At 39.1% G+C, this 112,776-nt stretch overlaps 4 protein-coding genes across 12 annotated transcripts; 3 read left to right on the top strand and 1 right to left on the bottom strand.

The window, feature by feature from the left end:
- The first annotated feature begins 476 nt into the window (after positions 1-476).
- SFPQ (splicing factor proline and glutamine rich) lies at positions 477-16,136 on the top strand. 2 transcript variants are annotated; one of them, XM_081145706.1, is made up of 12 exons: positions 477-1,404; positions 2,134-2,322; positions 2,876-3,177; positions 3,277-3,372; positions 4,107-4,303; positions 4,400-4,484; positions 5,234-5,351; positions 5,580-5,628; positions 5,709-5,830; positions 14,562-14,609; positions 15,195-15,281; positions 16,048-16,136. In XM_081145706.1, the coding sequence occupies exons 1-10, from the start codon at positions 568-570 to the stop codon at positions 14,583-14,585; spliced, it is 2,019 nt and encodes a 672-aa protein (XP_081001832.1). In that variant the 5' UTR covers positions 477-567; the 3' UTR covers positions 14,586-14,609; positions 15,195-15,281; positions 16,048-16,136. The 2 variants fall into 2 exon arrangements, with proteins under 2 accessions (XP_081001832.1, XP_081001831.1); XM_081145705.1 differs by lacking the exons at positions 14,562-14,609; positions 15,195-15,281; positions 16,048-16,136 and adding an exon at positions 8,271-9,266.
- Positions 16,137-23,921: 7,785 nt separating this feature from the next.
- ZMYM1 (zinc finger MYM-type containing 1) lies at positions 23,922-49,155 on the bottom strand. 6 transcript variants are annotated; one of them, XM_081145698.1, is made up of 10 exons: positions 46,958-49,155; positions 40,148-40,316; positions 38,848-38,920; positions 38,400-38,649; positions 31,937-32,093; positions 31,633-31,845; positions 28,542-28,695; positions 27,508-27,663; positions 27,309-27,346; positions 23,922-26,791 (listed from the first exon to the last, which is right to left on the bottom strand). In XM_081145698.1, the coding sequence occupies exons 2-10, from the start codon at positions 40,241-40,243 to the stop codon at positions 24,491-24,493; spliced, it is 3,438 nt and encodes a 1,145-aa protein (XP_081001824.1). In that variant the 5' UTR covers positions 40,244-40,316; positions 46,958-49,155; the 3' UTR covers positions 23,922-24,490. The 6 variants fall into 6 exon arrangements, with proteins under 6 accessions (XP_081001824.1, XP_081001825.1, XP_081001826.1 ...); XM_081145699.1 differs by having other exon boundaries at positions 38,851-38,920; XM_081145700.1 differs by lacking the exons at positions 38,848-38,920; positions 46,958-49,155 and having other exon boundaries at positions 40,148-40,233.
- A 4,652-nt stretch (positions 49,156-53,807) lies between these two features.
- On the top strand, positions 53,808-83,919 carry ZMYM6 (zinc finger MYM-type containing 6). 2 transcript variants are annotated; one of them, XM_081145697.1, is made up of 17 exons: positions 53,808-54,015; positions 54,307-54,402; positions 55,107-55,272; positions 59,744-59,828; positions 60,279-60,528; positions 63,487-63,661; positions 63,757-63,942; positions 65,244-65,394; positions 65,820-65,935; positions 66,592-66,861; positions 67,026-67,176; positions 68,052-68,224; positions 70,564-70,711; positions 71,917-72,057; positions 72,495-72,532; positions 80,109-80,253; positions 81,962-83,919. In XM_081145697.1, the coding sequence occupies exons 3-17, from the start codon at positions 55,180-55,182 to the stop codon at positions 83,791-83,793; spliced, it is 3,954 nt and encodes a 1,317-aa protein (XP_081001823.1). In that variant the 5' UTR covers positions 53,808-54,015; positions 54,307-54,402; positions 55,107-55,179; the 3' UTR covers positions 83,794-83,919. The 2 variants fall into 2 exon arrangements, with proteins under 2 accessions (XP_081001823.1, XP_081001822.1); XM_081145696.1 differs by lacking the exon at positions 54,307-54,402 and having other exon boundaries at positions 53,820-54,015.
- Positions 83,920-86,236: 2,317 nt separating this feature from the next.
- Positions 86,237-90,512, top strand: TMEM35B (transmembrane protein 35B). Of its 2 annotated transcripts, none has more exons than XM_081145692.1 (3): positions 86,237-86,401; positions 87,744-87,924; positions 88,902-90,512. In XM_081145692.1, exons 1-3 carry the CDS (start codon positions 86,288-86,290, stop codon positions 89,069-89,071), a joined length of 465 nt encoding a protein of 154 aa, XP_081001818.1. In that variant the 5' UTR covers positions 86,237-86,287; the 3' UTR covers positions 89,072-90,512. The 2 variants fall into 2 exon arrangements, with proteins under 2 accessions (XP_081001818.1, XP_081001819.1); XM_081145693.1 differs by having other exon boundaries at positions 86,259-86,401; positions 87,744-87,894.
- The last annotated feature ends 22,264 nt before the right edge of the window (positions 90,513-112,776 follow it).

Here is a 112,776-nt window from a genome sequence, read left to right as displayed (position 1 = left end):
GTGCGAAATCCATAAGTTTTATTTTTCTTATTTCACTGACCCACCACATGGTAGAGCAGGTAGCAGGCACTTGATTTATGCCTCTGAATCAGAGAACGTTCTTTCTGGGCAAGGATAACAGGAGACTGGGGCAATCAAGAAAGAAAAGGGCCCTTTATCATCTCTCGCTCGGAGCTGATGGAGCCCTTGCTATTTGCTTTCGTGAGAAAATTGGCCTGCCGAACCCATTCAAATTCCTCCCAGCAAATCACAGTGGCCTACAGCCAACTCCTTTCCCGTTCATTGGCCAAAGGAAACTTCAGCTACTCATTCCTCCGCCTCTCAACCAGAAGCCAATAGAAAAGATTAACGCTTCGTAAAATAGTGTCATCAAGTACGGCACCTGCAATTGGCTATCAGAGCTACCGATCAAGAAGTAGGCGGGGCCATGTCAGAGGGGCCTATATAAGAAGAGGACAAAGGCGGCGCGCAGCCTGTGTCATCCGCCATTTTGTGCGAAGCAAGGTGGCCTCCACGTTCCCTAAGCGTCTTCTTCGCTTCTGTCTCGACCGCCCCTTGATCACAGATATGTCTCGGGATCGGTTCCGGAGCCGCGGCGGCGGCGGTGGCGGCTTCCACAGGCGCGGAGGCGGCGGCGGCCGCGGTGGCCTCCACGACTTCCGCTCCCCGCCGCCCGGCATGGGCCTCAATCAGAACCGAGGACCCATGGGTCCCGGCCCTGGCCAGGCTGGCCCCAAACCTCCGATCCCACCACCGCCTCCACACCAACAGCAGCAGCAGCCACCGCCGCAGCAGCCGCCACCACAGCAGCCGCCGCCGCTTCAGCCGCCACATCAGCAGCCACCGCCGCATCCGCAGCCGCCACCGCATCAGCAGCCGCCACCGCCACAGGACTCGTCCAAGCCCGTCGTTCCTCAGGGACCCGGCCCGGCTCCTGGGGTAGGCAACGCTCCGCCGGCCTCCGGCTCGGCCCCGCCCGCCACTCCTCCGACCTCTGTGGCCACCACGGGGCCAGGCCCTATCCCGACCCCGCCGCCCGCTGTCACCTCGGCGCCCTCTGGGGCGCCCCCGCCAGCGCCACCGAGCAGCGTGGTCTCCACCACCCCACCTCAGGCTGCGGGTCCGCCGCCTCCACCCGCAGGCGGCCCGGTTCCCGGTCCTAAGCCGGGCCCAGGACCTGGCGGCCCCAAAGGCGGCAAAATGCCAGGCGGGCCGAAGCCCGGTGGTGGCCCGGGCCTAAGCACTCCTGGTGGCCATCCCAAGCCGCCGCACCGAGGAGGCTTGGAGCCCCGCGGAGGACGGCAGCACCACCCACCCTACCACCAGCAGCACCATCAGGGTCCCCCTCCCGGCGGGCCAGGCGGGCCCGGCGGCCGCAGCGAGGAGAAGATCTCCGATTCGGAGGTGAGTGTCTCCGAAGCTACGCGTCCGTTTCCCTAAGATGGCCGCTGCCCCCTCCTCTTCCCCCTCTCTACCTCCCTCTCCTACCGGCCTCCATTTTGTTGGAGACCGGAAAGGCGCCTGCGCGCTCTCGGCGGGGGCGGGGCTCTCCGAGCGAGGGGCGGACCGTGTGGGTCCGCTAGTCGCTCCGGGGGTGGCCCCACGGCGGCCAGAGGAGTGAGGGGAGGGTGGCCTGAGGGAAGGGGAGGTGAGAAGCTGTCCTTGGGCTGGGTTACAGCTAGAAGATCCTGGGAACCAGAGTCCAGTAGACCGTGAAATGTAGGGTTTGAGAGATCGGGAGAGTTCCGGTCTGAAAAGAGCAGGCCCAAGTCCTGGTGGTGACAACGGGATTTTGCTCTTTTTTCGTTTAACACTTGACCACCATTTTAACTTCCGTCTGCTACGATTTAGATTAGTCAGGGACGTTCGGCATATAGGAATGACGAGGTTGCTGATCCTGAGCCTACTCTGGCGAGGTCTCAGTCAATTCTCGAGTACTTTGAGTGATTTTGGCTGTTTGATGTTAGGCTAGTGATTACGTTGGAAATCCTGCAAGTATAGTAGAACCTTGCTTTGACTTTAAACAGAAGAGCAACCCAATTGGTAACATCCAGTTGGGTGAGAGCAAAAATTAGTGGTTTCCCGGCTTGCAGAGGTCACTGGTATCTGAAAATTCCTTTCCTTTTTCATTAGGGGTTTAAAGCCAACTTGTCTCTATTGAGGAGACCTGGAGAGAAAACTTACACTCAACGTTGTCGGTTGTTTGTTGGCAACCTACCTGCTGATATTACAGAGGATGAATTCAAAAGACTGTTTGCTAAATATGGAGAACCAGGAGAAGTTTTTATCAACAAAGGGAAAGGATTCGGATTTATTAAGCTTGTGAGTTTGTTCAGTTTTTATGTATAATTAAGAGTGTTCCTCTTCTTTGCTACTACAGATGTACTGATTTTTAAACAAACAAGAATCAATTGTTCTTTAAATTTTTCATCATTCTTGCTCTGGCTGGGTTGCTCAGTTGGTTGGAGGGTGATCCTGTACACCAAAAGGTTGTGGGTTCGATCCCAGACAGGATGCCATACAGAGGCAACCAATTGGTGTTTCTCACATCCCTCACCTTAATCTATGTTTCACCCTCTCTCTTCCTTCATCTCTAAAAATCAAAAACATATCCACAGGTGAGGATAAAAAAAATAATCTTGCAGGAAAGGTGCAAATCTTGTATAGTGTGTAATTGTTGGTATCTAAGAAACAAAGGAGAGTGGGTGGGCAAGGCATTTTAACTACTATGAATGGTGTCAGTCAGGGTGGGCTATCTGAATATACTTGGAGCTTGAGGAAGAAGAACAAGAATGGGAATTAGGCTTATGACTTTCAGTGTGGGCATTAGATAATTTTCTAGGTCATTAACATGAATATGTCTGGTAACTTTCAGGAATCTAGGGCATTGGCTGAAATTGCCAAAGCTGAACTTGATGATACACCCATGAGAGGTAGACAGCTTCGAGTTCGCTTTGCCACACATGCTGCTGCCCTTTCTGTTCGAAATCTTTCACCTTATGTTTCCAATGAACTGTTGGAAGAAGCCTTTAGCCAGTTTGGCCCTATTGAAAGGGCTGTTGTAATTGTGGATGATCGTGGAAGATCTACAGGGAAAGGCATTGTTGAATTTGCTTCTAAACCAGCAGCAAGAAAAGCATTTGAAAGATGCAGTGAAGGTGTTTTCTTACTGACAACGTAAGTTCCTGTGCTTATTTTAATAATTTCTGTTTATTAACTTGTTTGAGGAAGTTGCAATAAAACTGGAAGATAAGATGGAACCTTTTTTGTTATTAGAACTCCTCGTCCAGTCATTGTGGAACCACTTGAACAATTAGATGATGAAGATGGTCTTCCTGAAAAACTTGCACAGAAGAATCCAATGTATCAAAAGTAAGATTGGTTAAATTTTGGGGCAGCTTTTAAGTGTAAGGGAGAACTTGTTCTAGTAATTTTTCAGTTTTGTTTAAAATATGCAAAATTCATCTAAATGAATATGCTTAATAAAAACAGGCTCAGAAATCAGAAAGGTTTTGAAGCAGTAATTCAGATGCCTAGTTTTTGTTTCTGAAGTAGGTATATTTTGCAGTCTTGCTCAAGCTTGTCAATGATGAGAGAGTCATTGATCAGCAGCCTCATTTTTAAAAAAAAATTTTTTTTTTTAAAAATATATCTTTATTGATTTCAGAGAGAGGAAATGAGAGGGAGAGAGAGAGAGACAGAAACATCAATGATGAGAGAGTCATCGATCAAGCCCACAACTGGGCATGTGCCCTGACCGGGAATCGAACCCTGATCGCCTGGATCCCAGGTCGACGCTCAACCGCTGAGCCACGCCCGGCCGGGCAGCAGCCTCATTTTTAAGGATGGGAAAATTTTCCTTGAGTAGGAATTTGGCTAGAGGAAACAGGAAATAAGGAAGATAGAATTTATCTCCAGTGCCCATGTTCTCCGATACTGGGTCATTCTGGGACTTGTATTGTTTTTGCTGTGAAGATATTTTGTGAACCAAAATGGTCTTTGCCCTTGGTGTTCCTTAAAAGTGATAGGCCGGGGGAAAGACCAATGTTTTTAGGTGGGTCAGGTGTGCGTGCATCCTAAATTGATTCATGTTTAAATATTGTCAGGGAGAGAGAAACCCCTCCTCGTTTTGCTCAGCATGGCACATTTGAGTATGAATATTCTCAGCGATGGAAGTCCTTGGATGAAATGGAGAAACAGCAAAGGGAACAAGTCGAAAAAAATATGAAAGATGCAAAAGACAAATTGGAAAGTGAAATGGAAGATGCCTATCATGAACATCAGGCAAATCTCTTGCGCCAAGGTAAAAGACCCTCTGAAGTTTGCTGATAGGATCAATTGCTTTTTGTGCTTAACAGAATCTCTTTAATGTAAATCCAAAAAAATTTCCAATGTTCAGATCTGATGCGGCGCCAGGAAGAATTAAGACGCATGGAAGAACTTCACAATCAAGAAATGCAGAAACGTAAAGAAATGCAATTAAGGTAAAATTTTGTTACACTAAGCCTTTTCTTTTAAAATATGCTTTTACTGATTTTAGAGGGAGAGAGAGAAACATCTATCAGGTGCCTCCTGCATACCCTCTACTGGGGACTGAGCCTGAAACCCTGCCATGTGCCCTGACCAGGAAGGAATTGAACCGGCAACCTTTTGGTGCATGCGACATCACTCAACCAGCGGAGCCACACCAGTCAGGGCTTGTTAAACTTAGACTTTGCTTCTGCATTAACATTTAGAGAAAAGATGAACCTAAATTTTGCAGTACAGTCAGATGAAATACAGAGTCAGTGTTGGTATAACATTTAAACTGGAATTGTGGGTAAGATTGTCAATAAGTACTGTAATGCTTATTTTCTTTGCCAGAATGCCTCTAGGACTATTCTAGACTCACTCTCCTGGCCTTTACTCTCCTGGCCTTCTTATTTTTAAAATGTATCTTTATTGATTTCAGAGAGGAAGGGGGGGAGAGAGAGACATCAGTGATGAGTCATTGATCGGCTGCCTCCAGCACACCCCCTGCTGGGGATGGAGCCCCCAACCTGGGCATGTGCCCTGACCTGGAATTGAACTTAGACCTCCTAGATCCTAGGTTGATGCTCAGTCGCTGAGCTACGTCTGGCGGGGCTCTCCTGGCCTTTTTATGTGTTTGCTGTGAGGCAAATTAATTTTTTCAAATTGATTTTGAAAAGATGTGGATAATACATTGGTTTAAATACTTAATGAACATTTCCAGACAAGAGGAGGAACGACGTAGAAGGGAAGAAGAGATGATGATTCGTCAGCGTGAGATGGAAGAACAAATGAGACGCCAGAGAGAGGAAAGTTATAGCCGAATGGGCTACATGGATCCAGTAAGTAAACTTCTGTTGCAATCTATTGGAGTTAAATATTAACATACTACATTATAACCACTTCTTTTAAACATGTATTATGATTTATATGCCTTAAGGTTTTATCATTTTTTTGGTAGGCCAAAGATTCTTTGGGAAGAAGCTTTTATAAGTTAAAAACATTACATTTGGGAATTTTTTGTCATGGGTATAGTACTGATGCATGAAAGATTTTTCTTTTTTATTCAGAGAGAAAGAGACATGAGAATGGGTGGTGGAGGAGCAATGAACATGGGAGGTAAGCATGAAAATTTAATTAGCATTATCAATAGAGAGCAATATTCTGGTTGAGTTGTAACCAGCATTTTTGTTTCCTAGATCCCTATGGTTCAGGAGGCCAGAAATTTCCACCTTTAGGTGGTGGTGGTGGCATAGGTTATGAAGCTAATCCTGGAGTTCCACCAGCAACCATGAGTGGTTCCATGATGGGAAGCGACATGGTAATGTATCCTGTGGGACGTAGTACAAAGGAAATTCTCATTTTCACAACTTATGTGTGTGTGTTTTGTTTTTTTTAAAGTAGGTGGCTGGACTTCTTTTAGTTCCCCTATCATGTAAATTATAATATTGAGGAATACTTTGGCAACATAGAAGAACTCAGTGTGTGGTAACCTAAACAAGGTTGCTAACGGGAAGTCAATGCTGTTAGTAGTATGTTGGAATTATCTTTGGCAATAAGTAGACTTATGTGCTTTCCATTATATATTGCTTGTGTACTTTAGCACTCCATCGCATGGCAAATCCAAATTCTAAATGTTAGGTAATGTACCTGATTATTCTACATCCAAGTGAGAGTAATCAAATGGCAAACTGTTGTTCATTCAGCTGGTATTTGCCATAAATATATGAATTAGACTTGTAGTTTGCAGCTTCTAGGCATGTTTTAGTGATGTGTAGGACTTTGACCTATACTTGGTGTGGCTTCTATTCATGAAGAGGGAATTGTTTAATGTTTTGACTCGTCGTTTCCCACCTGTTGGGCTGTCTATAGGTACACCTAAAATAAACTGACATCTCTGTTTTGCTACAGAGTGGCAAAAAAATCAATGATAATTTTAAGCATACTAGTTGTGTGCATTTGATCTGGACCTTCTTGATGCTATCATACTTTAACTGCAGATAGCCTATCTGGATGCTTTAGATAAGAACAACCAAGTGAATTGGTTTGAGTGACTGTATTTAGAGCTTTACAAATCCTTAGGAGAACTGAATATTGGCTTTAGAAGTGGGTTTAGGGAAGAATGCATTTTCACAACTGAATTGAATCTGATTAGTTCACCTATAGGATTTTGGCAAAGGAAGGAAGCTACAGCATGTAACTCACTAGTTTCATTTTACAAATAGGAACATAAGAATTTAGTATGGGAACCTCACCTTTTTAAAATCCACTTATGGCTTTTGGGGAATTAGAACTGTAAATAGCTGGTTGGATTAAATGTAGTGCTATTAGCTTTCTTCAAATTCAATTTTAAAAATAATTTGGGTAACATTTTGGCTTATGTGCTTCCTAAAAGGCAGATTGTAGGTATGTAAACAAATTTGTTAAAAGTATAACTTCACATGATGATGTTCCCACAGTGAAGTTTCTGTATTCCATGTAATAGGTAGCTTCTGTGGGTTCTAAGATGGATGCTGTAATGACATAATTGTGAAATCCCCAAATTTTCCTTTTTAGCTTTTGAAATACATAGTACAGTGTGCAAAATCCTAAAATATTTTAGGATTTTGAAAAACAGTTTAAAGGATTGAGATTTAGTCTTTTCAAGTAGCCTTATAGTATTTTGTAAGAAACATGTTGAAACTTCTAACAAATAGGAAGTTAAACCCTGATGCCATTTTTGTTGTTTTGTTTTGTTGAGTAATACTTAGTAATAGATCTATTTTAAATGGAGTTTGAAAGATCGTTCAGGCTGCTGTGCTTGCACATCTATAGGGTTTTTCTTTTTGGGTACATAGCTTTCTAAGACTTAGAAGTACCTAAAACTAGATGGAATAATAAACTCCTGCTTTATTGCAGTCACTTAAGCTTGGTGTTTTGCTGTTTGGGAGATACCCAAACCATGGAATCATAGCTAAGTGCCAGTGGACTTTTCAAAGACTTAAGGGAAAAGTTGGGCTGTTACGGGGGTGGGCAGCCTATTCAGTCAATTTGCAATAATACAGAACAGCACTGTAAACATAATTGTCTTTGGTTATATAGTGATGGCTCTGAAGGTGGTATACCTGTGAGAATATGGCAACACATGTTTTTTTAATCAAGTTACTGTGCCGGTTAAGTGACTAAATCTATTAGTCTTTTATGCTTTTTTTTGTAGTCTGGTAGCATTTTATTAAAACTTTGAACCTTTAAGATTTCTGCAACTTAGCAGATGTGTCTTGAGATCTTGAAAAGCACAAGGTTTCTTATGCAGCACATGCCACTAACTGGTGAGTAGGTCCTTTGTCACTTCATTGAGTGAATTGAATCTGTCTGCTTGGGCTTGTTAGGCTTACTTGGAATTAATTTTTTTGTTCAGACCTCGAAAGTGAGAAGTTCGCAAGCTTTTCAGTGGGTTATTCTGATGTGAAATTTCGTAAACTCATTTTGGAATGGGTTTTCACATCTACACTAATTTCTTAAATTTTTTAGCGCTACAGGGAAGATCTGTTCTTTGAAACAGGTGTATGAGAAAGGCTCAAGTGGGAACAGACCACAAGGCATGTATTATCGTAAACTAATTTTCAAATTACCCTTTTTTCCTTTCTATGTTCCCGGTACCTGTGGATCGACTCATTGGTGATTGTATCGACGATCGTTGACTACGGAACCTTCTAAAATATTTACTTAACACACATGGACATCAACTACATATAATGAACTGTTAATTACTGTTCCAATAGCGTACTGAGCGCTTTGGGCAGGGAGGTGCGGGACCTGTGGGTGGACAGGGTCCTAGAGGAATGGGGCCTGGAACTCCAGCAGGATATGGTAGAGGGAGAGAAGAGTATGAAGGCCCAAACAAAAAGCCCCGATTTTAGATGTGATATCTAGGCTCTCATTCCAGTTTGTTTTTGTCTTCTCTTGTTTAGATACCAATCTTTTAAATTCTTGCATTTTAGTAAGAAAGCTACCTTTTTATGGATGTTAGCAGTTTATTGACCTAATATTTGTAAATGGTCTGTTTGGGCAGGTAAAATTATGTAATGCAGTGTTTTGAAACAGGAATTTTTTTCTTTTTATTTCCTTTTTTTTTTAAAACTGTATAATGTCCCTCAAGTTATGGCAGTGTACCTTGTGCCACTGAATTTCCAAAGTGTACCAATTTTTTTTTTTTACTGTGCTTCAAATAAATAGATAAAATAGTTATAATACTGATCTTCAACTTTGCCATTCATGCTTCAATGCACATTAGGCTAGGTATTCCACTTTGAAAGCATGAGAGTGTCTAGACCTTCAAATGGCATGTGCCATTTCTGGGAAATGTATTTGTAGGCTAAGTATTGCTTTCTACAAATAAGTGCCCCCTTGTTTTAAAAAGAAGAAATACATACTGAAATAGATTCATGATTTGACTTGTTTGGCATTATAGGAAGCAAGCGGTGCTAAGTACATATAAATGGTTATATAAGTAAAGCTGAACTGTAAATCTTCATTCAGGAATGTGTATTAAGATTATGGAATGGGTGTAAGACTGTTGGTAGGGGGAGAAAGTGGGTATGACTAAATGGATCTTCTATGGCCCTATGAGCTATCCTTTCCTTGAAAGTTTCTGAAGAAAAAGTGGAAAGATCATTTGTTGCATTCCTCCATTCTTGTTTTTAAGAGAATAAGTCCCAAGCCCTACAAATGGCTTGTATTGAACTTTCACATTTGAATTAAAGATTGTTAAACATGAAGTCTTTTCATGTATTACTTTAAGCGATTTCTAAAGATGGGGTTTAGTCTGAAAATTTCAACTTGAAAGTAAGAAGTATAGTAACCATAAACTAGGTGTAGCTATATAGACATTTCTACTCTGAAACTTTTACATCTCCTTGTGCTACTTCGTTGGGCAAAATTTGTAGGAATACAAAAATCTACTTGCTCTCTTTTCTAAGAATTAGTGGTGACTGTTGACACATAGAGTTGCAGATAGCCATTTTTAATTGTAAAATATTTTTTAATCTGTTTTTCCATAGTTTCCTTTTGATGTAGCACTAAATCTGGAGTTGCTCATGCTACACAGTGCATATATAAATATCCCTCCCACCATAAAGCTTTGGAGTGTTTCGATGGTGTTGTCAGTTTATTGTCAACTTCATTGAATCTCCTCCCATTAGAATAAGATATTTTGACTTGATATTAAAGTACATTGTTACTGTTGTCTGTTAGTACAACAGTGGGAACCTGCTTTCCCAGTGTATATATGCTAGCAGAGGGAACAGCTTCCTAAATGTAGGTAAAGTAATTGAATGGCTTGGCTTTGTTCTTAGTTATGGTTCTATTCAAATATGTACATTATAGAACTCTTACTATGGAATGTGTCTTCCTTCTTTTCACCTCTGTTCTTGGTGCTAATTGGCAAAAGTAAAATTCTAAATCAAGTCTGTTAAAATGCTGAAGTTTAGTATTGTGCCTTAGTACAAAGGGAAATCTATTGTTGAAACAATTGAGCACTTTCTGCATGGGAAACTGGATAATACTAAAAGTAAAACACTAGTGGAGTATAAAGGCATGTCACCCAATTCTGGTTGTGTGAATGACAGGTACATGGTATGTTAATTAAGGGAATCTCATTAGAAAATGTTCATTATTTCTATTCACCAAGATATCTGGAAATGGATGGTAGTTCTGCCATAATTACATTAATTGAGGAAGTTTTGTCCCCAGTCAAGTTATGAATTGGTGCTATGCATGAGATTTTTCTGTATGGAAACAAAGGTCTTGATTTGAAAGAAGTCCATTACAATTTGATGGAATTGTGTGGTAGGGACTCCACTAATGATAAAATAAGGGGTGTTCATAGGACACCCATGGAGGGTAAACTTGTATGTGTGTGGGTGGGGGCTGGTGGGGAAATGGGACAATCTGCCTATAAAATTAATGTTTCAGTTTATTTTTCAGATTACATGCCTTTCTTTATAAGGGATGCTGGCACAGACCCCTAAAATAAGCTTTTGGTAGTACTGTACCTTTGAAGAGTGGTGAAGGATGCTAATGGATAATCTGCTGAAAGTTGTGGTTTTGATAGCCTTACTGTGGGCTGGAGAATTGCTAAACGTTGTTTAGCAAATAATCTTGCTTAGTTTCAACTAAGTTTTTTACTTTTATCACTGAAATAGCAGTGCACCAAGGGTTGTAAGATACTCAAATAGACTTTCTGTAAGTCTTGTAATGTATATGATAGTTTTTAGCCTAATGTGAATTTAAGTCATCTTAAAAAATAGTTGCCTAAAAGCTGATATATGAAACTTGGGGTGGGAGAGGGAAGGTAGTAGTTTCGAAGTATTTAGCCATTTTTCTCATTTGAAGAAATCACCTGCCCCCATTTTTCTCTTCTCCACTTTCTCTCATAATTTTATTTTAAGAGGAATACTGATCATTTTTAAACTTACTACTCCGAATCTTTAAAAACTGCATTCTGTAAGAGACCCCAGTGTATTTAATAGGTATCTTAAAGCTTTTAACCCACTAGCTCATTATTTAGTGAGATCACAATCCTTCTTTGCTTAGAACACTAATTGAACTCCTTAAGAAGTACTATAAACCCCACCACTCTATAGATATTATACCACTAATATAAACATTATAATTTGGGAAATTGTAATGTTACGCCTGTGCAATTTTTATAAGTGGCATATTATGGCAGACAAAAATTTAGATACTTGGCTTTTCTTGGGCAAGCCACTAAGTTTTGGCAGAATGTTTTCTGGTGTTCTTGGACTGCAATTATGCACTATTAAAGTAGTGGCCTACTACATAACTGCGTTTAGCCAGCATTTCTGCAGTGCGTAACTGTGAGGAACGTAGTACCGCAAATGGCAATGGACATTAGGACCCGGATGTAGTATTCCTGCTTGCTCCAAGATTCTCATTGCCGACTGCATACAGGTAGGTAACAAGCAATATAATCTAACTTGGTGACTTGCTATGTACTTTTATTCCGTGGGCATTCTGACATCACACTTCTGACAATGAAATAACAGTGCAGCACCTAACACTTGTATGGTAAAGCTAGCTTATAAAAGTGCGTGGGTTTGGGTTTAGAGCTGTAATTTGTCAGGCAGAATTCAGTGCTGTTGCAGTTCTCAGATAAAAAGTGCAAACTTGATTCTTTGGTATATCTGATTCAGTTGTGTGGTTTCCTTTAGTTGCATTGTAACTGAAGATAACATGGAACATATCAGTGGTGTGGGGGAAAGGGAACCAAACCATACTTGGGAGGTAGAGTGCTTTTTAGCCTCTTGACATGGACTGTATAGTATATGATAATTAGTCTCTGTTGTAGCAAACTGACCTGCCCATTGGTCAACAATAGCAATAATTTCAGAATGCAATCTTGGTAATTATTCTGTAGTTTGAGTGCATTAACACTAAAAGTAGTTTTTTTGTAATGTGATTAAAAATATTTTTTTAAAGTGAGCTTCATGGAAACACCTTTGTTACTAACTTGGGCTTAGATGGGAATCTAATGTGAATAGTTCAGGTTATGTGATTTTACTAAATGTGTCTATATTCTAAACCTGGGGGAAATTGGTGTGGCACATTGACTTGCCTACAGTTGAATACATGTTGGGAATCATTTCCCACTCATCAGACTTCGTCGTATTCTGTAGGATAACTGCAAATGTTCAGAGTAGGTTTTTGAATTTGGTTCCCTTAGCTTTAGGGATGTGATGTTATAATCCAAAATGTTTAATTACCAAAAAAGTCTTCAAAAATACCTTTTGTCACTTAGGACTTAAGCTTTGCATCGACTGTTCCAGACCTCAACTCACCTTTGGTCTCTGAACTGGTTTTTAGCTAGCGTGCATGAGAAACAGCTTTCATGTATAATGCTTTCTGCTCTGTAACTGGAAAGTTTGGTTCACTTTGCATAAATGTGTGAAAACTCTTCATGAATATGAGAATTTTCTTCTGTTGTATCAAGAAAAATGGCTTGCTCTTAGCAAGAACATTCACAAGGTGGGGACAAATTTGTACTTTGATGACGTAGTCCATTCAAGCAAATAACTTGACTCTCCTGCTAGATGAAAGAGCAAATGGTGATTAGTTTAGCTCTCTATATGACTAATATAATGCAAAGCAAACACAATGCTAGGTATTAGTGACAAGAATGTCACTAAATTGGCATATAACCCTGATGGGTTTTTCCTCTGTCATAATCCATTAAATCGGTGGCCAGCACTTGCTGCCGTGATTTAGGGATTGAATGTTTAGAAATGAAAGCTCAGGTTTATTTCTTAAACAGTCAATAACAATTTTGAGAGAATGTACTTGTATGTAATAATGGACTTCAGGAACATCATTGGGGTGGGGGGCTAATTTTGCTTCATTCTGCTTATTTTAAGATGGAATAGGCTTTTGCACTTTCAAATGAGAAACCTGTGACTTAAGTTGATTCTTAGTTTTGATTTGTGCGTAGCTATAATTTGTAAATCTTAGTGCAGAGGGTCTTAAAAAACCACTCAGTCAAAAAGCTGGGAGTAAATGGGTTTCAGTAATAATACTACTAAGGTGCTTGCATTGTATTTCATAATCCTTGCTACAAATCAAAATTATTCTTTTTATTGAGAATGGCCTGATGTTCAGAGGTGTGATGCCAGAATGCATTTTCGTACTGTTAGGCCCTTGGAACAGATACAGGTGCTTTCTGAAAGATGAAAGAAATGCAATGGGTGCTTTTCATACAAGGTTGCAAAACCTGCAAAGAATGTATAATAGTCTCACTTTCCCCCAATAGAGATAGAGGCGTGTGACTAGTTTTGGACTTTTAACCTTAATGGGGGTTGCATGTCTCCTATTGTTAATCATTGTCAGCTGCAGTGACATGATCCACAGTCCTGCATTTACTCTTTCCCCTAATGATTGTGGACAGGTTTTAGAGAGTGGGGAATGTTTGTTCTGGGCCTTTATTTGGTTTTGGCTTTAGCTGATAATGTTTCAGTGCTCTTGTCAGCTAGTGCAGTTCTCAAATGGCCTATTAGGGAAACAACTCAAGAGGATTTGACTGCTCCTAATCATCTGTCATTGCTGCTAGATAATGATTGGCAATTTTTAAGACTCAACTGTGGAAGTCTCACAGTTGTTGGTAAACCATCAACCATAAAAATGTTGCTTTTCAACACCAGTGCTGAAAAGATTTTATTCAGAGGGTGAAAAGGGAGGGCTGGCTGCAGTATAGGATAATCTGGAGAATGGGAAGAATGCAAAACGATATAGTATCCCTTATGGATGGTAAATGTGCAACAGGGAACTACTTCATATGCCCTTGGCAGTAACTGATAAGGGAGGAAGAAAAACCTAGAACTTGAATTAAGGCTGATCTTTCTGGTTTTTGTGCAGTGGCCCTGCAGGCATATATAATGAAGGTGAATGTCTTCTCCCTCAGAAAAAACCTCAGGTTCCTTGCTCTCCCAATAAGGCATAGCTTCCCTGCCCTAACTTAAAACTCAGTGAGGACTTAGAGGGAAAGAACGAGGCAAATATATAGGACTGCAGGACAACAACTGCATTGTGTACTGTGGAATGGGGAGGGTACTCCTGGAGGACTCCTGCTGAAGGTGGTCACCTGAGAAGGGAAAACATACTTGAGTGGGGAGCAGGGTTATGTGCTTTTATGAAAAGAGAGCTGATGTTAAAATTCATTTGGTAAGGTAACCGTTGTCACATACCTTCACATAAGGGATAGTATATTTTGGATTGCAGTCAAACTTTTATTGTGCTCAGACTGGTGAAAATAGCAGTTAGGCTTTTGTATTTTAAAGAAGATACAGTTTTTATTCTAATTCAGGTGTCTACTTTATTACTTTATGTAAGAATAATTTTAGGTTTTTTCCCCCCCAATGAAGTCTCTTCCTATTTTTTTTTATGCTGTAACTTGCCCCTAATCTTGGTCTCTGGAATTTTACTCTTTAAATTTTGAAATTAACTAGCATTTTCAAACCTTATACCCTTGTCTTTTATATTAACTTTTCCTTATTATTCTTTAGGTGCGAATGATTGATGTTGGCTGATAATGGAGTGCTCATTCTCTTGAAGTAAGTGTCCTTAGGAACCTTGACCTTAGAAGTAGAGGACTTTTGGATTTGGTTTTTGATTTAATGGTTAAGTAATTGTATTTTATCCGGGTGGGGTGAAATGCTTTTGATTTTCTGAGATGTTTGTCTCTCCTAAGATAACGTTCCTGTATTTCTGCTTTTGAAAATAGGTGTGTTGTGTTGTGTGTGTGTGTGTGTGTGTGAGTTGAAGAGAAGATGGGGAATATTACGAAGTATTAAGTAGTAGGGTTGAGAGTGTTAAATCCAGAGAAAGTAATCAGAAGATTTTCAGTACCCTAAATTCACCTTAGGATCCATGTAAAATCTCCTTAAGATTCTTTTTTACTTACCTAGTAAGTAGTAGAACAACAACTGTCTAGTCATTGGTAGGAGAGAAAATTTTGTATGTACAAGTGAAAAAAATTGAGAGTATGACCTTGGTTAGACCAGATCTTTTCTAAGCAGTAACAGCTAAATAAAACAGCTAAGTTTTATTGGAACTCAGACATAAAATACACACATTAAGTATTAATAAGAACGTAATATGCTGACATTATTTTACTAAAGTCACATTTTTAATAATAGGTGGATAATTATTCTCAAGACACATCACACATCATGAGCCAACCAAGAGGGAAGGCCAAAACTTTGCTAGACTGAGGAAATGTCGAGGTAAGTGATTCTTACTCTGTAAACTGCCTTCAGAAAAAAGGACTGTTGGGTGGTACAAAAATAATTACTTGTGTGTGAATATCTCGTTTTAACTTTTTCTACATTAAAACTTTCGTATAGGAAATACTGCTTTTACAGTACTTAAAATATTTAATTGTTTTAACAGTCTTTTGAGGTTGTAGACTTTGTTGGTTTTGCTCAAGCCTCAGAAAAACAGGGACTTAAGTTTTCAATTAAAAAAATATATATATATATGTATTTTACCTCTGTCCATAGCACCATGCAAGGGAGGATGCGGAAAGTTTGAAGTTCCCTGTTTTGTTTTCATCTATATAGGTACATGGTGGGGTCATCTATAGTTGAAAATAGATGAACAAAATAATATAAATGATGATCTGTTAAAATGGTTGGCAACTTTAAAGGGTAACTCAACTCTGCTGTTCTAGCTGGAAAGCAATCAGACTGTAAACAAGTGGACATGGCTGTGTCCAGTAAAACTATTAAAAGGTGGCTGTGGATAGTAGCTTACTATCTTCTCATCTAATGAATTGCATGTATAGATAGGTATTATTCAGGTTTAAAAGGCCCTCACAATCTGTTTGAAATCTTAAACAATTTACATCTTAAAAGAAGCCTTATATAGACCATTAAATACTATTGATACCACATTACTTGATGTTAGGAAGTTTACTTGGTTGGTGCTAACAAACTTGATAACTCTGATTTTTACATCTTTTGGGAGTTAATTGTTTCCTTTAATTGGCAGGATGAGGTGAACTGTGTCCAGGAAACCAGTGAGGAAGAGGGCAAAGAGGAATGAACAACCTAATTGTTAATAAAAACATTTTAAAATCAGATTGTCCTTTTATTCTGTTTTTAAGTAGGACTCTTTCATTTTCTAGAATTTTCCTATGTTATCAACTTGTTTCTAGGTGACTTAAAAGAGAGATGTTCCATATTCTGGACGTAGAACAGATTATATAATTCAGGACTCTTATTTCTTGAGGCTTTGTTGGCAGAGCTACTTCAACCTCTTAATTACTAATCAATTAGATGGCCCTTCTGTCCTAACCTGATGTCATCAAGATACATAATATAATTTTTTAGTTCTCACCTGAGGACATGATTATTGATTTAAGAGAGAGGGGAAGGGAGAGAAATATACACATAAGAGGGTACATCAATGGCTGCCCTCTATGTGCCCCAACCGGGAATCTGCAACCTAGGTACGTGCCCTGACCAGGAATTGAACCGCAACCTTTTGGTGTGAGGGACAATGCTCCAACCAACTGAGCCACACCGTCCAGGGCTTTTACTCTGTAGGTTTTATACCTAAAGTACAAATTTATGAGCTTGCTGTGATTAAGGAGAAGAAAGTTGGAATACAGAACAGTTTATTTGAGATTAGGTAAAATAGCCAGAGAGTTGAATATCATAGCAGTCGCTGCTCCCATGGACTTCGCTCTGAAAAACTGTATAGTCAATACCAGGGATGAGACCAAGATTCTGCTGTGTGTTTTTATTTTATTTTATTATCATAGTCATTCTTCTCTGTGGTTCCCGTATTTTTACATTTATTTTATTTTTTAATATATCTTTATTGATTTCAGAGAGAGAAAAGGAGAGAGAGAGAAATAGAAACATCAATGACAAGAGAGTCATTGATTGAGCCCGCAACCCAGGCATGTGCCCTGACCGGGAATCGAACCCCAATCGTCTGGATCCTAGGTTGATGCTCAACCGCTGAGCCACGCCCGGCCTGGCCCCGTATTTTTTCAAATAGCCAAGGGAGGCCAGCCATCCCAAATCAAGAGTCTTTTCTGAGTCCATTTTTTGGTTTAACTTTCCCTTTCTGATTGCCAACTGTTCTGAAGCTTTGTGGATCTCAAGGCAAAAACAATCTGCAGTACTATTAACAAAGGAGAGGCAAATGGGCTCTTAACTAGAGTATAAGTATTTTGCAGTTTGCCCAGCTGCATTATCTGGCAAGTTGCAGTTTGCCCATTGGTAAAATGCACACACTACCTTTAATTGGGTCACTTGGATAAAAGATGATGTACAAAGCATTTGACACATTTCCTGGCACAAGAGTAGTACATGGTATTTTCTTTAAAAAAAAAATTTCATTTATTGATTTTAGAGAGAGAAACGTCAATTTGTTGTTCCACTTATTCATTAGGTGATTCTTGTATGTGCCCTGACCGGGGATCCATCCCGCAACCATGGCTTATTGGGAATGATGCTCTAACCGAGCTACCTGGCCAGGGCTATTGTATTTTCAAATACAGCCAGTCAGGGCTCACAGGACTCTCCCTAGTTATACCATGTAATTAGAAGATCTGAAACTTTTATATTTGATAGCAAAGTAGAGAAATATGTTAATTGGTAAGCTTTTAGACTGTTGAATCTTTAGGGGAAAATTAATAGGTCCTTAGTACTGTAGGGATTGGGAACCCTGGGAGAGACCATTAAGGTTTAACAAGTTAACCTCAAATATTAAGTAGGATTAAATAATCCTTGCCTAGCAGGGTTGTATGTTGATTAGTAGTTGGTATTTTAAATACTTGGCACAATGCCTGACAGATGCCATTAAGTGTAAAGACAAGGTAGAGGGAAAGCAAGCCTAAGCAGCTCAGAATGTATAACATGGTAAAATCCACAAGATTTTATTACATGATATATGGGGTAATATGTTTTGCACTCATAATGGGTTTAATTCCAAACATGCCTGAGGCAAGAGGGAACATGGCACTTTAAAGCTTTATTTATTTATTTTTTTAATGATTTCAGAGAGAGGAAAGAAGAAACATCAATGATGAGAGAGTCATTAATCGGCTGCCTCCTGCATGCCCCCAACTGCGGATCGAGCCTGCAACCCGGGCATGTGCCCTGACTGGGAATTGAACCCCGATTTCCTGGTTCTTAGGTCTATGCTCAACCACTGAGCCACGCCCTGCGGGGTGAGCGTGGCACTTTAAAATGAAAGAGTGGAAGACGGGAAGAAATTGTGAAGATCCAACTAGGAAAACATCGTTTATGGATTGAAAGAATTACTAACATGGCAGTGTTCTCTAAACAGATTCAACATGATCCCAGCTGATTTCATGAAGATAAACTGATTCTAAGATTCGTATGGCCCCTTACCACACACTATATATAGAAATTAACTAAAAGTGGTTCAGACATCTAAATGTAGCAATGAAAACTATGAAACTTGGGGGAAATGGGTAAGTCTTCATGACCTTGAGTTTAAAAAGCAACAACAAAGTAATATATAAATTGAACTTACCAAAATTAAAAACTTTGTGCTTTAAAGGATACCATCAAGAAAATGAAAACTAAGAGACTTCTATCCAGAATATGTAAAGGACACAATTTAAAAACTCAAAAAATAGGCCAAGGTTTAGAATAGAAACTTCTCCAATGAGAACAAATGGCCAATAAGCACATAAAAAGATGCTTGACATCAGTCAGTAGGGAATTGCAAATCAAAACCATAAGATAGCACTTCAAAACTCACCTGTTGCCTGGCTGGCCTGGCTCAGTGATTGAGCAGTATCCTATGATCCAGGATACTGAAATTTGACTCCTAGTCAGGGCACAGGCCTGAGTTGTGGGCTTGATCCCCAGTGTGTGTGTGCAGGAGGCAGCCGACCAATGACATCATTGATGTTTCTATCTCCCTCTCCCTTCCTCTCTCTGAAATCAGCAAAGACATTACAGAACTTGGCTGTAAGATGAATGAGGTCTGAGGCTCTAACAAATAACATGCTGACTACAGTTAACAGTGCACTGTAGATTGAAATTTGCTAAATGTGGAACTTAAATGTTCTCACACAAAAAATGTGAGGTGATAGGTACTTTTACAATGTGTGTGTATGTGTATGTATATAGAGAGAGTTGTGCCTCGATGTTTCAGCCTACAGTGGGCTGTGTATATGGTGGTCTAAGAAAATTAATGGAGCTGAAAAGTTCCATTAGTGACATAGGTGTTCTATTTAGTGACGTAGGTGTCATAATGTTGAAGTGCCATATATTACCTCTCTGTGATGCTTGTGTAAGCAATCCTGCGCTGCCATTGTATAATATAGCATATACAATTATGTGCTTGACACACTACTTGATACTAACTGGCTGGTGTATTCACTATACTTTTGTTACTTTAGAGCAGGGATGAGGACCTTTCTTCTGCCGAGGGCCATTTGGATATAACAATTTGTGGGCCATACAAAATTATCAACTTAAAAATTAGCCTTCTATATTTGGTCAAACATTTAATTAACTCACCCCTAATGTGATGCCTGGAACTACTGCTTCTCTTTGGTGAGGCCTTGGTAGGGCCAGACCAAATGATTATATGGCCTGCGGGCTGGACGTTTCCCACCCGTTTTACAGTGTACTCTTTCTACTTATAAAAAAAGCTTGCTGTCAGTATGCCGTGTTACACCAGGAACAGCCTCATCTTGTGTTTACTGTGTCTTGAATGCATAATTTTTTCTTGTGCTTGATTTAATCTTGTTTCATACAGTAATATGCTCTACAAGCTTATATAGTAAATACACTGGTGTTTGCACAACCATGGAGTCATGTAATGACACATTTCTCAGAATGTGTCTGTGTCATTAAGTAGCACATGACTATATCAAATCACAATATACACTTTGAGTATCTTAACAATATTGTCAATTAAACCTCGGTAAAACTGGGTTGGGGGAGAAGATACCCAACACCCACTTGAGTGTCTAGAATCAAAAAAATAAGTGTTGGGAGTAGGAATTTGAAATGGTGCAGCCACCTTGAAAAACAGTCTATAGTTGCTCAAGCCATTACCCAGTGGCTCAGCAATTCCAACACCTGAGAGAAACAAAAACACATTCACAAAAATTTGTAAATGTTTAGCATCATTCATAATAGTGAAAAGGTGGAAACAAATGTCCATGAACTGATGAATGGGTAAACAAATTGTATATCCAAACAAGGGAGTATCACTCAGCCATTAAAAGGGATGAAATGGTGATATATGTGTGCTACAACATAAATGAATCTTGAAAGCACAAGCCAGTCACAAAAGACCACATAGATTATTCTACTTATAAAGTGGTCAAAACAGCTCAGCTGGTGTGGCTTGGGTTGAGCATCTATGTATGATCCTGATTGAGGTTTGATTCCCAATCTGGGCACATGCCCGGGTTGCCGGTTTGACCCTTCGGTAGGGAACATGCAGGAGGCAGCCAATCATCACTGATGTTTCTGTCTCTTCCTCTCCCTCTCTGAACTCAATAAAGACATATTTAAAATAATGGTCAAAACAAGAAAATGTACATAGTAGATTAGTGGTTGTTTGGGACTGGGGATCAGGGTTGAGGAGGGGGAGTGTAATGGGGAATAGGTCTGTGATTGCTGAAGGATACAGGGTCTCTTTTTGAGGTAATGAAAATGCCATCTACGCCTGGCCAGACGTGGCTCAGTGGTTGAGCATAGACCTAGGAGCCAGGGGATCACGGTTCGATTCCTGGTCAGGGCCCATGCCTGGGTTGCGGGCTCAATCCCCAGTTGGGAGTGTGATCTCTTTTTTTAAAAAAAATATATCTTTATTGATTTCAGAGAGAAGAAAGGATGGGGAGAGAGAGAAACCTCAATGATGAGTCATTGATCGCTGCCTAGCCCGCAACCCGGGCATGTGCCCTGACCGTGAACCCCGATCGCCTGGATCCGAGGTCGATGCTCAACTGCTAAGCCACGCCTGGCTGGGCAAGGGGTGTGTGCTCTTATCACTGATGTTTCTCTCCCTCCCTCTCTGAAATCAATAAAAATATATTTTACAAAAGGAAAAAAAAAAACCTATCTAAAATTAGTGGTGACATGTACATACCTGAATATACTAAAACCAAATTGTGTATTTGGATAAATTATGTTACAGAATTTAATTTTTAAAGTGAAGGGCCATGGGAGTTGTATAATTAAGAGGTGAGAGTAGAAGCCAGCGCATGGAAGGCTTCCTAGGCCATGTTTGGATTTTGATCCTTATTCTAAGAGCTCTTCCTTGTTCTTACTAACCTCTTGAACAAGAGGCACTGAAATCACCTAGGTTAAAATTGCCTCCTAATTTCCCTTACTCCTTGCTCACTGTGATCTATTCTTAGCACAGCAGAAGTTATCTAGTGCTTGGTAGGTCAGGACAACTAATGGTGTTGACTGGGCTCAGCTAGGCAGATGGAGGCTGGAGCTGGAGACTTATGAAGACTGTTGAGGTGGATGGCTATTGTCTTAAAAGATGGCTATTTCTCTCATCTGATGCCTCAGCTGAGATGGTTGGGACATTTATATTGTTTCCATAAAATGATTATATGTATCTCAATTTCTAAAAGGAAAAGGGACTAGTGACTCTTTGAGGACACTGAGGAAGAGGTACTTTGGAGAATGACTCAGTCTGTGGTATGGAGAGGAAGAAAACACCAAAATGGCGGATGGTGGAGCAGTAATCCCAACAGATTAGAAAGCAGTCCTACATTGAAAAGAACAAGGAAGGCCAGTGTGTGTCTAAGAAAAGGGTTTTGGATTGAGCAGTAGAAAAAGTTTGCCCTTGGCAGTAATAGACCTAAAGAGGAATAATTTTTGCATTGGATAATTTATTGATATTTTACTTTGTTCCTTAGGGAGACTGGGTCTCAATTTACCTATTGGTTTGGAACCAGGGATTTTACCACGGATTAAGACAAAAGAATATTTGGATGGTGAAGTTCACAAAGGAGTGGTAGTGCCACAAGGACTGCTATATAGTTTTCAGTGTTTTTCATTGCTTTGGACTTGTGGTTTTACTTACAGATATCAGGTGATCTTTAGTCAGTATAGCTTTCTCTTGAAACCTTGACTTTTTTTGTATATGTTTTACTATATTGGGGTGACACTGGTTAATATTACAGGTTTCAGGTGTACAGTTCTGTAACACATCATCTGTATATTGCCTTGTGTGTTCACCACCCCAAGTCAAGTCTCTCCTTCCATCACCATTTACCCACCCCCTTTACCCTCTTTCCCTCTGGTAGTCACCATTATCTTTGAGTTTATTTTGTTCATTAGATTCCACGAGTGAAATCATATGCTGTTTGTCTTTCTCTCACTGGCTTATTTCACTTAGCATGCCTTTCAGGTCCATCCATGCTGTGCAAAGGGTAAGATTCCCTTTTGTTAGTATTCCATAAAAAATCTCAAGATATTTTCATCCTTTCCATCCTCTATTTCTCTAGGGATTATCAATTGTTTATTCACATTACAGTTGTAGTTTTCAAAGTGACTTTTTAAAAAATATCTAATGCTTTCCTGAATTGTCGCTTATCTTTTCAGATCTTTTATTTACTCATCTGAGTCTAATTCTGATTTTCATTGTTTTATAGCTTTTCTAAAAAGTATGTTTTTATTGATTTTAGAGAGAGGGAGGGACAGACAGTGATGTGAGAAACATTGATCAGTTGCCTCCCACACGCACACCAACTGGGGATTGAACCAGTGTCTTCTTGGTGCATGGGATGATGCTCAATCGAGCATTTTCTTAATTTCATTGAGCTTGGTTTGAAACAGATACTTGTTTTGTAAGGATTTACTTGGTTCTATATTTTATTTTGCATATTTCACAATTGTTAAAAAATTTTAATGTTGACATTATTGCAGACTTCCCCCAACCCCCTTGCACTTTACAATTCTTTGGTGCTTTTATGGGAAATTCATTTTCTTTTTAGGAGGGAGGAAAGGGAAAATAACTTTTCTTGCCTCAAGGCTCATGAAATCCTATTTTTTTTTTACTGAGATCGTCCACGTTGTCTTTCCTCAGCCCGTTGTCCCTGCCTGTTCTGCTCAATTTGGTATCTACAGCCAGCAGTTTCTCCTTAAATGGGTTTTGTTTTGGAGTGAAGCTTAGGTTTGTTAGTTTCAAGAGTTCATAAGGACCTAGCCTAACCCAACGTCTTCAGAATAGCAGTTCCCTTAAACTTTCCTGCATACTGGCATCCCTCAGGAACCTTGCCTGTTTTGGCTGTTTTCAAACTGGCCTGCATGCTTTCCAATGGAAACCTGTTGATTTGGGGACCTATTCTCAAGGCCATCAGCCAGCCCGTTGCTTGTCCTCCATGACCTATACAGATAGTACCATTCAGGGGGTCTTATACTTGCTTTTGAGTTTGTCACTACCTACTCTTATTTTGGGACTGTGCAGACTACTTTGTCAGCGTTTCATGCAAAAACACAGCAATACTTGGTTTTAATGTTTAAATGTTACAGTTCACAGAAAAGGAGAATACAAAATGGCTCAAGCAGATACCCAACCTTATTTTTTAAAAAAAATATATTTTTACTGATTTCAGAGCAAGGAAAGGAGAAGGAGAGAGAGAGATAGAAACATCAATGATGAGAGAGTCATTGATCGACTGCCTAGCCTGCAACCCGGGCATGTGCCCTGACCGGGAATTGAACCCCGATCGCCTGGACCCTAGGTCAATGCTCAACTGCTGAGCGATGCCTGGCCGGGCCCAACATTATTCTTAAGGAAAGTACAAAATTTCACTGATTTAATGTCCAGAGATTAAAATACCTTTGACAAATGATCAGCAAAGATCGAAATATTTGACTCACATTTTTAAAAAAAAATAAACATCAATAAATCGATTTATTTAAAAGAATATGTTACAATTAATTACACTAAGTGACATTACCCAACAATTTTGGAGTGGTTAGCTCTAAACAAGGAATGAAACACTGTTAGCCATTACATGTCTGTGTATTGACTCTCACATATTGTTGCCAGGACTGTAAATCAGCACAATCCTTGTAGAAAACAATGTGCCAACCAAAAATAAAAATGCACAAATCTTTTGACATAGTAACTCTAACTTAAAATTTTATCTTACAGTAACTTACTAATGTGCAGTATGACCTATGTGCAAGGTTATTAAATGCAGCATTATTTATGCTAACAAAACAATTAAAATGTCTGTTTAGTAGGAACTATTCCAATATATTATGGTACACCCATACAATTAAATCTTGTGCAACTGTACAGAAAGAATTAAACTATGTACTGACATGGGACAATCTCAAAAATACCATGTAAAGTGAAAAAGGCAAGTTAAATATAAATTTTCTTGAGACAAAATTTTGAAACAAAAACTTATATTCCAATAGAAATACAAAATTCAGGTAAATTCAATGAGCAAATACTATACTTCCTTCATCTGACATATAAACTTTTCCACAATTCCATTGAGTCTTTCAGGCTCCAGCAGTTTATTTACTAATTCCTGTTCAACAGCCATTAGGGCCAAGCCACTAAGCTTCTCTTGTCCCATGGTATTACATAAATATGTTTTAAGTCGAGGCAGTATAGAAAATGAGTTTTCAACACTTGCTGAAGTAACTGGCCAAGACAGAGCAATATATAATAGCTTTGATATGCAAGGAATATTGTTATGAAGACCATGCTGAATAAACAAATAACCAAGATTGAGGAAATTGATATGATCATTGTCTATGACAAAGTTGAGCTTTGCATATTGCCGATAAAATCTAAGTTCTGGGATGATGTCTGCATCAAGTTTATAAAATTCTTGGACATGTTTGGCTGTTGCTTCATTTAATGGTTCATTCCATTTAAATAACAGTTCTGAAATCTGCTTCACTTTGCAATAATCGAATTCTGAAAAACATAGTTTTAAATTCTGTAATATAGTATCTAATCCTTGGTAATAAATACTAATTTTATATTGTTCTTCTGTTGAGGTAGGAAAAAACATGTCTGAATTGCCAAGAGCTATTGTCTTCTGAATTTTTCTTCTTTTATGAAAAGAAGGTCTTTCAACTTCGAAACCTTTACAGGTTATTTTTTGACATATTTCTTCTGCTCCATCCCAGATAATTTTGAAACAGACATCATTTTTTTCAGATGATAAACATTCCAAAATTGCTTCTATTTTTGAAGACAAAGAAAAAATGTCTATGGTTTCACTTCGAAGCTCTTTGGAAAGAATTGCTGTAACACTTAATAATCGATAAAGAAACTTCGAACAAAAGATGAATTCAAATTTGGAAACCAATGTCAACAAATCACTCAATTCATCAGCCAAACTTGTATTAGAAGAATGGCTTGACAGAACTTCCAGTGTTTCAATAATCTCTGGAAGACCCTCAATCACAGACAGTAATGTATGATCATGGAGTGTCCAACATGACTGTGATAGATGTTTCTTGCATGTTTTGTTCTGACTCAGCTTACATACCTTTTGAAAATTTGCAGACATTTCCCCAGACATATGAATAGTGTTGAACAAAGAGTTGAGAGTATTTAGAGCACTTCGGAGTTCTTTTACTTCTTTACAAAACCTAATTACTGCTAAATCCAAAAAATGGGCATAACAATGTATGTATAAAGCTCTTGGCTCTTCCTTCTTGAATTCTGCTGCACTTTTATTGAATTTTTCCCTCAAATTAGTGATACTCTCATAGGCCTGGCCTCGTATTTTATTCAAATCAACTCCAATTTGCTGCAGGTAAGTTGTGATAGTCCTGTGAAGGCTGGTTCCAGTCCTCTCTTCAACATCTATGAAACCCAAGAATCTTTCTTTAATTAAGACAGCCTTTGGTGTTTTTTCTGGGTATCTTACACAAATTGAAAACTGTTCTTTAGTGGCACTATAAGTTGCCTCATCACATATTATTGAAAAAGCTGAGGAGACATTGATCTCATTCACAATATCTTGCAACATTTCAGTCTTTATTATTTCAATAATATTATTTTGAATTTCCGTACTATTATAGAAGTCAACTTGTGAATTCATAAGTCTATATATTTCTTCTCCTTTATCTTTTGCTCTTATTTCTAACAATTCTAAAAAATGGCCTTTATTCACAGATGAAATAGACTGGTCCTTTCCTCTTAAGGGCAAACATTGCTTTCCAAGAAATAAAATATTTTCAATTGTAAGCTTTAGGTACTTTTTATTTGCTTCAATTTCTTTTGAATGAACAGATAAATTGTCATTGACAGCATCACAAAACTGATATTCCCTCCAAAACTGCAATGACTTCAAATGCATTATACTTTTTTCATGCTTTCTGAAATTTTTCAGAGTTTTTTTCCAATTACAACTTCCATGGGTTGCAAATGACTCTCCTCCATAGCTGTATTTTTTCTGGCAGAACAACTGACACGAATAACAGAATGTCATATCCTTTTTAACAGTGGTTCCTAACTTCTGAAAATTTGAACACCAAAATTTTTTAATGCTTTGGGATTTACCTTTAACTTTTTGTACTTTAGATGTAAATTTTGGGTTACATAGTCTATTACTTATTTTCACAGATTTCTTATTGCGTGTAGCATCTTCGTTTGACACTTGCTCTTTCTGTACTTCTATAGGGGGTGTATGCTGACTGAGTACTGATGAAGATGCCAAAAGGCTTAGCTGTTCCACCCCTCTATTAGCAACACCACTACTTGAGTCACTGGGTGAACTCTTAGAAACCTTTAGGAAAAAATGATAAAATAACATTTGTTTTAACAGTTTTCAAAAAATCAATTAAAATATCAAACACCTCTATTCTAATAACACAATAAAGAGAATGGGTAAGTTACAGTATGAGCTCCACTGTGGGGAAACATTAACAGTTATTTATACCTTATCTATTTCCAATCTAGATTCAATATCAATTGTTCAAAGGGTTTTCTGGTATGTAATTATAATAAAAAATTTTATTGCTCAGGTAGTAGAACTGCTTAATAAATATTAAAATAAAGAACCCAAAGGAAAAACTATGATTAATAATACTTCCCTTTAAATATTCTTAATAATAAATTTAAATCTGAGATTTACAAAACAATATACACCAAAAGGTGTTTATTGCTCTAGTTTTTTGAGCTCTAGGATCAAAATAGGAATTAATATACTTAGATACACACACACATGCACGCACAAAATGATTATAGAAAAGTTTAAGAAAGAGAAGACAGTATTCTCCCCCCCCCCCCAAACAACAACTTACATCCAATAGGACATTTCCTCTTTCTGAAGAAACTGTACCTGTTAAAGCATAAATTCAAGATCTTATACCACAATTTAGAAAATAGCATCATAAACAATAATTGCTGCTTTCGTATCAGGCAACACAAAGAAAACTTAGAACATAGACAGATTAATCAAGCATGGCAAAACTATGTATGTCAAATAACATCAATTTTTACCTTGTAAGACTTCAGAGTTCATGATGGGCAGGGCAACATGAGTATCTGCCAATGACATTATATTGCTTATAACTGGAGTTGTATCTTTCTTTGGAGAAAGGTGATTCTCTGGGGAAAGGAACTCTGTTGAAGTAGTGTGCGCCATGGAAACATTTACTGATAAAAATAAAAGATTTCTTATAAACCAGGGAGAATCCATCAGAAAGCATCAATCAGAAAGCACTGTTTTAATAAGTGTTTCAAAGAACAATGCAAACATCTAATAGCTTTAGGTATCCATGGGTATTGGAGTCATTTTTTTAGGGCTTAGGGATAATCAGGTCCTTTAGGGTAACATCAATAATAGTGTTAAAACAATAATTTACATTTCCTATCACTTTGTATCTTTTACCTTTGCACACAATTCCTCAGTCTTTATACTATTTGCTTGAACTTTCAAGCAAATTTTTTTCTGTGAAATTACCCATGAAGAACAGAAAAGAGACTCCTACACAATCTCCTAATGGGTATCACTTCTAACTCTTCCAGGATTCACAAACCTCAATACAAATGGAGGTAGTTTGTTATCTAAACTAGTATTGTAGAGATTTCGATAATAAGCCAGTTTGCAAGATGTATAAGCCCCAGGGGCATCATTCAGTCTACTGACTGTAAATAGCACCACTGGTCCTATATGTGGTTCTTTGATGGAATACATAGTTGGCCCTGGATTATCTGTACTTTTCTATTAGTGAACTTCAAAGTAGTTCCAACTGCCTCTACTTTCATGTGAAAATTTTAATAGCCTTGTTTTTACAAAGCAGGGCTAAGCACAAGTTTCTAATACAACAATCTTTACAAATAATAAAGATAAATCTCTGGTGATGAAATAGTCTTCCTTTTATACAAAAACACTGGAAACCATTTCTTTGTAACACATTTTGAATGGTTCTGACTTTTAAATCTAATTTGGAAATGAATCAAGGTTATAAATTAAATGAAGCAGTAATATTCTTCAGTAGTTACTAAACCTCTGATTACTAAGCAAATATTACCTGTAGAAGATTCCATCTTAGCTTTACTGTAAGCAGAGAAACAATTAACAGAGCAGAAAAGCTCTGTCTTCCCCAAGTCATTGGTAATCTCAATCATTTCATCTGAGGACTTCAATGATTTGCAAAGACCAGATGTAAGTGTTCTGGCTGGTTTCTGTTAGAGATTAAAATAATATAGTCTTGGTATATGACAAATTTTTAACATACTATCAAGAAAATATACCCAATACCACTGCTCTACAAATAATGACAGTGAGGCACATTTTTATCTTCTTAAAAACCAGAAAAGGCATCATGAGTTACAATGTTGAAATGCAGGAAATTGATCAGTCTATTAGATAACTATTTTGTATTATGTCTGATATATTAATGGCAATTATAATACACGTGAAAGCAATGAAAAAAGTGGTCACAGAAGATGTTCACCATCCCAAGCAATGAAAAGCCAATTTTATGAATAAAGAAAAGTCTTATAACTATAGGTTTTTCCTCAATGCCTGTTTGGGCATCAACTTAGGAAAGGCTTTTATTGGTGCTGAGGAGCTGGAAAAGGGCTTAACACACCTTACAAGATGCTGTGGGAGTCACTTTTTCTAGGCCAACTTACATGGTAAAAATTGCAAGCCTACTGAAAGCATAAAAGCAGTAAGAGATATAGAATACAGTGTGTTCAATAAGCAGTAAGTGTGCAAAGGAAAAGGAGAGAAACTGTGAGGTTCATCACCTATTCCTTCTAGTGAAACAGGAACATCATTCTTGGACTTGATGGGCAATGATGAAATAGAACTGCTTTTGTGGGCACAAAGCACACAGTCAAATGAAATACCTTATACAAATTTTCTTTTTCTGTGAAAGAATAGGATATTGGCAAAGAAACAATGAGAGAAAAAGCAGAATATAATTTTGAAAATTTGTATTTTTATCCTTTATTAGTATGAATTACTATGTTTTGAGAAACCTCTAACAATTCACCAGTACATAACATTAACCAACAATAGTGGTATAATTTATAATTAATTATTCATATGGGAAGCTAATACTTAAAATAATATACTCTATTAAGATGTAGCTAAAATAATTACATTTCTACCAAACAATCCATTTTTTAAATTTTTAAAATATTTTTATATCTTTATTGATTTCAGAGAGAGGAAAGGAGAGGGAGAGAGAGAGAGAGAGAAACATCAATGACAAGAGAGTCATTGATCGGCTGCAGCCCGTAATCCAGGCATGTGCCCTGACTGGGAATCAAACCCTGATCGCCTGGATCCTAGGTCAATGCTCAACCACTGAGCCATGCCTGGCCGGGCCAAACAATCCATTTTTTAAGAAGTCACCCCATTTTAAGATTGATAGATTTGAACATTTTCTAATTCCTGATCACAATCACTAACAATCTGAATTTTCTCCATCACCACTGTTACACAATATCTTAAATGCTACGCATAGTGTTAGGTGGTGCTTTTTTGTTTTAATGTTTTTGATTTTTTGAGAGTGAGGAAGGGAGAGGGAAACATCGATGATAAACATCGATAGGCTGGCTCCTGCATACCCCCTACTGGGGATCAAGCCCCAAACCCAGGCATATGCCTGACTGGGAATCAAACCAGTGACCTCTTGGTGCATGGGACTATGCTCAATCCACTGATCCACACCGGCTGGGCTAAGTAGTGCTTTTAACTCTTCCCAAATCAGCCCTGCTCCATCACATAAGCTGAATAAGTCAGCACACAATACAGGCTCTTAAAAACAGGACAAGAACTATTAAGTGTGAGGGATAAAGAAGGAAAACAAGGAATGGCATTTCTTGTCTTTGAAAGATTTTCATGCCTTCCATTCTCCCGTTTCTGCTCCCAAGACATGATATTCTCTGGTGTGCTCAGTCCGCCATAAAAAAGATATGGCTCACAAATCACCTATTTGATTTTTTTTAAAAAGTCCTCATTCAAGGATATTCTTTCTATTGCTTTTCAGAGAGAGTGGAAGGGGGAGAGAGAGAGAGAAACATCCATGTGGGAGAGACGCATCAACTGGCTGCCTCCCGCACATGCCCCGACTGAGGCCAGGTATTAAGCTTGTAACCAAAGTATATGCCCTTGGCTGGAACTGAACCCAGGACCCTTCAGTAAGAGGGCCAACACTCCAACCACTGAGCAACACCAGCTAGGGCACAAATGACCTATTTGTATTGTGGTTTATTAAGACTCCCATCTTCAATGGCTTGTTTTTATGAAAGAATTTATAAATTTATAAGGATAGAGTCAGGTCTCAAAGCATCATCTAAACAAGATATATGATAGTCCCAGCTCGTGAAAGGGGCTCAGACCAGTGTTCATCTCCATTTACCAAAGCTTCTCTGCTCAGAACCACCCCAAGGCTCTCCTATCAACGGAGGGGGGTTATTTCTCATTGGTTTATTTCTTCCTCTTATGACTCAGAAAAAGCATGACATTCTTGATTCACCTTAACCTAGCTTAGGTGTAAAGAAATACATGGAATTAAAAACAAAAACACTTTTGTGGCTAAGTCTTACCAGTAGACTACTATTATTTTTGCTATCTTTATTTGTAGTTTATAAACAAGCTTCCATCTGTCTGTCTTTCTTCAAGGTAAGATGATCACCTGAGATTCTTTAGGAAAATCTCCATCTAGCACTTATCATGAATTATTATACAAGAAGGAACTATCAGAAGTCTTTCATTTCATCTCCTTCACCATTTTACCAACTGAAACTGTTCCCAATGGTACTAAAATCCATATCCCCACATTTTCCAGAAGTGAATTCATTCAGAGCCAACTAATGGAAGGAACTCAGTCTTCATTTTGCATCTGAGTCTTACACAGTCAGATTCAAATGGAGTTGTCCTCACTTGAGGCAACAGGTCTTTTTTTATCCTCACCTGAGGATGTTTTTTCCATTGCTTTTCAGAGAGTGGAGGGGGGCGAGAGAGAGAGAGAGAAACATCGATGTGAGAGAGATACATCATACATGCCCTTGACTGGAGCTGAACCTGAGACCCGCAAGTCTGTGGGCCGACGCTAACCATTTGAGCAAACCAGCTAGGGCTAGGCAACAGATCTTTATTCATACCTGTTGACATGCTGTAATACTCTTTAAACTGTTTAAGTAATGGGACTGTCCTTCCATCTGCAGTATATGGAACAGATCAGAACTAGTGTAACAGTAAGCTCCACAGTTCTCACAACAGTTCATGATGAGGTTGTTGGCAGAGTGAAACTTTGAAAAACAGGCATTACTGCAAAGAGTGTGTTTCACATTCTGATATTCTACTTCATATTGAATCTAGGGTAAAAAAATAAAAAGATTCTTTAAGAATTCTAGTATTTAAGCAGATCAGTCAGAGTCCCTAAAGGTGAAAAAAATTACAACTTACGAGAGTAGTCTTCTGACACATGCTGCATGTGGTTGAAATGCTATTAGTACATAGGTTAACAGACAGTTTTCTTAGACAAGACTGGCTGCAAAAATTTTTGCTAGAGGTAGTATCTTTCAGCTGGACACTGATGACATCCTTTAGATTTAAAATGTCCCTAAAAATAAATAACAAGGGCACCATTAAACAGTTTTACCATAATTATAATTTCTCTCCATAAGCTAAATCACTCCCTCAGACAACTCCCTCCCCTATTGTTTCATTTACCGGAAGAACTGTGAAATAGTAGTAACAATATCAGCCTTGAAATAAGAAAACCTGAATTTGGTATCTAGTTCTTTTACTTATATGTCATTTTTACTCCCTAAATGTTAATTTACTCATCTATAAAGTAGGGATTATAAAACACATCTGATGGTGCAGTTTTAAGGATTACCTAACCTGTGTTAGCTGCTGCTAGTGATAATAAATAAGAAGTCACATATACCTGACCAACTTTGGAATCTATAGGACAGAAGATTTCAAAGTATGGTCTGCAAATCCCTGGGGACCCCCTCAGATACTTTAGGGAATTCACAAAATCAACTATTTCCATATTAAGATGTCATTTGCCTTTTCCACTGCACATTTGAAAAGCAGTGGTGGGCCCTTATAATTCCATGCCTAGGTTTACACCCCAAAAAATTGAAAACAAGTACTTATAAAAAGTACATGTACATGCATGTTCATAACAGCACTATTTACGTTAGATAAAAACAGCCTAAATGTTCAATGAGTGAAAGGATAAGGAAATTGTGGTATATGCATGCAGTGGAATATTATTCAGCTAAAAAAAATTTTAAAATGAAGTACTGATATACATACTACAACATGGATGAAGCTTGAAAACATGTTAAGGGAAAGAAGCCAGGCACAAAAGATCACATGTAGGATCCCATTTACATGAAATATCCAGAAGAGATACATAGATAGAATGCAGTTTGGTGGTTGCCAGGGGCTGAGGGGAAAGGAGAGGGAAATGGGGAGAAAAAAATAAGGCATTTTACTTTGGAGTGACAGAAATGTTTTGGAACTAGATAGAGGTGGTAGCTGTACAGCACTGTCAGTGTACTAAATGCTACTGAAATGTTTTTTTGTTATGCGAATTTCACCTCAATAAGTTGGGAGGGGGGAAAAATAGGGGTAAAACTTCCACAGCCGCATGGTTGGGCGTGGCTCAGCGGTTGAGCATCGACCTAGGATCCAGGTGATCAGGGTTCGATTCCGGGTCAGGGCACATGCCCGGGTTTCGGGCTCGATCCCCAGTCAGGGGCGTGCAGGAGGCAGCCAGTCAATGACTCTCTCATCACTGATGTTTATATCTCTCTCTCTCTCTCTCCCCCTCTCCCTCCCTCTCTCTAAAATCAATAAAGATATATTAAAAAAAAAACAAACACAAAAAAACCTTCCAGAGCCTTAGCACAAATTAAGGCAGTGCCACCAAAATGTACTGGTACTAGTGTTATTCACTGCCAAGTACTTACTTTATTAAACCTGATCCTTGAGTATAACACATCTTTTTAATATTCTGTGTGATGAAACGGGACATAGACATAAAGTATTAGCCCTGTGCACCCAAGTATGATGGTTGTCTCAAGGAAAACCACATGTGGGAATGTTAAGACTTAAAACCTAAGTTAGCTACTTTTTCCATGAAACACATTTTTACTTGAAAGAACAGCTATTATCCAGAAATAGATGCCTGGCAGATATTTTCTCAAAAATGAATAAAGTAAGACTGTTACTTCAAAGAAAACTGGCAGTATTCCTTGCCAATGATAAAAATCTGAGCTTTCATCGAAAATAAGAATTTTGGAAAACTTGTATCTGCTACCTCTAGCTTAATCACTACCCATCACTTAGATTGACTTTCCTGATGAGATTAGTGATTTTAAAGCACAAATGTGATTTAAAAAATATTGCATAACGAAATGCGTCAACATCTGCATAACTCATTTTTCAACAATTGCATGTAACAAAAATCATTTATGGGTAAAAGAGCCAAAGTACAAATAGACCAATGAATTTTAACTTAGCAGTACAAAAACTTCATTGATAAGGTCTCAGATTATACATTACAACCAACCTTTAAAAACCTACCACTTGTTTTTTTGATGTATCAAAGAAGAGCATCCTCCCTTTGAAAGACTAGAAGAACACTCCTCCTTTTTCCAATTACATATTTTGTAAGGCCAGATTTTCTTTAGACTTTGGCCAAAACAATATTTTGCCTCAAACTGGATACAGAAGGAGATATGAAAACCCAGCCAGACATTAAAGTGTTTCGTAAAACTGATAAAAACAATGCTCACTAAATTTTTCTTAAAATTTCTCATGAAATTAAAAAAATATATATGGCTATTTTTCATGAAAATATTTATGTCAGCATGCATGCACTGAGTTTATTATTTTAAATCAGTTAATAGTTTTAAATTTTCTCATTTTTAATTTCTAACATAGTATATATTGTTAGATATAACCTACCTAAAACTACAATGCTTTGAGTCTTCAATAATTTTCAAGAGTGTAAAGGGGTCTGGAAAGCAAAAATTTGAGAACTGCCGCTACAGGAAACAACCAACATACCTAGCTACCTAGAACCCTCAGAATATGACTATTTCAGGATAAGTTTTTCTGATGAAATACCCCTGAAATCAACACTTTTAACAGTTCAACATTTACAAAGTTTTAGTATATTATGTATGATTTTTCTATCCTTTTAAACAAATGGTACCAAAAATAACAGGTTCATTTCATTATCACATCATCACTCATTTTACTCGTTTAAAACACAGCTCTAAATGCAGTCTGAGTTGTGCTATCCTTGTACTTCATGATAAAAATTCTAGGGTTCACTGTGTGCCAGGCAGTGTTTAGGCAATAGGGATATAAATATGACTAGCGCCCAGCCGGCGTGGCTCAGCAGCTGAACACTGACCTATGTATGATCCAGGAGATTGCGTTTTGATTCCTGGTGAGGGCACATGCCTGGGGTGCAGGTGCAATCCCCAGTAAGGGGTATGCTGGAGGCAGCCGATCAATGACTCTCTCATCACTGATGTTTCTTCTCTCTCTCTCTCCCTGAAATCCATAAAGACATATTTAAAATAAATAAGAAATAAAGATGACTATAATCTAGTTTGTAATCTTAAGAAGTTCACTGTCTAAACTGGGCAGTATCAATTCTTTAAAAACACTAATTTTATGATCAATGTTTTGGGAGTTATGAACACTAAAAAAACAGACCATGGAACAATTAATCTGGGTAGGTGGAGGGTAGTAAAAAAGTAAGGAATGGTGTGGGAACAGAAAAGAGGTAAAGATATTTGAGGCAGACCTTTAAGAAACAAAATTAACCAGATGGGAAGAGAGGCAGAATGTACTGCATTGACAGAAACATGGAACTCTGAAAATGCTTACTGGTTTATGCTATTAGTATATTAGATTGCTGACTTCTAATCTACTAAGGTCTTATAAATAAAAACTCAAAAAGTGAAATTTGTTACAATGCCTAAAACTAGCTTAAACAAACTCTGAGCATAGATCTGAACAGTTATCCTATAAGTAAGGGTTTAGCGTTAAATACATAGCTCTCAAAAAAAAGTCTCCTTTCTAACATGATTTAAAATTTCATTTACAAAGCTATTTTTTCATCTCATTCATGAACTACAGTAAGAACTTCATTAACTCAAAACAGATTTAAAATCAATGCTATCAAACCTTAACAGTAACAGATAACTAGCTAAAATCCTGAAAGCTATATGTTAATATGAGACTAATGAATGTGGAATAAAAAAAAAAATTCTGAAAAAAGCATAGGTTCCTCTAAACAATGGATGGCCTCTCCTAGCCTAGGCATTACTACCACCTATAAAATAGTATTTTGTATGAAAAAAATTTTTATTCCAAAGGAAGCAAAACTTTCATATTTTTGCTCATATTCAATTTATTTGCCTTTGAAAACAACATACACACTAAATCCTTCCTGCTTCAGCCTTTTCAATCTGTCTGCTAAAGATGTTTAACGTCATTGCAAACATAGCAACATGATACCTTAATTTCTCAGGGCCTCAGTTTCCTCAAAACCAAAAGAAAATGTTTGGACTGGATGATCTCTAAGGTCCAGTTTTATGATTCTGCAGAAGAAGAAAGCAGGCTAAAGAAATTGCCATACAGCCAGAGCAAAAAAAAAAAAAAAAAAAAGACAAAGTCACCCTGGCCAGTTTGGCTCAGTGGTTAGAGTGTTGGCCCATAGACCAAAGGGTCTTGGGTTCAATTCCCAGTCAAGGGCACGTACCTGGGTTGCAGGTTTGATGCCCAGCCCTGGTTGGGGCACATGCAGGAGGCAACCAATCATTGTGTCTCTCTCATATCGATGTTTTTCTCTTCCTCTCTCCCTTCCACTCTTTCTAAAAAATCAATGAAAAAAATATTCTCGGGTGAGGATTAATAAACAAAAAAAAAAACCAAACACAAGAAAAAAGGCAAAGTATAGTATTAAAGGGCTGAGAAAGGACAAGAGAAAGGTAAGTCACGTTCCGGGGAGTAAGACTTGAAGCAATGGGTAACATTTGAAGCAGCAGCCAAACGAGGAACTGAAGCAACCAATAAAGAGTTTGTGAGTTTGTTAAGAGAATAGTAACAGTGACACCCAACATTTATGAGTGAGTTCTTGTTACATGCCAGTATTGTTCTGATCACAAAATGTATTATTTAATACTCATAATTCTTATGTACATTTAACAAAACACATGCGAATATTACAACAGAAGTTCTCAATCCTTTTCAAACTTCAGCATGTACAGTAGTGCCCCTGATCCAAGGTTTTGCTTCCCGTAGTTTCATTACCTGGGGTCACTGCATCATCACAGGGATGAGTACAGTGCAATATTTTGAGTAAGAAATCACATTCACTTAACTTTTATTGTAGTATATTGCTACAATTCTTCTATTTTATTATTAGTTATTATTGTTACTCTTACTGAGCCTAATTTATAAAACTTTATCATAAGGATGTATGTACAGGAAAAAACATAGTGTATATGGGGTTTGGTACTATCTGTGGTTTCAGGCATCCATGGGGGGGAATTGGATAAGAGAGGTCTACTGTATGTCAAGCACCTGGGGACAAAGGCAGTTCTGATTCAGTAGGTCTGGGTGAGACCAGAGATTCTGCATTTCTAACAAGCTCCCCATTGATGCTAATACAGTTGTGCAAGGATCACACTTTGAGTAGCAAAATGTAGCTGTAAATGGAGGAATCAAGATTCAAATTGCCCGGCCTGGTGTGGCTCAGCGGTTGAGCGTCGACCTAGGATCCAGGCAATCGGGGTTCGATTCCCGGTCAGGGCACGTGCCTGGGTTGCGGGCTCAATCCCCAGTCGGGGGCGTGCAGGAGGCAGCCAATCAGTGACTCGTCACTGATGTTTTTCTCTCTCCCCCTCTCTCTGTAATCAATAAAGATATATTTTAAAAAAAGATTCAAATTAGGCCCTGGCCGGTGTGGCTCAGTTGATTGGGTATCATCCCATGCACCAAAAGGTTGCTGGTTTGATTCCCGGTTAGGGCATAAGCCTGGGTTTCAGGATCCATTCCTAGTAGGGGGCATGTAGAAGGCAGCTGATTGATGTTCCTCTAGCTCTAAAATCAATTTAAAAAATCTTTAAAGAAAGACCAAAAAGAAAATCCACATTATGGCAATCTGATTCCCAAACAAGACATTATTTGAAAAGAATTTGTGGCCTACTGTGTTTTCTTGTTCTGAAACAAAGACATTTAAAATTTAGCATTATTATTTAATGAGTATTAACAAACCAGAATTATACTAGATAAGACTCTCAAACATCTCAGGTACAGTTCAAAGTTTGGGACATTCTTCACGAATTAGGAAATTACTACTACTTACTTTCTCTTATTTTAAAATAACTCACACATGTATAAAAGTAACCAACTAAGACCAAAACAATAGCTCATGAAAATCTTGAAAAGATTACATCCATCTATCCATGGTTACCTATGGCTATTGAATTTTCAAGAGAATGAAATAACTTCATTTACCATTGCAAAAGAAACATAATTTTTATACCTTGGAAGGTCCAAAATAACTGTTATACAATTAATTTTTTAGTAGGTAGCTCTCTACACAGTTAAATGATAAAATAAAATGGGCATATAAGCTTTGAAGTCACATTGTTTAAAGTTGAAGAGAAACAGAACTCAAATTTTAAATTCTGCAAATCTCTCAATAAACAAAAAACTATTTCTAAAGACTCTATTAGAGAAACTGAAAGCAGAAGCAGCTTCTTTTCCCTAAACCAAGGTGATACTTCTTCAGAAAAAAATGAAAATGTAGAAAACAACAGCCAACCCTCTAATCAAGATCTAGGTAGGGAAGTAAAAGGGGGCATAATTTAGAATTATATACCTTGAGCAGTTTGCACAAGTTCTCTTGGGAAGAGCTGATAAACTACCAGATGAAATGTATTCAGTGATGCACAGTGTGGAGCAAAAAAGCTGCGTAGACCCCTTTCTCTGAAAAGCAGTTTGCCCCTTCTGGAGGATTTTTTTACAGCCAGAACAGGAAACCTGAATACCTGTTGTTGAAACTGAAGGAAGCATTTTATTCATGCCAGATGATGCCAGAGAAGCCTGCATGCCTGCAGTCGTCTGTGAAGCTATAAATGCCAAACAGGAAGGGAAAAATTTAGTATTTACATAAAACTAAGTATGCATTTTTTTCATTTTATTTTAGAAGTTACTTCTGGACTTAAAACTCAAAACAATGCACTATTCAAAGGCATTCTAAAAAAGTAGAATAAATTGGCTATCATACTGGTCAGAATGAATATGACTAATTTAAATAATTCTATTACCACGGTCTGAAAACGCAGTGTTTATTTTCTGTTCATTCTCCTTAGTTTTGGACTGTTGGGCTTGACAATACTCCTAAAAAAAACACATTGAAAATAATGAATACAACATGTTTTAAACAACCACATATTTGACAGAAAATGATAAACTATGCTCAAGTCTCTTCAGTGAATTGTATAACTGAACTGAACCATGGTACATAGGTAAGCACTTCCCTTTTGGTGACCTTTGGCTAATAACACCAATCAATCACTACATTATTTTCTATTGTACCTAAATGTGACTTCAGCCAATTGTCTCCATAAAGACCTTGAACACAAAAATTGTTAGATTGGGCTGAATGAGTTTTACAAAGGAAGTTTTTCATAGCAGCAAGCAATCTATCTAAACTTGATCTATTTTTGAATGTATATGGGTTGAAAAAGCAACAGATGCTTCCTAGATGGACAATACTCTACACTGTCACCAACTCAATGAGAGTCATTATCCTTACTTTAGGGTATCTTTAAGCAGAATATTATAAATAAATTAAAACTGGATTTACTTTTTGTTTCATTAGAAATTTCAGCTAGGTCATATTGCAAGGAAAATTTGGCGCTACTTAAAGAATATCACAGCTTGAATCAATGTTTTTTGGGTTTTTAAAAAAATATCTTTATTGACTTCAGAGAGAGGGAGGGAGAGGGAGAGAGAGATAGAAACATCAATAATGAGAGTCATTGATTGGCTGCCTCCTGCATGCCCCCTGCTGAGGATCAAACCCCAAACCGGGCATGTGCCCTGACCGGGAATCAAACTGTGATCTCCTGGATCATAGGTTGATGCTCAACCACTGAGCCATGCTGGCCAGGCTCAATTAATGCTTTATAGGTTCTTTAGCATGCAATGTCTACAAAAGTTTAAGAATAAAAACATGAAACTAATTTGGACTAAAAAATTATACAAGAAATAATTCTAAGAATTTAAAATGTATTTATTCTACAACTTAATAGAGGCAGTAGCATAAAAACATATAATTGGTTTTTCTATTGCTTCAAGTTAAGAAAAAAAACAAAAAATGTGTTATCCTTAGATAGGCCCATAGTATCCTTTTATCGATCCAAACACCCAATTCCGAACAACTCATTCTCTCAAATCACATTCTTGTACATACTTGTTTTGGCACTGAACACCGCATACCTTGTATTATTTGATCAAATGCCATGGGATTTAAAATTTTCAACCAATAAACGAACATCTAAATAACTAAAATTTATAATTCAACGCTGCTCTAGAAAAAAGAAAACAAGGTACTAATTTTACCTGAGCATTGTCGGGTTCTGTCTTAATTTCGTCCGGCTGCAGCAGCTGTGGTGACATTGCCTTGTCACATTCACCCTCTGTTGGTGATTCTTTCATTTCAGTATCTGACTAAGGGAATTCTCCAGTTCCCAAATAATGGCTTTCTTCTTGGGGAACAGCTTCCAGATCCCTAAAATAAAATGTGAATTGATGAAGAGTTCTGATTTTAAAGTCAGAACTTTCTCTTCCCCACCCCTCCCCAGCTCACTTCTACCTCTGTGACTTTCTAAAAAAACTTCCTCTTATAATTTGAGTCTTGAATTCTTCTCTTAGCCAGAACTCAAGAACTGAGGCTAACACCTTGTGCCATTTTCCTGCTGCTAACAGCACAAAAGGGTCTTTAAAAAAAAAAATTTTTTTTAATTGATTTCAGAGAGAGGAAGGGAGAGGGGGAGAGAGAGTTGAAACATCAATGTTGAGAGATGCTCAACGGCTGAGCCACACCCAGCCGGGCAACACAAAAGGGTCTTTAATAGCTTGGCCTCGAGGTTCTCATGGTACCAATACTGACTTTCTTTCCTTCATCTACTCTTCTCCAACAGAGCTTTACCTTCCACTTACTTCTCTGACAGATACACCTCTATGCTTTCTTCTAAGACTGGTCTTCTCTGCTTCTATTTCCCCTGGTCTGACTACAGCATAATACCACCAAACCTACAAGTTTATTTTTAATTTATCAGATAGTCTTAGAAAATGTAAAGCTTTCTATCTGATGTTAATGCAATCACCTGTACTCCCTACCTCTCCCTACCACTGCCTTCCTACAGAGCCAGTTATCATCTGCATCTTCAACTCTTCTTCCTCTCCTTATTGATTCCTCTCATATATAAGCATTTAAATACATTCACGGATCCAACCTCCAAAGCTACTGCCCTTTCTCGGAACCACTCTTTCCCTCCTTGAAATTATCTCCTTCCTTGAGTCCTATGATTCCAAGACCTATTTTCTCCTCCTAGTCTTTGCCAGTCTTCTTTTCAAACATTTTCCCCACCTGCTTCTAAAGTATCTGTGTTCCTCCAAAGCACAATTCCCCATGAGGAAAAAAGAAGGGGTTTTATGGAAAGTAACCTCACAGCGTGATCTGATCCTAAATTCCTAACTGGGCAGGTCAAGGTGGGTAGTCATGCCCCAGGCCTATAACTTTTTAGTAAAAGGTTTAATCTTTGTCTTAAGCAAGCCCTGTCCATTGTTTCAATGCATTTAGTTTAACACACCTTTGAAATACCCCTTTTAGACCCCTCCTTCTAAAATTAACCAATCTCAAGAGAGCAAATAACCTTGACTATTCTTTAATTCAATCCCTGACTTGCTTTCTCTGGCCTTCGTGTAATCTTTCTTATGTCCCCTCCTTAATTTCAAATGTATAAAAGAAACTTCAAAACTGTTATTCTCTAGAGCATTTGACATCTTGCTCCCCTGCATATGCCATCAGTTTGGCTCAAATAAAAATTCTCTACAGGTTTGGACATTTCTTTTTAAAATATGTATCTATTGATTTTGAGAGAGAGAGAAACATCTATCTGGCTGCCTCCTGCAAGCCCCCTACTGGGGAATGTGCCCAGACTGGGAACTGAACTGGGGACCTCCGACCTCACACTGGTTAGGGCTGGAAGTTTTTCATGACATCCAGGACTCTTCTCACTTGCTCTACGGGCACAAACTTGGATTCAACTCACACTTATAGGCTAATTTCCCCCTACATTCCTGAGCTCCAGCCCATATACCTAATTGCCTATTAAGTACATCCAGTTGCATGTTTCACAGGTTCCTCAATTCAAGAAATTTAAAACCATACTCATATTTTCTCCATAAACTTGCTTTACACATGTTCCCTTTCTTAGTAAATGGCACTGTCAAATACCCAGTTTTCCAAATCAGAAATCTAGGGGTAGTTCTAAATTCCCAAAGTCCCCAGATTTAATTACCAAATTGGATCAAATATACCTTCTAAATACATCTCAAATCTATTTCCCATCGCGCCTCACACCTGTGACTACCCCTCTACCCCCCCCCCCCCCCATCGATGGATTCCTTTTTGGCAAAGAGATAACTAAAACCCAAAATCACAATATAAAAGACTGTTGCACATTCAGGCTTAAAAAAAGAATTCCAGTCCTGGCAGGGTGGCTCAGTTGGTTAGAGTGTCATCATGATTCACCAAGATTTCAGGTTTGATCCCAGGTCGGGGCACATACAAGAATCAACCAATAAATAAGTGGAACAACAAATCTCAATCTCTCTCTCTCTGTCTCTCTCTCTCAAGGAGAAAAAAAGAAAAAGCTTATATAGTCTCTGCCCAGCCCATTTGAGCATTACATACAACCAGCAAAGCAAAACTGCTTGGAAATTAATCACTAAATTGTCACTAAGTAGATTTCCTTCACCTGAAAGTAAATATGCTCTGTAAGTCTAAACATCATTTAAAAATAAAGCATACAGGAGCTTTGGCATCTTGGAATCCCTTCAAACGTAGGCAAATAATGGAAAGCACACTGAAAATGTTGTTAATGAACCGAAAATATATTTCTGAAGGGAAATGATATAAAACATTTCTTTAGCTAAGAGAAAAACAAAAAAAAAGCAAAAAAAAAAAAAAAAAAAAAGAATAACACCAATGACTTCCTTTTCCAGATGCCCATTAGAGTAAAATACGTCCCAGACACCTTTTTAAACCAAAGAGGAATATATCATAGAGAAGAAAACAAAATTCACATTAATATTTAAATAAAACATGAGGTCTCAAAGAAATTGCAAGCTATTAGGAGTTACTTTCAGACACAAACCTTCAGAGGGAAATGTATACCCTTTCCTCCTGGAAAATTAATACAGTATCCCTTATATAAACCCGGTGCTTCAAACTGCTTTACCTTAAGCTTTTAATTCCTCCGCACTATACTTGTGCTCACATTGTTTTCCTACCTGAAAGTCATTTTTGCCTATCCAAATCCTACTCAGCTTTTAAACCAACTCAGCTCCAGGTTTTATCAGATTGGCAAGAATTAAAAATAAGACTGATAAATCTAGGCACAACAGAGTAGCCTTTAAGCATGTTAAATAAACACTCTCAGTGAAAACAATTATATAATTAAAAGGCTTTACCCCTGAGGACACTTTTTAGAAAAAGCCCAAGCAGAAAACAACAGCATACTGAACTAAGGAGACAGGAGTCCTGAGTTGCCAAAGCAGTTGGAACTCAAGAGACACAATTTGGGAGATGAGGGAACCACAGCGAAATAAGGCCCCAGATTTGCATACAAATATCCCCCTAATCCCCAGCACCTCTAAAGAGCAAGAATCTAAACGACCTAGCAGAAAGTAACAGTTGGGAGTCTAAAGAGCTGAGAAGAGATTATTGTAGTTTCGCAGAGCTAAGAACAGAACTGAAATTTAAGCCTAGTAAATTAAAGGTAACTTGGTAAAGACCTGGACTTTCAGTTGAGACACCAGGGAGCCATGCCTTTGGAAGAAGGGCCACACCCTAAGGAATGTCCTCTCCCCCCCACCCCCAATAAAAAACTACTACAATTTAGCAGGATTGTGTTAATACCAGGCCAATCCTTTCACCACTTCTCTTCATCATTGTACTAGAAGTTCTAGTCGGGTCAATAATGCAAGAAAAAAAATAAATCTTGAAAAGAATAAGTAAAATTGTCATTATTTATAGATGACATGTTATGTACATAGAAAATCCAAAAGGATTTCCAAACAACGATTGCAATTATTAATTTAGCAAGGTCAATAGTCAAATATCAATTATATTTAATACTAGAATTAAAAAATAAATTTTTAAAAATATTTTTTATAGCATAAAACATCAAATACAGGAATAAATCTAATAAAATATGTCAAGACCTCTACACTGAAAACAAAACAATGCTGAGAGGAACCAAGGAAGATCTAAATAGAGAGATAAGCATGCTCATTGATTGACTTAATATTGTTAAGTCAGTTTTCCCTAAATTGAGTGACACATCCAAATCCTAGAAGGAGTTTTTGTGGAACTTGCAAGATTCTAATCTCAAAAAAAGAATAAAGTTGAGTACTTCCTGTTAGATAGACATGAACAGAGCAAGGACAATGAGCCAGGTACAGGAACTCATCAGGGCAGAAAGCCCCCATGCCTAGCAAGGGGCAAACTGGGAAAACAAGAACCTTGTCCCCAGGGTAACCTCTCCTCCCCTACCATATGGCTGGTTATGTGATTTAGACCACCCTGAGCATTTCTTCCCTAAAGATAGCATCTAGGCCTCAGTTGTATTTCAGCTCCAGGCCCAGAAAAGCAGCAAAACCAGAGAAGTGGTGTGATGGCTGCCACTGGACCAGCTACCTTGATTAATGACCCCCTGCCATGTCACAGACCAATCAGTTGAGACCATGACCCTGAAAGAGCACAACTGGAAAGCCGATGAATATTCTATTGAGACACTCCCCTGAGACCTCCCCTAAGATGTCCACCTGCAGGAGAGAAATACACTTGGGACAGAGGACCCAGCACTGGCTCCCCATCAGGAAGAACGCCAGTACCATCTCCTTCACTCTTCTTCCCTCGGAGGGGACCCCATGAGACTTGCAACCAGGGAAGCAACGGACAGTGGCAGATTGTCCGGAGCTAACCCCCTGAACCTATCTCCAAGGCCCCCTTCTCTCTGACTTCTCAGTGAGTCAAAGCAGCCCAGCCTAGGTTATTCCGTTGCCTCCTCTATGCACCTTCTTTGTTTCATGGTCCTAAGTATATTTTTGCTACTATGCTGGACCCAATGCCTTTTGGCTCAGTGCCATGTAGGCCTTCCTTTTGGATATCCCCATCCCCTTTTTCTTAAATAAATTCAATTTTTCTTTATTCACTGTCTGAGGTGGCTATTTAGCCTGCCCGCACATCACCGACCTTAACCTTTCACTTCCAATAAAGCTACAGTAATTAAGATAGCGTGATATGGACACAAGCAAAAATAAAATGACTAATGAGAGTCTTAGGAGCAGGCATACTCCATCCACCCTCTTATTTCTTTGCATTACAGATACTTCTTTATATGTTATATTTTGCAAAGATTTGTTGAGTTCTGCAAGCTTTTACTGGCTTGATAGGAAGGCTGGAGACAGAAGACTAAATGCTTTTCAAATTAAACTAAAGAGAACATGCTCAGTTCTATAGGCAACAGGAGCCCCTATTAATTAAGTGCCTTGATCCTGGGGTTAGGATGCCCCCACACTTGTAATACTCTGCCTAGCACAGCATGAAAATTGCAGTAATTTAAGTGGTAAGTGTATACAAGATACAAAGCAAAAATGAGTAAAAAGAAGATGGTCAAAGAAGTCTTCCAGAAGGTGAATTTGAGCTAGGTTTTAAAGTAGGTTTCTACGACTCAATAAGGAATATTCACAGTATAAGGGAAGCATGTGCAAAAGCACAAATGTATGGGAACTATAAGGAGTAGAGTTACTGTTAAAGATAAAATACACAAGTGGTAGTGGAAGGAAATGAAATTGGAAATGAAGACAGAGATCCTACCAGGAAGGTCTTTGAACACCAAAAACTTTGAAATTAATCTTGTATATAAGTAACTTTCGATGTTCAGCAAACATGTCATTCACGTCTCATTTTTAAATAAAAAATTACTTTAAAAAACTAATAGCCTGGCCAGGCGTGGCTCAGCGGTTGAGTGCCGACCTGGGATCCAGGCAATAGGGGTTCGATTCCCGGTCAGGGCACATGCCGGGGTTGCGAGCTCAATCCCCAGTCCAGAGCAGATCAATGACTCTTTCATCATTGAAGTTTCTATCTCTTTCTCTCCCTCTCCTTTCCTCTCTCTGAAATCAATAAACATATATTTTATTAAAAAGTAAAAAAATAAAATAAAACCACGAGATCCACTTAATGTGTTATATACCAAATGTTAGGTATATTTGGAGCCGTTCAAAGCATTAATTTGTGCTAGATTAACATAGACCTTCAGGAAATAACTTTTCCTGTCATCTGGGTAAATATAGTTCAATTCTTTGTAGCTATTTCATCAATGAGGAAGGTTACAGCTTTGCACCTATCCTTTTTCGCGCACAGAAAACCCTAGAACCAAATTCACTATTTTACCAAGGGCATCCACTTCTCTAATGCTCTTGCCGCAGCCTAGGAGTTAAACGGGCAGTGTTGTAATTTAGTTTTTGTTATAAATTTTAAGGGCTTCTTGTCTTATAAATTTGTGATGAGGAACACAAGTAATTGTCAGATGTTACTGATGATTCAACTCTTAAGAAAAAAACTCTCCACTTATCTACTTTCCAGCTTTTGGTTTAGTTTCACTGAAAAGCATGCCGACACTGCATCCCGAGAAAGCCGAAAAAGTTTCCGTTTGCAAACTCTAGTCCACGCAAACCACGATCCTCTCAATCCTGTCCACTAAAGCAAAACACCGAAATAAAGTGCTAAGAACTGTACCTTCATCTAAACTCGTTCCAAGTCCGAATTCATCAAGAGTCAAACTTTTACTTACTTAATCTTTTTTTTTTTTTTAGCTGAGATACCGCGCACAATTCAATTCGCAAAAGGAGTTCCAGGTTTTCAAGGTTGAAAACAATCCTGACTCAATGGAGGAGACCCCACGAATGTTATCAGATGAACGCGTTAGTAACGGAAGCTGCGGAGAGACCAAAGGCTGAAAAAAAAAGCCGTTACAACGTAGAAGCCGAGGCGGCGAGAAACGCTCGAAGTGGGGGACAAGGAACCCCCCCCCCCGACTCTATGACGATAAGGTTAAAGGTGACGGCAACACAAACCTGGGGCCTGCCCTCCGAATTCCCGACGCCCAACTGGCCGAATCCGCACGCGCGGCCGCGTCTCTTGAAACTGCCCAGCGCGCCGCTTCCGCCTGCGTTGTACAGGTGACACTCTCCGCCCACCCGTGAGGCACAGGAATAAAGGGCGACAGCACAGCCGCGTCCGGAGGCTCGCTAATTCCTCTCCCCGACGCCCCCCACTCGAGGTTTCTCACGGGAACTCCCACCGGAAGGGAAGGTCGCACAAACCCAGCCCCTTTCCCGCGGTGCTCTGCGGCCGAGCATGCGCAGCGCAGCCCACGCCGTGGCCCCCGCTGTCCCGGGAGGAAAGGGCGTGGCCGGGACAGGACCTGAGGCGAGCGGGAAGGCGGGAAGGGCCGTTAGACCTCCGGGGCTTAACCCTTGAAGCCCAATCTAGGTGGCAGCCAAATTCGGACCCTTAGAGGCTGAGGCGGCGTGGATTGACTCCGAGCTCAGGCGGGGCGATTAGGTTTCCTGGGTTCGAGAGATGGCTCAGTTGGCAACTTCTGTAAATCCCCATTTCTTCATCCGTGAAATGGGGATAATTATACTGCCCACGTCATAGGCCTGTGAAGATTAGAAAGGCGATGTCGGTCACGTGCCAGAGTAAATTCCCAGTAAAAGGAGTTATTCGCAGAGATAGAGAAGGGGTTCGGGCTTCTCCCATTTTTTTGGAGCTCTTAGTATTTTAAAAATTAAAATAATGCCAAAACAGTGTGGCAAAAGTTATGGTAGATTTTAAATGCTTCTTAAGTTAAACATCGTCGATACCTAAAAAAAAGTATAGGATAAAATAAGTCTGCTCTTCCTTAAGTCATAATAGGACTATTAAGATATATAAAATCGAATGGATTTATTGCAATCCTGCCTTTGACCGTACTATTTGAAATATTATGAAAAGTCTAAATATGAGGCCCCTTGTCAATGTGATGTCCACGCCAAACGAGTCTCCTGATCCCTGCTGCTCTGGTCCCTAAATATACTCTGCAGTTGATTAAGCTCAAATCCAGACCCATTGGTGATGTTGAATACAGTTAGTCCTCAATATCAACTATAGGTTCAGCAACTTTAAGTGAAACAAAGTATAATGAACTAAATTTTACCTTAGGCTAATTGTTATAAAAAAGTGTTAAATTCCTAAGGCATCTCATCAGCTTTATAATGAAACATTATTCAAGGACCTGCTGTACTAGACTGGTAACTGAAATTAATTTCTCCAACAGTTATTCCTACCGTCATCATAATGGTATGTAGAAATTAGGTATGACATTATCTGTTCTCTGTTCCCTTTGTTCCCTTTTCTTGCCTTCTTTTGGCTAATTTGAACACTTTTTAGTATTCTGTTTTATCTATTGTGTTTATGACTATAACTCTTGTATATTATTTTTAGTAGTTGCTCTAGGGATTACAATAAATGTAAGTAACTTCATAGTCCATTTAGAATCGATATGTGACCACTTCAAGTGGAATTTTTACCCCCACATAAGCCCCTTTATCTTCTCCCTACCTTTTATGTTATAGTTGTCATATGTATTAGAATTGTAAACCCCATCAGACAGGGTTATAATTTTTGCTGTCAACTATCAAATATTTTAAAAGAACTTAAGAGGAGAAGATTGTCTGTTTACCCAGATATTTACCTTTTCTGTCCTTGATGCTCCAGGCTTCCTTCAGGTATCATTTGCTTTCTATCTGATGGATTTCCTTTAGCAGTTCTTTTACAGCAGGTTAGCAAAAAATTATTTTGGTTTCCCTTCTCTTACAATGTCTTTATTTTACCTCCATTCCTGAAGGATATTGTCACAGGACGTAGAAGTGTATTTTCTGGAGGTTTGGGTTTGGTGGGAGAGGGGGGAAATCCCAGCAAGGTGCTGACTCCATCAAATGACCATCACTGACCTAATCACAATAACTGGGAGATGGAGTACTCAGATTCCATCTAGTCATATAATGACACCTCCCCTCCCTGATCTAGTCATTTGTGATGTCCAACTATTGAACTTCCAAATTATGTGAGCCAATAGATTCTCTAATACTTAACCTACTTTGACTTGCTTTTCTGTCATTTGTAGCCCAAACGTCCTAATAAATGTACTCATGAGCAGTTCCCTCATAACAAATGTTTTAGTTTCTAGGTTAATAAAGTTTGTCTCACTAAGCAAAATAAAGCAGTTGAGCCTACAAGATGTGCAAGCTCCTGTTTCTAATAAATGAGCGGTCTTACAAAAGAAAATGTCAATGAGAGATAAGCTCTAGCTTTTGTGTAACAACTTCAGGAGAATCAGAACACTGTGTCCACATGGCTGCTTCTCATAACAGGACCGGGGGGAAAAACACTGTAAGAAAGATTGAATCCTGGCCCCAGTTATCTGGTTTTAGAGATATTAATTTGTATTGTTTGCTGTGTACTTTTCCTGCTTTGTGTCCTTGTATCACAAATTTGGATAGGAACAAAATCTTGGAAGTCAAGAGCTGGCCTTAGGTTCCGTAAAAATCAATCTGATTGAAAAAAATATGCACGTACCCAAGGAGGGAGTGTGTATTTGTGGGTGTATGTGCTGTTTGAGGAGACAGGGAAGTGCCTTAGAGAAGACCAAGGAAGAAAAGATTTCAGAAGGCTAGGAGGAGGTTGACAGTCTGTCTACAGTTGTGAGATTTGAGGGAACTTGCACCATGTTCTTTGACAGCACTGTGAGGAGAGGGCTTGACCCTGAGCATAAGAAGTTGTATCCTTGCTGAAGATGCTGATGCCCCAAGGTCCTGATGATAACATGCAGACTGGGCAATGGCCATCTCTGAGGTAACCAGTCGGGACTACTTAGCCAATAGCTGCAGAGCCTCCATGATGCATTGGTGGCAGGTAAGACCACCCTGGGACCTATACATACCTCTGGTGTCATTCTTCTTGGGAATGTTAATAGTGACGGATTAAATTTTCTGCCAGTACCGCAGCATAAGGTCTCAGATTTGGATGTTAATTGAACATGAAAAAATAAATGTTATTTCCTCTACACCTGAATATGCCCTAAAATTCATACCTGTTACTTTATTTTAAGTTTTAGGAGTATACTTGAGAGTAAATGTAGGGCAAAACTGTTAAGACTCTTTTAGTATTTTTGTATTATTTATTATTATTATTAACCCACCTTTGCCCACACTTGTATAATATTTGATGATTTTATGTTGAAAGCAATATAGCATAAAGAAGATATAGGTGCCCAACATCACCATCTCCATTTAACACACTAGAGGCTGAAACCAATGCAGTAGGTAAGAAAATAAAAGTTACATGCTTGGGCCCTAGCCAGTTTTGCTCAGTGGTTAGAGTGTCGGCTCGCAGACTGAAGGGTCCTGGGTTCATTTCTGGCCAAGGGCATGTACTTCAGTTGTAGGCTCAATCCCTGGCCCTGGTCGGGGCATGTATGGGAGGCAGCCAATCAATCTGTCTCTCTTACATTGATGTTTCTCTCTCTCCTTTCCACTCTCTCTGAAAAGCAATGGAAAAAATATCCTTGAGTGAGGATAAAAAATAAAGTTACATGCTTGGAAAAGAAGAGATAAATTTGTTATTATTCTCTATATAGTTGGAGACTTAGAAAATTTAAAAAATATATGGATAGCCCGGCTGGGCATGGCTCAGCGGTTGAGCATTGACCTAGGATCCAGGAGATCTGGGTTCGAGTCCCAGTCAGGGCACATGCCTGGGTTGCAGGCCAGGCAGCCAATCAGTGACTCTCTCATCATTGATGTTTCTATCTCTCTCTCTCCCCCTCCTTTCCTCTCTCTGAAATCAATAAAGATATGTTTTAAAATAAATAAATAAAAATATATATGGATAAAAGTAATTTACATGTACACATATATATGGCTAAACTATTAGTATTAATAAATGAACTTAGCAAGAGTGCTGGCTTCAAGACCAATATACAAAGGTTAATTGTAATTCTATATTTATACTGAAAATAAATTAAAAAATTAAATTTTACCATTTAAAATACCATAAAATATCAAAGATCTAAAATAAACCTAAAAAAGATATGAAACCCGTGCACTTAAAAACCTGTAAAACATTAAGAGAAATTACACACATTAAATGGAGAGATAGACCATTTTCATGGACCAAGAGATTCAACCCTATATAATGCTATCTTAGTTTCCTAGGCCTGCTGTAACAAAGTGCTACAAACAGAAATTTATTGTCTCACACTTCTGGGGGCCAGAAGTCCACAATCGAGGTATCAGTGGAGCCACAGTCTCTCTGAAACCTGTATGGGAAAATCCTTCCTTGCCTCTTTTAGCTTCTGGTGTTTATCACCAATCCTTGGAATTCCTTGGCTTGTAGCTGCAGTACTTCAATCCATGCCTCAATTGTCACCTGGGGTTCTCCCACCATATGTCTGTCTCTACATTTCCTCTTTTTATAAGGACTTGTCATATTGAATTAAGGGCCAACTTTATACCGATATGACCTCATCTTAACTAATTCCATCTGCAACAACCCTATTTCCAAATAAGGTAACAGGCTCAGGATTAGGACTTCAACATATCTTTTTGGAGGACATGATCCAACACAATGAATAACAAATGCCAATTCCCCAAAACAGGTCTATAGCTTTAGTGCAATATTAAACAAAATCCTAGCTGCTTCTAAAGTTTAGAAGGAAAATTTTGTTGCATTTGGCAAGCTGACACTAAAATTTATATGAATATACAAAGGACAAAGAAAAGCCAAGACAATCTTGAAGAACATAATGGGAAGGAAAACTTTTTCTACCAGATAACAAGATTTATTATAAAGCTGTCAGAAATTGAGACAGTGTGACATTTCCACAAAGAGAAACAAAAGGAATAGATTACACTGTCCTGAAACAAATCCACACCTTTATAGATAAGTTATATATGCAAAGATGACAATACAGAGCATTGGGGAAAGGACAAACTTTTAAAAAATAGCGCTTAATCAGTTTAACATTCATATGAAAAAAGTGAAATTTGACTTACCACACACCATATATAAAACCCAACTTTAGGTGGATTGTGGATCTAAATAAGAAAGACAAAGTAATAACAGTTCCAGAAACCAGTAAAAACATTTGGTAGGAAAATATTTCTTAACAGGACACAAGAAGCACTGTGCATAAAGGTCTTATGTTCATCAAAAGACACCAATAGCCCTGGCTGGTGTAGCTCAGTGGATGGAGTGTTGGCACACACACTGAAAGGTCATGAGTTTGATTCCCAGTCAAGGGCATGTACCTGTGTTGCAGGTTCAATTCGTGGTCAGGGCGAGTGCTGGAGGCAAGCAACTGATGTACCTCTCTCACATCAATGTTTCTCTCTCTCTTTCTCTCTTCTCCTCTCTCATCCTCCCACTCTCTCTAAAAATCAATGGAAAAAATATCCTCAGGTGAGGATTAACAAACAAACAAATGAACGAACAAAAAAAGACACCAATAATAGGCCCTGGCTAGGTGGCTCAGTTGGTTAGAGCATTGTTCAGATACAACAAGGTTTCAGGTTCAATCCCCAGTCAGGGCACATACAAGAATCGACCAATGAATGCATAAATAAGTGAAATAACAAAATGATGTTTCTCTCTCTCTCTCTCTCTCTCCCTCTCTCCTGTCCTTAAAATCAATCAATAAAATAAAATAAAAATAAAAAAAAAAGAAAAGACACCAATAATAAAGCGGAAAGGAGGCTGTCCACTGAGCGGGAGAAGATAATTGCAATACATATGTTTATTCTACCAAGGACTCATATCCAGAATACATATCCAAGAAATTGGCGGACAATCCAATACAAAAATAGGTAAGAGACTTGAATAGGCAATTTATAGAAGAGGATATCCAGATATTCAAAAACATGAAAATGGACTCAACCTTATTTGTAACCTAGGATATCCAAATTAAAACCACAATGAAATACCACTATACCCCAAGCAGAATGGCTAAAATTAAAAAGATGTACACTAGTAGTTACTGGCAAGGATGTGGGGCAACAGGAACTCTCATACACGGCTGGTGGAGTGCAAACTGAAACCACTACTTTCTAAAGTAGAGTCTTGTGGCTCAGTTGGCTGGGCATAGTAGGTGAATCAAAGGGTTGCTGGCAGGCTCCATCCCGGTAGGGGGCGCGTAGGAGGCAGCTGATCACATGGGTGTTTCTCTATCCCCCTCTCCCTCTCTCTAAAATATCAATAAAAAAATCTTAAAAAAAATTGACATTATCCCCAGTTAGGTTTTACAAATGCATAACAAGCAATTTCATTGCTAGGTATAAAATTAACATATGTGCATATGTGCCACAAAATACAGGAATATTCACAGCAGCATTATTCCTAATAGCCAAAAATTGGAGCCAAATGTCCATCAGTAGTAGATGGTCAAATTGCAGCGTATTTATAAAATGGAATACAACACAGCAGCCAAAATGCATGAACCAGACAGCTTCACAAGTCATAGGTGTATATCCGAAACAATGCTGAATTAAAAAATACCGAATCTTGACTTTGGACAACTTAATCTCTTCATTTACATCTCCCAGGTAAAAATTTATACCTCTTGGGGCTGTAGTGAGGAGTAAGTGGAATGAGGCATGTCAAATGCTTAGCAAATTCTTGGCTTAATAAATATTAACTATTATTTATTATTATGTTCTTTTAGGAGGCCCTTTCAGGAAATGAGCATTAAAGAATGGTGCCGAGCACTTACTGCGCCATCTAACGACCCTAAGGTTCTCCCCCAAATCCCTTCCTCTACCTTTTCACAATTGGGTCTCGGTCTCTTTAAGAAGTCAACCATAACTGAGGAAAGAGGAATGCTGGGAAGAGCCACTCAGCTCAGGACTGGAGCATGACGGGAAAGGGGGGGCCGAGACCAGAGCAGCGCCATCCCGCTAGTCCGGGTGTTGCATTGCGATGGGCCACGCAGAAGAAGTCCAGTAAGAGGAAATAATTCTCGCCCCGGCGCGGGTTCCTGGGTCCTATTACTGCTTTTCCGGCTGGTGCTCCCAGGCAATTGGGAAGAGACCTGAAGGTAAGCGCGGCCGGCGGTGGCCCGAGGGACTGCGCGGGGAGGGGTCACACCACGTGACGGGGCGGGAACCGAGTGGGGGCGGTGCCGGGCGGACGGCGCGGCTGACGCGGTGCGGAATTCGCCGCAGGGAATGACAGGCTTTTGCGGGTTGCGTTCTCCCCCACCGACTCAGCGTTGCAGAGTTTGTACTCGGTGACGCGCGTGGGAATTATTGGTGGGGACGAGAATTTCGGAGCGAATGCAATGCTCGAAGGAGAGATGAGCGCTCACAGATTGTTAATACGGTGGCAGGTGGAGCGAAGTTCGCGCCTCTTCAGCACGGGCTTTTAAACCAGTTGCCCTTTCCAAGCCTTGCTTGACCACCTGGATAAAGACAGCTTTGTGGAGGTACCTCTTCGCATCAGGTTTACTATATCCTGTTTAGTACGTTTATTGCTAGGGGAAGGGAAGTCTGCTGAATGGCTAATAGAATTTCTTGTTTACAGGAAGGGGAAAGGGAATCAAGAGCTCAGAGGGTCTCATTCCTGGGCATCGCTCCCATGGAGACCTTGAAAAGAGCAGGCGGTCCCCTTTAAGTAATGAGTACCTATTCACCTGTGATGGCGTCTTAGGCCAAGAAATGGGGCCCTAATGGAGGCCTCTAGTAAAGGCACAGTTAGAGGTGTGTGTGGGGGAGCTCATTGTGCCCCACTTTGAGAAATAAAAGCTGAGGTGGGTCTCCAAGTACTAATTCTCATGGAGTCAGAAACTATTTCTGAGTCCTTTCCTCTAAGGGTCTGGTAACTTCCTCCCGTGTCTCTGTCTGCAAGTCTAATTCCCTCTGTTACTTTCAAAATATAAAAGTCCAGAGTGCTTGTCTTTAAAGATATTAGGGAAGTGGGAGCTATTGCCTGCAGACTGTCTTATGTGAGGGTAGCTACTAAAGGAGCAGGAGGCAGAAGAAAGGAGAATAGAGTTAGTCATGGCCCCAGAAAAGTGTTTTTCCAAATGCCCAACTCTAAAGCCTCGAGCTCAGCACAAAACTTTTAATATAGATAAACATGAAGAAAAAAAAATAAACCTGAGGACCAATCCTTTATGTTGTGTTTTAGGAGCCCAGCTATCCATTACCAAGGAGAAATCTGTTAACTTAGACTGGAGAAATCCTTTATGTAAATAATTAGAATGAAAGAACCTTTGGATGGCGAATGTGGCAAAGCAATGGCACCACAGCAGGGGCTTCTGGACACAATTAAAGAAGAACCTGACAATGCTCAAGTAAGCATTTCACTTTTACTTAAAACATTTTTTTTTATTCCTTCTTTTCTATCTGGTGAATTCAGATTTTTAGTTAGGGAATTTCTAGCTTGTAAGTGAAAACAACCCATACTGATTTTTTCCCCTCATTAGATGAGTAAATCAGTTTTTCTGCTCTTTGAATGAAAAAAGATCTTGGTAACTATATGATGTTTTGTTTTGTAAAAAAAAAAAAAAAGTATGTGTTATTGTTTTTCCATGCTTGGTACCTTTTTATTTTTTTAAATTCTCTTGTATCTGACAGCAGTTTCCTTTAATTCTCTAAGTATTGTGGTCTACTCTATGCTAGGGGATCCAGGAAGTGACCAAAATCCTCTTAGTCCCTTCCCTCATAGAGCTTATAGGTTAATAGGGGAGACAGATATTACACAAGTAATTGATCAAATAACATATATAATTATAAACTATGACAAGTGCTCTGGAAGAAAAGCATAAAATGGGGAATTTGATCTTATTTTGGTCGGGTGCAGAGGGTGGCTAGGAAAGGCTGCCCTGAGGGAAGGATTTGTGAGCTGAATTATGAAGAATGAATAGATGAGACAAAGGCATGGAGAGTGTTCCAGACAGAGAGATCTGCGTATAGGAAAACCCTAAGCTGGAAAGATGCAGTTCTTTTGAAAAACTACAAGACCAGTGGGCCTGGAACAGAAGGGTATAAAAATGGTGGTGATGATCATAACAGTACTAGCAGATGGCATTAATATATCAATATGTAGTGTATATTGTATCATAACAACATAGTAACTTGTTAATATTAGTACTTATATATACTTAGACTGTACCAGCCACCATTCTCACAACCATATTATTCCCATTTTACAGATGAAGAAACCAAAGTACAAAGAGTTCAAGCGGTTTACCACAAATCACAGGTCATAAATGGCAAAGACTGGATTCAAATCCAGGTAGTCAGACTTCAGAGCCTATCATGCTATCTTGCTTCTAGAATGAGGCTCTGCAGGTAGTTTGAGGCCAGATTATGCGGGATCTTGTGGACTTTGTTACGAATTCTGGTCTTTATCCTGAGAGCAATGGGAAGCCATCGTAGGGTTTTAAGTGGGAGAGTAAGATAAACATACTCAGAAAGACCACCTACCCTTGAGGGGACCCAGACTGGAAATTTGTAGAGGTCAATGTGGAGAGACTGGTTAGTCGTTTTGGCAAGAAAATTCATTTCTTTTTTCTTTTTGGACAGTTCTTTTACTTTATACTCTGTAGTTGTTAGCTTTATTTCATAAGCAAAGCAATGTTACAAATATAAATAATATAAATAACATAATAAATAATAATGATAATATGTTATTTTTTATACCATCTCAAAGTCAGTATCATTCCAGGACAGGGATGCGAATTAGATTTTTGTATCACTCAACTTCATGCCTTCCTAGAGTGCTGTGCTGAGAAGAGTTCTGAGGTAGTGTCTGCAGGAAGTGGGGTGGGGAATGAGGGCATCTGTGACACTCATTTTTCCTCCAGATGGTAAATTCTTCCTCTTCTTCTGCCAAAAGTAACCATTTGTTTGTCCGGTTTTGTGGATTTTACCTTTAAAGTATTTTTTGACTCTGTCTCTTCCTTTTCCTCCCTATTTTATTATTTCTCATTGAGACTTTTATAACAATTTCCTACTCATCCTCTTTCCTTCTGTCATAATCCCCATCAAAACACAGTGTAGTGATGACGTTGTACTTATAGGTCTGATGACATTAGTCCCTTTAAGGACTGTCTCATGTGTGATGAAGCATAAATTTTTTAGTGTGACATTCAAACTGTCCATGTCTAGGTCTCTGTTTCCCTATTCAGTATCATCACTCATCTTTCCCATTCTTCTAATCTATGCTCCTGCAAACTATTTGAATTTCACTCAAAAGTATATTCTGTTGAGTCTTGTTTCCTTGACTTTGCACAGTTCATTTCTTCTGCCTGCGGTATCCTAAACTAGGTAGCCTGGCAAAAATTTTCTCTTTTAAGACATAGTTTAACTGTCACTCGGGTGAAATTAAGCATTCTTTTCCCCCCCTGTTGCTTAATGCTTTTTAATTTGATTTAATTATTTAATTTAATTTAATTTTTTATTTTATTTTATTATTATTTTATTTTTAAAAATTCTCACCCAAGGATATGCTTATTGATTTTAGAGAGAGGGGAAGGAGGAGAGAGAGAGAGAAAGAAAGAGTGAAACATTGATGTGAGAGTGTGAGAGAGAGCATCGATTAGTTACCTTCCGATGTACCCCAACTGGGGATTGAACCCACAACCTAGGTATGTGCCCTGACTGGGAATCAAACCCTCAACCTTCTGGTGTTTGGGGTGACTCGGGCCAGGGCAGGTTTTCTTTTTAGTAAGTTGAAGGAGGTATATGTAGGTACTCTTAACTTCTCTTTTTGCAAGTGTCAATAAATAACTGTTGTTATTTAAGTATGTTTAAGAATATCCACTTTGGATTGAATGGAGTTGGATTCATTCATTCAACAAATATTTATTAAATGCCATAATTATGAAACTAATAATAAGAGCTAGCATTTTTGTGTGTAAATCATGCGTAACTTTTCGCTAACTGGAAGGCATCATGCTACATACTTTATTTGTATTAAATCATTTATCCCCCATAATGGGCCTATGGGTTAGATAGCATCTCTATTTTATAGATCAGGAAATTGAAACTAAGAAAGATTAAATAACTTGTGTGAGCCAAGATCACATCTTTTTCTGTCTGCTATCAGAACCCATAGTCTCCTCTGTTGTGTTATGCTGACTGTGCTGGGCGTTGAGTGTATAGATGTGGAAAAAAATATATGGTCCCTGTCCATAGTGGACTTGGTCCTGTCAGTCTAGTGTGTGTGCAGGGGAGAAGGAAAGGTGTTAGACATTAGAAAAATTATCACCCAGATTGATATGAAATGATGTATTATCACAGGTGCTGTGAGTAAAAGGGAGATGTGAGAGACTGCAACAGGGGAACTTAATTTCAACTGGGGACCAGGGTTTGAATTCATTGTAGTAATTATGCTTTGTTGTAGTTGTACACCTATGAGGGAGATAGCATGGATTTTGGAACAAAGATACTTGGGTTTGATTCCCATCTGTGCACTTAGTATCTTTATCACCTTGGACAAGTTGTTGAACATCTCTGAGCTTCACTTTCCTTATTTATAAAGAAGGTATCATAGTTCCTACCTTATAGGCAACAGATTGTTGGGTGCCAGAGTGCATATCATGGGAAGTGGTAAATTAGTGCAGTGGTTCCTAGTCTTTGGCATTTATTGATTCAAAGAAATTTCAAAAGTAACTTTGAGGCCTGATATATGTCATTTATTTTGCTTTGTTTAGGGAGATTAAAAATACAACTATTATATATTATCACCATTATTTCAGAACAGTAATACTATTTTAAAAAAATGTTTTATTTTGAAAACTTTTTATTTTGAAATATGCAAGGCTGTTTTGACCCCTTTCTCACCAAATTAGGATGGTTGTGATCTCAGAATAAAGACAGTCTTGCCCTTGCTGGAGTACCTCACTTGGTTGGGCGTCGTCCAGTGCACTGAGAGGTTCTCACATCGATGTTTCTCTTTTTCCCTCTCCCTTCTTCTCTCTCTCAGAAAATCAATTAAAAAAAAAAAGAAAAAAAAGAATAAAGACAGTCTTTTACAAAGATAGGTATATGTATTTTAAAATTTTTGTTTCATGATTATATTTTGTTTTAAAGCATTTAAAAATGTGTTAAGGGTTGCTTGGTGGGGTGTGGCTCAATGGTTGAGCATCAACCTAGGATCCAGGAAATCGAGGTTCAGTTCCCAGTCAGGGCACATGGGTTGGATGCTCGATCCCCAGTCGGGAGCATGCAGGAGGCAGCCAATCATTGACAACTCTCTCATCATTGATGTTTCAACTCTCTCCCTCTCCCTTCCTCTCTCTGAAATCAATAAAGATATATTTAAAAAATATATACGTTAAGGGTAAATCTGATTTGGGCTGTGATTTTATGTATAATGAGCAGATTGCATTGAAACTCATGTCTTTTCTGCTATTCACAGATATGACAGCATGTAAATGTCTTGGCTAAAATTACTAATTTTACAAACTCTAAATTATTCAGATTTAATTTAATTTATTGTTCCCTTATAAACACAGGCTAAAAGAAGGGTAGTGCTCAGCATTGAAAAGCAGTGTATTACTCCTGTATATGAAGATTACATTTGAAAAGTAGATATAACCATTTTAAAAGATTTTCCAGTTCTGAAGGGTCCTTTTTGTAAAGATTAACTCTATTCTAGTAACTTGTAAATTTTGACTTTTAAGGTAGTGTGAAGGTGATCACAATTAGAATGTAGAAGAGATGAATATGACAGAATTAGATTTTGCTTGAATTTCTAGTTTACTTAGGTACTAACACTATATTAATTTCTTTCTTTTTTCTTCTTTTTCCTTTAAGGAATACGGACATGCCCCAAAGCCAAAAACTCAAGAAAGTGAACTGAAAATTAGTGCAGTGTTCTCAGTCAGTGAAAGTCCTCTTGGTAAGAAATAGAACTGCAGAAGTTAATTACAGTGAATATTTGTTATGTTCTAACTAGTAGAATTTAGGAAAAGCGCCTCCTCATGTAAGTTTTTTCTTCCTTTAGATAAAACAGTGCTTTCAAACTGAGTAGCTGATCTTGGTCAGCATTGTAAAAGCGGAATAGAATAAGGTTCATATCAGAGTGTGATGCATGTAATAGGGAAACATTAATTCATGAAACTACTGTTTCAGTTATTAAGTTATATTCACACGTACACACACATGTAAGTGTGCCCTGGGTTATAATGTGAAGTGTAGTTTTTATTATGGGTCATGGTTTTAGAAAGTTTGAAATCTTCTGGAGCACTTATTGCCTCATTCATATTGAATTTTAAGACTGTCCTAAAAATAGAGAATGTATGTATGTTTGTATTTATACTAAAACTTTTTGTTTTTTGTTTTTTAATAGCCCAACAGTTAACCCCAGGCTTTCAGTTTCCTCTTGCATCGTCCGGCCCAAATAGATTGCTTCCTTCAGTTCCAGCTATAGCTTTGCAGGCTGTTTGTTCTGGTTGTAAAAAAATGCTTTATAAGGGGCAAACTGCATATCATAAGACAGGATCTACTCAGCTCTTTTGTTCCACGCGGTGCATCACCAGATATTCTTCACCTGTCTGCCTACCACCTCCTCCCAAGAAAACCTGCGCAAACTGCTCTAAGTATAAAATCCTTAATTACCTCCCTTTTTACTTTTTTAGTGTGTATATAGTTTAGTTTAAACATGCTATTGCTACTTTAAATCTCTTTAGCACATTTCTTTGGAAATAGCTTTTTAGCTATTGAGAAATTTGCAGATTCTAAAGTTTTGTAACATTAAATAAATGACTCAGTATTAAAAGTATTTCCTAAACCACTTTTCTTTATCTCTTTCAGTTTAAATTTTACTATGGAAAGAAATAACGATTCGTGGGAATTGTAGGATCACTCATATATCCTATAATCATAGACAACAAACCAAAGTTATTTATCTTGAATGTTATTGAAGTATAGTATAAAATAATATCACTCACAATAAAATAATATATGAAAATTATTTAATTCTTTAGAAGGTAAAAACTGTAAATGGCCACAGATATAATGGGTTTATTTCTAAAAAAATCCTTGCAAGCTTTTTTTGAGGATCATTGTTGCTTTAAATAATGCATAGATTCAGAAAGAGAAAGGAATAACAGCAAAGTCACATGAACTTCTTTTTCTACCTTAGTACCTTTGAAGAATTTGGCATGTTTTGCCTATTTCTGTGTTAATGTAATTCTAGGAATTCAGTGTGTTGTCAGTAGTCACTAATTCAGAACAGGAAAAGTTAAGAGCTTGGTTTTAGATCATGGCTCTATTACTTACTAGCTGTATGACATTAGGCTAGATATTTCATTTTTCTAAGCCTCAGTTTCTTCCTTGGCAAATAGTATCTTCTTTTTCAGATTTTAATGAGACAGTGTTAGCATAGGGCCTAGTATATAGCAAATGCTTAATAAGTAGGATCTTATTATTTTTAATAGTTAAATTAATATTATTATGTATACTTAACATAATTTATAGGCACCTATTTTGACTTTGGAGATATAGGACAGTTTCTTCATCTGCTTGGTATGTTGGCCTTAGGTATCTAAAATGGTCCTGTTAAAATGGAAATCTCCAAAAAGGAAAGAGGAATTTTAAAATATTTTACTTAAATATTAAAAGTTAGTTTTGTTCTAAAATGCCCTTCTAATATCTTACTTTAACTCTTTTATGTCATTCTCATGAAGCTGATCTGAAGGAGTAAATTTAGTTTTCTGTTTTTAGATATTCTGTTTCAACATGTCAAATATCAAATGAAAATGAATTAAAATTTAAAGAACATAACACAATTTATACACCCAAATGCATATATCTCTCTTTAAAAAGTCATTCATGTAGGGAATTTTTACCACAGTGCTGCTCTTATCCAAAAAGAAATTTAAATCTCTTGATTTAGCATTACCTTCAGAGCCTATGAAACATTTCTTTAGACTAAGGTGGCACATCTGTCTTTTCAGCATGGGTTTGATTTTAGCAAATTGCCAAAAGTTACTTGATGCCTTATCAGCTATTGTAGATAGATAAGCTGAATCATACTGTTAAACATGATATTTGGCTATAAAATTAAAAAGTTCTTAGAATTCTTATAAATTAAAAGAGAAACTAGAAAAAAATGTTCAAGCCATGTTGGAAGAGGTATGGTTTTTCTAAGATCAAAGTTAAGGTGTAACATTCATTTGGATGCATAAGGTTTAGAATGCATTTGTATGTCTATTTATGTGCACAGATTTTCATTAAAGACATGCTTATTGGTTTACTTATACATACATTATGCCACTGGCAGATTCACATTATTAAATAAAATTCTCGATTGCTCTGCTTTTAGAGAAAAATCACTTTTCAAAGTTAGTAAATGTGGAAGCACATCCACTTGGTTTCCAAGCTTCACTGTCGTGTTTTTAAGGGTGGGTGAGTTTTAGAAAATTAAAGTACTTTGTTGTTGTTGTTCTTTCACAGTTTACCATGAACAGGCCTGTATCATAAAGGTACAGGATGTGAGGCAGGACAGTGGAATGATTAAGTCTATGGACTGTAGGATCTGAATGCTGGGATTTGTATTCTGGCTTCACTCTTTCCCAGCTGTGTGACTTAGACATTTCTGATTTGGCCTCCTCACTTATAAAATGGCAATTATAATAATACTTTTTGTGATAATTAAATTGAGTAATGTGAGTAAAGAGAATAATGCCTGGCACATAGTAATTACTAAGTACACATTATTGTAGTATATAATATTATTGCCATTATTTTTTTACTTTGTGGCCTGCACTAGTGTTTCTAATTAACGACTGTTTCCTTCAGTCTTTATACTTGTCAGAAGAATGGCAGTATGTAGCCTCCGTTTTTACTGTCAGTGCTTATTGCAACACTGAACTCATAAAACAACTCTGGGTTTCTCACAGAACAACTCAGTAATTTGTGTTCTTTTGCCTTGTTCTTGGTTCTGCTCTCTGATACCAGGCCTTAGTATTCTTCTGCCATCTGTTTCTTTGCTCTCTTCACTTGTAGCTAAACTTTATATATCATGCTAATATTTTTATATTAATCTCAGATAGTTCACTGTTTCCCAAATCTTGCATGTAAATTTATTTTTAAAAAATTTATTTCTTGTCTCATTCATGTTTTTACTCTTGGCAGCTATTGGCTAGTAAGAAGACAGGTGTTTCATGGTCTGGAGGTGTGGGATAGCCACTTACTCCTTTGGCTTCAGTGGATGGAACTTGGTTGGAGCTATAAGCCTTGCTATTTTTGTCATGGGCATCTGGCTGGATATATTTTAAATATAGTTCTTCTTTACATATCTATAAATTGGGTGTTATGTACTTCATTTTATACATGAGGAAATTGGGATAGTAATTGCCTCACTCATTGTCACTCAGCTGATAAGGAACAGAACTAATCATTAAACCCAGGTTTCCAGATGCCTTTTGCAGGGTCAGCCATTCTCTACTATACAATAGCTGCCCTTAGTAAATGTAGTTATTTTAGCTCACAAAGAAGAAGAAATTACAATCATGAAGAACACATTTCATTTTGCCTTTGTTATTTATTTTTAGAGACATTTTAAATCCAAAGAATGTGATCACAACCCGCTTTGAAAATTCCTCTCCTAGCAAAGATTTCTGCAGCCAATCATGCCTTTCTTCTTATGAGCTAAAGAAAAAACCTGTTGTTACCATATATACCAATAGCATTTCAACTAAGTGCAGTATGTGTCAGAAGAATGCTGATGTAAGTTACATTTTACCTTTATTGGGATTCTGCTCAAAGATCAGAGATTTTTAACTGGCTCTTATTTTGTATGTGTATGTGTTTTTATTTCCTAGATTCGATTTGAAGTTAAGTATCAAAATGTGGTACATGGTCTTTGTAGTGATGCCTGTTTTTCAAAATTTCATTCTACCAACAACCTCACCATGAACTGTTGTGAGAACTGTGGGAGTTATTGTTATAGTAGCTCTGGTTCTTGCCAGAAGGTTTTTACTTCAACAAGTGTCACAGCATATAAGCAGGTATGAATATTAGTCTGTTGCATATAATTGGGCTCACCCCTTCTGAGATGGCTGCACAGGGATAAAATACACAATAAAAGAGTGAGCTCTTGTTCTGGCCAATGTGGCTCAGTTGGTGGGGCATCATCCCATGCACTGAGAGGTTGCTAGTTCGATTCCCTGTCAGGGCACATGCCCAGGTTGTGGGCTCAATCCCTGGTAGGGGGTGTTCAGGAGGCAGCCAATCAATGTTAGGCTCTCATATTGATGTTTCTCTCTTCTCTCTTCCTCTCTAAAAATCAATAAAATATTCTTTAAAAAAAAAAGAGCTCTTCCCATCAGTTCATCAGTTGATGATATGTGATTTCCTCTCCAGAAATATTGGCTATATCCTAATACTGTAAGGGTTGATTGCGGTAGTAAGATGATATATGTGAGCTACATAATTTTTTAAGATTTTCATGGCCAGGAATTCACACATGTAATTTCATGATTTGCTATGAGTCTGAAATATGTTGTGGTATATTGATAGTAAAGAAAACCCCTATATTATTATAAATTATGACCAGAAGTCAAAAGGTGATAAAATCAGTGAATCTAAAACATATCTTTTCCTTATCATATATATTTTAATGTGTTTTGGAATGAATTGTAATTATTTTGGCAACATTGCCTCATTAGAATACTTTAGCTAATTTTTATTTATTGTAATTAATAATGCATTCATTTGGTTACTAAGTATATCAATCCGTGTCAATTTAATTATTGCTGAATGACTTGGGGTCTTTAAAAAGTTACATTTTTATAGAAGGATGTAAGTAATAATCTTAGGGGCATATTTTATTATGGAACTTAGATTGAAAAGAAACAGTTCTGCAGGATGACCTAGTGTACATTAAACATCATTTCTATCTCCTCCTGAAGAGCCTTACAAGTTAAGTAATCTTAAAGGTGGTAGACTCTCTCCTAGATTGATTTCCAAGTCTGCACTGAGGATTGGTTCATGCATTACCTGGTCTTCTCTGATTATTTGTGATGAGAAAAGTATGTAATGACTATCTAACTCATTACTTTTAATGTGTTCTGTTGTTGCTAATATATCTGAGTAGTTAGTAATTTTCTTCAGTGTACTTTTTATTGTCTGAAAAAAACTTTTCCTACATCCCAACTTTCAGAAAAGTCTATGCATGATGTTGCCTCACTGTCATGCTCAAATATTTCAACCAAAGACAGTGGTTGTAGGTGGCTTTTCTTTTTTCTTCTCTTATGTGTATATGTACTATATGCTTAGGCACATGAACGTTATTTTCTTTTCTTAACAGAATTCAGCCCAGACTCCTCCGTATGCCTTGGGGAAATCATTGAGGCCCTCAGCTGAAATGATTGAGACTACGAATGACTCAGGAAAAACAGAACTTTTCTGTTCTATTAATTGCTTATCTGCTTACAGAGTTAAGACAGTTACTTCTTCGGGTAATGTTTAAATTTGATAAATTTATAGATTGAGTAACTATTGAAGAAGAATATAACTGCTTTTCTTTCATTTTATTCTAAGCTAAATTTATCTATATGGTTAAATAAAGACCCAAGATTGGTTTAGTTTCAAAGAACTGATTTTTAAGTGGAAATAGTATTTTACAGATTTCCTTGGTTGAGGTATTTTTTTTTTTAGTTTCCTATGTGAAAAGAAGAAAAAATAACCCCACATAAATTCCAAGTTAGTTTTTGTGTAGTAAATGAGACTTACTTGAAGAAATTGTAGTTAGCTTTTCAGGTTATTATAAAGTTCCTTGATTTTTGTTTTGTATATTGTTGTTTGTATTTTTATTCTGATACATTTTTGGATTATTTGTTCATCTGTGTGACTTATTAATTGGCTTTTATTTTTTGTTACCAAGGTGTCCAGGTTTTGTGTCATAGTTGTAAAACCTCAGCAATCCCTCAGTATCACCTAGCTATGTCCAATGGGACTATATACAGCTTCTGCAGTTCCAGTTGTGTTGTGGCTTTCCAGGTATGATCTAACAATATTTTACCCCTGCAGTTCTCTTAGGCATTGATCTATGGCAAAATGTTAACTGCTGAAGGTCCATACTTGTAGAAGATTAAATTTAAGTTAGAAAAAAATTCTGTTCAACTATGGAAGCTAGGGTATGGTTTGGATACATGGTATATGATGTGTTCATGTGTTCCTTCCTCTCATCCTGGGCCAAATACACTCATGATGACTCCTGGCATGGAATTGTAAGCCTTCACTTGTCACATTTTCTCTTCACTCTCCGAGAAAGTAGAGTTTAGAGATCCTCCAGAGTGGGAAGATGCCTGATGCAGTGTCCCTGGCACTAAAGAGAAAGACAGCCCTGGTGGCCACTGTGCTCTTAATAGCCATCAGAGGCTGGTTGGTGATGGGAGTGCAGGTGAAGGGGTATCTTGGGGGAAAGGAGAGGCCTGCTCTAATTTATTAGGATCATATATACTAGAGGTCTTTGTCTAGAAAGCCTGCATTTCTCAGTCCTTCTATTTGGAAGTATGCCATTTAAACTCTATGTACTACTTTATAAATATTAAAGAAATGTTTGCATGGGAATTAATTTATTAAAATGAGAAAATGAAAATTATCGAGTTCTGTTATTTCTCAGTTGTTAAAATCTTTGCCTTGTGTTCATTCAGAATGTATTTAACAAGCCAAAAGGAACAAATTCTTCAGCAGTGCCCCTGACTCAGGGCCAAGTAAGTGCGCCCTCCGGGCCAGCAGTATCAGCAGGAGGAGGTAACACCTCTGTGGTTTCCCCCTGCGCCATCAGTGGCTCTGCTGCAGCCAGTCTCCAGTCTCTTGCTGCACAACCCCAGCAAGTTGCTTCAATCCATGCAGTTGTTAAACTCAAGTGTCAGCACTGTAACCACCTGTTTGCCACAAAACCAGAACTTCTTTTCTACAAGGTAAAGAGAGATCATGAAAGGGATTGAATTTAAACTTACCCAAGAAGTATTTTTGTCTTTTCATCTTTGATAATCACTTAATTTGCTTTGAAATGAGAAGGAAAAGGATTTCTTAAAGATAAAGCAACTGTTTAATTAGGTTTTAATGAATTTTTTCTCTGCAGGGTAAAATGTTTCTGTTTTGTGGCAAGACTTGCTCTGATGACTACAAAAAGAAAAATAAAGTTATAGCAATGTGCGACTACTGTAAACTACAGAAAATTATAAAGGAGACTGTACGATTCTCAGGGGTTGATAAGCCATTCTGTAGTGAAGGTAAAGGAAAAAGTTCAGTTTTATCCACAGAGCGCGTGATTGTCGTGAAGTATTCATTATGAGGTTGATTATTAATCCACAATCAATTTTCAAGTAATTTTTATTTTATCAGGTATAATTGAAGGCTTTTTAATTGAGTTTATACTTAACTCACTTTAAAGTCAATTTTTTTATTTTTATTTTGTATTTTTCTGTTCTGCTTGTTCATTTATTTTGATTTTTAGATTCAGTTGTCGATAGATACGTATTTATTGCCATCTTATTGTTCATATTTTTGTTTTTTTCCTTCTTAAAGAAGACCCTTTAACATTTCATGTAATATTGGTTTGGTGGTGATGAACTCCTTTAGCTTTTTCTTGTCTGGGAAGCTCTTTGTCCTTTGATTCTAGATGATAGGTTTGCTAGGTAAAGTAATCTTTGTTGTAGGTCCTTGCTTTTCATCACTTTGAATATTTTTTGCCACTCCCTTCTGGCCTGCAAAGTTTCTGTTGTGAAATCAGCTGACATATATAGTTAGATAAGTGGTATTAGTATAGAGTACAGAAAATCCCTTCATAAGTTTAGCTATGACTTCAGAGATCTTTTTGTTCTTGCACCCATTTGTGAAGAGAGTACTCAAGCAGTTACGGCTTCCTGGCTTAAGAAACTTGTATACCTCTGAATATAGATGGCCTAATATTTAGAGTATATGTAAAAGGTGATAGGAGTTTGTTTTGTGAATATAGACACTATTCTTTAACCTAGAGGCAAATAATTGTGTCCCTTATTTAGAAATTAACTTAAAGTTGGCATCTAAGGCTGTAGAGACTCAACTTTACCTCCTTCAAGTTAATGTAAATTTGATGTTTCTTCCTTTCATCCTTTCTGGCTCTCAGTTTGCAAATACCTCTCTGCCCGTGACTTTGGAGAACGATGGGGAAACTACTGTAGGATGTGCAGTTATTGTTCCCAGACATCCCCTAATTTGGTAGAAAACCGATTGGAGGGCAAGTTAGAAGAGTTCTGTTGTGAAGACTGCATGTCCAAATTTACAGTTCTGTTTTATCAGGTAAATATAATATAACTCTTTGGCTTTCTAAAGTTTGTAAAAATTATTTTCTATTTAAAATATGTTCAGATTATGTGAATAAAATTTTGTGTTTAGAACTGGGTAAAATAAACTATGAGTTCCTAAAGCAAAATTCAGTTGATTATAAACTTGAAATCTTTGGGGTAAAGAGAATAGAATTTTTGGAGGCTTTGTTGTCATTCGAGGATATGTTCCTTTTAAATTTTGCTTTCTTGTAGGGCACATTGACTTTAGTTATAACTTTGAGATTTTTTAAGTTAGAACTTTACATCGTTAAGTTGCCTTAAGCCTCTTGTACAGAAGGTTACTCTGAGGAATTTGAATTCAGACTTTGTTCTCATTTCATAGATCAAATGACTATGACTGACCTCCTTACCTACCTCCTTTTAAAAAAATTACTTTTTTGAAAGGTTAACAATGAAAGTTGCAGTTAATTGAAGCACTAACACATGTCCAGTGCTTCATAAGTGTTATTTCATTTAATCCTCAGCAGACTCCCAAGAGGTAGGTATACTATTGCCAGTTTATAAATAAGGAAAAAGAGCCAGTAACGTGTCTTTAAAGAAGCTGGTGAATGACAGTTAGCACCTGTAACACTCCAGGGAAATCACCTGTTTATTTGTCTCCCTCAAAATACAATCTCCTTGAGGGGAGGTATGTCTTTTTCATAATTGTGTGACTGGGACCTATCTCAGTGCTTAAGACAAAGGATAGCTCATTAGATATTTGTTAAGTGAATCAAGTCTTTATTCTTCCTGCTGCAATATGCTGCCTCTTAATCTTTTAAAAATAGAGCCTATCTTTAGATTCCTTCATTGGTAATTTTGAAAACAGGAGATCAACTTTTTTTTTTTTTTTTTAATGTTTTTGTTGATTTCAACGGGAGGGAGAGAAACATCAGTGATGAGATAGTGTTTCATCAGCTGCCTCCTGCACACACCTGACTGGGGATCAAGCGCAAAACCTGGGCATGTGCCCTGACCAGGAATTAAACCTCGATCTCCTGGATCATAGGTTGATGCTCAACCTCTGAGCCACGTTGGCTAGGCAGGAGATCAACTTTTATAGTCTCTTGATTGAGGGTAGCTATATGAAACTATTAAGAATATATATTTTTAACCACAATATGTATTTTTTATTTTTCAATTGCAGTTTACATTTAATATTATTTTGTATTAGTTTCAGATGTATGGCGTAGTGGTTAGACAATCATATACTTTACAAAGTATTCCCCTGATATTTCAAGTATTCACCTGGCACAATACATAATTATTACAGTATTATTGACTATATTCCCTATGCTGTACTTTACATCCCCATAACTCTTTTGTAACTACCATTTTGTAGTTCTTAATCCCTTTGCCTTTTTTTAGCCTTTCCCCCTCCCCTCTGGCTGCCATCAGTTTGTTCTATCTATGTGTCTGTTTCAGTTTTATTAGTTTGTTTATTCTGTTCTTTAAATTCCACATATAAGTGAAACCATGTGGTACTTGTCTTTCTCTGACTGACTTATTTCACTTAGCCTAATACTCTCTAGGTCCTCCATGCTATCGCAAATGGTAAGATTTTTCCTTTTCATGGCCGAGTAATATTCCATTGTATGTATGTACCACAGCTTTTTATCCACTTGTCTGTTGATGGGCACTTGGGTTGCTCCATATCTTGGCTATTGTAAATAACGCTGCAGTAAACATAAGGGTGCATATATTCTTTCAAATTAGTATTTTGGGTTTCTTCGGATAAATGCTCAGAAGTGGAATCACTGGATCATAAGGCAGTTCCATTTTTAATTTTTTAAGGTAACTCCATACTGTTTTCCACAGTGGCTGCACCAATCCGCATTCCCACCAATAGTGCATGATGGTTTCCTTTTCTCTGTGTCCTCGCCAACACTTGTTATTTGTTGATTTATTGATGATAGCCATTCTGACATGTGTGAGATATGTGAGGTGATATCTTATTGTGGTTTTAATTTGCATTTCTCGGGTGATTAGTGATATTGAGCATCTTATATGTCTATTGACCATCTGTATGTCCTCTTTGGAGAAGTGTCTACTCAGGTCTTCTGCCCATTTTTAAATTGGATTGTTTTTGTTGTTGTTGAGTTGTTTGAGCTCTTTACAAATTTTGGATATTAACCCCTTATTGGATATATCATCGGAGAATAACCACAATATTTTAAGGTAGAAATCTTACATTTTGTGAACTCAACTGACTCATATATCATGTTTTCATAGTGCCTTCCAGTTTTATAATAATGTTATCTTTCCATTATTTTATAGTTTTAAGCCTAATCCTGTCTTACATTTTTTTCTCAGATGGCCAAGTGTGATGCTTGTAAACGACAGGGTAAGCTAAGTGAGTCCATAAAATGGCGAGGAAACATCAAACATTTCTGTAATCTATTTTGTGTCTTGGCGTTTTGTCATCAGCAAATTACAAATGACCCTCTTTCACAAAGAAAAGGTAAAATTAAGCTTGGCTAATGGGATTTTTATGTTAGTGCTAGGATATACTATCAGCATACACAATTGTAAATAATATAATAAAAAAAAAACTTTACTGGATGCAGATAGCTTGAATTTCCTTAAATTTTCCTGTATGACTCCTTAAAGATTGCCCTTGAAGGAAAATTAATCCTGATACTTTTTGCTATTGTAATCTAACACACCAAGAATAATAAATGTAGAAGCACTAATTTTATAGTAAATTAGATTTGATTGCTTTTGATTGAATTTATCTGTACATAAGTAACTAACACTAAGGGATATATTCTGTTCCATTAATAAACTTGAAATAAAAATGGAAAATTGGGACAAACAAAGAGAGAGATACAAATATGTTAATATAGTTGCTGTGACACGTAAGATTTGATCCAGAGCTTGCTTGTAGCCAAGGAAAAAAGAACAACCCATTAATTATATCAAAAAATAAAGTAGACCAGTTCTTCATGGGTAGCAAAGTTTTTCTTAGCTAAGAATAAAATAATTTTGCAAGTAGGACAGCTAATGTGGTCAAAATATCCAGATGAATAGATAGATATGTGGCATGTTTTTAAAGTAGTTCCCTGAAGTAGGACTTCTCTGACTCAGATGAAAAACATTTGATATTCTGTTCTCTGATCAAAGCCTGGAGTGCTGCTGAATTGACAGAACCCATGTGCTTTGGCTCCTTACAGTGTGGCTCTTGTCTACTTTTGCAGTCTTATTAATCATCACCTTAATCCAGATATGCCTTGTGCTAATCTTTTATGTTATCATCCCTTCCCTGAGGTTAGTTAGGTGGTAGAATTTTCATTCTTTGTAGTTGGTTAAGAAAACCAATGTTCTATGTGGATGGACAGCTATGTCACCAACTTATAAAAATTGTCATGTTAAATTTTTATTTGAAGCAAGATGGGTGTAGGAGTTTTAATAGTCACTAATAGAAAGGCCCAGCTAACCCTGAAGCTAATAGCTATATTTTTACCTGTTAAATATCATTTGAAGTTTATAATTTTAGAGAATCAGCCTCTCTTTAAGTCCTAATGAACACTAATCTGACCAGAATCACCCAACCCAACATTATACAGTTAGATACTTGCATTGCATCTTGAACATTTAGTTGTCAAACAGGGTTTGTGTGTGTGACCCTTTTGTTTATACTAGGTCTTACCTTTTTATTTTAATCAGTGATTATTGCTAAGCCACCAACTGCTTCAATGGAGCTCCCTTCTGCAAGGACAAACACAACACCAGTTATAACCAGTGTGGTGTCATTAGCAAAAGTACCTCCTGCCCAGCCCACAGGGAACACAAACAGTGTTTTAAAAGGTATGCTTGGTGTAAAGACATTTGTTTAGACTGTGGAAATGAGTGTTGTTTAGTATGCAAAGCTGTTATTGTACTATTTACATTTATATGAGGAAACATGCTCCTCTGTCTTGGGGGAATAGGTAGCAAGCAGGGTGGAATGGAATGGATAGGGAAGGAAATGGTATGTATAGTTTATTGTTTTAAGAACCCAAATTATTTAATATAGCTGCCTTTACCCCCAGAGAGTCTATCTAATAGAGTAGATGGGACTGCAGCCCAGGAATCCTTACCTTACCAAGGACCCTAGGTGATACTGAGGCCGGGTTTTCTTGGATTATTTTTAAGAAATTCTGGACTAGATTCTAGATCACCTTAGTAAGAGGAAAGTAACTTCTTGGTTTTAGTGTTCTTTATGTTCTGGGGATAATAATAATGTATGTTTTAATTTATAACAGGTGCAGTTACTAAAGAGGCAGCAAAGATCATTGAAGATGTAAGTTTTATTGTTAATATTTGCCTGATAATGCCATTTTATTTTCATTTTGGATATAGCCTTCTAATATATATATCTGAGTACATTTCTGTTTGCAGCTTAGTCTTTAAAAAATTGGAGTAATATATTATGCATTAACTTTTGTTTTCAAATCTTAAAATTACATTATTAATAAGAATGCATTCCTGATTTATTTGATTATTTGTGTCTGGTTCCTTAATTTCTTTAAATACTTGTTAATTCCATCTGGCTGCTTATTCTTCTCTTTTACTGCATTCAAGTAATTTTTTTTAGACTAGAAAGTCTAAAAGACTTGCCAAAATTAAAAACATTTTTTTTTAAAGAAATGCATAATTTCAAATCTGGCAGGCTGAAAGGTTACAAACTGTGTCATTATTGTCCTGTATCAGCATCACTGTAGCAGGAAAACAAAATTCCTATCATTCATTATCAAGATCATATGAACCTAATGTCGTAGGTCTTAGGTTAATGTTTTGGTGACTCTTAACATTTGACTCTTAACATCTCAAATGCTCTCTTAACATTTGCTCTTGATACAGTTAAAAATAATTTTTTATATCAAATAACAATGTCATTCAGGTACATTAAGTGGTAGTGTTAGTGTGCCCAGAATTTAATAAATTTGGAACAGAAGTTAAATGTGATAAAACTCTGTGAAGAAGGCCAGACAACTGCTGCCATATCTCATTCTGTTAATTTAGGAAAGTGCATACTGCCGAATATTAGAGATAATGCTAAAAAACCCCAAAGCATCATTAAAGCAGGTCCACCCTTTAGTTCACAAAATTATCTTATAACCAGGCAAGATAATGGAATAAGTGGATAAAATTCTGGCAACATACCTCTAAGATCAGTGCTGACATAATGAACTCCTAAGGCCAAGCTATCGTCTATGCTAAGGCATGAAGTATTTTTGATGATTTGAAAGGATGTGACAGTGAGGCAAAAAAGGTTTACTATAAGTCATAACTGGCTTTCCAATTTTAAAGGCCACCAAGGTATTAAGAATATAAACATGAGCCCAGCCAGTGTGGCTCAGTGGTTGAGCATCAGCCCATGAACCAAGAGGTTGCCAGTTCGATTCATGATCAAGGCACATGCCCGGGTTGTTGGCTTGATCCCCAGTAGGGGGCGTGCAGGAAGAAGCTGATTGATGTTTCTCATCGATGTTTCTCTCTCTCCCTGTCCTTTTCTCTCTGTCTAAAAATCAATAAAAACATATTTTAAAACACCAATAAAAATATGAGCAGGCAAGCTATATCTGCTAACTCCAAATCTTTCAGAACATTTCAGCTTTACCCTAATTTAAAGAGGCTTTAACTTGGAAGACAGCGTAATCCCTACTAATAAAGAATCTATGAAAGTGGTAAAGAAGGTAAATTTGTGCAGGGTTAATGAAGGGGTGTTGAAATTTTACTTGGGTTGTTCCCCATGAATTAATAAAGGAAGACTTGCTAGAATTAGAAAAACAAAGGTCCCGTGGATTTGGGTCTTGGGTGGAGGGCAGGTGAAGAGCTGTCAGCTATATTTCAGCAACAGTTGCTACTTTTGAAGAAGATGATTCAAATGTGGATTGCTGCTCCATGGTAGCAAGGCAAAAGGTAGATAGCGTGTCAGCATAGCAAGAAATCCACAATGAAAGGTGTAGGGGGAAGGAAAAGAGGGTATGGGGGAATGGTGGTGATGGAAGGAGACTTGACTTGGGGTGGTGAGCACACAGTACAATATACAGATGATGTATATAGAACTGTACACCTGAAACCTATATAATTTTATTAACTAATGTCAGCCCAATAAATTCAATAAAAAGTCTAAAAAAAAGAAAGAAATCCACAATGAAAAAAATGAGAGAAAATACAAACCACATTAGATTCATTCTTTAGCAGAAGTCTTTCAGGGAATCAGACCACCCTTCACCATAATAGAGAGAAAGCTTGTCCTACTTTGATATCTGTTAACTTTCCCATTATTTGCATTATTGGAAGATGCTAATGATAACTTTCACTTAATTACTTTCAGCCAGTATACTGCATTAGGACTCATTAAATTAACTTTGTAGTTGTATATTATATACTATATATTAAATTATATTTTAAAATCACATGATTAATAAATCACTGTTATAGAATTAATAATTTTATTATTAACCATATCACTATAGAATTAAAGTATTTTATATTAATAACTATTGTTAATATGTATTATGAAAATATTCTATATTGATTGAAGGCTTATGTGCTCTGAGAAGGCAGCCCTCCTCTACTTGATCTGTATGGGACAGTTAGTCTTGAATTGTGTTAGTTGTGAGTTATTTAGGGTTTTCAGGGACATAGCCCTCATATTAAATGTGACTGCTGTATACAGGGTGGGGCAAAAGTAGGCTTACAGTTGTTTGTATGGAAAGTCAGACAGTAATTAATTAATAATACAAGAATAAATTCTGTGTTTGGTGTACTCACAACTGTAAACCTACTTTTTCCCCACCCTGTATATGTTTTCCCTATGTGGAATCCTTCTGTAGTTCACTTTAACCAGTCATTTAAACTGTGTTACGGAATAGCTCTGATTAATATTTTCAGTTTGGTCAAAAAAAGAATAATAACAAATAGTGTAGTACTCTGATTTTTTTAAAAAAATGGTAGTTTTAGAATTTTTTCTTTGTTTCTGTGGGACTTTAGTGTGAATTTCTTTCAGGTTATTTAAATGGTCTCAGTAAGATACAGGAAAGTACAAAGAAGAAAATCCACAAAGGTCAGCAGACTTTTTGTATAAAGGTCTAGATAGTAAATATTTTAAACTTCGCAGGCCATACGTCTCTGTTTCAGCTCTTCACCTCTGCTTCCTAGGTAACTCATACAGTCCTGTGGTTTTAAACAGCACCTAGATGGTGGCCAATTCCAGTTTTATTTCTTTTGCTCTGACCTCTGGGTTCCAGATTCATGTATCCAACTGCCTACTGGACATTTAGATGATTAATTACCTTAGGTGATTAATAGCTCTCTCAATCAATATGTCTAAGGCAGGACCCTTTTATTCCTCCCAGACGTCCTCTCCAGTGTTCCTTACTGGCTGCCTCCTTAGTTTTGGCCACCATCATCTTTCTTCTGGATTATTGCAGTGATCTAAATCAGTTTGTGTGGCTCCACTGCTTAGTCACCTTCAGTGAAATTCTGAAAAAGAAGAATAAAGGTGAGGGAAAAGCTAGTTTCCAAAATTACAGGAAAACGACAAATTTTATAAAGCTCTACATAGTTAAAAAAACTGATACTGAAGCCGTGAATAGATGATCAGACTCAGTAGAAAGAAAGTCCAGAAATAGATCAAAATATATATGGGAATTTACAAATAATAAAATTGGCATTTCAGATCAGTAGAAAAAAATCTAGATTATTCAATAAATAGTATTGTGACAACGCAGTAGATATGGGAAAAAAGTAACAGTTGGGTTTCTGCCACACAAGTTAAACCAAAATGAAAACCAGATGGAGAAAAGACTTAAATGTAAAAAAAATACTAAAAGTACTAGGAAAACATATAGGAAAGAATTTTAATGCAAAAATGGGGAAAGTCTAAATATTCCACAAAAACCCAGAAGCCATAAAACATTTGTTAGGGAAATTCAACTACATTTCAAAGTCGAAAGGCAAATGAAAAAAATGAAAAGATTGCAATTCATGTTATTAAAGGCTAGTTTTTTCTTTTTATATGTAAAGAGCCTTATGAATCATTAAAAAGACCCTTTTTCCATTGGTAGAATGGGCAGAAGTATGATTATAGACTTGGGAATAAAAAATAGTTCTTAGAAATATGCAAAGATATTCAACTTTAAAATTAGAGAAATGCCAGTTCGAACTACAGTTTTATCAGATTGGCAAAGAAAAGTATGATGGATAGCACTGTTATGGCATTTTTACATATTGCCAGTAGCAGTTGGTAAAACCGCTACAGAGGGCAATTTAGTTAAAACTTGTTAAAATGTAAATAGCGTTTTACTCAGGAACTCAACTTTTAGGAATTTATCCTTCAGATATATTTTCACACACTTAGGAAATGAAGGATGTGCACGGATAATAATTGCAGCATTGTTCATAGTAATGAAAACTTGAAAACAACCTAATTATTTTACCAGTGATCAGGGCCACTGTGGATTCATTCTGAGTTATTGTATTAGTTAGAAAAAAAATAGCCCTACGTGGGTAGAGCCTGAAATGCACCCCTCTCCAATCGCACACTTAGTCACATGGCCTAGCAAGTGGAGTCCCCTGCACAAGCATACACAGTGGCTCTGTTGGGACTATAGTTAAATATGTTATATCCATACAGTGGAATACCATGCAGTTAAAAAAGAATGAGGCAGCTCTATATGTACAGACATAGAGCAGTCTTACCTGTGAGTGAAAAAAAGATGTAAAATTGTATAGCACGCTGCCATTTCTATTTAAATAACAGATAAAACACATGCCTGTACATATATATAGAACATCTCTGGAAGGCAGCCAAGAAATAGATAGATAATGGTGGTGCCTCTGTGGAGAACTGAATAACTGAGGGAGAATTTGAAGAGGGAGAATTCTTTTTTTATTGTTTACTATTTGAATTTTGAGTTTTATGTCACATGTTACATTACCCGTTAAAAAAATATGCATAGCCCGGTCGGGCATGGCTCAGCAGTTGAGCGTCGACCTAGGATCCAGGCGATCGGGGTTCGATTCCTGGTCAGGGCACATGCCCAGTTGCGGGCTCGATCAATGACTCTCTCATCATTGATGTTTCTATCTCTCCCCCTCTCCTTTCCTCTCTCTGAAATCAATAAAGATATATTTAAAATATATATATATATATATATGCATAGAATTTTTTAAAGAGATGAAGGAAAACTAGGCAAAGGATATGAATAGACAGTTCACAGAAGAGGAAATACAAATAATGCTTAACCATGAAAAATAGCTGACGATACCATTATTAAATAATTTTTCACTTAACTGAGAAATAGCAAAAAGTTTGATAATGTGTTGACTAGAGCAGTGATTTTCAGTTGTCGTGTCCTGGCACACTGGTGTGTGCAGGGATTTTTCAAACATGCAGTACATGGCTGTTTAGTCAGGGGCACTGACCTCCTTTCCCTCAGGTTGTCAAATAAGAAAATGACAACAGCCAGCAGAACAATAGCTGTCCGGTGTGAATGAATCAAAATTTTTTTGTTAGATCGGCAAAAAATAGAGTTTTTGGTATGCCACAGAATTTTAGTAATTAGTTTATGTGTGCCGTGAGATGAAAAAGGCTGGAAATCGCTGGGCTAGAGTGCTAGGAAAGAGGCTCACATGCATTGCCGAAGGTGGTTTAATTTGATTGACTTCTATGGAAAGCAGTTTGGCGATACCATCATAATTAAAGTCTGTCACATACAGATTTTAATATATATTTGACCCACCAAACAGCACTTGTAAGACCTTATTATATAGATATAATAGCACATGTAGAATTAATTTATGTGTAAGGATATTTATTACAGCATTGTTTATAACAGCAAAAGATTTGTAACATTTAAATGTACAGCAGCAGAGACACTTCAGATTCCCCGACGTACATTCAGTGTATAAAAGCCCTTAGGAGGCAACTTTATACAAAGTTATGTAAATACACTTCCAAGATAGCTTGCTAAATGACCGTGCAAGGTGCAGAACCTTACTAATAATATGACCGCTTGTATTCAGGAGCAACTTATTAATTCCATAGACCAGCGATTTTCAACCTTTCTCATTTCATGGCACACATACATTAATTACTAAAATTCTGCAGCACACTGAAAAATACATTTTTTGCTGATCTGACAAAAAATAGGTATAATTTTTATTCACTCACATCAGACAGTTATTGTCATGCTGGCTGTTGTCATTCAACAATGGCTGTTTTATTCAACAGTCTAAGGGAAAAGAGGTCAGTACCCCGGACTAAATAGTCAGGTATTGTATGTTTTAAAAATTCCTGTGGCACACTGCTTAAAAATCGCTGACATAGACCATCTCTGGAAGAATGTATAAGAAATTGAGAGGAGTGGTTGTGTTCAAGGTAGAATCTGGATAGATGGCAGACAAGCATGGAAAACTTACTTTTTATGCATACACTTTTATACCTTTAGAATTACTGCATAACTCAAAATTATTGCATCTATTATCTATTTTAAAAGTAAATTTAAATATAACCTCCAGTGGCTGTTTATCGCACTTAGAACACAGCCCTAATTCTTTTTTTAAACTTAGACCTTCCAGATCCTATACAATTTGGCTTCTGCCTACCTCTCCAAATGTATCATTCTAGCCCCTGCTTACTTATTTCAGCCTTGTTCTTCTTGATATTCCTAAAGCAGGCCAAGCTCTTTTCCCCCTTCACTGATTTTGCGCCTACAATCCCTTTGCACCTACAATAGAATCCTCTGACCTTAGGCCTTTGCGAGGCTTGCTCTTTTGAATATTCAAGTCTCTGCTCAAATGTTTACTCCAAAATTACCCTTCCTCCACACATTCACTCTCCACTCCCTTACCCTGCTTTCTTTTGTAGCACTTATCATTACCTATGTATTATATATTTTACTTGTTTATCATCCGGGCCTCCCTCTAGAATGTAAGGCCTGTGAGAGCAAGACTTTGTCTTGTTTTCTGCTATATCCTCGGGGTTTAGAACAGTGCCTGGCTTGTAGTAAACATTCAGTAAATATTAACTGAATGAAAAACATGTTTTAAGTACATTCTCCCACTCTGTTGCTTATCCTTCAACTTTGTTTTTTTGTTTTTTTTTTAAATCCTCACGGATTTTTTTAAAAATTTTTTTTTGGTTTAAAATATTACAGATGTCCCTAAGGATGTTTTTTTATTGACTTTAGAGAGAGAAAGGGAGAGGGAGAGAGAGAGAAACATTGATTGGTTGCCTCCTGACCGCACCCTTACCGGGGATGCAACCTGCAACTTGGGTATGTGCCCTGAATGGGAATTATACCCATGACCTTTCAGTACAGGATGACGTTCCAGCCAACTGAGCCACACTGGTCAGGGCTCAGCTTTGTTTTATAAAGACCTTTGCAAAAAAATTCAACATAGTCAAGTATGTCAGTCTTTTCTGCTTTGTTTTTAACTCTCATGTTTGATTTAAGAATACTTGCTTCCTGTTCTGGTCATTTGGAAGTTCTCCAGTGATTTAAAAATTAGTGTTTTTCATGTTGAGGTTGTTAATTGATATGGGATATATTTTTGCATTGGTCTGAGGTCAGATCTAATTTTTCTGAATAGTCAGTTGTCCTAATCTGCAAAGATCGTTTTCATTGTTTTGATTGTACTTATTATAGGGAGAGTAATTTTAAAAATCAGTAAATAGAACTAATACTGATTAGAATAATTAGGAATCAGTGTCTGTTTTCCATAGTGACTTCTTTATTGCAGTCACTCTTTTAGAGGAATTATATTTCTCTTGACATATGCCACCTTTCAGTTGATAGCAATTATTGCCAGTGATAAGATACTAAAATAATCCCTCTTTGGCTTCTGAATTTGTTTTTAACTAGGGAAGTACACCAACAGATGCCATGAAACTTCTTTCTTCCCAGCCTTCCAGGCTTTTAAAGAACAAAGCATTATTGTGCAAGCCCGTCACACAGACCAAGGCCATCTCTTGCAAACCACATATACAACACAAGGAATGTCAGACAGGTATGTGTCCTTGTGCTTTCCACATGTAGAAAGTTTGTTTTCTGGGTTTTTGTTTGTTTGTTTGTTTTTAAGAAAAGGAAAAAAGTCATTGACAATTTCTTAAATGTGAAAATATTTCATTAATTCTTGGACCATATACTTTGAACATGTAATTTATTCCTTTTATAATTATTGTCATTTACACTAGTAACTACTAAATTGAATCCATATGTACACAAAACATTAGGTGTAGACAAACATCGCCTACATGTGTACACTGCTGCTTTTCAAATGTATAGATAAGCTATTATAATTACTAAATATAGATTTTTTAAAAGCATTAGTGATTTAACCTTAGTTTCTTTTTTTTTTTAACCACTATGAGTTGATTTGTCAGTTACTAACAGTGTAACTATATGTCCGAGGTGTTGGAGATCAGGAAAATTATTTGAATTCATACTTGAAAAGGCTGTAAACTGTTGCTCCAATTCATGTTACAGCTTTTAATCCCACTAACCTTATATTTCAATTACTTTCATACCCCTGCCCAAAGCAGTTTTTGATTTTTGTTTTTAATGATAATTTTACTTCATTGAGTATAATATATTTAAAAACTTAGTCTGTCAAAAAATAATCATGAGATTTTATGAAGGGTGCCTTTCTTTTGATAGGAGTTGAGAATCCCATTTTCCTTCCTCGGTAAATTTGATTGCTCTATATTTCTGTTAAGTGATGCACTCTGTGTACATGAATTAATATTACATACACATTCACATGTGGAAGGTAGTGAAGGATCTGTGGATATCTAAATGTGTGGGTATGTGTGTGCTTATGCATTTAAAAAGTTTTCTTTATTAAATATTGGGTTGTTTCCTATATACTGTTGTAAATTACATTTTTATTTGAATAGCATCAGAAACCATTCTATGTGAATATAAATTTAAATATACATTGAGATTCTTAACAGATGTGTATAGATTCCAGTGTATATAACATATCCATTTCCCTAAGATTAGACAGATTACTTCTTTTTTTAATAGTATAAACAATGTTAAGCTGTATAAATGGATCTTTGTACACTTGTCTAATTTTATCCTTAGGATAAATTCTAAGGAGTGGAATTACAGGTTCAAAAGCTATCCTAGAGTTTTGATATATGTTGTAAAATTGCCCTCCTGAAAAGTTACATCAATTTATTCTCCAACCATCAGTATTTTGAGAGCATTCATTCTCTGCACCCTCACTAACACTGAGCATTAAAACTAATAATTAACCCTCCCCCCAACTTTAATTTAAAAAATTTTGAAAATTCAGGAAGATTGAAAATATAGCACAGTGAATGTCAATATACCCTTCATCTAGATTCACCAAATGTTAACTTTTTGCAACATTTGTTTTCTTTTTCCCCCTCAACTTTTTAAAGTGAAGTAATTAATTCTTAATATATTGATATATTCTGTGGACTTCAGCCCTAATTTCAGTAATTCTATTGAATATATAGCATTGCTCATACCACAGCTTACAGTTTTACTTTAGTCACTTACCAACCTTTGGACAAAGGAGAAATTCTGTTTTCAATGGCATCATGGAAGTATTATGGATTGTGTTTAAACTTTAGTATATTTCTTTGATAAATAGTAAAAAAGTATATATTTTAAATGTGTGTGGGGAAAACATAAATAACATAGCTTATTCTTGAAAATAACAGAGGCTCAAATATTTCATTCAGATTTACCTATGCCTAATGGGAAAAGTGATGTGGAACTTCATTCTCCACCTGCAAAGAAAACAAAAATAGGTTTTTTCCAGACTTATGATGCAGAATATTTAAAAGTTGGTTTTATTATCTATCCGGGATCAAAAGAAAGTTTACCAAGGCCACAGTGTGTCATTTGTGGAGAAATCTTACCTGCTGAAAACATGAAGCCAGCAAATCTTTCTCATCATTTAAAGACAAAGCATTCAGAATTAGAAAACAAACCAGTAGATTTTTTTGAACAAAAATCTCTTGAAATGGAATGTCAAAACAGTTCTTTTAAAAAGTGTTTACTAGTTGAAAAGTCACTTGTGAAAGCTTCTTATTTAATTGCTTTCCAAATTGCTGCCAGCAAGAAGCCATTCTCCATTGCTGAAGAGTTAATTAAACCATATTTAGTAGAAATGTGTTCAGAAGTTTTGGGTTCAAGTGCTGGAGACAAAATGAAAACCATCCCTCTTTCTAATAATACAATTGGACACAGGATTGATGAACTGTCTGCAGACATTGAAGATCAGCTGATTCAAAAAGTCAGGGACTCAAAGTGGTTTGCCCTTCAGATAGATGAGTCTTCAGAAATCTCCAACATCACCCTTCTTTTGTGCTATATTCGTTTCATTGATAATGATTGTAGTGATATAAAAGAAGAATTATTATGTTGTATTGAAATGCCTTCTCAAGTAACTGGTTTTGAACTATTTGAACGAATAAATAAATATATTCATAGTAAATCTCTGAATTGGAAACATTGTGTTGGTTTCTGTACAGATGGGGCTGCAAGCATGACTGGCAGGTATTCTGATTTAAGGGCAAAAATTCAAGAAGTTGCCATGAATACACTGGCATTTACACATTGTTTTATTCACCGTGAACATTTAGCAGCAGAAAAGTTGTCTCCATGCTTACATGAAATTCTCTTGCAGTCAGCGCAAATTTTAAGTTTTATAAAGAGCAATGCTTTGAATTCACGTATGTTAACAATTTTGTGTGAAGAGATGGGGTCCGAGAATGTGAATTTACCACTTCCTGCTGAAGTACGATGGATATCGAGAGGGAGAATTTTAACAAGATTATTTGAATTACGACATGAAATTGAAATTTTTTTAAATCAAAAGCATTCAGATTTGGCCAAGCATTTTCTTGATGAAGAATGGGTTGCAAGGCTGGCCTATTTATCAGATATCTTTTCACTTGTAAATGAACTAAATTTAAGTCTCCAAGGAACTATGACTACGCTTTTTAATTTGTATAATAAAATGGATGTATTTAAGGAAAAGTTGAAAACGTGGTTGAAGCGTACACAAGAGAATGATTATGACATGTTCCCTTCATTTTCCGAATTCTCAAACTTACCCAGCTTAAATATGAGAAGCACTGCAAGTGTTGTCTTTCAGCACCTGGAAGGACTTTCTCAAATGTTCAATGACTGTTATCCACCAGAAGAAGACCTGCGTTCTGGAAATTTGTGGATAATTAACCCTTTTATGAATCACCAAAATAGTAATCTCAAGGACTTTGAAGAAGAAAAACTCACACAGTTATCTTCGGATTTAGGTTTACAATCGGTATTTAAATCAATGTCTGTAACCCAGTTTTGGATAAAAGCAAAGACAAGTTACCCAGAACTCCATGAAAGGGCAATGAAATTTTTATTGCCTTTTTCAAACATTTATTTATGTGATGCTACATTTTCAGCTTTGACTGAGTCAAAACAAAGAAATCTGTTGGTTTCTGGCCCTGCCCTAAGACTTGCAGTCACATCTTTAATTCCAAGGATAGAAAAATTAGTAAAGGAGAAAGAATAGTAAATGTATATATTGCTTATCAAATTCTGTAATTTTGTGTTAAATTTTGTATGGGATAAGTATCCTAAAATATAATTTCCTAATGTGATTGTGTGTTTTCAGTGATTAAATGTTTTAATAACTTTTCTCTTTTTGTTGAGGAATTTAATCATTATACATTTATACATAATTGTATATCATTTTAAGAGCCCAAGGTAGAGAATTTAGCTATTTTATTGGTTGATCAAATAATTTAGATTAGTGATAAAGATGTAGGTAATGAAAGGTCCAATTTATAATGTAATAAAAAGCACACCTGGATGTTGAAACTGCTTGGCCTTTAGAAGCATGTGGGACATGTTAGTCTTTAGCCACCCTGCCTCTTATTATAGCAGGTTGTGGGTAGGTAGAAAAAAAGATCTAAGGAGCTTGGCTAACAGGAAATGAAAGCAGCAGGAGAGTTTGAGACCCCTGTAAGGGGCCTCTCTGGCCCACTAGACCAGGGTTTGGCAAACCTTTTTCATAAAGGGCCAGATATTGAATAGTTCAGGCTTTGCAGGCCACTGATGGCAACTACAGTACTCAGTTCTGTGGTTGCAGCTTAAAAGCAACTGTAGACAATACACAGACAAATAAGTGTGGCTGTGTTTCAATAAAACTTTATGAACATTGAAATATGAATTCATATAAATTTCCTGTGTCATGAAAGCTGCCTTTAAAAATTTTATTATTAAAACTGGTAAACATTGTTAGCTGGGGGAAGAAGAGGGAGTAAAAACCAAAACAAAACAGACAAATTTGGTCCAGTTTGCCCATCCAGATCTAGACAGATTTCCAGTTAAGATCAGATGGGCCAGCTGTGAAAGCCTGTCTTCCGACAGCTGTAAGTATTAACAGCAAAGGCACCAAATGTTAGACTTCGGTCCTTTAGTTAGGCTAAGAAAAGAATTCAGAGCCAAGGAACTCAAATACAAATGAAAGTTTATTTAGAAAGTCACGGGGTAAACGAAGTGAGCCAGCTAGGCTGTGTGGACTCTGGAGGCAAGTTACAGAGGCAAAAGAAGCGCCCTTGGAGTTTGAGAGAAAGGCAAAGAAAACTGGCCTGGGGAAGACCTGGGGCGGGGGTGGAAGTGGGGTGGGGTGGGCAAGGGCAAGTGAGTGAGAAACTGAACCCTGAGTCCTTTGCCTTGAGGATTTTTATCTGGAGGGTCTTGGGAAAGGATCTCAATAGAGTATCAGCTTTTCCAAGTATGTCTCCTCAGGGTTGTAGTCTCCACTGACTGGCGCCAGAGCAGGGATCATTAGGCATCGAAGTTGGTCCTGCTGTCAGCCCATGGTGTTGCCCTGCTTGGCCTTGCTGCTTTTCTGGGCCTGGAGCTGAAACAACTGAGGTCTAGATGTTATCTATAGTTTGACCAAAACACTGTCTCTGTGGTCAACAGACCCAAGGCTTTGTTCCTAAGATTATTTCATTTGGATCAGACCCTTATTGTCCTGAGGGCTTATTGCTTAAGGGAGTGGTGGTGCAAGGGAGTCACATGAGGCTATATTCCGGCCCCCTGGTTCCTCTAAGGAAGTATATACCACAGGATTAGGGACATTGGGACAGGAGGAAAGGTCAGGGGAGGGTCCGGACTGCATGGCCATTGATAGAAAGGTCAGGGGGTCTAAACCAGGTGACCAGAGATATGCTAGGGGAGGAAAGGTCACCCTGGGGGCAAGGTCCCACCTTACAGTTGTCCACTGCTAGGCATGCAGGGCTTTCCCCCCTGGTGACCTTCTGTACCTGGCCTATCTATCATTCCTACTCTGCTCACTCCTGTCTTAACTGCCTCCTGTATCACAAGTATCTGAATTTTCAAACATCTTTTAACTCTTAATTTCAGTTGAGAGAAACTAGAGAAAAAAATGTTTCAGGCAAAGATACAAAAGAACAATTTATTTTATAATGACTATTGATTTATCACTAATAATTTAATAAATTAGGCTAATTTGCAAATAACTTTGAGCTCATGCATGTGCCAGGCATTGTGCTAGGCCTCTTACAGATTCAGGAGGACCGATGCAGCGTTATCCCAGTTTACAGAAGCAGATACTGAGGCCCGCCGAGGTTAGGGGACAGCTCAGGTCTCAGAGCTCGGGTGGCGCAGGCGGGCAGGTATGAAGCCCTGGTCTTCTGGTTCTAACGGAGCTGTTCTGCAGGCCACGTCCAGATACCCATGTTGGCCTCCACTCCGTCCCTACTGACTGGGAGACAAGATTTCCCCCCCCAAATTCAGTGGGGTCCATTTAGTCACTTAAGAGCCAGTGGGCCTCAGTGACCCCATCTGAGACAAACGCCATGTCTGTCCACCCCCCCACCCGTACTGGGGCAAAAGAGGGTGGCAACACCCCTGAAGAGGAGGAGAGAGAGCCGGGCCAGCGCGCTCCGGCGACCGGGGCGGGAGGAAGCGAACCCGAGGCGGGGCGGGCTTTCGGCCGGTGCGCCCGCCCTCCCCGAGGGCCCCGCGCGGCCATGGCCATGGCGCTCCTGCTCGCCGCTCTGCGCGTCCTGCTGGGCGGCTTCTTCGCGCTCACGGGGGCGGCCAAGCTCTCGGAGCAGATCTCGGCTCCCACGTCGCAGCAGATGGTGAGCGGCGTGGCGTGGGCCGCGGGCGGAGGGGCCCCAGAGGTTACCCCGGCGCGCCCCGGACGCCCCGCCCCGCTCCGCTCCCGCCTGCAGTCGGGCCAGCGCTAGAGCTGGGGGAAGAGCGCCAGGCCCTTAACTTGGATGCGCACGCCTTCCTGGGGAGTTTCGGTAGTTGGAAGGGGTCGGGAAGGCCTCTTCCCGCCGAGCATTGGTGGCCTAGGCAAATCTGGAGCCGCGGGACTGCTCCGGCCGTGGGGGAGAAAGATGGGGTGGAAAAGGGGCACAGCACCTTCCCTGCTCCCTCCCCCTCCTTCCTTGGCTTGAGTTCTTGGGAGCTTCTTGAGGCAGGGGTTTATTACTCCCCATTTGGCAGGGTAGGAAACCTGCCCTGAAGGTGAAGTGTGTGTTGTAAAGGTGACACAGCTAGTCAGGAAGTAGGACCCAAACTACACACGGTCTTAACTTGGAATCCAGAGAGCCCCTTTCTGGAGAATGGAGCCAGAGAGGGAGGCCTGGAAGCCGCCCCTAGGCTTTCTGTCTAGTTCTAGACTGGGGAAAGCTCTGGTGTTCTTACGCCCACCAATCCTGCACGCCTCTCAAACAAGCCAGACTTGGAGACCCCTGCCAGCTCCCTCTCCCAGGCCTGGATTCTCCTCTTCTTTCCTGGCTTAAGGTGGTGGGTTTGGGCAAGGCCATCCCCAGAGCCAGGCAGCTTAGAGCTTCCTCCTTGTGTTGCCCAGGAGGGGAGGTAGAGCTGAGGTGAAGGAGCAGGAAAAGGCAGCCGCCGGAGATCTGGATGAAATTGTCATTTGGCCCAGGTCGGAGCCTGACTCAGCAAGATGAGTCATTTTGAGCCCCCTCAACTCCCCTTGTGTCTACTGCAGTGGGATCGGGGCACCAGCATACGATGTAGAAAGTGGAATCTGTTTAATGAGCAACAGTCTGCCCTTTCATCGGTCTCCCAACTCCGAATGTTCCCTGCATAGTACTTGAAGAGAGGCCAGGCCAGGCATAAAGAGAAGCTGTGGATGGAGCTCCCAGGGCCTTGCACCCTCTTACTGGAATTTGGGGCTGGTGAGAGTCCACTGAGAAAATCAGTCCATCTCTGCATCACCATCCAGCCCTTCTGAAACCATGAAGCCTGTTTATTGATTCCAGAGCTCAGCCCCCCCCCCCCCCCCCCGGAAGCTCTCTCCTTTCCAGGCTGACCTCAGCCCTGGACCTGATCTACAGTAGTAGCTCCTTTGATGGGGGAGTTGACGTAGGCACCAAGTGCCCCTGTGGAGAGCCTGGGCAGTGGACCCTTGGTGAGTTGCTGACAGGCATTTCTTGCCACCCCTAGAAAGCCCTGTTCGTGCAGTTTGCTGAGGTGTTCCCGTTGAAGGTGTTCGGCTACCAGCCAGATCCCGTGAGCTACCAAGTGGCTGTAGGCTGGCTGGAACTGCTGGCTGGGTTGCTGCTGGCCCTGGGCCCACCGCTGCTGCAAGAGATTAGTAACTTTCTTTTGATCGTGCTCATGATGGGTAAGGGGGGTCCACCTGAGCAGGGGAAAGGAGGACTTCTTGGGGTGGGTGATGGGGAGACCTGGCTGTTCCTCCGTTCCCCTTTACTGTTGCCACCCTCTTTTTCTCTGGAACCAGGAACACTTCCTGCTGTGCTGCAGTGTCCATGGTGTTCAGACTAGGACAGGTGCTTTTCAAACTTAATATATTGTAACACTATTTTATGTCAACTGTACCTTCTACCTCATCAGTTCTATTGGTTGCCTGGTATTTCATAAGGATGTGTTATAATGTAACCCAAAAGCCTCTACTGCTCTCCCCATCCCACCCCTGAGATGAGTGGATAGAGTAGCAGCTGCCACTTGACCTATGTGTCTGGCAATTGGGAACGAAGAAGCTAAGCCCCCTGAATAGAAAGGCAGAGAATTTCCCTGGGGCAAGAAGTCCTGGAGGGCACCCCTCATAGCAGCAGCTCTGCCCACAGGACTGCTGATGTACAGGGACAGCTGCTGCTTCAAAGGCCAGACGTCTTCAGGCTCTTCTATACCCGCTGGCCTTGTATCGCCATTGCTGCCACCACTACCACCCTTCCCCCAGGCTTTCTTTCTGTATCTGGAGCTTCCCTCATTTTCAGGTCTTCCCTTCACTTCCACCACCAACCCTCTGGGCCTTTTTCCCTCCAACAGGATTAAGAAAAGAATAGGTACAGGGAGGATTTGTTTCAAAATGCCTATCTAGCCACCTCCCTGCCCTATTTGTCTGGATTGTCCCTGTTTCTTTCTTGCTCTCTGAGAGGGGTTATATTAGTTCAAAAAGCTTCTGATTCCTGGTCCTGTTTTCTCTGGCAGGCCAGGGAGACAAGTGCACCTGGTTTCGGGTATGTAGGAGGGGGTACTTAATGGAAGGACTTGAACTGGAGTGGGTCAGCCTAGGCTGGAGAGCCCTGAGCTCTCCTGGGTGTCCCCAGGGAGCCTCAGAGACCTGACTTTCCATTCCAGGGTCCATCTTCACTTTGGTATCTCTGAAAGAGTCACTGGACACCTGCATCCCGGCTGTCGTCTGCCTGATGCTCCTGGTGCTGCTGGATATCTGCCAGTTCTTAGTCAAAACTGAGAAGGTGGTCAGACCCACTAGGAAGAAGATTCCAAGTACAGTCAAGGGATCCTGAGAGTAGCATGCCTCTTGCCTCTCTGTGCCATGTCACTGTCACAGCAGGAACACGGAGGGACACAGAATCTATCACCTTGTTACCAATACAGTGCATCCAGGGTCAAAACACGGCCAGTGTTGAAATAGACATCTTGTCTACCTGGCCCTGCTTTCTCTCTTAGATATCTGTTCTTTTTTGACTTTTACTAGCATTCCTCGTGTCACATGAAAATAGAAAATAAGCAGAAAAGACATTTAAATCTCCCCAAATTTTAATGCCCCCAAAATAACTATTTTCAATTCCTTTGTGTAACTGTACCTTTCAACTTTTTCGTATGCCTTTATACAGATTTTTAAAAATGAACATGAGACCATATGTGCTATTTCACTACCTGCTTTTTAAAGCTGATATACTGTAACAGCATTCCATGTCTGTTTTACCTTGTTGGTGTTAATGGCTGTGTAGTGTTCCATTGTAAGGATGTATTGTAATGTTTTTACTCAGGCCCCCACTGAGGAACATTTGGATTGTTCCAAATTTTTTGCTATTGTAAACCTCACAGTAAATCACCTTCGCATACTTATTTTCTTTCCCTAGAAGTGAAGGTGCTGGTTCAAAAGGCATGCATGTTTTTAAGGTTTTTATTGCTTACACATTGAGTGTGGCCGAGTACAGTGCCTGCTTCTGCCTGCTCCCTTTTGAGCCACATGGAGTATTCCCTCCTATTTCTTTTTATCTTGGGCACTTTAGATTTGCAAAGCTAATACAGATGGGCATTGAGTTATTATTTTACAGGACCTGAACTGCCAGCCTCTGGTGGTGAGGTGGGGCACTCAGTGCAGTGCTGCTCAGACACCTGTGTGGAGGCAGGGGACAGTCAACTCCAAGGGATGCTGCCTGTTAAAGCAGTGCCGGAAGCCTGGGATGAATCCCAGAGGCCCCAGGGATGCAGAAAGATGTGTGTGTGTGTCTGGCAATTCTCAAGGAAAAGTGACCATGTTGGCCAGCGTGGTTCAGTTGGTTGAGTGTTGCCCCATGCACCAGGAGGTCGCTGGTTTGATTCCCGGTCAGGGCACAGGCCCAGGTTTCGGGCTCACTCCCCAGTAGAGGGTGTGCAGGAGGCCGCCAATCGATGTTTCTCTCTCATCGATGTTTCTATTTGTCTCCCTCTGCCTTCCTCTCCCCAAAATCAATAAAAACATATATTTTTAAAAAAGTAACCATGTTAGGGTACCTTCTGTCACATTACCAACCATCTTCACCATACACACACATACAAAAATATAAATATCTACTGTATTAGTACATATATATGTAGTAGTATACACACACTACATATATAGAGTATCAAAACAATAAGGAAGCTTTCACTCACATAAGAGGTCCAGAAATAACATAGCTTCAGTTTCAGTGTTGGGTAGTTTGGCTGCCTTATGATGACATTAAAGATTGACGTTTTTTCCAACTCTTTGCTCTGCTGTTTTCAATCTATTGGCTTCTGTCCTCAGGGTTGCAGAATAGTTGCAGCAGCTCCAGAGTGCACATTTGCACATAACATCCAAAGGTGGAAAGAAAGAGGAAAGCTCTCTTAGCAGACCCCTAGATTTCCCCTCACATCCCACTGGTCAGAAGTATGTCACGTTTTCATTCCTGGGCCAATTACTAGCAAGGAGAACGGACTTCCCACGATGGACTTAAATTAGTTAAGATTTACCAGAGTGGTCAGCAAGGGAGGGGGTAGAAAATGGTTTCTGCCACTTACTAGCTCATTTGCAGAATATGTTTAATAATGGTAAATACTTCATAGAGTTGCTGTGGGGATTTGGTGGGTTAAAGTGCTTACAGTAGTGCCTAGCACATAATAAGTGTTCAGTAAATGCTATTATTAAATCCTGTTTTTTTGTACAGATGAGAAAATGGATTCAGAAAGCTTAAGTGCCAATGTGTCAGATCTGAAACTAGAATTAAAGCCTGATTGACTCCAGAACACACAATTTCCACTGCACCAGCTGCCAAAGTTGGAAGTGGGCAGGCATGGCACCCCTGCCCTCTTCAACTGGAGGGTACGCAGGGTGATCTGTCCAATGTGATTAGGTCTGCCTTGCTTTCTAGAATTGTCCCTCTGCATGCAAAATTTAAGCCCATGAAAGTAGGGCCTGGAGCCCCTAGAATCCTGGCCTCTTACTGTCTCCACCCTTCCAGGATGCCACAGCCAGGCTGTCTCCGGCCAGGACTTTGAGTATAACCTCTCAGCTGGCATAGGCTTGAGGGTTCCTGTTTACCAAAGCTTGACCTGTAAGCTGATTAGTTGCTACAGGGCCCGCTCAGCAGCTGAGGAGAAGGCAGGGTTCTAGAGGAATGGGTTGGGCATCTGGTGTGGAGGAGCAGTTGAGATTCACAGCAGCAGGAGTATCTTGAGCTACAGAAATGGCTCCTCAGCCCAAGGAAAAGCCAGGTTCTGGGAAATGCGCCCCCCAAACAGCTGAAACCTAGGCCAGGTAAGCACATGACATTCAGCTGCCAGGGCCTCCTTATACTTTTCTACCTCCCTCCCTGTGCCCTCTTGACCTGCAATGACACTCCCCTTGGAGCCCTGGTTGTACCCTACAAACCCAGCTCACAGCTGCCACAGGTAGGCCCCAGCTCCTCCAGCTGTTGGGCCCAATCTTCATGCCATGTCCTGGGATTACTCAGTTGATCGGAGGGTCTGGGATGTGCGGGTGGAAGTGGATTCTGTTCTGCCTCAGTTCCTTAAAGCCAGGTCCCCAAGGCCCCAGAGAGAGGTAAGAGAGGACTGATCTAGTGGGATGGCAAAGGGAGGTTCAGGGTGGGGCATTTGGGGACTAGAGCCATGGTAGGCAGAGCTGAGAGAGAGGGCAAGAAAGGAATGCACTCGCTCAGGGTCCCACAAAGGACTGGAGCCTGAGAGGTTCAAAGGCAAAAGCATACATTTTGGTATTAGAGGAACAGAGTTTTGGGACACCGTAGGAGTTCATCTGTGTCCAAAATAGGAACAGAACATTGGCTTGTGCACTTACCCACCTTGGGGAGGGAAGAGGAATGCGCCTAGGTATCTGTGTTGTTTTGTTTGCTTGGGGTGCTGTGTCTAACACTGTGTGCCTGTGTGGGTGTACAGTTATCTGTGTGCTGCCTAGAGGGAAGGCAGCTAATGGTTATGAAGTATCTCCCCAGTGTCAGCCACAGCACTCAGAGTTTTACTTATGTTTTCTCATAATCCTCCCAACAACACTGTGAGGTAGGTATTTTAATCTCCATTTTACAGCAGAGAAGACAGGCTCCGTGAAGCTGAGTAATTTGCCCAAGGTCACATGGCAAATAAATGTGCATCTCTAGAATCTGCTTGATTCCAGGGCCTGTGCTTTTTGCTTTGCTGTCCAGTGTTTTGAGTCAGATCCAGGACTAATTTGTGGTCAAAAGGCAGTGGGGTAGGGAACAGGCTGGAAGGCCTGAGAGTTGTGAAATCTTTTCAGCTCTGGCCAAGGTACCCCAGGCAAGCCCCAGGAGAGGACCTTCACCAAGGCAAGTCCGAGGTCACAGTACCGAGGCCTATCCCCTGGGTCAGTGCATCCCAAGACCAGTCCTCTATCTGTGCCCTGCTGGCTCCCACTCTGATCTGGATGGCCTGGGCTCTTTCTGGGAAGAGTTCTCTCTATTCTTGCTTGTTTCATTGCAACTTCCAGGTGGCTCAGCCTTACCCGGACTGACTGCACATGCCTGTGCCCCCACAGATCTGAACCGTGCTCCCTGTGTGAGGGGCACCTCCACCCTCCCAGTCACCAGGTTGGAAATTTCCAAGCTATCTGGGACATCTGCCTCTTTATTTCCCACAGCTTGTCAACAAGCCCACTCAACTTCAAATAACTCTGGAGTCCATCCCCTCCTCTCCATCCCCGCTGGGCGGAGGCTGAGCTCATCCTCACCCCCTCTCACGTGGATTTTCCTGCTTCTAGTGTCTCCTCCCAGCAAGGACCGAGGAAGAGGGGATCAGGGTTGGAGGGAGTGATAAGCCTCTGCAGTGACCTCTCTTCCTTTCCCTAGCCCAAGATCTGAGCTGAGTAGCAGTGTTGGGGACCTGGGTGTTGGCAGCTGCAGCGTCCCTGGGATGACCCTGCTCCCTTCATCGTGGTCTGCAACGGGGTGCTGGGGCTTCTGTTCATCTTTGCCCTCTGCCTGGCGCCCTACCACCTGCTGCTGGTGCGTTGGGTGGCTGGGCAGGAGGGCGTCATGGGTGGCAGCAGCCGCCTTCACTCCTGACGTCACACACACCCTCAGCCTGGCGCTGCTGAGGTCCAACAGCTGCCCGGACCTGCTGATCTGCTTCTCCAAGCACCGCTTCCTCTAGGACTGCTGGGCACTGAGCTGCTGCCTGGGGTGAGGGGAGCGGGGGGGAGGTAGGCGGCCTCCTTGGCCACCTCCTAGAGAGACCTTGGCCTGCTTCACCCCAGCCACCGTCCCAGTGGCACGTTTGGCTGGAGAAAGCTCTTTGGAAGGACCTAGATAGATTCCAATTCGGATGCAACCACATATACTAGCCCCGTAGCTGTGGAGTATGGGGATAGAGCATTCTTTGGAACACGAGTGTTCCCTAGATTTTGCCAGCTTTTGGATACCAGAAAAAACAACAACATTAAAAAAATATCTTAGGGTAAAACCCAAGTCCTTAAAATGGCCTGCAAGGTTCTGCCTGATCTGGCTCCTGCCTCCCACCCGGCCTCAACCTCTTCCACTCCTGCCCCCTCCACGGGTTTGGTCACCTGTCAGCCCCTGGAACAGGCCCGATTCCTGACCTCCAGGGTCTTCGCACCTGACTGCCAGGAATGGTGTCCCTTGCTCTCCTTCACTGAGCTAATGCTCTTTGTTAGATTCCATTGCTCTTCCTGCTATTGGCCGGGACTGGGATCCACCAGACCTGCCGCCTTTTGCTTTGGCTGAGCTGGGACTCCGTCACTGGGTGCAAAACCCTGCCAATGGCTCTGGCCACCAGTGCTTTCCCTGTTAATGTGTTGGTGACTCAGGAATTGGCTTCAAAAAAGGGGAAGGGAACCACTCCTCTCCTCAGCCATGTTACTGGGGGCCCCACAGCAAGACTGCTTGGGTCTCAAGGAGTCAGAGCTTAATGAATGAGAGCAGCACCTTCACGTTGCCAAGTTGACTGGAAGGGTCCACCAATCAGCTACCATGTCTTACTGACTTTCGGGTTCCATTGCTGAATTTGCCTGCCGATGATAAACTTGATAGATTCCCTCTTTTCTTTTTGATAAATTACCTTTCATTGGTCTCTTATTCCTTCTTTATTTTTTTCCTTTACATTTTAAAAGTAATGCACGTTCATGAAAATAAATTCAAAGCAGTAGGAAAAAAATGTAAAATAGAAAATGAAAATTCCCAGCAGTAGCCACTCTTCACAGTTTATGTGTCTTTCCAGATGTTTTCTATTCTAGTACAAACATATGTATAGTCAATGTTCTTCAGAAATTCACAAATGGGGTAGTATTACAAGGCTCTTCTGCACTTTTCTCACTTACATCTCTCTCTTACATATAAATATCTACCTCATTCTTTTCAACAGATGCAGAGTATTTATTTTCCTGAATTGGCCCCCTGTTGATGGGCATTTGTTTCTATTGTTTCACTGTGGCAAACGATAATGCAATGAATGTTCCTGTCCACAAACCTTTGCATACTTGAAAATCTGTAGAATAAATTCCTGGCAATGAAATTGCTGTGTCAAGGAGTGTGCGTGCATGCTTAAGTTGTTTAATTACATCACCAAATTGCCTCCAAAAATGCTACACTGATTACACACCCATCAACAGCATGTAATGGTTTCTGTTCTACACCTCCTCACCAGGACTGGGTATTGTCATCTGCCTCCTTCTTGAATCTAGACTCCTGTCTGCAATCCAACTGTGAGCAAGGTTAATTTGTTTGATTTTCCTAGAAGGCGTCTCAGTCGCCTCCATCTCTGTTTGAAACCTGGTGGGAGTGGGAAAAGAAAAGGTATCACTAAGACCTCACGCCAGCCAAATCTCAGCCTATCTTGCTTGTTGGAGGAACTAAACAAAAGCCCATATACATACCAGTAATTATTAGTTCTCTCTCCTTTCTTGAGAATTAGGCTGGCTCATTCCATGTAACACTGAGCGACATCTCAGGTCACTGCCAAGAGGCAGCCTGGGCCCACATCATGAATTCAGTTGTTCTGGTGGAATGAATTGCTCAGCCCAGGGGGCCATGCAAAGCTGGGTCTCTGAGAAGTGATCTGGTGTCCACACTAGAGCCGGCTGAATCTCTTGAGGCTGAATTTGATTCTGTCCAGACAAAAAATGATTCCCTGTGGCCTCATCCCTCCCTGCGGTCTTGTACTATCTTGCTTTTGATGTGACTTTTTCCCTTAGTAAAGTAGTCAGTTTCCTTTGGGAAATGTCTGACTTAGTCTTCTGTGTCTGACCTGGGGAAAAAAGAACCTGAGAACCAATTGCCTTTGGGAGATCAGACACTGCAGAAAGAAAGCCTCTGTCTAGAGTTACAGTGTGTGGGAATCACTGTCCTCCCTCCCTGTCACTCAGGAACCTGGGGTGAGGACCCGGAGGCAAAGAGCCTGAGGGATAAGAGAGAGAACAGACTGCTTTGTACTGTCAATCATCTTGGATTCTTGGTCCCCGTACTTGTTCCAAACCCTTAAGAATTTAATGTAAGACCTTCCCTTAATCCAAGTTGGAGAAAAGGGAGCCTGGGTTGATCCTTGATTAGATGTCAGACACACCCTTTTTCCAAGATCCAGGGAAAACTCATGTGCCAACTGTTTTCAGCAACCATCCATTAATTTGAGATACCACCTCATGCACATCCATTTTTAAATGGCTAAAATTTTAAAAAGTGATAAGTACAAGAGTTGGTAAAGATGTAGAGAAACTAGAAATCTTAAACATTTTTTCTGGGAGTATAAATTTATACAAATATTTAGAAAACAATTTGGGCAGCATATACTAAAGCTAAACAAACATATGCTGTATGATTGGGCAACTTGTCTCCTGGGTATATGCCCAAGAGAAATGAATGCATATGTCTACTAAAAGACATGTATGTAGTATAGCCATAGCAGCATTTTTCATTATAGCTCCAAACTGGAAGCAAACCAAATGTTAATCAACAGTAAAATGGATAATACATTATGGTGTGGTCATATCTAGAATACTAAACAAAAATTAAAAATTAACTGCATGCAATAACATGGATGAATCTACATTTATAAAATTGAGCAAAAGACCCAGACACAAAACATTACACTGTGTATGATTATTTTTATAAAAAGGTACAGGCAAAACTATATGGCAATAGAATTCAGAATAGTAGTTATCTCTTGGGAGTTATTAAATGGAATAGTGCATAAGGGAGCCTTTATGTGGTATTGTAAATGTCTATATCTTCATCTGGATGGCAATTACATATGTAACAATTCATGGATCTGTACACTTAAGATCTGTGTAATTTACTGCTTATAAAGTATATCCAAATAAAAAAGAAAATCTTGTACTTCTAACAACATGTATAAAACTAATGATGTGATAATCATTTTTGACTTCCATATTTTCTTCTGGTACTTCACAATATATATAATAAAAAAAATATGCTGGGAAGATGGCAGAGGGGAAAGCACCAGGAATCAGTCTCCCCACCCAGGCAGTTACACTGACATAATCTGTCTGCTGTAACTGTGTTGGAATTCTGGATCTGTTGAAGGTTTGCAACTTCCAGGAAAAACGTAGACAGTAAGTTACTGTTAATTTTAGTCAATTTCAGCTCTTGGCACAATAGCAGCGACCTAGTCCCCACCTCTCAACCATGCAGCAGACAGCTGTGCACATGTTCCTGGAGCAGTTTATACACAGCATGTGGGAGACACAGGGTGGGCAGCAATGATCCTGTCCTCCAAGTACAGGGGATCTGTGATATAGTTGCTGCTTCTGATCACAGAGGTACAGACAAAAAGACAGGAAGCCATTGTTGTTGCACCACCCCTACTGTTGAAAGACACCATCCCTCTGGCTTAGGTGACTTGCAGGGGACTTAAAGGACCAGCACCTCCCCTCCCCCCCTTCATTTGTATGCTTTTCTCCCTTTGGGAACCAAATATTAAAAACTAGGACATTCAAAAGCAACTGTTTATATGGAGAAAATTATAAAGTGGCCACAGTGCTCAGGCCAGGTGGCTCAGTTGGTTGGAGCATCATCTTGTGCACCAAATGTTGCCAGTTTGATTCCCAAGTCAAGTCACATGCCTAGGTTGTGGGTTCGATCCCTGGTTGGGGCACATACGGGAGGCAGTCAATAGATGTTTCTCTCTCACATCAATGTTTCTTTCTCTCCCTTTCTTTCTCTCTAAAATCAATTAAAAAAAAATCATTGGATGAGAATTACAAAAGAAAAAGAAAAAGAAAGTGTCCACAGTTGCCCAGGGGAAGGCTCAGAAAGAATCTAAGAAGATATTAAGTTTACACTTCAGTCTGATCCTTTGCACAAATACAGCCTAAAACAAACAAACACCCCCTCACCCCCCCAATAAACAAAAACAATAACAAAAATGAGCAAACCCTGGGGAAGGGAAAGGATCTGATTTCTAGAGTTATCATATTATTAGATTTAAATGTCTAGTGTTCAACAAAAAAAATCTCAAAGCATACAAAGAAACAAGAAAGTGTGGCCCATTCAAAGGAAGAAAAATAAGCCACCAGAAACAGTTCCTGAAAAAGACCTAATGACAGAATACTAGACAAAGAGTTTAAAACAACTGTCTTAACTATGCTCAAAGAGCAAAATGAATATGTGGGAAAAGTCAAGAAAATAATGTATGAACAAATTGAAAATATCGATGAGAGGTTAGAAAACCTAAAGAAACTAAAAAATAAATTCTGGAGATAAAAAGTGCAATAACTGAAATTAAAAATGCACTAGAGGGATTGAAAGGCAGATGGGAGCAGGCAGAAGAAAGAAACAGCAAACTTGAAGATAGGAAAATGAAAATTATTGTGGTTGAGGAACAAAAACAAAGAGGAAAAAAATGTGAACAGAGTCTCAGAGATCTGTGGGACCCTATCTAGTGAACCAACATATGCATCATGGAAGTCCCCGAAGGAGTAGAGAGAGAGAGAGAGAGAGAGAGGAGCAGAGAAAATATTTAAAGAAATACTGGCTAAAAACTTTCCAAATTTGATGAAAGAAAGAAATAAACATCCAAGAACCTCAACAAATCCAAGTGGGATGAACTAAAATAGACCCATACCAAGAAACATTATAATCAAACATTCAAAAGACAAAGAGTATCTTGAAAGCAGCAAGAGAGAAGCAAATCATTACATACAAGGATTGTCAATAAGATGATCCACAGATTTCTCATCAGAAAATTTGGAGCCCAGAAGAGAGTAGTTGATATATACAAAGTACTAGAAGAAAAATACTGTCAAGCAAGAATTCTATATTGACAAAACTGTCCTCAAAAGTGAGGAAGAGATTAAGACATTCTCAGGTAAACAAAAGCTGAGGGTGTTCGTGGCCACTAGACCTGCCCTGCAAAAAATGCTCAAGTGAGTCCTGCAAGGAAAAATGAAAGGGCATTAAACAGTAACTTGAAGTTGAATGGAGAACTAAAGATCTCAGTAAAGGTAAATAGATGGGCAATTATAAGAGCCCCTATTATTGCAACAATGGTTTGTAACTGTACTTTTTGTTTGTTTTCTACATGATTTAAGAGACTAATACATTTAAAGGAGAAAAGAACCAATTATCAGTGTAAAGCTGGGATTACTGTATCATTGGTTTGTAATTCCAAATCTTGTTTTCTACATAATTTAGAATACTAATGCATTTATTAGTTCATATTTTCGGACACACAATGTATAAAAATGTAATTTTATGATGTCAACAACTGAAAGGGGTGGGGACAGAGCTATAAAGGAGCAGTTTTTGTATGTTATTAAAGTTCAGCTGGTATAAATACAAATTAATGTGTTATAACTTTAGGATGTTAAATGTAATCTGCATGGTAACCACACTACAAAAAATAGCTCTAAATATACAGAAAAGGAAATGAAAAAGGAATCTAAATGTTTTGCTAAAAAGAAAAATCTACTAAATACAAAAGAAGACAGAAAAGTTCCTTGTTAGCAATAATTATTTTAAATGTAAATAGATTAAACTCTCCAATCAAAAGACAGAGCTTGGTAGAGTGGATAAAAACACATGACCCAACTATATGCTATCTACAAGAGACTCACTTGAGACCCAAAGACACAAACAGGTTGAAAACAAAACGATGGAAAAAGATTTTCCATGCAATGGTAACCAATGGAGCAGGAGTGGCTGTATGAATATCAGACAAAATAGACTTTAAATGGAAAAGTTTACAAGAGACAAATAAGGACAGTATGTATCAATAAATGGTTTACTATAGCAATAAAACATTACCATTATACATTTTTATGTACCTAATGACAATCAAAATATATGAAGCAAAAACTGACAGAATTGGAGGGAGAAATGGACAGTTCCACAATAGTAGTTAGAGACTTCAATACCCACTCTCAGTAATGGATAGAACAACCAGATAGAAAGTAAGGACACAGGAGATAACAAAATAAAACATCTAGACTAAAAGGCATTATTTTTAAATTCACCATACATGTTTGCCCATTCTAGCATCAAATTTCAAAATAATTCCTACAGAAAATACTTATTCCTTTCTGGAAATATTGTGGTTTTGTTCATGAAATAGCGAAAATAATATTATTCTTTTAAGAATATTATGCCAATGTTCTATATCAAAGTTTATATTTATTTAGTACTATCAATGGTACTATCGTTTTGTAGCCATTTTTTGAGACATAATTACTTGATATAATCTCAACAGCTCTAGATCCAGAGAAACAGAGAAGTAAATGTGTTCTTTAACAAATTGTGGTGTGTGTGTGTGTGTATGTATTTGTGTGTGATACCCAAGGCTCTCCAAAGTATAGGGACCAGAGATAGGCCCCTTTTAATCCAATTTAAGGAAACTGGTAGCTGAGCCCATCTGGTTTCTTTCCTAACACCTGTTCTGTAGTAAGAAATTGTAAGTCTCCCAATATTGAGAACAGTTTTCATTTAAAATATTTAGTTTTATTGTCCCCATAAGTGGGAACAGCTAACATTTACTGTGTGTTTTCTATGTACCAGGCATTGTTCTAAGTATTTTATTTTTATTTACTCATGAAATGCTCAGTATTTACTCACAAAACTCTATAAAGTAGGTACCACTATGTCCTTACAGGTAAGGAAACTGAAAATAGAAATGTTAAGAAAATTACCTAAAACATTGAAATAGCCCAAGAATGTCAACACTTTGGTATTAAAACTTTCTCTTCTGAATCTGGGAGAAGCACAAAAATCCATTGCAAACTACTGTTTCTAGTTGTTGTTTCAGAAAACATGGTAATCAAACTTCTCTATCCTGCCGGGTCAGGCGTGCTCAGTAGTTGAGTGTCGACCTATGAACCAGGTCACAGTTCAGTTGCGGGGCAGGGCACATGCCCGGGTTGCAGGCTCGATCCCCAGCAGGGGGCGTGCAGGAGGCAGCCGATCAATGACTCATCATTGATGTTTCTATCTCTCTCTCCCTCTCCCTTCCTCTCTCTGAAATCAATTTTTTAAAAACTCTCTCTATCCAGCCTCAACCTTTCCCTGGCTTGTCCCTCAAACTTCTCCAACTTAACATGTTCAAAATCATACTCATAATTTTCTCCTTCAGACTTGCGTTGCTTCCTGTGTCTTTTATTGCAGTGAATGGCTCCACAATCCTCCGTCACCTGAGCCAGACCCTGGGGTGATCTCAGGCTCTCCCTTTCTTCCCCCCCAGGTCCTCCTTATCGAAACATACACTTTAATGCCGATAATGTGCTTTTTCTTGATTAGAATTGATTACAGGAAGGTGTTTACTTTGTGACATATTCATCAAGTACACTTATAAATTTATGCACTGTATGTAGGTATATGCATATCTGCATATGCATATACAGTCCAATTGCAATTCAGTAAAATTATTTAAAAATGTAATTTATTTTAAAAAAGGAAAATGCAATTTTAAAAAGTATCTTAAAAACTGCTTTCAAATGATATAAATGTAACATGGTTGGGTATGAACTAGGGCTCAGGTGAGAAATTGGGCAGATCCTCCTGCATTTATATCCACTGATACATTTATATCTACTGATTACTCAAGGTTTGAGGATCTCTGAAGAGAAGCCCTGAACTCTTTTCAGACGTATACAAATGTGGCAATGGACAGGGGTGACCACAACAGAAGCCTAACGATAGGGAAGTAGACCAGAAGCCATCGAGGGAGAACTCCCTCTAAATGGGAAAAATTGTTGAGTATATGAACCAGCTCTAGCAATAGATCCTAAGTAATGGAGAAGACTGGTGGTTCCAGGTACAAAGCAGTGGCTGATACTGGAGGAAATTCCAACCCAGGCCCTCTGGGAGCAGGCGTGCACCCTGGGAGACGTGGGTCATGAATCCCAATTGGAAGAGTTAAATCACTGATCTCTAAAACACCGTGGGGCTGAGTCAGCCTTGCTGTGGTTTCCCTACTCGCTTCCACTGAACATTCTTACTTCCAAGGGGTGAAGGCTTGGACTTTCTGCTTTGAGTACAACGCAGTGTCCAAGTTTCAAGGCCTTCAGGCTGCATCTGAATTCCAGCTCCACCGGAACGCGGTTTGGTTGCTCTCCTGCTTCCCTGGGTCCTAGGGGTGGTGGCAGCGACAACATCAATAGGAATGGCATTTCAGCAGGGGTATGACCCTCATGGAATCATCGGGGCCTGAGGTTATGGAGTCCCTGCCTGGATGTCCATGGCAATGTGAAAAGAATGCTACAACGAACAGTTCGAGCAATTTCCCTTCAGGACCTCTCCAGCTGAGCATGACATAGAAAAAACATTCTCTCCATTTCACAAGCGATAACTTTAATCTCAAGCATCAAGCCAAAGCAGCAGCATTTCAATTTCACTCACAATGGCACATGGCAATAATGGGAGTCAACTGCCAGTGTGGAGTGGTGCTTCCCCGAGCAGTTGGGTCCTGTGCATGCAGATTCCTGGCTGGCTAGCCATGGCCTAAAGCCTCTCCTTTTTGCTTGCTTGCAAAAATTCTGCATTTTAAGCTACCAAGATGTAGTTGGGAATGTTAATGGATGACATTTGTATTCACCCACTGGCAAAGTTTGAGATTTCTGATTATCTTTCTGAGCCTGTGTGTGTGTGTGTGTGTGTGTGTGTGTGTGTGTATGTGTGTAAAATCTAGTCTATAGCCACCCTGTTGTCAGAGTGCTGTTCCTTAAAACAAATCTGATCATGTCAGCCATGCTTAAATTAGATCTCTTCACTGACTTCACTTTGCTTAGGAGTCCACCTCCCCAGCTGGGCTCACCAGACCCTTCATAATCTGACTCTTACCTATGTCATTAATGTCATCTCCTGCCACTATCCCCACAGTCTAATTATCCTAAAATGGTACTTGGATTCCCACTTTTATTGAGTGTCTCTTGTTTCAATTTTCTACAATTATTTGGAAGTTTTATGCTCTGTTTGTATTCCTTTATTGATTACTCTAGAAATTTTAACATCTATACTTAACTTATCAAAGCCTGAGGGATAATCTCTTTATCTTCTTCCCCTCACCCCCAACACAAGGATCTTAGTCACTTTAATTCCACTTTTCTTTTCTTTCTAGAGATATATGCTATTGTTGCCATGTTTTAATTCTATCTTTGAAAAAACCAGCAGACCTATAACTGTTTTATAGAGTCAAGGTTTATTTATATGTACCCATGTATTTATCATTTTCTTTATTTTTCATTACTTCTTGCACCCTAGACCTCCCACGTAAGATAAATTAAAAGAAAAAAATCTTTATTGATTTCAGAGAGACGAAGGAAGAAGGAGAGGGAGAGACAGAAACATCAATGATGAGAGAGTCACTGATCGAGCCCGCAACCCAGGCATGTGCCCTGACCGGGCATCGAACCGCGATCTCCTGGATCCTAGGTCGATGCTCAACCATTGAGCCACACCCGGCCAGGCATCTTCTTACAGGAGATCATATTTTGTCTAAAGAACTTCCTTTATAACTTACTTTAGTGATGATCGGCTAATGGCAATCTTTAAATTTTTTCCTCTCTGAAATGTCTTTATTTCATCATGACCCTTGAGATATCTTTTTTAACTGGGCATAGATTTCCAGGTTGACCATTTTGCACACTGACCATACCATTCCACTGTTGCCTGGGTGTCCGTGGTTGCTTTGTGAAGTCAATTGTCAGCTTATCTATTGCTTCTTTGAAGGTAACCTTTTTCTCTCTCTTTATTTTATTTCTATCAGTGTTTATCCCCCCAATACCCTCTTCTACCTTCATCCCCCCCCCCTCATTCTTTCAATCACCACAAGAAGGCAACCCGTCTTTCCTCTGGCTGCTTTTAAATTCTTTTTATCTTTGATTTTGCAGTTTTAATATGATGTTGTGGGTGTGGATTTCTTTCTACTTGTCTTACTTAAAATTTGTTGGTAATTTGTAGCTGGATATCTTAATCAGGTCTGGAAAATCATCCCCCATTATCTCTCCACATACTGCCTCTGCCCCATTCTCTGTCTTTTTGGGGGGCTTCTGATTAGATGTATGTTAGGCAATTTCATGTTACCCTTCATGTTTCTTAACCCCTCAGGGCCTATCTCACTATGATGCTTTGGCATATATTTTCCAGCTGTATCTTTCTGTTCACGGATACTATTAGTACCTGAATCCAATTGTCTGTTAAACCCATTTATTGAGTTTCTAATTATAGTTACAGTATTTTTCAATTCTAGAAGTTATATTTAGTTCCTTTTCTTATCTGCTTGGTCATTCTTTAAAATTCCTTGTTCTTTGCTCATATTTCAAATTGTCTTTTATTTTTTAATGAATCTGAGACAGAGTTGGATGAATCATAATCCTTGCTTCATGGTAACCGGCATCATTGGACATAGACCTCTTGTGTTGTGTATGAATGTATGGATGTATTTACTTGTAAAATAATGTAATGAATACATACAATCCCACCGACTAACCCAAGAGCTAGAGCTAGAAGAGGTATCTGCCCTTCCCCATCCTATAATTCTGCTTCCCCTTCCCAGATTTGCAATTATCGTTTCTTTTCATTTTTGTTTCTACAGTTTTATGAAATATATATGTGACCTAAATATAGTGTTCAATTTTAGTTGTTTTTGAACTCTCTGAAAAGAGTATTATGGTGTACATAATCTTCTGGGACTTTAAGAAAATCCGACGTTCTATTAATACAGATTTATCCACATTTTTGCATGCTCTATATTATATTACATTGTGTGACTACTCCGTAATCATTTACCCATTCTTCCCTTAATGGGCATTTTGATTGTTTCTAGTTTTTTCCCCCCAGCTGCAAACAGTCTTGCTATGCATATCCTTGTATCTGTCTCTTGCTAAACATAAGCAGAAGTTTTCATTGGGTACATAACCGGGGGTGAAATGCTGGGGCGCAGTGTATGTGAAATTAGGAGTCAGCCGGTCCACAGCAGTGGAGCTCCTGGCATCCAGTCTGAAGTCAGGCATCTGTTCTGATTGGTCAGTACTCACGTGGTACTGGTGCTTAATACTTTGAATATTGTCCTCTGGAGCCTATGAATGACAAACTTTGTAAGCTAATGCCAAGTTATTTTAAAATGGTTGTTCTAATTTATACCTCCACCAGAAATATGTGAGATCCTGTTGGTCCACATTTTCTACAGCATTTGGCATTGTTAGATAGCTTCATTTTTGCCAGTTTGTGTCTCAGTGTGGTCTTGATTTGCGTTTTCTGTTTGCTGATGACTTTGAGCATCTCTTTACGTGTATATTGGTCATATGCATTGCCTCTGAAAATTCCCTGCTCGGACATCTTGCTCATCTATCTTACTCATGCACTATGTATTTTTCTATTTGACTGTTTCCCTTTTTCTTAATGATCTGAAGGAGTTCGTATAATGAAATTTAAAAATCCTCGATGCTAATTCTTGGTCAGTTACGTGTCACAAAGATCTCCCCATTTGCAGCTTGTCTTTTCACTTTCTTTCAGATGATTTATGGATGGAGGTTCTTCCCTCTCATATAGCCAAACGTATCAATCTTTTCTTTCCTAGATAGCGCTGTTTGTGCGTCTTGTTTAAGAGAATCTTCCTAAAGGGCCGGAAAGAAATTTACCTATCCTTATGTGATGGTTAATTTTATGTCTCAACATGACTGGGTTATGGGGTCCCCAAATATTTGGTTAAATATTACTTCTGGGCATGTGTGTGAAGGTGCTTCTGGATCAGACTAACATCTGAGTAAAGAAAATTGCCCTCCCTAGTGTGAGTGGGCCTCATCCAATCCATTGAGGCCTAAATAGAATAAAAAAGCTGAGTAAGAAAGAATTCTTTTTCTCTTTACCCAAATGGGACACCAGTCTTCTGCCTTCAGACTTAGATTCTCACTGGGACGTATACCATGGGCTCTCCTGGTTCTCAGGCTTGGGACTTGGACTAGAGCTATGTACCATTTGTTCTCCTGGATCTCCAGCTTGCCTACTGCAGATCTTGGGACTTCTCCGCCTCCATAATCACACAAGCCAATTCCTTATAATAAATCTCTCTCTATATATATCTTTAATAAATATATAAGCTGTATTATATAATTATTACACTTGTATATTTTCACAGTTATATAGTTACATTGTTTAAAATATATAATTTATTAATTATAAATATTTATATATATTTAAAATATATCCATATATTTAAAGATATATTTATATAAATTTAATAAATATACCTCATATTAAATAAGTAGGTATGTGTGTGTGTGTATATATATATATATATATATATAGAGAGAGAGAGAGAGAGAGAGAGAGAGAGAGAGAGAGAGAAACATTGATAGGTTGTAGCATGTAGCAGAAATTTGTTCTCTCTTATTGATGCATGTCTTCCATTGTATTAATATTCCAACATTTATTTACCTATTTTACAATTGATGGACATTTTTGTTGTTTTCCGTTTGGGGTCATTATGAATTAAGTTGCTTGTACATGTTTTTGAGTGGACTTATGCACTCATTTTGGGGGAGTATATATCTAGTAGTAGAATTACTGGGTAATAGGGTGGGTATCTATTTACCTTTAGTAGACACTGTCAGTTTATCAAAATGGTTGCACCATTACACTCTTACCAGCATTGTATCAGAGTTCTAGTTGCTCCATATTTCACCAAATACTTGGTATTGTTCTTTTTAAAACAGCCATTCTGTTAGTGTGTGATAGTATTCAAGTGAGGTTTTTGGCCACTAGGAGATCCTCTTTTGAGAAATGCTTACTCAAGCTTTTTGGGTGGGAGGAGGGGGGCTTTCCCCCCTTTATATTGATTTATGGGGATTCTTCATACGTTATGAAAATGAGTTCTTTACTTCATACATGTATTGCAAATATATTTTCCCAGTCTGCAATTTTCATTTTCACTCCCTTACTAGTGTTTTTCTTTTAAAATAAAAATAAGTTAATTTTAATGAAATCCAATTTGTCAATATTTTTCTTTAATGTTTGAAAATTGTGTTAAAATACACTTAACATAAAATTTCAGTATTAAGTGTACCATTCAGTGGTATTAAGTACATTCATATTATTGTATAATCATCATTACCATCCATATCCAGAAATCTTTTCCTCTTGCAAAACTGAAACTCTGTACCCATTGAAAAATTACTTCCCATTCCCTTTCTCCCCCCAGTCACTGGCTATCACCATTCTACTTTCTGTCTTTATGATTTTGACTACTCTAAGTACCTCATATAAGTGGAACCATACAATATTTGTATTTTTATGACTGGCTTTTACTTAGCATAATTTTTTTCTTTGTCTCTAGCAATGTCTTTTTATTTAAAATGTATTTTGTCTGATATTAGTATAACCATTCCTGCACTTGCATTACTATGTTTGGTTATGTTTTTTGCAATGAGACATTTAAATTCTTTTCTCATTTCCTTTTGTGTATATTCTAGAGCTATTTTCTTTGTGGTTACCATGGGGATTTTATTTATAAAATAAATAAAACAGAATGCTAAAGTTATAGCATTCTGTTTTGAATTTATATCAGCTTAACTTCAATAACAGAAGAAAAGCGCTGTCCCCACCCTTTTTGTTTGTTGATATCACAAAATTACATCTTTATCCATGGTGTGTCCTGAAACATAAACTAATAATTCTTTAAATAAATTAGTCTCCTAAATTATGTAGAAAACAAGTTACAAACCAAAATTTGGAGTTACAAACCAAAGTTACAGTAAGACTAGCTTTTACATGAACTATTATTTTTTCTTTAAATGTATTAGCCTCTTAAATCATGCAGAAAATAAACAAAAATACAGTTGCAAATCATTGTTACAATAATACTGGCTTTTATCACTGCTCTTGTATTTACCTTTATTGATAGCTTTATTTCTCCATACAGCTTTGAATTACTGTGAAGTGTCCTTTTATTTCAACCTGTAGGACTCTCTTGAGCATTTCTTGTAGGCAGGTCTGATGGTATAGGATTTTTGATGAACAGTTTTGTGTTTTTTTAACATTTTAAATATATTGGCCACTCTCTTCTGGCCTCCAAAATTTCTGATAAGAAATATGATCTTATTGACAATTTCTTGTATGTGACAATTTCTAGCTGCTTTCAAAATTCTCTCTTTGTTTTCAAAAGTTTGATTATAATATGTCTCAGTGTGGCTCTCTTTGAGTTCATCCTACTTGGAGTTTGTTGAGCTTCTTGGATGTTTGTATTCATTTCTACCATCAAATTTGGGAAAATTTCAACCAGTATTTCCTCAAATATTCTCTCTGCCTCTTTCTTTCTTGTCTCCTTCTGGGACTCCCACAATACATTGGTCCCCTTGATGGTATCCTAGTGAGATGTATGTAAAATAGTTCTTTGAGGGTAGTTTATATTAAAAAAAAAAAAAAGAAAAGCTGAAAATTAAATAACTAAGTTTGCAATGTAAGCAGTAGGTTCAAGAGTGAGTAAACCTGAGGAAAGTAGATGGAAATAGATAATAAAAATAAGAGCAAAAGTGATGAAATTAGGCAAAATACTATAGAGAATTTCAACAAGGCTAAGAAATTGATTCTTTAGAATGGTTAAAATATGGACAAATTTCTGGTAATGAGAGTAACAAAAAGAAAGAAGGTACAAATCAATATTGTAAAGAAGGGCACAATTACAAAGGAAGCAGAGATGAAAATGGTAAGAGGATTTTATCAACAACTTTATGGCAATATATTTGAAAACTCAGACAAAATAAACATACTCTTAGAAAAATATAACTTATAAAGACTGACTCACAAAGAAATAGAAAGCCTAAAATAGTCCTTTGAATAGTCTGTTAAAGAAATAGGAGCATTGCCCGGCTGGTGTGGCTCAGCGGTTGAGCATTGTCCTAGGATCCAGGAGATCATGGTTCAATTCCCGGTCAGAGCACATCCCCGGGTTACAGGCTTGATCCCCAGTCGGAGGCAAGCAGGAGGCAGCCGATCAATGACTCTCTCATCATTGATATTTCTATCAATGCTTCTCTTTCTTTCTTTTTAAAATGTATCTTTACTGATTTCAGAGAGAGGAAGAGAGAGGGAGAGAAAGATAGAAACATCAATGATGAGAGAGTCCTCATTGATGGGCTCGAGCCTGCTGGGGATCGAGCCTGAAACCCAGGCATGTGCCCTGACCGGGAATTGAACCATGATCTCCTGGATCCTAGGTCAATGCTCAACAGCTGAACCATGCCTGGCTGGGCTATCTGTGGAAATTATTTGAGGCCTGAGAAAAAGGTGAATTCTTCTGGCAAAGATTTACATTTCCTTTTGCCAGGCACCTGGGGCCCTATCAGTCTGGGACCATTTTATAGTAAATTCTTGATTTGAGGTTTTTCAGATCACCTAGGAAGAGTGAATTTGATTGCATACAGTGTCAGGTCTAACTTGTAGTTATGGATTCTCAGGAGGAAATTCTTCCTCCCTATACTCATGGCTATTGTCAAGGTTTAAAACAGGTAATTTTCCTTGCAGTTTCCTAGGTGTGGAGATGGGGTGAGTTTTTTCCTAGTTCACCTGTACATTAGAGTAGAGAGAGCCCTTTGGGCCTCTAGGTTTATGCAGGGGAGTACTTTCTCAAATTGAGCAGACCCTGTGTTTTACCTTCTTTCCCATGTGCCCTGAGAGATCATGAAAACTGCAGTTCAATTTCACCTGTCAGAAAATACACCTGTATCAGTTATTTATATTGTGGCATAAGACACTGTTCAAAAATTAAGTGGTTTAAATTAATAAGCATTTATTATTGCTCAAAAGTCCTCAAATTGGCTGGGTGGTTCTCATTCAGCTGGTCTCACTTAAGTGTCTGCAGGCAGCCATGGGCAGGCATATATATCTATTGCTCTTGGCTAGGCTCTGTCACATGCTTGGGGTCAGCTGGCTATAGGCTGGTCTAATATGCGCTTGGCTGGGATAGCATGGCTCTCATACACCTCATCCCTCATTCTCCAGCCAGCTATTCCAGGCTTGTTCCCACAGTGGAAGCAGGAGACCCAGAGGAGCAGAAGTATACAAGCCTCTTGAAGCTTAGGCTTAGAACTGGCACACCATGGCTTCTCCCCCACTCTGTTGGCCAAAGCAAGTCACAGTCCATCCAGATTCAAGGGGTGGGAAAACAGAGTCTCTCTTGATATAAGGAGATGCAAAGTCATGTGGCAAAGGACATGGATTCGAGGAGCGGTGAATTGGTGCCTTTTTTGCAACCAATGTATCACAGCTGCCGGGCTAAAGTTGGCTTCAGTGCTCTGCTTACTGCTCTGTTTCTGCCTTCACTTAAATTTGGCTGGTGCATTTTTTTTTTTTTTTTAGCTTATTGGTGCATTTAAGAAGATTTTTAAAAATATATTTTATCTATCATTTTTATCATTTATCACGTTTTTAGTGAGAGGATCAACCAAGCACCTAAACTGCCGCACTGCTTGATTGACATTTTGATGAGTTTCTGCCTCGGCACACTTGTGGCTCTCTATCCTAATTCTCTCTCTCAGTCTGAGACTCTGCTCAAATGCCTCCTTAATGCTTCTTGACTTCTTTGATTGCCCCTCTTCATCTAGGCAGAGCTGCTGTTGCCTCTAGACTGTAAAAGTATTTTGTGCCCATCTCTATTAAGACATGGGGCCTGGCCGGGCGTGGCTCAGGGGTTGAGCATTGACCTAGGATCCAGGAGGTCAGGGTTCGATTCCTAGTCAGGGCACATGCCTGGGCTGCAGGCTCGATCCCCAGTCAGGTGCGTGCAGGAGGCAGCCGATCAATGACTCTCTCATCATTGATGTTTCTCTCTCTCTCTCCTCCTCTCCTCTCTCTCTCCTCCTCTCCATTCCTTTCTCTGAAATCAATAAAGATATATTAAAGAAAAAAAAGACATGGGATTCCTAGTACAGCAATCATAATTTGTGGAGTGCAAGGTTCCTTGCTAAAAAAAATTATTAGGAATTTCAAGACGGCGACAGCAGAGCATTAAACCAAGAGTGGGGATCTATTTACTTATTTTCAATCCCCACTCGAGGATATGTGTGTGTCTTTTACATTGATTTTGGAGAGAGAGGAAGGGAGAAAGAGAGAGAGAGAAACATCGATTTGAGAGAGAAACATGAATCAGTTGCCTTCCTTACATTCCCCAACTAGGGGATCAAACCTGAAGCCTAGGTATGTGCTCTGACCGGGAGTTGAACCCACAACCTTTTGGTGTACAGGATAATGCTCTACCCGGCCAGGGCGAGTGGGGACCTTTTTAAGTGTGGGCTCTGTGTGACTGCACAGCGCACACTCCCATGAAGTTAACCCCGACAGTAATTATTGCCTTTCATCTCCATCTCCCTTATATGTCACTGGATGGGCCTGAGAGAACACTTTCAAGGTGAGTGTGTCTGCTCCGTCTTTATGCCCCAACAGGCTAGCAGGGTGCCAGGTACAGTCAGCAAATGGTTGTTGAATGAACAAACGAAAACTATACTATGATCTAAAACACATCAAGTCTTTGATAACAGCTTAAAGAAAAAAGTAGAAAATCATATTAAATGTTCCTCTCCAGTTTAAGATGCTTCCCAATTTCAGAATACTTAACAAAATGTACATCTTAGAACGGAGGAAACATGGTCGTGCCTTTTAGCCTCTTACATATAGCTGTTCTTATGCTTCATGGAAAGCGACATGCTTCCTTCAGTTCTAAAATGGGTTCCTGGGACCAACTTTCTATCTTATTTTCTCCGATATCTGCTCTTGGCTGATCCCGGAGTTGGGAATTATCTGTGCCCTTAGCTCATGATTGAAAAGTCTTGGTTGAACTGGTTTTGTAGGCAGCAGGAGAGGTGAGGAGTCTGCCAATGTCCCACCAGCCTTCTAGGTTTCCTTGGGGAAGGGCTCTGCAGACTCCTCTATGTTAATTTATGTCGTTTGGCACCTTTAAACATCTCCCTGGGGAAAGAAGAAAGGGCTTGGCTCCCAGTTTTAACTCTTCGGGGCCTGTGACTTCTACTTTCTGTGCCTCAGTTTCCCCCTTTATACAAAGAGGAGAGCCAGTGACCACAAAGCGGCACAGGGAGAAAGGAATTGTTGGGCGGGAACTACTTCAGGGTCTGCTCCTAGAGAGGAAGACAGTCCCCCGAATCCACACCTCACCCCTCCAAAGCTTTCAAGACCCGAGAAGGCGGAGCAGGAAGGGACAGCGGAAAAGGGCTTTGAGGGTGCCCAACTTCGGGTGCCTGAGGCAGCGTCCCCTCGCACCCACCGTGGGAAACAAGACTCCAGAGCCAGACCCTCCCCCCCATTGCAGCCCCTCCCCCTGCGGCTTCCCCAGCGCGGCCCCCTCCCCCCATTACAGCAACGCCCGGGCGCCAAGAAGGACTCGGGCCAGGGACTGCTGCAGTCGGCGCTCCCCCGCCTGCGGGCTCCCGCAGCCCCGTCCCGGCCCCGCAGCCTGCGGCCGTGCCGCGCACGGTCCCCTTGCCCTCCCCGCCCAGCCTCCGCCTTGGCACAGCCCCTGGCTCGGGGCCTAGAGGTGGGCGGGCACCGCGGTCACAGGTGGGGGCCCCGGCCAAGTCGGCAGGTTTAGCGGGGTTCTCCCTGCACACCGGGGATGCCTCGGCCGCGCGGCCCGGGCGTGGGGGCCGCTCTCAGCGGCTGAGGCCGAGCACAGCGCCCCACACTGGCCGGGGCTGGCCCGAGGGAGGGGCCCCTTGAGCCGAGCGCCAGGGGCTGAAGTCGGGCAGCTGACCCCGAAAACCTGAGGCAGGGTCTCCGAGGGGACGTGCCTGGGGGGCTGTGTGTGACACGCAGGGGGTGCCTGCCTCGGGGGGCGCGAGGACCTGGCTGTGAAACTGTGCGCCCGTCTCCCCGGCAGCCGGCCTCTGGCTTCGGTCCCGGTGCCTGGGCGGGCTGTGCGCGGCCGTGACACCGCGCCCGGTCCCGGGTCCCCCGGGCTCCAACCGGCGGTCCCCCAGCTGGGCCTTCCCAGCGCCGTCGCTCGGCGAGGCGCGGGCCCCTCGGAGACCCCGGCTGCAGCCCGCCCGCGG

This window comes from Miniopterus schreibersii, assembly GCF_964146895.1.
Source record: "Miniopterus schreibersii genome assembly, chromosome: 8".
In the NCBI taxonomy this organism is placed as follows: domain Eukaryota; kingdom Metazoa; phylum Chordata; class Mammalia; order Chiroptera; family Miniopteridae; genus Miniopterus; species Miniopterus schreibersii.
Note: the sequence above shows the minus strand (reverse complement) of the source record. Positions and strands in the feature narration are given on the sequence as shown.

Bases quoted from the DNA above. Each gene is read 5' to 3' on its own strand.
- ZMYM6 (XM_081145697.1), top strand. From the start codon at position 55,180: ATGAAAGAACCTTTGGATGGCGAATGTGGCAAAGCAATGGCACCACAG. The intron at 63,943-65,243 runs GTATGAATATTA...TTTTCTTAACAG, and splicing joins GTGTCACAGCATATAAGCAG to AATTCAGCCCAGACTCCTCC. The intron at 80,254-81,961 runs GTATGTGTCCTT...TATTTCATTCAG, and splicing joins ACACAAGGAATGTCAGACAG to ATTTACCTATGCCTAATGGG.
- SFPQ (XM_081145705.1), top strand. From the start codon at position 568: ATGTCTCGGGATCGGTTCCGGAGCCGCGGCGGCGGCGGTGGCGGCTTC. The intron at 4,485-5,233 runs GTAAAATTTTGT...GAACATTTCCAG, and splicing joins CGTAAAGAAATGCAATTAAG to ACAAGAGGAGGAACGACGTA. The intron at 5,629-5,708 runs GTAAGCATGAAA...TTTGTTTCCTAG, and splicing joins AGGAGCAATGAACATGGGAG to ATCCCTATGGTTCAGGAGGC.
- TMEM35B (XM_081145692.1), top strand. From the start codon at position 86,288: ATGGCCATGGCGCTCCTGCTCGCCGCTCTGCGCGTCCTGCTGGGCGGC. The intron at 86,402-87,743 runs GTGAGCGGCGTG...TGCCACCCCTAG, and splicing joins CTCCCACGTCGCAGCAGATG to AAAGCCCTGTTCGTGCAGTT. The intron at 87,925-88,901 runs GTAAGGGGGGTC...TTTCCATTCCAG, and splicing joins TTTGATCGTGCTCATGATGG to GGTCCATCTTCACTTTGGTA.
- ZMYM1 (XM_081145698.1), bottom strand. From the start codon at position 40,243: ATGAAAGAATCACCAACAGAGGGTGAATGTGACAAGGCAATGTCACCA. The intron at 31,846-31,936 runs GTAAGTTGTAAT...TTTTTACCCTAG, and splicing joins TGTGTCAGAAGACTACTCTC to ATTCAATATGAAGTAGAATA. The intron at 26,792-27,308 runs GTAAGTTGTTGT...TTTTTCCTAAAG, and splicing joins GAGGAAATGTCCTATTGGAT to GTTTCTAAGAGTTCACCCAG.